This window comes from Ictalurus punctatus, chromosome 18, assembly GCF_001660625.3.
Source record: "Ictalurus punctatus breed USDA103 chromosome 18, Coco_2.0, whole genome shotgun sequence".
Taxonomy (NCBI): Eukaryota; Metazoa; Chordata; class Actinopteri; order Siluriformes; family Ictaluridae; genus Ictalurus; species Ictalurus punctatus.
In genome coordinates, this window is record NC_030433.2 from 14,297,464 (window position 1) to 14,426,398 (window position 128,935).

At 39.4% G+C, this 128,935-nt stretch overlaps 6 protein-coding genes and 3 non-coding genes across 12 annotated transcripts in view; all 9 read left to right on the forward strand.

Moving 5' to 3' along the window:
* Window positions 1–6,283: 6,283 nt before the first annotated feature.
* Window positions 6,284–79,901, forward strand: ppp3ca (protein phosphatase 3, catalytic subunit, alpha isozyme). Of its 2 annotated transcripts, XM_017491923.3 has the most exons (14): window positions 6,284–6,630; window positions 27,096–27,296; window positions 57,367–57,491; window positions 58,400–58,511; window positions 64,098–64,243; window positions 64,349–64,488; window positions 73,854–73,931; window positions 74,137–74,231; window positions 75,787–75,912; window positions 76,007–76,084; window positions 76,305–76,389; window positions 76,502–76,599; window positions 77,016–77,066; window positions 79,088–79,901. In XM_017491923.3, exons 1-14 carry the CDS (start codon window positions 6,582–6,584, stop codon window positions 79,264–79,266), a joined length of 1,563 nt encoding a protein of 520 aa, XP_017347412.1. In that variant the 5' UTR covers window positions 6,284–6,581; the 3' UTR covers window positions 79,267–79,901. The 2 variants fall into 2 exon arrangements, with proteins under 2 accessions (XP_017347412.1, XP_017347413.1); XM_017491924.3 differs by lacking the exon at window positions 77,016–77,066.
* Window positions 79,902–82,277: 2,376 nt separating this feature from the next.
* ecscr (endothelial cell surface expressed chemotaxis and apoptosis regulator) lies at window positions 82,278–88,349 on the forward strand. Of its 2 annotated transcripts, none has more exons than XM_017492653.3 (7): window positions 82,278–82,471; window positions 83,688–83,756; window positions 85,430–85,486; window positions 85,588–85,683; window positions 85,832–85,865; window positions 85,965–86,035; window positions 88,111–88,349. In XM_017492653.3, the coding sequence occupies exons 1-7, from the start codon at window positions 82,465–82,467 to the stop codon at window positions 88,170–88,172; spliced, it is 396 nt and encodes a 131-aa protein (XP_017348142.1). In that variant the 5' UTR covers window positions 82,278–82,464; the 3' UTR covers window positions 88,173–88,349. The 2 variants fall into 2 exon arrangements, with proteins under 2 accessions (XP_017348142.1, XP_017348141.1); XM_017492652.3 differs by having other exon boundaries at window positions 82,281–82,588.
* Window positions 88,350–88,571: 222 nt separating this feature from the next.
* dnajc18 (DnaJ (Hsp40) homolog, subfamily C, member 18) lies at window positions 88,572–99,311 on the forward strand. 2 transcript variants are annotated; one of them, XM_017492651.3, is made up of 8 exons: window positions 88,572–89,308; window positions 91,787–91,991; window positions 92,085–92,230; window positions 92,547–92,759; window positions 93,133–93,245; window positions 96,226–96,335; window positions 96,613–96,785; window positions 97,935–99,311. In XM_017492651.3, exons 1-8 carry the CDS (start codon window positions 89,167–89,169, stop codon window positions 98,057–98,059), a joined length of 1,227 nt encoding a protein of 408 aa, XP_017348140.1. In that variant the 5' UTR covers window positions 88,572–89,166; the 3' UTR covers window positions 98,060–99,311. The 2 variants fall into 2 exon arrangements, with proteins under 2 accessions (XP_017348140.1, XP_053543643.1); XM_053687668.1 differs by lacking the exon at window positions 88,572–89,308 and adding an exon at window positions 89,342–90,057.
* Window positions 99,312–100,092: 781 nt separating this feature from the next.
* trnaa-agc (transfer RNA alanine (anticodon AGC)) lies at window positions 100,093–100,165 on the forward strand. Its single transcript has one exon. It is a non-coding gene; the product is annotated as a tRNA-Ala (tRNA).
* Window positions 100,166–101,041: 876 nt separating this feature from the next.
* Window positions 101,042–101,114, forward strand: trnaa-agc (transfer RNA alanine (anticodon AGC)). Its single transcript has one exon. It is a non-coding gene; the product is annotated as a tRNA-Ala (tRNA).
* Window positions 101,115–103,173: 2,059 nt separating this feature from the next.
* hnrnph1l (heterogeneous nuclear ribonucleoprotein H1, like) lies at window positions 103,174–109,298 on the forward strand. The gene is made up of 11 exons (XM_017492655.3): window positions 103,174–103,317; window positions 103,664–103,761; window positions 104,357–104,512; window positions 105,718–105,861; window positions 106,257–106,395; window positions 107,464–107,645; window positions 107,786–107,898; window positions 107,994–108,129; window positions 108,221–108,301; window positions 108,471–108,569; window positions 108,727–109,298. The coding sequence occupies exons 2-11, from the start codon at window positions 103,677–103,679 to the stop codon at window positions 108,813–108,815; spliced, it is 1,224 nt and encodes a 407-aa protein (XP_017348144.1). The 5' UTR covers window positions 103,174–103,317; window positions 103,664–103,676; the 3' UTR covers window positions 108,816–109,298.
* On the forward strand, window positions 103,898–103,970 carry trnaa-agc (transfer RNA alanine (anticodon AGC)). The gene has a single exon. It is a non-coding gene; the product is annotated as a tRNA-Ala (tRNA).
* A 4,172-nt stretch (window positions 109,299–113,470) lies between the features above and the next one.
* Window positions 113,471–118,926, forward strand: hbegfb (heparin-binding EGF-like growth factor b). The gene is made up of 6 exons (XM_047161983.2): window positions 113,471–113,684; window positions 114,217–114,402; window positions 115,447–115,609; window positions 115,729–115,884; window positions 115,971–116,048; window positions 116,194–118,926. Exons 1-6 carry the CDS (start codon window positions 113,642–113,644, stop codon window positions 116,255–116,257), a joined length of 690 nt encoding a protein of 229 aa, XP_047017939.1. The 5' UTR covers window positions 113,471–113,641; the 3' UTR covers window positions 116,258–118,926.
* A 9,252-nt stretch (window positions 118,927–128,178) lies between these two features.
* pfdn1 (prefoldin subunit 1) overlaps window positions 128,179–128,935 on the forward strand; it is an 18,673-nt gene continuing 17,916 nt past the window's right edge. Inside the window, exons 1-2 of the mRNA XM_017492657.2 lie at window positions 128,179–128,284; window positions 128,829–128,935. The exon at window positions 128,829–128,935 is cut by the window's right edge and continues 60 nt beyond it. Coding sequence (XP_017348146.1) covers window positions 128,192–128,284; window positions 128,829–128,935 — 200 coding nt within the window. The 5' untranslated portion in view covers window positions 128,179–128,191. The remainder of the gene's footprint in view (window positions 128,285–128,828) is intronic.

Here is a 128,935-nt window from a genome sequence, read left to right on the forward strand (position 1 = left end):
GGTGATTCAATGTTTGGGGGAGTTTACAATTTGCATATAATTAGCATATTTCATGAGGGAAAAAACTACAGGTGCTTATGAGACTATTTTTCAGTTACATTCTTTTTTTAATCACCACATCATCCTTTTTTATTTAGTTATTCCACTAAGGAATTAAATTTGTGCCACGTGTATTGAACTTAACTTTTCAAGAAACAAACAGAAATATACAATGAGAAAAGAAAAACACTATGAAATTGAAAACAGTGAACTCACTGGCAAAAATTTAACATGGTCTTCAAATTAACAGCTTTCTTTTTAACAGTTTTCTAAGCTTTGTTTTTGCTAATCATGCTTTATGAATGCACTTCTAGAGTTTTCGTTTACAAGTTCAAACTTTCCGTTCATGCTCAGCAAGATTATGTTTGCCATTCTGACACAATGTGGGTGGGGCTTAGCAGCGATTTGGCTAGTGCGATTTGGATCGACAGCTCGAGTGCCCAGTTGAGGAGGAGGAGGATGATGTATGTGTATATATATATATATATATATATATATATATATGTATATATATACACACACACACACACATATATATATATATATATATATATATATATATATATATATATATATATATATATATATATATATATATATATATATATATAATTTAATTTTTTTAAACCTGGATATCATTTACCTGGAAGTGTACGCTTAACTCTTATTGCTTTAAATTTAAGCAACACATACGGTCGATGGAGGATAAATTGACAAGTAGGGGTTTTTACATCTTCTGTAGGTCTGCACATTAGCCATTGAACTGCCTCCTTAAGCCGTTAAGACAGCAGTAATATGGAGTGATGTTCAGCTTGCTGGAAAAGACCAGTTGAGTAGATTTTAAAGCGGGGACGCCAGTCATGCCATCTGGAAAAAATCCGAGGAGAACCACTTCAGAGCACACCTCATTTACGCAGTAATGTGCAATGTGGAAAGTACTATTCAGGCTTAAGCTGATGTTTTATGCAAAACGGGTTAGCACAATTTAGCAAGTAAAATATGATCTTGGTCTTTATATCTACAGACTACATTCTGTGCATGATGTTTGATGAGTAGTGCTGTATCTAAGTCAGTGGGAAAAAATCACTTAAATGTCTCAAAGCAACTCAATGTTTAAATAAAGGCTAGATGGTGTCTTTTTGGAAGTGATGATGTGTTATGAAGTAATGAAGTGTGACTGTTTATAGCTCATTGTGAGTTCAAGTAGGTGTTGCACGGGCAGAATGCAAAAATGCTGAATATTATATGCATAATATTAAACATTGAAATGAGGTATCATCACACTTTGCACTGTAGAAAGAGAAAAGTCCACAGTTCCGGCTACATGTGTCTTGGAGGAAACATGTGGTCACCTTCGCCTTCTCTGGTTAGGGGAAAACTAGCTAGTGGGTGGGAATTAGCCAAACAGGCAGAAAATGGGGTGGAAAAAAACCCTCATAGAGTTCACAGGTGAAAATATTCTGACATGGCTCCATCTGAATCATAGAAGCTTGAAAGAACATCTTCTTCCAACACCTATAAATGTGATATGTACTAATTGGCACACAAATAGAGGATGGATTGGATGCAAAGTGCAACGTTGCAGATGGTGCAGCTCAAATAACGCATCCCAGTGCAAACTGGTTTTCACAGTTCTCTGTGTCAAGTCTCCAAAGGAACAAAGGGCAATTTTCTGAGTCCAAAGCAGCACCTTTGCATAAATTCTGAGGCTAATCTGTCAGAGAGGAAACAATGAGATGCATTTATCATTACAAAAACAAATATATTTAATTAAATGAATATGTTTGATTAAATGAATATAAGAAAATCCTTATTCTGGTCTGATTTGTAGAGGCAAGGAATTTCTGGCACTGGGAATGGACCAAACATCAGGGAATAGTTGAGGGGAAAGTAGAGAAAACTACTTATCCTGCCTGTGCATGCATGTCTAAACAAGCCCCATGTTAACCCTCGACTGGTGAAAAGCACAGGTATTTCCAGATTCTCATATATAGACACACAAGAGCAGAATGATGTTTCAGTTTGAAAAACAGGAAGCATATGAGTTGACAAAAGAAACTGTAGGAGTTCTATATTGTTCTAGATTGTAGGGAACTGTCAGAGTAGAACTGATATATTGTCATTAAGGTGATTATCTTCACGTTCTTGCACTGCCAGCCCTGTTCAATCAAATCAACACTTAAATAGAACTTTTTCAACAGCATGAAGTTGGTTAATAGGTCTTACCCAGTAACACACTATGCCAAAATTGAAAGAAATTCCAGAAATGATGAGGAAGAAGGTGATTGAAATACATCAGCCTGGGAAGGGTTACAAAGCCATTTCAAAGGCTCTGGGATTCCAAAGAACCACACTGAGAGCCATTATCTCCAAATGGAAAAACTCACAGTACAGTAGTGAACGTTCCCAGAAGTGGTCGACCTTCCAAAATTCCTTCAAGAGCACATCAGCTATTCATGGAGCAAGTCACAAAAGAGCCAAGGACAACATCAAAGGAACTACAGGCCTCTCTGGCATCAATAAATGTCACTGTTCATGACTCCACTATCAGAAGACACTAGGCAAAAATGGCATCCATGGAAGAGAGGCGAGGTGAAAACCACTGCTAACCCAGAAGAACATTAAGGCTTGTCTGAATTTTGCCAAAACACACCTTGATGATCCTCAAACATTTTGGGAGAATGTTGTATGGATTGATGAGTTGAAAGAGGAACTGCGTAAACCAAACACAGAATTCCACAAAAAGATCATCATACCTACGGTCAAGCATGGTGGTGGAGGTGTGATGGTGTGGGGATGCTTTGTTGCTTCAGGGCCTGGGCAACTTGCATTAATTGAGGGAAACATGAATTCTGCTCTTTACCAGAAAGTCCTAAAGGAGAATTTCCAGTCTTCAGTACGTCAACTGAAACTCAAGCGCAGCTGGATTATGCAGCAAGATCCAAAGCACAGGAGTAAGTCCTAGTTGTAGAAGTAAGTAAAAGATTGATCTCCAGTAATCGGAAGCGTTTGGTTGCAGTTATTGCTGCTAAAGGTGGCACAACCAGATTTTAAATTTAAGGGGGCAATTTATTTTTTACATTGGTGGTAGGTGTTGGATGACTTTTTTTTCTTCAATAAAAAAATTATAAATAAAAACTGTATTGTGTGTTCACTCAGGTTGCCTTGGTTTTATGTTGTATTTCATTTGAAGATCTAAAACTATTTAGTATGAGAGATACACAAAAACAGAAGAAATTAGCATGGTGACAAATACATTTTCACAGCACTGTATATATCTAAAGCAAATAACAAAGATTATCTCATTACAATGGAACCTGTCAATTGGTAGGATATATTAGGCAGCAGGTGAACAGTCAGTTCTTCAAGTTGAGGTGTTGAAAGCAGGAAAATGGGCAAATGTAAGGATCTGAGCGACGTTGACAAGGGCCAAATTGTGTTAATTTCCTTCGGCTCTGATCATGTCATCTAACCTGTGAGCTCAATAATAGGCTAAAGGCTAACAGAATAACAGCAGAGGGACCAAATGTGTTCACTGTTCCCAGAACAAAACACTCTGAGTAGACTGCAGTACAGAACATTTTTATTTTTTTTTTAAAAAAAAAAGGGAACTACTGAAGCTGGCCACAGTTTCAGCTTGATAACCTTTAATCATTCTGAGATCATTATTTCTGAAAAATATCATGATATCAAGTGCTATCATGAATGCACTGCAGGTCAAATATGATTCACCATGTGAATGTTCTCAATTGAAATATGCACAGAATATATACTGTGGATAGATAGATAGATAGATAGATAGATAGATAGATAGATAGATAGATAGATAGATAGATCTTGTATAGATAATGCTGTGCTCTTATAATTATAGTATAATAAGCTGGTTGCTAAAAGCAGTAGGCATAAAACGATGAAATAGTTATTGGGAGACCTCTTCAGGTAAAACTAAGTATTGCATATAGCATACATTGTGCAGCATAAACTGTTCATAAAAAGTGCAGACAAGGCTTGCAAGACTAGGGTCTATCTTACATTTGGCAGCTGGAGTGAATAGTTCAAAAGAACATGACACTATAATGAAAAAAAGTAATTATTTTTGTTTATTTCATTGAGACGCACATATGAATCACTGCAGATGTTTAACTAATTATACAGGGTGTCTGAAAAGTAAGGTAACAGTGTCAATATGTTGAGCAAATATGTCAATCTGAATATGTTGTGCAAAATCAACATGGGATGAACACTCTTCTTCCAGAAGATATTCTATGAGTTGGAATATGTGAGTTGAGACAACGCCCATCAGTATAGAAATGTTTCATTGGATAAACGTGTCAGAATAACCTTGCATTGTTTTGCAGTCACACTTCCCTCTAAGGGGACAAGTGGGCCCAAACAATGCTGGAAAATGCCCCTACAGCATAAGGTGACTACTTTTAATTTGTCACCAATCTGTAAAGTACTTTGATCAAAATTATACAAATATATAAAATATAAGTGATAGAAAATGTTAATTGTTGGATCATATGATCTAATAATGGTTTAACTCTAACTTCTAAACATGTCAATATTGCAGTCATAATAATAATAATAATAATAATAATAATAATAATAATAAACACATTGGACACGAGAAGATACATGAATAGCTCAGGTCCCATGAACCTGTCCCAGCATGCCAAATAGTATTATTATTCATATTATTATATAATTATTAATATTGTTGATTTTTTTTTGCGTAACATAATTCTTTTAAAAATGTATACATACAGAATTATATCCATTTTGTGTGCATGTAGCCTAGCACTCTAGAGGTCATAATGGTTAACCTCTAGACCCCTTAAAAATGTTACAAGCATCCATTAAAACCCCTACAAAGCAGTACTGTACTGGAGGTGGAGTACAGTTTTTGACATATCTACTATGTGATTTTGGACATACACTATTCTTCAGTTCTTTGGATAGATAATGGTTCTAATTGGAAACCTTTCAGATGAACACGTATTCTGTTGTGTGTTTATCATATCACATTTTCCATCCATCTATTGTCCATACCGCTTATCTTGCACAGGGTCACGGGGGACACCCTAGACAGAGTTCCAACCCATTGCAGGGCACAATCCCACACACATTCAGACACTACGGACAATTTGGAAATGCCAATCAGCATATCTTTGGGCTGGGAGATGAAATATGGTGGGGGCACATGCAAGCACTGCGCACACAGGGTAGGAGCAAGATTCGAACCCCCAACCCTGGAGGTGCAAGGCAAACCTGCTAACCACTAAGATACCATGCCCCTTCCCCATATGACATTTTAGAATAATCAAATAATCCTTACTCTCTTTTTTCTTCTTCTTCTAAAAGTGCAGTGCTCCCTGACTTTTATACTGTGGCTGACTGTGTGAAGGCAGCAACAATGCTTAAAGCAGCACCGCTAAAATCTACATTTCAAAGCAAAAGCCCTTTATTAACTGTATTAAACGACTATTTAAAAAAAATAGAAATTGAATAACAATAGAGAAAGAACTCCGAGTATTAGACTAATGCGAACAAGACACATTCTACTTTATATAACCTACTATTTTAGAAACCGTCAGAATTCTATATTGCTTTATTGCATTCTCCCTGTTTAGGATTTTCTTTTGTATAAAATGAGGTAGATTTTGTTATAGAGAAATCGTTACTGTTATTTATTATTTATTTTTTTTCATGGTTGATTTACATGGCGTCGCTGTGCTTAGTGATGCTGTTGATTGACAGCTGCCGATCAGCGTTGGGGCGGTACTGAAGGGAAGCCCTGAGATTTCCTAAACTGGCAGATATTTGGTGAACAACGTGACTAAAAACAACACTCCTATCCTCTTAGGTAGCCTAGATACATGACCTAAATCAGACACTGAAGCTTGTGCTTGCAGTAACGCGTTCGTTATGCTATATGTTTAAAACAAAACAAAACAAAGCAAAAAAACAACAACAAAAATAAAAAACGTTGAACAACAGGGAGGTAGAGGGATGCCAAAAACTCTTGCGTCAAGTGGATATTGATTAACAAACATGGCGTGTCTTGCTCTCGGGAAAACCCCTCTTCACATCCACCTGATGGCAGCATCAGGCAGCCCCTTAAAATGGGTGCGTGGGAGTTCCCTTCTCCCCTCTTCTCCATGCCTCATGGATCTCCCAATTTCTCTCTCTCTCTCTCTCTCTCTCTCTCTCTCTCTCTCTCTCTCTCTCTCTCTCTCTCGTCCCCTCCCCATCCACTCCCTCCATCCTCCCCCACATCACGGCAGCAGCAGCAGCACCAGCAGCATCCTCAGCTCAGCCTCAGCAGCAGCATCCACCCTTTTGTAGTTTAGCGCGACTCTTTAGCTGGATAGTGGCGTAGTCCTGTCCAGCGGCGTTGCTGAGAGCCGGACAGAGTGTCCAAGGTGATGCCACTGCAGCACCCGCATCTCGCCACCGCGCCAGCACACCAAGCCTAAAGCCGCTTCCTCTGCGAGGAGGGACAATAACCGTTCACCCGGAGACATCAGCCGCACAGGAAGATGTCTAACGCCGACATGGTCCTCAACGCCACCGATCGGGTAGTGAAATGTAAGTGATATTTCAACTCCCCTCACGGTGTGCTTCAGTAGCCTATGTGATTGTAAATGCGCTTACTGGCGACCGACGGGGGCGTCGTTTCAAATCCAGTCGGCCGCGCCATAAGCTCGTTGGATGATGCATATGTCTGATAATGGCATTTTCCTCTGATCGGCTTATGTTCATGCGCGCCGAATGGGAGTCAGATTATTAGTAGTGTGTAGAGGGATTCGAGTTGCAGGATGTGTAGTTTAGTCTGATCTAATTTACTGCACGATAAGGGATGGTTGGATGGATGGATGTGTGGATGGATGAGGCAGGCACTTTCTGTGGAGGCGGTGATGCAGCATGATTGCGTTTGGCACGCTGGTAGAGGGCGCATGCTAGCTCTCCACACACTCCGACGTGTCTACAGTGATAAGGATAATCTAAGATCAAATTTATTTCCGTGTGCGGTGTGTTTGATAATCTTCCGTATTGTTGGAAGAGGACGGGGACGGGGGGGGATTCCAGCTTGACGGTCATGTGATCCCCAAAAGCCGCCTTCATATAAAGGTCGGGTTATGAAATAATGGCTTCTACAGCTTGTATACATAATGCAGTGACATTATAGGGAGACCTTTTGCTTGAATAATTGCTTCATCCGGTTGGTTGGGCATGTGTTAAAATTTCCTTGGGTTTAAATGATGTGTGTGTATGTATGCACTGTATGTCTGGCTGATGATTGTGTAATGTTTCTTAGAACTAGACCACTAGACTCATTATTATTTAGAGAAACATTTTGCTGAAACATATACCGTGTTATCTATATTGCAACTGTCTAGGTGTCCATGAGGATTCAAGAGTAACTGAGTGTGTACCTGCTAATGACATGTCTAGGTCTTTAACGGTTGCTTGGTCTACAATACAATGGCTTATCCAGAAGTCATCTTCTCAGAATGACACTGCAATGTAAAACAAAATCCTGTGGCATTTAAGCTCATGGCACCTTTTCCAACATTTTGGGAAAATGAAGTTCATCTGTTATATGCTATGTGCCAAATATTCTAGTGTTGAATTGAGCCTTGCACTGCCAAAAATAAATTGGCACTGACCTGCAGAAGGTCCTTAAGCATATTTTCAAACATGCAGAAATGCACCAACAGGGACTCATCTTTGTCCTTTAATACTGAGACACGTAAATACTAATTTCATATTTTGAATTAGGGGGGCTTACTGGTTAGCATGTTTGCCTTGCAGCTCGTGGGTTGGGGGTTCAAACCTCTCCGTCCTGTGTGCATGTTCTCCCCGTACTTGGTGGTTTCCTCCGGGTACTCTGATTTCCTCCCGAGATTTCCCCTGTTTCCTCCCCAGTCCAAAGACATGTGTTGTAGGCTGGTTAGCATTTCCACATTGTCCGTAGTTTGTGAGTATGTGTATGTGATTGTGCCCTGCGATGGGTTGGCACCCTGTCCAGGGTGTCCCCCACCTTGTGCCCCGAGCTCCTGGCTCCAGGCTCCCCCATGACCCTGTGTAGGATGAGCGGTATGAACAATGGATGGATGGATGGATATTTTGCATTATATTTAATTATATTTAAGAAAAGTCTCTTGAGGAGGAGCCTGTTCAGCAAATCCCTGCCTCCTGATTGGTTCACATGAGTTCTGGCTCTGCGTTGGTATAGCCTGCTCATTATACCTGCATCTGTTCCTTGTTCATGGGTTCAAGAACTCAGATATACTGTATACTCTCAGTTTGCTTCAGTTCTTTTCAAATGACACTAACAATATTCTGTAGTTTGTAGTTATTGTTGTTTCACCCCACTGGAAAGACACACATTTCTAAATATGTTATGATGAAAATATTTCAATTTCTGCTTTGTAGCAATTGTAGGGTGCAAGTCCATGCACTATTAACAGTAAAAAATCAATGTTTTTGTTTCATTGTTATAGTTTGTGAGACTGGAGAAAGGAAACCATAAGAAATCTATTCAGGAAGCCAAAGTAACCTTAACAAGCCTTATTTGTACAGACACAGTCACTAACAGTAGTGAGTCATGGTGGCCTGCACCCACACACAGACCTCAGGATATTCACTCAGCACAGCTTAACAGAACGTCCACACAGTCACTGTGACAGGCCACTGACTGTTTCCTCCCCATACGCCTTACAGCTGGATTGGTGGGAATGCACTACTGTAGATCAGCCTCACTGATAGACTGAGTGTGTGCTAATACACTCCTAAACTCACTCCAACACCACACAGCTTCATGATGCTTTGTGTGTAATTGAAAGATTTTATCATGAGCACATGCATCAGTAATAATTGCTTGTAACAACCTCTGTAATTAAGACAAATGAAAAGAATTGACTATATTGCACAGCCACAGACAATAATCATCAGAAAGATCTCTACTGGTCTGTGTAATACCACTTTATAAGGTACATTTGATACTTTTTTACAGGCTCAAACATCATCTGGCAGCATATCGGCATTTATGCTATATGTTTGTTTTTGGTTTGTGCAGTCAATCACTATTTATTAGCTTTTATTCTCAGGGGAGCCATGCACCCGTTCTTTGGAATATAGGATAAAGGAATAATATCTACAGCTTTTCATAAATACATGCATGAGATACTGAAAGCTTACGATCTATATATTATTGTTGAATCAATACCTCACAGTGGCTTTATGTCTGTTAATATATACACAACCATTATACAGTACAACCTTTAATTTGCTTTAATAAAAGTCCATTATGTTTTCAAAGTGGAGTTCAGGGACCAGGAGGTGTGTGTATTTATTAATACATTTTAAAACATTTACATATTTAAAAATAAATATGTAATGATGTGAAGAGCAATAGTCAATAACTACCTAAGATGTTATTATTACAGTTATTATTTAATTCTTATAGTTTTACAACAAAGTGACTGCTAACCTGAATCAAATGGTTTAAAGTGATGCTAGTTACACTAATGTGTTTCTTGTAGGGAGTTCATTTATATGATTATTTAATCTAAAGCTCAATAACTTAATAACATGTAATATAATGGCAATTTAGATTAGACTATGTTTTGAAATTATGTGAAATTATTTTAACGGTAATGGTTTGGGTCCTGTTTGTAAAACACTGGAATAGCTTACTAAATAAATATGATAATTTAACGCCAAATCAAGTAAATGCCGCAATATTTGGAGGAGCTTGCAATTTTTCTAAATTACCTCAGATTTTCTGCAGATTTGGGCAAAAACGCACATTCAGCTGTCTTTCATTTATGTGTGTTGAACATGAGTCCAGCTAAAAGGTCTCATTTACCAACAAACTTCACTGTAAAAGTTTTCCGCAAAAAATTACAAAAAGCACAAGTTGAATATTGAAAGAAAGCCTTTTTAGCTGCAACAATTATAAAAAATTAAAAAAAAACAGCGAAATCCTATATGGACTGATTTACCAAATTTGAGTGCCATCTCTTGGATCCAGGGTCCTGGGTTCAATCCTGAGGTCTGTTTACAGTCTGTGTAGAGTTTTGCATGTTATCTAGGTGTCCTTGTAATATCTCTCAGGTACTGCAATTTCCTCTCACTATCCAATTAATTAATATTTATATGTACAGTATATATGAAACAAAGGGTTGCATACATCCACATCACTGTCCTTGGTTTATTCTCCAGATTTAACTTGCTTTGGGTTTAGAACCTAATTTAATGTCTTCACATTCAAGTGGACATTCAGTTCCTCTAAAGGCAGGAATGCTGTGTCATAGGTGACAGTAATATTATTTCACACTGGCACCTGGATTCATTTAGGTCAGCGTCTGGCTTCGCTTGCTCAGCCCCAGTAATAAATGGCCTAGTCTGGTGACAGGAGTTTAGTGTGCTGTAGATGCCACTTAGCCACATACTGGGGTCCCAAAGGGATGTTTCTGAGCAGCCTACTTTAAAGAGTTTGATTCTAGGGCGTAAACTGTGTTGGTGCTGACAGGTCCTGGTTGATTACTGGAGTTATTCTCAGGACAGATTTGGAAAATTCCCTGAAAAGCCAATACAGTATGCAACATTTCATTTCCACAAATCAAACTCGTATTTCTCACCAATGAATGAAGGACATTTACACGTACATTGTAAACGTACAAGTAGATTGTTAGACGAACTTCAGTTAAGCTTTTTTAGTTTGTTTGTTTGTTTGTTTGTTTGTTTGTTTGTTTAGTGTGAAACCAAATCAAACCAAATAGGAAACAAACCAAAAGTATTAATTTTGCTTTCATTTGGACTAAAAGGTCAGTAACTGTAAGCGACTGTTTGATGGTAGAAGTAAAATGAACATAGTATATAATCACGTATAACCATGTCCTCAGACATAATTGTCCTACGTAGAAAGCTATAGTACGTCTTCTTCTTCTGGTCAGTCTTGATCATTAGCTTATGTCTTGTTCACAAACACCATTCCGAAATGACTAGCTTCAAGGCTTTAATGTGTGAAATGGTCTCATCCATTTTTTTCCTTTTGTTGTTGTATAATATCTAAATGTATGTGTTTTGCCTAATCAAATGTAGGAGATTCAATGGAACTGAATAGTTATGTTCACTCAGTACTCGCTCTAATGGCCTATCTAATGTGCTAAGCTCTGACAAACCACCTATTATACAGTGAGCCACCGTGTGTAAAACACACTATGAGTAATCTGATACTAAATTAGCTGCACACAATAGCCATAAAGCAGAACAGAGAGGTGTCCACGTGCGCAGGGTCTACTTCCTGCAGGCTCCACAGAGGTGAATGGTGAGAGGTGAATGGGAAGGTGTAATAGCTATCTGGGAGGCTGAGAGGGCGAGGAGGGAGGTGGGGTGATCCGCATGCAGGGTATACTCTTGCTGGCTTTATTTAGCAGTGCGGGTAAATTATTTAAGAACTGATTTGCAGCAGTGTTTTACTGCACACTGCTCTCTTACATAATGAAACTTCCCTGAGATCTGTGAGATGCATTGGGGGAAACTCAGAGAGAGATGAAGCATAAATGCTGTATTATAGTGGAAAGAATAAAATTGGGGAGAGACAGAAAGGGAGGGAGAGAGAGAGATGAGAACTGGAGATTTAGAATACATAAGCTTAATTCATGAACAATGAAAATGGACATGTGGCTACTGGTGCTGAGGAAAACAAGAAAGGAGAAGGCACATAGCATCACACAGTGCTTACAATTGATCTAGCATAGAAATTTAGGTAGCTAATAGAGGTTAACCTTGAAGCTCCAGCTCTCAGGGAGCAAATCTCATCTCCATCTTAACCAGCACCAGGATAATCATCCTGCCCCAGCACCACCCATCATACAAATACAGATTTCTACAGTCCTCTCAACTCTCCTGCCACCAGCATATTGCCTTTTCATGCATGGATTGTGCTTAGTTAAACTGCAAGCTTCTACATCATGCATGCATCCCTTGATTGTCTAAATGGATATTTCAACTAAAGCATGCTAATGATAATGTTGTTTACCATTTCAACCATTTATACATTAAAGATTGTGTAATGTCATCTAAGCAACAAAGCTAAGTTGATACAATTTTCATTGAAGCCCATACCAAAGCATCTTAGAACAACCAATTTAGAAGAAACTTTGACTTGTTGTGGTGCATCCTGTCATATCAGAAACATTTAAAATATTAAAAATTTATGTAGAAAAGAATTATCTACTGAACTCACCAGTCAGAAGCAGTGGCAGTTCAATTAGCTACTGGTTCATGCTGTCAAGAAGGCTACAGTAATTCAAATAACTACTCTGTACAACCATGGAGTTGCAGAAAAGCGTCTCAGAATGCTCAATGAACCTTGAGATGGATGGTCAACATTAGAAGAAAAAACTGGGTTCCATTCCTGTCAGCCAAGGACAGAAATCTGACGCTGCAGTGAGAACATTGAAACTGGGCATATTGGAGAGGAAAGACCAGGCAATGACCTAATAAAATGGCCAGTGAGTGCATACTGTAATAAATAGTATTGATATTCATATTTTCATTTATCTCTTTAAGGCTAGTCTTGACAAATGCTTTTTTGGTAAATCAAATAACTTATCCATTCCCTAATTCATACTGCAATTATAACAGTTTCCAAAATGACAAGGTCACAAGATGTAATATTGTGTGTAATTAGAAGGAGAGTGAGGTGTTACTGTGCATTCAAGTTCTCCTGGGAAGTTCGTATTTACGAGTTGGGAAGTTGTAATTACGACGTCAGGTGCGTTCAAGTCAATTTCAACAAATTTACTGTCAACTACAGACGTTGCATCTATTGATTCCACCATGTTTTCTTACTGACACACCCCCAACTCAGGAACTCGGGGCTCGAAGAGTTTCCCACTTATAATTACACAACTTTGCGGTGCCGTTCATGTGCGGTCAACTCATAAATACGATCTTTCTTGCATGACTTGAATGCACCAATAATGTCTGTTTCATCCAAGACCATTAAGGAAACTGCTGGCAAATTATAGATTCTACAAAAAAAGCTGAGTTATTACTATTAAGCTCCAAACCAAGCATCAATTCCTTTCGCTGCTTCTTGAAAGTGTTAAAAAACTATCAGTGAGTTATCATAACATAATTTCTCATTCACAGTCTTACAGTCCTTACAGCTTACACTCACATCCTTAATTCCTTTGTCATTATCTCTGCCACTAACCACTGTCCTGCTTCTTCATTTTGTCCTGTTCTTATTTCTTTCTTTTTCTCTTATGACCTCCTGATAGGTCGGTCAAGTACCATATGTGCGTTCATTTGAACAAAGTCATACAAGTCACGAACATGCTAATGAGATGGGGACTCTGTAGGGGACTTCCTTAGATGTTGCTTTGCTCATTGAGGTTTTAAAGCAGTTCCTACATTTTCATATTTTACATGTCTAGAGAAGTATATCATCAACTTTCAGGCTCTAGGTCTGCCTTACTTGTCCTGTAGATATGTTTTTGGTGTCAGAAGGGAACTGGGCTACATTTACATACTGGTGCTTGTTAATTAGCAAAATATATTTATTTCCATGTGAGAAATCAGCATCTCATCTACTCAAAAGAATTAAGCAGCAGAAATGTTCTAAAAACAGATGGTAGAGTCAAGAGAACAATAAATAGAGATTATTATTGCTAGTTAATGCTGTGTGGTAACACTCGTTTTTCCTGATACTTATGCTAGCATTGTTTGGTCTAACTCTGGGTTTTTTTGGGTCACTTTCCTCTCAGATCAAACTACATTTGTCAGAGCAGACACATCAAATGAGCTTGGTGGATTTTGACTCCCAGAAGTGTTAAGGCATAGCTCGTTCTTTCCTAACGCAATCACAGAACAACAAAAATGAGCCGCAGTAGCCAGAGCTAATGTTTCCTCTTATGTCCAGCTGTACAGGATCAGTCTGTGTAGGCCTGCAGTTGATCCAGCCACAGCTAATGTGTTAGACAGTGAGGAAGTGGTTATGCAACCTGGTTTGCTCAGTTATTTATAATGTCCTATCAATGTCTCTGTTCTTAGAGCTCTATCCAGCACCAAGATGCAGCAATCGGCAAAGAGTTTGATGATTGAAAAACCTAAATTATGTCAGATTATGTGAGGTGTGTGGAGTTCAGGTGGAAATGATAGGCCTGCTTGCTTTCCTCCATGTCAGTTTTGTCCAAGAAACGTGAACAATGGGTGATGAAATGTCCAACCACTGTTACAGTTCAGTAAAGAATACAGCTGGGTATTTTTTTTCACCTTATTTTAACTAGTTAACCAGCTTAGGTGATATGTTAGGTGAATAGCTTTCTCAACTCTTATTATATTCCGATGCTGTTTCAGAGTGAAGATGATCCTATTGGTTAATTTACTTACTTTATCTGGTCTGATTCGATTTCACATTGCGTGCAATTAACGCAACAGTTTGTAATGTTAGCCTACACTGCTGTCTGTGGGGCAGATGTGCAATTGCAATGAAATCAGTGGCAAGCCTTTCCTCCACCCCCAGCTGATGCTACCTCTTCTGTTGAAATGACATATTGAAAAATGGCAGAGCTGAACAGCTGTTTCCAGACTTAGGAGGAGTTTATTTCTAGGCCAGAAAAAATGCAAACATATATGAAAATAACCAAATCCATTGTGCAACAATAGTACATGTCACCTTTTTATAAGGTATCATTGAAATGATATGATTAATACAAGAATCGAAACACTTAAACATTAGAAAGTATAACTTTAACCAGATAAACATGTACAAGTTGCTGAGGGATGTGTGGGAAGGGGCAGATCTGTAAATATATGCACAAAAGTTTTTCATCCATTGGTCGCTACCTGCAGATGGGTCGAGTCAGTTTTGCAATCACTATTGATTATCTTGGAAGCTGCCCAGAACACCAAATGAATCGGACCAAAACGTAATGGCACCCAGATGGGATTCTAATTGTCTAAAAACTGCATGCTATTCTACTGTATAGATATTAATTCTCCAACAATGCTGTAATGAGTTGAGTTCTGCAACAGTAGTGTCTGGTGTAGTGCTGTGATATTGTCATGATATTGAATGGGAAAGCTACTATTATGAAACCATTATGGTTGAGCCTTATAGCACGGTCTCATCATAGGCATAAAACTGTTATGCATACACACAAGAATACACTCATTGAAAGAAAGATAGATAACACCATTTGTGATTGCTGTGTGTGTGTGTGTGTGTGTGTGTGTGTGTGTAATCATGCAACATAGCAAGCATGGTGAACAGAAAAGCTGTGCTTGTCATTAGCCAGTCCAGTCCATTGTCCCTTCATGTAATTCGTACTTTGATTGGACAGTGTTTAATTGGTTTGGTTACTTCTAAGTTCTCCTCCAGTTGCGTTTTGGGAAACATGTAATGTATGTAAGTAATGAATCCATGTTGGTCGTGTTCATTGCACCCACTATTGTATTTCACATGCTTCTTCTCAATCACTCTGATGTTATGGACAGATGAAATAAAGTTCTATCAAGTGGAATGATCTAACACAAATGTAAGTGATAGGCTGTGTGAACCTACAGTCTGGGCTAGAAAGAATCAGCTTCAGCCTCGCTTCTTCATATAACTGTGGTTGTTATGTTTATTATTTATTTATTTTTTACTAACAACCACTACAGATATTGGTTCCACAAAAGTAAAAAAAACAAAAACAAATATGTATATACATACACATATATATATATATATATATATATATATACACACACACACACACACACACACACACATATATATATATATATATATATATATATATATATATATATATATATATATATATATATATATATATATATATCTGCTTTATGCCATATGTTAATGGAAAATGATAAGATGTGGATAGCAAAAACTGAACTATATTTAACTATATAAGCTTATTTTCTGCAATAATCTAAAAACCATTGTAAAAATCCTATTAGATTTTTGTTGAAGGAACCAGGGTGGCGCTACCTTCCAGGATGGCCTACAAAAATACGTTATCCCTGCAGGATTGACAACTTCCACATTAGTGGAAGGGGGCACTTGAGAAGGGACACCGCTCTCTCTTAATGCAGAGATAAAGTCCATCTCTACAGCGGGCAATTATTACATTTATGATGGCAAAGATGCCAACGTGCATGTCACACCAGTCCCATTCACAAGGTGTGAGACTTTCTCAGGATAAAATTACGGCGTGAGAAAATAGCTTTTGGTTATGTTAAGATGACAAAAAAATTGAAAAAAAGTTCGATCTCGAGAAAACAACTTTTGATATGTTGAGATCAGGAGAAAATAACTTTTTGTGATGTCGAGATCACAAGAAAATTAAGTCGTGATCACGAGCAAAACAACAAAGAAAAAAATTTATTATGCATGGCTGCTTAAGGCTTGCTTATGTTTGTGATGTGTGCAAACAGATATTTTAGGCTTCTGGTTCTCTTAATGGCTCACCATGGAAATACTGTGTAGTGGTTTTAGACCCATTTGGCCAGCTTCAGATTTTTTTTTCTCTATTGTTGCATTTCATGCCATCTGTCAGTGCTGAAGTGTTTAATACTGAATTAGTAACCCTCTGTAACATGAAATGACATTCAGCATCTATTACATTCCATATTAAGCATGCTGATTACGTGTACTTAATTGTCCACTGGGAAAAGAGTCACTTGCTCCTGACATCAATAGACCCGGGGAGGAGCATACTAACAGGTGTGACATCATGACTTGAACTAAGAGACATGACAGATGTGGAAAAACTTAGCATACACAGGTTACTTGATGTTCATACTAGTTGTTTCACTGACTTTTCAATAGACTTATTGACCCTCATCTTGTGAAGGGTCAGTCATTTATACTGTCTCTGCTTTCCAAAGCATGAACATTACTTGTATTTTTTTTTCTACATGTTGGTAAGAGCTTAACATAGTTACACGACTCTAGCACCTGTTTGATAGCATCCAGCTCACTAGCAAGCATCTCACCAGCTAGTATTTTATTCAAATTGCAGTTAAATCAAAGCTGATTATTTGTATCTTGTTGGTTTAGATTAAAACTTGTAGTTCAAGTGGCCAGTCAGATAGGTCAGACTGGGCAAAATTGCATATAGGGTCCCCGGATTAATCCTGAGCTCAGCTTGTAAAGTTACACATGTTCTTCCAGTGTCTGCGTGGAGTCCTCCAGGTTCTCTGGTTTCCTCCCACATCCCAAAGAAATGCATGCAGATGGACTGGCTACGCTAAATAGGTTATAGGTGTGAATGAGTGTGTGAACATGTGTGTTCATGGTGCCGTGCAATGGCCGGTTTCTAATCCAGGGTGAATTCTCACCTTATGCCCTTAAGAATGAAAATAGACAAAACAGCAGACCCCCTTGCTGTCCATCAGTGAATCTTGGAGTTTAGAGTTAAATAAGTGCACAATATAGAGCAGAAACAGATCCAGATGACAATATTACCAGATAAATAAAGTTAAACCAGAATATGAGACGTGGTCTCATGAATAAAAAGTATTATGTTTTACTTACAGTCGAATGTATTCTGTTTTTAGCCCATGGCTGTGTGGTAGAGTGCTGATTCAATAGCCAGTTGATGTTAACAGCTATAGAGAAAGGATGCACGTTTCTGTATACTGTGATTTACTTAGCCTAGCTAAAGTAGTGAATTTTGGCCTCAGAAATAGCTCACACTTCAGGCTGCTTTGTCTAATTGGTGTGTGTTTGTTTGAGTGGAATGATGGCTGTATTTTTCTTTCTGTCAGTGGATGTGAGTGTGTGGTTGAGGGTTTGTGGGCTGCATTCTTGTGTTAATGTGAGCAGACCTGCATGGTTGGGATTTACTCCCCAATCACAATGTATAGTGTGTCAGTGCTGGCCGCCCTCCAGTAGTCGGTGGCTGTTGCTCAGCAACGCACACCACAGTTTCAGCAGCTTGGCTTTGGGTGTAAGTAAGGAGCAAAGCTGCTGTCGGCCACCTCGGCCTGCTAGAGCGCTCTCAAGCGTGACTACTTTCTCCAGTGCAGCCTGCTCGTTCTCTTTCTTCAACATTTCAGTTCCAAGTTGGTTTATTGGCATTACTGCTCTTTTTTACAGTACCGCCAAAGCAATTATAGAACAGCAATAAAAACAGTAATAACAAAGCTGTATAATAGTTACAACATAATCTATATTTGGTCATCACTCTTTATTATCTCAATATTAGTTAATCCAAAATGAGAACTAATGCATGCATATATAAGAAAATCACAAAAATACTCTGCTCTCATGAATATCAAACAATTGCAAACACGACACATCTTTATAAAAAAAATCTTTGTTAAATATATGTGTGCCACTATTATTGGCACGTATATGAATACATATGAGAAAAATATATTTGAAGTATATTCCCATTGATATTTTATATTTTTTAGTACACCTGGGTGACTAGGAACAGGAAATTGTTCAACCATGACTTCCTGTTTCACAAGGGTATAAATATGAGGTAACACATAGGCCAAATTCATAGGACTTAGTCAATAATGGATATAATAAAATAGCAAAAGCATTGAAAATGCCCATTTCCACCATCAGGGCAATAATTAAGAAGTTCCAGTCAACTGGAAATGTTATGAATCAATCTGGAATCGAGTCTATATTGTCTCAACACACTGTGAAGAGGATGGTTTGAGTGGCCAAAAAATCTCCAAGGATCACAGCTGGAGAATTGCAGTACTTAGTTGTGTCTTGGGATCAGAAAGTCTCCAAAACTACAATCCGAAGTCACCTACATGACCACAAGAAAAAAGCCTCTACTCTCATTTCTTCAGTTTGCCAGACACTACTGGAACTTCAAAAGGGATCGGGTTCTATCCTCAGATAAAACCAAAATAGAGTTCTGCCAGAGGACCTGAACGCTTTGTTAGGATACATGGCATCATGGACTCTATCATATATCAACAGATATTAAATGAAACCTGACTGCCTCTGCCAGACAGCTTAAAATAGGCCATGGTTGGACCTTTGACCAGGACAATTATCCAAAACATATGTCAAAATCAACACAAAAATCGTTTACTGACCACAAAAACAAGGTCCTTCCATGGCCATCCCAGTCCCCTGACTTGAAACCCATAGAAAACCTGTGGGGTGAACTGAAGAGAAGAGTCCACCAGCGTGGACCTTGAAATTTGAAGGATCTGGAGAGATTCTGTATGGAGGAATGGTCTCAGATCCCTTGTCATGTATTCTCCAACCTCATCAGGCATTATAGGAGAAGACTCAGAGCTGTTATCTTGGCAAAGGGAGGTAGCACTGACTAAAAAGGTGCCAAGAATTGTTGACGCCTATATTTAACAAAGATATTTTTTTTGATAAACCTGTGTTTTGTTTACAGTTGTTTGATATCCATGAGAGCAGAGTATTTTTGTGAATTTTTTTGAACAAATGGTCAAAAGTTTAAACAATAAAGAAAATTGTTCACACACACACACACACACACACACACACACACACACATTTTCCCAAAGGTTTGAGGATCATTAGGTGTGTGCGAAGTTCAGATGAACCTTAATGTTCTCCTGGGTTAGCAGTGGTTTTCACCTCGCCTGTCTTCCATGGATGGCATTTTTGCCTAGTGTCTTTCTATTAGTGTAGCCATTAACGGTGACTTTTATTGATGCAAGAGAGGCCTGTAGTTCCTTTGATGTTGTCCTTGGCTCTTTTGTGACTTCCTGGATGAGTAGTTGCCTTGCTTTTGGAGGAATTTTGGAAGGACAGCCACTTCTGGGAAGGTTCACTACTGTGCCGACTGTACATTTGGAGATAATGTCTCTCGCTGTGGTCCTTTGGAGTCCCAGAGCCTTTGAAATGGCTTTGTAACCCTTCCCAGTTTGATGTATTTCAATCACCTTCTTTCTCATCATTTCTAGAAGTTCTTTCAATTGTGGCATAGTGTGTTACTGGGTAAGACCTTTTAACCTTTTTAACTTCATGCTGTTGAAAAAGTTCTATTTAAGTGTTGATTTGATTGAACAGGGTTTGTAGTAATCAGGCCTGGTTGCATCAAGTCCAGCTGAACCCCATTATGAATGCAGTTTCATAGATTTGGGGAATTAGTAACTAGGTGGGAAATACATTTTCACACAGGCCCAGTTGGTATTGGATAACCTTTTAGCTTCAATAAATAACATTATCATTTAAAAACTGTATTTTGTGTTTACTCAGATTGAGTAAAAAAATCTGAAACAATCTAGTACGAAAACAGAAGAAATTAGGATTGAGGCAAATACTTTTTCACAGCACTGTATAAGAGAATATATTGATCATACTGACAAGCTGTTTCATATATTTCACTTATGTTGTATTGAGGTAAATATATACACTCAGTAGCTACTATATTGCGTGTTACTGACTGCATGACAGTTTGTCATATAGCTATACACAACCTGTCCATTACTGAAAAACAGACTAGCATGGGACCAGATATTTTTTTGTGTTGGAATATTCTCAGTACAGCACTGACAGTGCCATGAATGTGTGTGTGTGTGTGTGTGTGTGTGTGTGTGTGTGTGTGTGTGTGTGTGTGTGTGTGTGGCATTGGATTGAGTGTTTTATACTGAAAAATGTTGAATTGTCACTGCTGGGATGAGCAGCAGTCCATCAGTCAAAAATAAATAAATAAGTAAATCAGCCAGCAGCAGTGTTACAGTCAGGAGCCAACATTAGAGAAGGGTGGAAAGTCACAGGTTTATGTGAACGTTAACTGAAGCTCTTTACATGTATCTGCATGATTTTATGCAGTGCACTGGTGCCACATGATATTTGGATTACTGTATGAATATAATGTAATCAGGTGTACAGGTGTTCGTAATAAATTGGTCAGTCGAATGTAATTCTGTTGCGATAGAAATAAGGAATAATAATACTACTGCATGTATATATGTAATGTGTAATAGTGTACGTAACATGTTAGTCAGAACATTAAGTCTAATATGTTGCAGACGAGTAAAAATAAGGGTCCAAATGATTCCCATATTCATCATGTTGTATAATTTGACCTATTATAGTTCATAAACCTTCAAATATCCTGCAGGCTTCATTCTGTTCCGCTCTGTCAGTCTCATTATTTAACAAATAAACACATATACACTCTGTGTGTGTGTGTGTGTGTGTGTGTGTGTGTGTGTGTGTGTGTGTGTGTGCGCCTTTGGCCTCCAGTAAATGGAGAGCTGGAAAAGACAGAGACAGATAGGCACATTATGCACTTGTGCCTTTGGAACTGCATGAGACAGTGTGCTAAACTGCTTCTTCTTCTGAGATCTCTCCTTTAATCTCTCTCTCCCTCTCTCTCTCTCTCTCTCTCTCTCTCTCTCTCTCTCTCTCTCTCTCTCTCTCTGCCTGCAGTATGAAGTCAGTTGGCCTCAAACTAAATGTTCAATAGGTGTCAGTGTTTCTTCATCTTGCAGAATTATAATTGTTTTACCCCATTTCCTCCCAATTTGCTCATTTTTCGCCATTTCCTTTACTTTCTACAGTAGCTCACCCCTATAACATGAGATCTACCAGTCGCCGAGGGTGAAAACTAGCAAGTGCTTCTTCAGGAGCTGTGTGAAAGTAGCCAACATATCTTTTCAGCTGCTTCTCATGGTACATTACAGGGCAGCATAACACACACAGAGGAAAGTGCTAAACGGCACTTCTACATAAATGAAGACCACAATGAACATACGATCAGAGTCACAAAACTGTATTTTTGGAGTTGTTGCAGTTGATTGAGCATTGAAGAATGATCTCATAAATGTACTTGGATGATAGAAAGATCAGAGTCACAGAATTTTCCATTTAAAATAAAGCCATGCTATGGAAAATTTATCAGAGTCCATAGCCTACTGTGAGAAAATGATCACAGTCCAGTCACATGACCGAAATCAGTCAATAGGCTTTGAGTAATAGTGGACTCCCAGCTGAGTGAATTTCATTGTTAACTTACAGTCAAATTTATTCAACATATCTCATTAGTAATTGCTCTCAGCAAACAGTACTAGATCAAACAACATGTCACGTGCGAAATACAACGACATTTAGTGTCTAAAAAAGTTTTGTGGACCACTCAGTCAAGCTTTTTTTGATGAACTCCTTTTAAATGACAGAATTGTGGATAATATTCAAGTAGAGATTGATGTATAATGTATATTCTGTGAGTTTTCAGTATTTAAGTGATGTTGATGATGCTCAGTTGAATAAATTAGTATAAGTTCATCACTGTATTACTGTAAAAAAGAAAGATCAGAGTCCATGCAAGCATTTTTTCATGCTTCAATTAACACAATGTAAACAATAATGGCTAACTTCATAAAGACTATGAATGGGTCTAGTGAACATATCATCAAGATTTTCTCTGGTCTCAGCTATTATGACATAAGAAGGTTCTGAACTTTTATATTCAAATTCTGTAATTCAAGCACAATGTGACTCTGATCGTTTTATCATTGGTGCCTTCACATGCCTATGATTGGTTTGTCAAGTCACGATTGACAGGAGAGAGTGTAATGCTTTTCTGGCCAACCAGAAAGCACAGCCAGTTTTTGCTCTTTTGGACTCGGATGGCAGCATTATTTTTCCTACCCGGCTTATGTTAATGCATGGAATCAGAAATGCACATGTCTTTTGTTTGATTTAACATGGAAAATATTTATTCAGTGTTTTGCATTGCATTTGGCATATTTTCTAGCCAATAAGGCATGTTGGAGTATGAACGTTCGCCTATAGGTTATATCCCAATGTTTAATGAGCATTTTATAAGAAGTACACACACACACACACACACACACACACACACACACACACACACACACACACACACACACACACACAGTGACTTAAATCCCACAGTAGACCTGGGCCCATTATGTCACCAGTAGGTGCTTGAGATTCCTCTCTTTTCCCCCTCAAGTCAAACATGAATTACTTAACTCGATGTTGATCCTGTTGAGTCTTCACTCCCAGAATCCCCTCCTGTGCACTTAGTCATGTTTGTGTTGCACTTATTTTATTGCAGTGTACTGCATATGCCTTATCTTGGTTGTGTAGGCTGTATTACCATAAAAATTAGGTTTTGGGTAAAGATGCAGTGCAGATGCAGCATAAGTGTTCCCCACCTTAAACTGTTCCACATTTTTCTGTGTTACAACAATATAATCTCATTATACTGAAAAGTGGAGGGGGAGGTTGCAAAAAACTTGAAACTTGGTGTGGACTCTCTCAGAGCTTGAGCAATTTTGCCAAGAAGAATGGGCCCAAATATCAGGATCCAGCTGTGTAAAGCTAATAGAGACTTATGCCAGATGTAATTGCAGCTAATGGGGGTTCAACCAGGTAGGGGTTGAATAACCCTAGGGTTATTTAATGAACCCAGGGGGGTGAATAATTATGTAATCAACAGATATCTGATATCTATCACAATGAAAAAAATTTACACCTTTGAAGTGCTAGACATATTGCATAAATGAATTCCCGATTGTATATTGAAGTTTGAAGGGGGGTGAATACTTATACTGCGTACTGTATATTGACCAACAGTGTGTATTGTGTTGTGGTTAAGAAATGGGGCATGTAGAGGTGCTTTTATCAACTTGCAATGGGTACAAAATTCAGAATAATGGATTCTCCTCATAAATTAAGCCTAATACTAAATGGATTTTAAAAATGTCATTTTTATTTTAAAAATAAAAACATGATCGGGTGGCATGGTGGCTTGATGGTTAGCACTGTTCCCTCGTACCTCCATGTTTGGCGGTTTGAACCCCGCCTCCGTCCTGTGTGTGGAGTTTGCATGTTCTCTTCGTGATTCAGGGGTTTCTCCTGGATACTCCGGTTTCCTCCCCCAGTCCAAAGACATATCTTGTAGGTTGATTGGCATTTCCCAATTGTCCGTGGTGTGCAAATGTAGTTGCAGTTGTGCCCTGTGATGGGTTAGCACCCCATCCAGGTTGTCCACAGCCTTGTGCATCGAGTCCCCTGGGATAGGCACCAGGCTCCTCGCAACCCTGCGAAAGATAAGTGTTATGTAAAATGGATGGACGGAAAGCATATAATATTGATATTATCAACTTTTCAGTAAAGATATGTTTATTTAACATTTATGGTAGGAATCTCCAGTGTTGGTTTTTTGTAACAGTCAGGTTTTTTTTTTTTTTTGTGGGGATGAATGTTCCACACCATTAAATATAACTCTACATGGTTAAAAACATTATTTTTAAAATCTTTTTTTAATAAGTTAAATGGTAATTGTTGTCAGTTGTGTGGTTTAAGATTAATAAAACACTTCCAGGAGTGCTAGGAATCTCCACTGTTGGTTTTTTGTAACAGTCAGGTTTTTTTTTTTTTGTTTTGTTTTTTTTTTTTCATGAGGATGAATGTTCCATACCATTAAATATAACTATTTAACCACAGTTGGCCTGGAGTCATTTTTCTGAGACGCCAGTAATAACCAGTCTACTTCATTATCAGTTTGGAACCAAATTTTGGTGAAAGGTAGTCCAAATTAGTTCTCTTTGCACTCTTAGACAGCTTAAGATATCTACACACTTCCCCTCACAGATTTAAAGAACACAGTTTCGGACAAGCGCTCGTTCATTATCATTCCATTCATAAAAATTTACCAGTAACATTTATACAAACGGTGATCGCGTCATCCATTTCAAAGATGCTTTGTCTCTTGTTCATCGATCCTGTAACCACACTCTGTAATTACAGTGCAGCTCAATGCCACCAGTACACACGCATAAATAATTCACCATTTCGATGCTTTGTTGAAGCTCCATCATCGCTGCACACATTTCATAATGAGTCACTCTTTGCACCATGTTCAACATTGTGCTCCGTGTCTGATCAGGAACCGAAAATGTTACTTTACTGAGGAAACAGTTTTACTACTGCTTTATCAATAATTCATGTGGTGGCAGTGTAAGCGATTGTTGTGGAGTGTCATTCACTCTGTTCAATGAAGCACTCCTATTGTTTAAATGCTAAAAGGCCATTTTACCTTGTTAATTTATGTCAATGAATGAACAATAATACTAATGAAGCATGTATAATTAAAATAGTCTAGGATTTTAAGGATTTATTTTAGGCAATGAGCCATTCATGAAAAGCGCACTTTTGATCACAAGTATATTTTGAAAAATGGCCCACTTTAGCTTTGTACTGTGTCATTATGTTGAGAAGGATGCTTGAATATATTATATTTTATTTGGCATTGATAGATGATGTGTTACTTTTTGAGTCTGTTTCCGGCAAAGTTTCACTGTTTCTTTCTTCTTTTGTTTGAGTACTGACTGTATTGCACTTTTCATTACCAGTGTTTATGTTTTAAGTCCCAAAGATTTCCCTCATCTATGTTAGACCATACATATTAATAAGCAATTGAGTTTTAAGTGGTGGTCACTTGCACAGTGTGCACCGTGGGGCATTCTTTTTTGTGTTTGTTTAAACTAATAAGGCTTACAATCGAATCCAGAACCCCCAGTCTTTAATGAGCTCATTAGTGACTTACCTGCCAGGTTCTTTTTGGCCCCTAAAATCCCATAGCGTTTAAGTATGTAGCTCTTTAACCTCTCATGAGGAAAGAAGGCGTCATCCTGTTCCCTGTTCTAGAAAATTGTACTTGCTCTGGTCTTGGTTTTATATCATAGCCAAATGCTCTGAGAGAGCAGGAGACCACAGGTGGAATGTTATAGCAGTTGAGAGATTGTATGAGTTATTCCTTGTTCTGCAGGTCACGTAGTATCAGCAAGTTCCAACAGGAAATAAATACCACCTATCACATTTTTATATTGATTTGATTGGCTAGAATAACGTGACTGGCTTGTATTTGTAAGATATTCTCCTGAGATACAGAGTCATGAGTCTAATATTGCAATCGAGTGTTTGGGGGATATGTTTGGGGGGTAGGGAGCTCAGATACAAGTGGAAGCATAGTTGCAAATAACTGATTTTTTTTTTTCCACATTTTGTAGTGCAACTGAAATGGACTAAATTGGGATGTGTCATGAACCTAATAGTCCATAACATTTAAGTAGTGAAATCAACTTAATTCAGCAACATGGTAGAAATTGTAATTGCATAAGTATGAACTCTCCCATTGGTGTGAAACCCCTAAATTAGGTCTTATTCATTCAGTTGCCATCAGAAGTTACATAATTAGTTGGATGGAGTTACTCTATGTGCAATTAAACTGTCATGTGATCTCTGTCAGTATAAATGCACCTGTCCTCTAGGCCCCAGAGTTTGTTAGGGAACATACCTAAACAAAACCAGGGAGTAATCCAAACAAGTCTGGGACAGTATCAATCAGGGTTTGGTTATAAAAAATTATCCCAAACTTTGAACACCAAAAAAATCCATTATGTAAAAAATAAAAAGACTATTGCACAATCATGACTCTGCCTAGAGGACCAACAGTCAGTAACCAGGTTAAAAAGGGATTAGAAAGAGAGAAAAAAACAAGAGCTAAAGGGAAACTAGTGAACTTGGCGGTTTAGTAGTTAGCATGTTTGCCTCGCACCTCTGGGGTTGGGGTTTGATTCCCACCACTGCCTTAGTTGCGCAGAGTTTGCGTGTTTTCCCAGTGCTTCTGGGGTTTACTGCCCTAGTCCAAAGACATGCGCTGTAAATTGATAGGCATTTCCAAATTGTCCGTTGTTTATGAATGTGTGCAGTTGTTCCCTGGTTTAGCACCCGGTCCAGGGTGTCCCCTGCCCTGTGCCCCGAGTTTCCTGGGATAGGTTCCAGGCTCCCCTGTGACCCTGTGTAGGATAAGCACTATGGAAAATGGATGGATATTGTTCCCTAGTTTCAATATGAATGGGCTATTTTGTGTACATTCATGCCATAATTCCAGTTAAGTCCATTTCACTTCCAGGTTATAACACTATAAAATGTGGAAATGTTCAAGGAGAGTGAATGCAAATCAGTGTATCCACATTCACAATTTGATGTGATAGATAACCTTCTGTCTCACATTCACTTTTCCCAGCCGTGCCCTTCCCTCTAAGCCACCGCCTCACCATGAAGGAGGTGTTCGACTGTGAGGGTAAGCCCCGGGTGGACCTTCTCAAAGCCCACCTAACCAAAGAGGGCCGAGTTGAAGAAGCCGTGGCCCTGCGCGTCATCAATGAGGGCGCTGCTATCTTACGCCAGGAGAAGACCATGCTGGACATCGAGGCACCTGTCACAGGTGAGAGACTTTATGTTGTGCCTCACCATTTACCATATCCCCTTCATCTACAATGTAAAGTGTCGCAGTATTGAGAATTACTGTATGTGAGATCTGATCAGAGACACATATGATACATGCCTTTGCTTTGGGGTCCTGAATTTCTTCCATTTCAATCTTTAGTTCTGTTCTGTCTGATTTGGAGGTGTGTTAGAGATCTTTATTGCTTTTCAGTGGGCTTGGGAGTTTAATGGAAAATGAAGTTATCTTGATTGCTTTTTACTCGGTTGGATGAGGGGTGAAAGTGAGTTGGCTATCACTCCCATGCTTGAAGCGTCTGCAGTAGCAAGCTGTACTGAGAAAATTAGCACTTAATTGCATGGAAGCTGCTACATTTTTTGGTGTTTTTGTGTTTGACTCACCAGCAGAAGCATTGAAACATGGAAATAAGTGTCTAAAAAACAAAGAAAAAAGGGGTTTATAAGCAGATAACTGCTCCATGAAAAGTTGAGAATTAAACTGAAAAAGTCAGGTGTACCATTATACACTTTCTTTTAAAAATCACATCTTTCACATTATTTTTCTGGTCATGGTGCAAGTTTATGAACAAACTAATTTTCTAGCTCTCTCATATGGATGTATTTCCATTTTGTATATAAAATATGACTTCCTTGCAGGTAAATATTAATTTTTAGATCCCTGTATGTGTGAAAACATTTGGTGGTTTGCCTTTCCGACCGCACTAAAGCAACATTTTTGACCACTGAAAATGCATCTTCTAGAATCCGCTCCACAGTGGGTAAATCTGAAAACTTTTTCTGTTTGTTTTGTAGTGTGGATAATGGGAAATGTAGATTTTGGAAACGTATTACGATGCTGGTGCTGTATTGGGAATTTTAATTTCATGTTTGTGTGCTTTGTGTAGTATACTATATTAAAACACTGAAGTGTGCAAGAAAGTGTGTTAAATGTTCATGCTCTCAAAACAAATGAAAAGGGTGTAAATTACACATAAAGGTTATAGATCAGCAGGAGTGGGAAATACTCAAATTTCTGTAACAAAATACTGTGTTACTGTTAGGTACTCTTTCAGAAGATTTGTACTTTTTCTGACGTATTATTGAACTCTTATTAAAGTACATTTCCAAGAGACAAAACACAATATATGGGTGAAGGTTGTGGACACCTTTGTGAACGTCTTTGTATGCTTTTGCGTTACAATTTCCCAAATCTTTACAAGCATTACAAGAGGCCCAAATCTGTTCCAGCATGACAATGCCTCTGTGGACAAAGCGAGGTCCATGAAGGCGGTTTGCCAGGGTTGGAGTGGAAGAACTCGAGTGGCCTGCACAGAGCCCTGACCTCAACCCCACTGAACACCTTTGGGTTGAACCATCATGCCTGACCTCACTACTGCTCTTGTAGTTGAACAGGCAAATCCCCACAGCCACACTCTAAAATCTAGTGGGAAAACCTTCCCAGAAGAGTGGAGGTTATTATAAGCGCAAAGGGAGGCTAAATCTGGAATGAAATGTTCAAAAAGCACATGTGAGTGTTATCCGCAAGGTATCCACAAACCTTTGGCCAATTTGTGTATCTTGTACTCCTTGCATTTTCTTTTTGAACTTCAGAGTACTCAGTACAATGACATGAGATTTTTCTTTTTTCTTTCTTTTTTTTCAATTCAGTCATCTCCTTTGCATCCCATATTAAAAAGCAATATATCAGCTTTTAAAATTTGTGATTACATCTAATTAGGTAGTTAAGTTTTGTAAATGAGCTTGTTAAATTGGCTAGCATTCATTCCAAAGGGATTATTCAATATTTGCTAACCAGCAAGCAATATTCTGGGTTTGTCTTAAGATCTAGTCATCATTAAAAATATATACTTTTTAATCTTGAATACCTGAGTATATTTAAATGCAGATTCTTTTTTTTTTATTCAAGTAGATTTTTGTCTCCATATGTCTGCTTTTAATTGAGTACGATTTTCACACAGTACACATCCTTTTACTTAAGTACAGATTCTCTGTACTTTTTCTGCCCCTGTGGGTCAGACATCTAGTGTGCATGCCCAGCATGATGTTTCTCAGCCTCAGCTCTGGGGCTCCCGTTCACTGCACATTCCCATTCATTGAACATTGCTGTATTACACATTTGTTACAGTTGTTACGCATTTGACCAAGTGCATATGAGCAGGAAACACTTAAACATTTATTGGAGTGCATTGGTTTACCAGGTCAGAGGCTGTGCTATTCAGTGTGTGTAACAAGTAATGTGTGTTTTGCAAGTAAATATTTTTTTTATTGAACTCATTGCAAAGGGCATGTCACTGAACTGTTCCTAGTTTCCTGTTTCCAATGCCTCAATTTACAACTGACATGTACTACTTTAATGTCCTGTACAAGTCTAAGTGCTTTTTGCTGTATTCATCCCAAAACCAGCTTTAACACATAGAGCTAGAGAGAGAGAGAGAGAGAGAGAGAGAGAGAGAGAGAGAGAGAGAGAGAGAGAGAGAGAGAGAGAGAGAGAGAGAGAGAGAGAGAGAGAGAGTTAGTCACAGAGAGTTTGAGTCCCAAACATTACTACATAGGGAAAGAGATATACAAATAGTGACCTGAAATGCAAAAATGAACTCAGCTAAGAGTGAAACTAAAGATGAAAACAAAAGACAGCTAAGTGAAGTCTCAGGAGAGTTCACAGTATGAAGACAGCTGTCATTTTGTACTCATTAGGATTAATATTGATTTGTTTATCACATTCAAATATGTAGGCATGCTGTCACAAATGCGAGGTGAAAGATACAGTGTCTGAGCATGTTTAATAAGTTTAGAAAGACAGTTGACTGGCATAGTAGAAAATACTCAATGAGTCACAATAACAGCGACAGGCTACGCGGGGTACACAAAAGGCAAAGAGCTTAAATATTAGGTAAAGTTAATAGATAGGACCAGTGGTTAATAAGCTGGTTAGGTGGAGTGCTGAAAAAGACAAAACACAACTATGGTGGACTGGTATGGGATACCAGCAGTGCTTATGACTGGCAAATGAAGGAAAAAAAGGAACTTTACTGATTTCTACTTTATTATGATGTATTGTAAACGTTGCGTCTTCAGGTTTTACAGGATGTTATCAGGCTTATTTGAGGCATGTCATTTACATAACAATATTGACAATACAGTCTATACAGTGCCCTCCACTAATATTGGCACACTTGGTAAATATGAGCAAAGAAGGCTGTGAAAAATTGTCTTTGTTGTCTAACCTTTTGATCTTTTGTTAAAAAAAAAATCACAAAAATACTCTGCTCTCATGGATATCAAACAATTGCAAATAAAACACAGATTTATATAAAAAAATTAAAATATCTTTGTTAAATATGGCTGTGTAACAATTATTGGCACCATTTTAGTCAGTGCTACCTCCCTTTGCCAAGATAACAGCTCTGAGTCTTCTCCTATAATGCCTGATGAGGTTGGAGAATACATGGCAAGGGATCTGAGACCATTCCTCCATACAGAATCTCTCCACATCCTTCAAATCTCGAGGTCCATGCTGTTGGACTCTCCTCTTCAGTTCACCCCACAGGTTTTCTATGGGGTTCAATTCACGGGACTGGAATGGCCATGACAGGTCCTTGATTTTGTGGTCAGTAAACCATTTTTGTGTTGAATTTGATGTATGTTTTGGATCATTGTCCTGCTGGAAGATCCAACCACAGCCCATTTTAAGCTTTCTGGTAGAGGCAGTCAGGTTTTCATTTAATATCTGTTGATATTTTATAGAGTCTATGATGCCATGTATCGTATCAAAATGTCCAGGTCCTCTGGCAGAAAAACAGCCCCAAAACATTAAAGAGCCATCAAACAATTGCAAACACAACAAATATTTATATATAAAAAAAAATAATAATAAAAAAATCTCTTAAATAGGAACCCATAGAAAACCTGTGGGGTGAACTGTAGAGGAGAGTCCACCAGCATGGACCTTGAAATTTGAAGGATCTGGAGAGATTCTGTATGGAAGAATGGTCTCAGATCCCTTGCCATGTATTCTCCAACCTCATCAGGCATTATAGGAGAAAATTCATTCAAAATTCAAATTTATTAAACCTGTATCTTGTTTGCAATTGTTTGATGTCCATGAGAGCAGAGTATTTTCCTGAATTTTTTTGTTCATATACCAAGGGTGCCAATATCAGTGGAGGGCACTGTATATCAGTAAGGTCCAATATTACTCATGCAGTTCCTTTTGTACTAAAAGTTCATTGTAAGTAGATATATTTTATATCTTCAAATATTTCTAAATATTTCCTTTGCCACTGTCCATTTCTGTTTCTGTCACCTGACAAACCCAGTGAAGGAGGGATGTTTCCCTATTATCGATTATTTTCAAAGTTTCAAACAACTGTTGAACATTTGCATCCTTTTCCATCTGGGATTCTACCTAGATACCACCTTGTGCCGACACCTTTCAACAAAGTCACAAAATGGCGTATGATCCAATATTTGCAGTAAATGACCGCCGTCATACAGCCATCTTTTCTTTTTTCTTCTTGCCTTGTACACGTCAGACCATGTACACTATATGGAGCTATCCACTTAACAGCTTGTGTCTATGGCCTGATATACAGAACTCCTATCATCTCCCAACTCCTGTTCTGCCCCAAGGAGTGTATGTTTATACATTTCAAGCTTTTCTCTAGTGTCAAGTCAAGTCAAGTGGCTTTATTGTCATTTCAACCATATAAAGCTTGTACAGAACATGATACATTTTGTGATAAATTATGGAGCTCAGTGGCCTTGATTTGGCTAACCTTATTAGCCAACACTCAATAATCTCACCATGTTGTTTGCTAGTTAACTTAACAAACTTGTTCTGTGCTGTTGCTCAGTAACACCACTTCTCATTATGCCCACTGGGTTAGGTCCTCCCTTGGTGCCATCTCCTTCGAGTAAACCCCTTATTTGGAGTAAAACCTGACCCCACAGTCTAAACAACTTACTAGTTACAAACACATATATTCAGCAATGACTGATAAGCACAAAAAGGAGCCAAGAAACAATCTGAGTTATTTTCTCAGTGAATTAATGACATGGTGGCAGACATGGCTCAGCTGAAATAAATGGTTTAGGAGCTGGGACTGAGGCCTACTTATATTGGTAATCCTCCCCTTTCCTTGTCAGGGGAGCATGAGTTTGCTGTGTCTACGAATTAGCACTTTATCTCATTACTGGTGGTCTCACCAAATAAAGCATTATGTCTATACGTGCAGTGCCCAAGAGGTGCACAGTGCACACACTGGCAATAATTTAGCCACTGGAACATTCATTCAAATCTGCAGTAATCTGATCCCTGTGTCAGGGACCTGACTGTTACCTCACTCCTAGTGGTAGAACACCAGTGCTAGGATGTGGGGCAAGTCTCTGTCAACCTGTTTTACGTATAGTGCCACGTGTGATTAGCACAAGACAGTCTGCCAGACGTGTGCAAATGAACCCTGCAAAAACTGCCCTGTATACCAGGCAACCTGGAGATGAGAGCACAGGTTTCATAATCATGAAATCAGCATGGTTAAACAGACCATCCGTGGAAGCACTTTTATCTGACTACAACTCAGCTCACCACAAAGGTTCCACCTGTCTCATGGAGGTCTTTGGCGTCACGTCCGTAGGCCCCTACCACTTGAGCGCCACCTAATGGGGTGGTCCCTAAACAGCATTCCCCACCACTATCACTAAAGGGTCCCAAGGAGCAAGCCCAAGGAGGGCAGGTGCTCCTTGTATACACTGTGGCACTTGGCCTCATGTGAGTTCAGAAAAGAGCTCCTTACATCTGAAGCGATTGCTAATCACCCTGCCACCCTAACATGTGGAAGCTATTATTATGCTTGCCAATCAGATTCCAGGTCACTGTGTATGGTACTGCCTCCTGTTGAGGAATATAGGATTGTTGATGGCAACCACAGAGGTATTGGGTATTGCTGGAACTACAAGCAGGTGACTGAGCCAATGAACCCCAAAATTTCACAAACAGAGACGTGGTCTTGTCTGAGAGAGGTACACTAGCTGTAGCATACTGAAGACTCAAGGTTTTTCTAATGAGTCTGTTGGGGAGCAGTGCCCCATCCGAGAGAGCTAGTCACCACTGATGCTTTTCTTACTAGCATAAACAATGAGATATGAACTTTTAACCAGAGGGAAACCTGCAGCTGTGTTTCTGAAAGCAGCAGTACAGTAGCACAGTTTGACCATTTCTTAGCCTTTTTTTTCTAGCACAGCTGCTTAAATCAATCAGTATATCAAAACTGTAGAGGAAGGTAAAAGAAAAAGAAGGAGAAGAGAGGGAGAAAGAAGATCTGTCGAGCAGAACACACCTACACCTCTGAGTCATCTCCTCACAGCCCAGCTTTCTCTCTCCCTCACGGCTGCTGGGTGATTTATATCTGTGTGGGTGTGTGTATGTGTGTGTGCCTGTGTATGCTCATATCTCATATATGTTCATACACATACGTGAAACTGTGCTTGTGTGTCTGCATTCATATGTGTAAACATGTATGCTTGCCTGGATGGCCACAGTTATTTCCCCAGCATAGGCAAAATTAGGACAAGTGACGCTTTTTTTTTATATATCATGCCAGTGTGTCTTAATGATGTCAAGAGCATATGAAATATGCAGGAGGGGACATGTACACGAGGAGATGTCACTGTGAATAGGGCCGCTTCCTTTTGTGAGCCACCAAAATGGAAAACAAAAGTAATCTCTCTGCATGCTTGTCATACCTTCACACAGCTCTATAGCACCTGATGTAGTGCTATTGTTAATAAAGACTCTATGCACAAATTTACATGTTCACACATACACAGTCATACACACATGCTGTTTCCCAGTTCAAGCTGAGGTCAATATCATCAATTCAAACTAAGGCTGATTTGTTCAGTGCAACTTCTCATTAAGTCCAATGAAGCTGTAGCCAAGCTACATCTACATAATGCTGCTGTCACCAGAAAATTTCCATTTTGCCTCTTTCGATTTTTTTCAGTGCTGACTGTCCACTTTCTGGATGCTTCTATTCCATTGTTTTTCATTTTCAACATGATACCAATATCAGAGTTGTAAGCATTGATCAATAGTAATACTGACCAGATATTAACATTTATGTTGTCACTTTAATAATCACAAAGGCTGTGTTTTGCTGTGAGGACACTGCATTGACTGTCATTCTTCTTAATATGAATCAATTAATTATCAGATGTCAAAAATATCATATTATGACACTCTTTTCATCATATACTGCAATATTTAAGTTTGTCATTTTTCAAGGTTGGAGAGTAGTGGAGTGCAATATGACTTCACTGAAAATCCTTTGAATACAATAATGTTTTTAATTCAATTCAATATTTAAGACCATAGTTGGAAAATATTTGAATCAATGTGCCTTGTTACTGAACCGCTTGAAGATTTGTACTTTAGTCAAGTATTATTGAAACTGAATACTTGTACTCATATGCAAGTAAATTTCCAAGATAAATTTCATTTTGATGAAATTTTGATGCTTTCATTTTGAACTTCAAAATACTGTCTCAAGATACCAGAGATATTTTTTTCATTTTTTTCCTTGCTCATCTGCTATGCCCTTTTTGTTTGTTTGTTTTGTCTTGTATGATTTGTTTGTTTACGAAGACATCCAATCAAATTCAAATCACTGGCAAACAAAAATGTGCACAACTGTGATAATGTGTCCTTTTCACGCAAAAAAACGGAAGAATGTAGATGCAGGGAAAATCTTGATTTCCGGTAAGACTTTAAGTTTTAAAGATCGTTTAACATAGAAACACCAGCATTGTTATCACCTTCGCAAGCTATGGGAAGACTTTTCACCTCAACACTGCTGAGACTAAACTTGGATGATTTGTCCACAATTGTTGGAGAATACAGTACTCATTCTTTTAATTAAATATAAATTCTCTGTCCTTTTTCACCCCTGCTTAAGATGTAACATGAGGAAATATTTTTTTTAACATAAAAATTTGTTAAAAGTCTCTCTATAAATAATTTTAATAAAATATACTGATAGCCAGTCTCCTAGAAGAACTAAAGAGTATATTGAGACATAGTTTATTGCAGTACTGATAACTTACTATCATAGTGCTCACAGTCATGTGATAAACAGTGAGTCTGAAAGTTAATCCAAGCATTTAGGACATTATTGACCTGATAAATTCAATATATTCAGTTCTGGACTAATGCATCCTAAGTCCCTTTTGCAGCTCTGTGAGTTGAAACTGAACGTCTTACATTCAGCCCAAACAGTGGTAAGCTTTAAGAGTTCTCACCCCTCCTGAAATTAATCTCTAAGAAAGAGAGATTATTTCACAGGAAGCAAAAAAGAGGAGGACATTGAAGAGATGAAACTCATGTGAGCTTGTGGGCAGCAGTGCTGTGAACTGTAAGAAGGAGTTTAAAGAGATTGAATCCAAACAGCAATGTTCAGCAGAGAATGTTAGGTACATTGAAGATAAACGACTTGATATCAGAGCAGAATGAACTAAGAAATGAGCACTGATGGATGGAATTATTTCAGTGGTCGCCGACACTTCTGCTGGAGATCTGTGTTCATGATGAGTAAGCAAACCATCCTATACTTCTGAAGACATTAATTAGATCAAATGTGAGAAATTAGGTTTAAATGTAGGGGTGGAACTATATGAAAAATTCATGGTATGATAACTACAACTAAAAAAATATAAACCCTGCATGTCTTGCTGAGCTCTTGAAGTCTAATCTAACTCACAGCTGAGGAAGGCCTGCATTTAATCCTAACAATCACTCAGTTCAGCTGGAAGAAGTTGTATTTCAATTGTTCTAACCATGACCATGTTCTCTAAACATCAACAAGTTTACACAATAAAGATACAGTACTGTGCAAAAGTCTTAGGCACATGCAAAGAAATGCTGTAGAGCAAAGATGCCTTCAAAACTAATGAAATTTAATGTTTCTCCATTAAAAAAAAATATTATTAAGAGCAGTAAACAGTAATCAATGAAACAAAGGCGATATTTGGTGTGATGAACCTTTGCTTTAAAAAAGTCTCAGGTAGAATTAGTGCAGTGTTATAAGGAAATGAGTGTACGTTTTATTGAGCATCTTGCAGAACCAGACACGGTTCTTCTGGAGACTTTGACTGTCACACTTGCTTCTTATTTTTGCAGCAAAACCGAGCAACCTTCATTGTGTTTCTTGTCTGAAAAGTGTCTCTTACCACTTAATATGCTGCATTCTTTACTAACATACAAGCATTTTTTCTGTAACATTTCATTTTGTTCTAGAAAACTAATGTTTGGAAATCTAAAATGTTTTTGTACTGACTCGATAATGTAGAAGTCATGAAAAATCTATAACAAAGTTTGTACTAAAAAAATAGGGTGTCTAAGACTTTTGCACAATACTGAATATACATACAGTGATGCTTGAAAGTTTGTGAAACCTTTAGAAAATCAATATTTTTTACATAAATATGACCTAAAACATCATCATCAAAGTTTCACACAAGTCCTAAAAATAGATAAAGAAAACCCAATTAAACAAATGAGACAACAAATATTATACTTGATAATTTATTTATTGAGGAAATTGATCCAATATTACATATCTGTGAGTGACGAATGTATGTGAAACTTTGCTTTCAGTGTCTGGTGTAACCCTAATAAATTCCAGTAACTGTTGATCAGTCCTGCACTTCAGCTTGGAGGACTTTTAGTCCATTCCTCAGTACAGAACAGCTTCAACTCTGGGATGTTGATGAGTTTCCTTACATGAACAGCTTGCTTCAGGTTCTTGCACAATATTGCTATTGGATTATGTTTAGGACTTTGACTTGGCCATTACAAAACATTTACTTCTTCTTTAACCATTCTTTGGTAGAATGACTTGCGTGCTTAGGGTCATTGTCTTGCTGCATTACCCACTTTCTCTTGAGATTCATTTTATGGACAGATGTTCAGAAAATTTCCTTTAGAATTCGCTGGTATAATTCAGAATTCGTTGTTCCATCAATGATGGCAAGCCATCATATTTATCAAACTTGGTCTTCTGTCTAAGCAGCTAATGACAGACAGCCTTGACTGTGTTTTTTTCCACAAAAGTGAAAGTGAAAATGTTATTTTCTTTACTGACATACAAACTATAAATATAAATGGTGCCTAGACACACCTAGACACATTTCTGTATGTGCAGTCTTAGAAAAGAAAGATCAATCTAAAAGCCTTAGGGGTTCTTTTGTTGACTCTCTGGCACAACCTGGAAAGGTTCTTTGCAGAGGCTTACAACAGAATGTCAGAGAAGTTTCCATGTAGAACCTTTTTAAGAAGTTAATAACAATTATCTAGACAAAGAACCCTTGAGGAACTCTTTTTTTCTAAGAGCATGTTTCATAATTTGGAGTAACTTTCATGGTCTTATAGTTAATTTATTACTGAATGTATATTGTTCTGTTGAAGTGCTACATAATAAATGTCTTAATCTTTGCATTTTATTGTGTTCATCCCATCGGGACAACACTTCATAATTAACTTTATTTTTTGCTATGTTAAAGTTAAAGCCCACTTTTTTCCAGTTACATAGTAAAATAGTAGTTTTGTATTATTGCCTAAAAAAATTGTAAATAAATTAATTGTTGCCATATGGCAAAACCTGCAGTAAAAAATTTGCTTTAATTTAAAATCTAATGGATATGAAGTGTTTATTTATATCTATCTTGTAGCCTAACTTCTAATTTTACTGCAGTTAGCAAGCTGATCTGGCTAGTAATATTGTTTGTAGTTTAAAAAAAGCAACCTGGGGTTAACATTCATACATAAGCTCAAACATTTACATCATAAGTGTGTCAGATGTTAGCCTATAAAACACTATATTGTCAAAAGTATTTGGACACCCCTTTTAATTATTGAGTTCAGGAGTTTCAGCCACACCCATTGCTAACAGGTGCATACATTCGAGCACATAACCATGCAGTCTCCATAGACAAACACTAGTAGTAGAATGGGCCTTACTAAAGAGCTCATTGACTTTAAACTGTCATAAGATGCCACCTTTGCCACAAGTAAGTTCATGAAATTCCTGCCCTGATAAATCAACTGTAAGTACCCTGGTCAACTGTAAGTGCTATTATTGTGAAATGGAAGCATCTAGGAGCAACAATAGCAGTCACAAAGCAGCAGACCACGTAAACTCACAGACCAGGGCCACCAAGTCTGAAGCACATAGAGCGTAAAAACTGCCGATTCGCTATTGTATTACTCATTACAGAGTTCCAATCTGCCTCTGAATGCAACATCAAACAAGAACTGCATCCGGAGCATCATGAAATGGTTGTCCGTGGCCAAGCTGCTGTCCACAAGCCCGAGATCACTATGTGCAATGCCAAGAATTGTCTGGAATAATGTAAAGCACACTACCACTAGACTCTGGAACAGTCGAAACATGTTCTCTGGAGATCTGGTTATCTGGCAGTCTGATAGATGAATCTAGGTTCGGCATATGCCAGGAGAATGCTACCTACCGGAATACATAGTGCCAACAGTAAGGTGTAGTAGAGGAGGCATAATGGTCTGGGGCTGTTTTTCAGGGTTTGGGCCCCTTAGTTCCAGTAAAGGGTAATGTTTATGTTACAGCATACGAAGACATTTTAGACAATTATCTGCTTTCAGTGTAATATGCAACAGCATGGAAAAGTCCCTTTCCTCTTCTAGCATGACTGGTTTTATGAGGTTCATGTGGAGGAACGCCAGTGGCCTGCACAGAGCCCTAACCTCAACCCAATTGAACACCTTTGGGATGAACCTGACCTCACTAATGCTTTATTTGACTGAATGGACACAAATTCCCACAGACACACTCCAAAATCTTGTACAGAACATGGTACAGAGAGTGGTGGCTGTTATAGTCCCAAAGGCAGGGGCAGCTCCATATTATTACCCATGGTTTTGGAATGGGATGTCCACCAAGCTCATATAGATGTTATGGTCAGGAGTCCACATAGTTTTGGCCATGTAATGTATTTGCATTGCATTTCTCTCAACAAGAAGTCTGGCAATGCAGCATACCATGGTCAAGCCAGTCATGGAATAAACTGTGTATATACAGGGTTTTACGATAGCCAATGGGTGCTTGAGGAATAATGCAGCTGCTCATCTGTTTTAGCTAAAGTGTAGGCACTAAAAAATTTACATGCACACGTTATTATTAACTTCTGTAAGTTGCATATTTTTCCTAGAATATAATGCTTGTTGTGCATAAGTTTGTTCAAACTAAAACAAATTATTTTTCTTCAACCTGGTAATATTGGGATGCAACATTCACATAGTATGCTACATTCAGCCACGCATGATCAACACTTTTCCACAAAGGATTTGACAACTGGAGGGGGGAAAAACCTTCTGAAACTACCAAGGTCCAGACCTCAGTTATGAGTGTCCTCATAGCTGATTATGGTCATGACAGTAGTAGTAGTAGTAGTAGTAGTAGTAGCAGTAGTAGTAGTAGTAGTAATAGCAGTAGCAATAGTAGTAGTAGTAGTAGCAGTAGTAATAGTAGTAGTAGTTGTAGTAGTAGTAGTAGTAGTAGCAGTAGTAATAGTAGTAGTAGTAGTAGTAGTTGTAGTAGTAGTTTTAGTAGTAGTAGTAATAGTAGTAGTAGTAGTAGTAGCAGTAGTAATAGTAGTAGTAGTTGTAGTAGTAGTAGTAGTAGTAGTAGCAGTAGTAATAGTAGTAGTAGTAGCAGTAGTAATAGTAGTAGTAGTAGTAGTAGTAGTAATAGTAGTAGTAGTAGTAGCAGTAGTAATAGTAGTAGTAGTAGTAGTAGTAATAGTAGTAGTAGTTGTAGCAGTAGTAGCAGTAGTAGTAGTAGTAGTAGTAGTAGTAGTAATAGTAGTCGCAGTATAATAGTAGTTCTATAGTTTATCAAAATAATCTAGAAATGCTATTTTCTCTGATTTGCATCTGGTATATTTGATCTTTCTTTACTGTTTTTGAAATCTTAAAGCATATTCTAAGGGACTCACTGCACATGAAAATACTGACTTGTTGTAACTACTGTAATTTAATAGCCAGTTCAACTTTAAACAGTAGAACTAGTTTTTCTTTATTTTCTTTTGAGCATAAACCACCACACCCATTTACTTTTGCACAATTTAAACCTAAAGGGGAGAGAGAGTTAGTGATCATGGAGCAATTTCTTCTTTGCTTACCGTCTATTTAGTATGCTGAAATGACAAAATCATGATGGTCTAATGTGTGATTTGACCAAAAAAAAAGTCACAATAAACAGAATGGGTTGTACAGTACAACATGCTATTACGTTCACTATAACAGTCATGTCAGTTGACAGTATGTCAACGTTTATATAAAAACTGACGTGTTTGTGAACATTGTAGTATTTCACAATGTGCGCTACCCACTACATCCCCTTCACAGCAGATCCCATTGCCTGCTTTCCAGCTCACTTATGTTCATTTGATTTCACCATACATTATGCAGCACTCATCATGCAACATGACTGCCTTTTTTTCCAAGGGATAAGGGGCAGGGATTATATAAACCTTTTCCTATCTACAAAGCCTTTAAAAAACATGGCTGACGGTAAGCAAAAGAGTCGTGCTTGGCTGAAAGGTTTTTGAAGTTGCCTTCAGAAAATCCCATGCTCTGCAGGAGATGGTAGGAGAAAAAAACAGCGAACTTGGAGATACTAACAGGAGTAGCGTATCAGTCTCATGGTGCACAGCACACTTCACAAGCCCTGCTCATTCCTCATTACGGCTGTACCAATTTAACAAAAAAAAAAATTGTCGGAACAGATGAAATGAATCAGCAAAATGGCCATTTTTGTTCAACATACTGTTGCCTAATAGTATTTCTTTTGAGAACAGCTGGTGTAGAAACCTTGAAGGGTTGATGCCGTGTAATTTGCTTCCTGAAATAGTTCTTTAGAACACATTAAAACTCCTTTTTGGTTTCATCGTTGATGTCTACTTTAAATTCCAAACATGCAAAAACAGTTAGAGGGAGTTACAGTTGCAAATAGATAGCACTTGAGTGATCAGCGGATATGGAGATGCTTGCTTGTAAAAAGCAATGAAAGCGTGAGAGAGGGATTAGAAAAGAGTGCAGGTATATGATGGAGTGCGTCCACTTATCCACCCGCAGCCTGTCACATTGCTGTCATTCATCAGCTCGAGTTCCTGTATGTGGGTGTGTGGATGCAGGCAACCCAGACATCACTGCACAGACCACTTTTTTTTTTCATTTTCACTATATATGAGAGCTTTGTGTATTGTCTGATAGAAGATACTAGGGGTGTAACACAATTCCATTAGCATTATCTGTATCTATATCTATTTAGTGCTCCAAATATCTATATCTATATTCAGATTTGAAATGAATGGGGAGTGATCTAAATCAGAAGGGGTTTTAGAATACCACTCTGCCTCCAGAAAAACTGGAAAACACTGGGGGTAAATAGAAATGGCAGCAGTATCAGCATGCTGTGTGAATTCTGGTTCTGACAGTTCTTCAACCTTAGCAACATCACGCAAGTTTATTATTGATCTCAGCTAGAGATGTGTGTGCATTTTTTAAAATCCTGTTTGCACAGTTCTAATTTTTTGTCTAATTTTGTTTGTATCATTATGTTTACATTTTTTAAAATAGCTCATATTTTCTGTTGTTCCAAAATTTAAGTGGACAATTTTGAAAAATATAAACAAACCCATAGCCTCATTTAACTCTTTTTACCAGAGGGCAAAAAATGGAATTTCTGGTTGTTTGGGAGTACCAGTGTTCACCACTGAATTTATTTGTGATGTATCCCTCCACAGTAGTGGTTACTGGCTCATATGAAAGTAGATACTCAGAACTTTAAAAAATACAGTTTGTCATATTTCTTTTTTTTTTACTGACCATACTAGGTTTAAATACTAATATGTTATTAATAGGTTATTAATATATCAAATATGTAATTTTATTATGCCAGTATATATACTGTGTTTTACTATGAAAAAAGCTTTAGTTTACCAATGGTATTGAGGAGAGGTGTGAATTGGTTGCCCAGGAGGGGGCTTACACCCTCCAATATCCTGTTGCCCTGCTCACCAGCAGCTAAACACAGTCATGATACTCTACACACAGAAGATTAGTCAGGACACTGTTGGGTTTCTGTGTGTAGAGTATCATGACTGTGTTTAGCTGCTGGTGAGCTAAACACAGTCATGATACTCTACACACAGAAACCCAACAGCGTCCTGACTAATCTTGTAACAGACTTATGGCAATAAAATAATTCATTTGTTTATACTGATTGACAATGTCCAATAAGTCGATTTCCATTCTGCCGGCGGAATGAAATGCCAGTGTACCAAACCACCCTGACCAGGCAGTCGCTAAAGATGAATGAAAGCTATATGTTCATGTTAATGAACTCTCACTCGCATTCGTATGAAAATAAAAACCTCCCGCTCACATGAATTTTTGTTGCTAGTTTCAACTAAATGCCCTATGAATTGTTCCGGCAATCCTTAAAAAGAAATGTTCCTCCTATTCCTATGTGTTTGTATCTGTTTAGAGCACATTTGTTGTCCGAAAAATGTATTTGTATTCGATTACATCCCTACAAAATAAGACCTTATTTTTTCTCAACTAATTTCGTGTTTATGATGATAAATATTGAGTGTCACGTTTCGGAAGGTAAGGGAGGTTTAGAACAGATGTAAGTGCAGTAAAAGACGTTTATTAGAGAGATAGTCAGACAAATCCAAAACGGTAATCCAAAGCGTGGTCTAATAACATGCAAAAGGTTAGGCGATATACAAACAGGCATAAAAAGACTAGAATAAAAACAAGAAACAAGGTCAATAACATGAGTCAAAACGAGAAACAAAGAACAACCGCTTGGTAAAGAGATAAACTCAATACTACGCAAAGTGCTAATAGACACGAGGGGTTGATATTAGGGATGCACCAATACTGATACCAGTACTTAGGTGTCGGCCCGATTCTGTGCTCATGTACTCGTACTTGTAAAACTACCACGATACAACCGCGCCGATACCACTGTATGACAGTGCGACATAGCTTAACCTTTCGTCAGTTGAGCAGGTAGACGGAAGAGGAGCAATGTCAGCAATTTGGAGATATTTTAAGACAAGTGGTGATGATAAAAGTAGAGCAGACTGCAAACTATTCTCTGCTAAACTGTCAAGAGGAGGGGTAAAAAATAGCTCATTCAATGATAATATAATAATAATAAACTTTATTTTATCAAGCGCCTTTAAAAGCATCTTCTCAAAGCGCTGTACACAAAATAAGTAGTACACAGAAAAATAAAACATATAAAAGTTAATAAGAACAACAACAACGTTAATAATAATAATTATTATAAAATAATAATAAAAAAGATATCAACAGTCAAATGTAAGTTTAAAAAAGTGTGTCTTAAGTAGAGCTTTAAAAATGTCAAAGGTTTGAGCTTCCCTGAGTTCAGGAGGAAGAGAGTTAGAAAGTGAAGGAGCATAGACAGAAAAAGCCCTGTCACCCATGGATTTTAGGTGGGTTTGTGGAACAGTTAACAAATTGCACTGTGAGGAGCGTAGTCTGCAATATGGGGTGTAAGGGATTAATAAACCAGATAAGTAATGCGGAGCCAAGCCATGTAGTGCCTTGTATGTTAACATCATGATCTTAAAATCGACACGGAACCTGACTGGGAGCCAGTGTAAGGACTCCAAAACAGGAGTAATATGTTCACACTTCCTGGTCCCCGTCAGGATCCTGGCGGCAGAGTTTTGAACATACTGCAATTTGTCAATTTGCTGCGAGCGATCGCAGCAGATGCCCAAGTGGAGATAGATAAATACTGAAGAGTAGAGGGTCTAAAACTGAACCTTGAGGAACACCAGTGAGCACAGAGCTAGTGTCAGACCTGTAGCCACCCATAGAAATAAACTGGGAATGGTCAGTTAAATAAGATTTAAACCAGTTTAAAACTGTCCCAGACACACCAAAAACACTTTCAAGGCAGGTAAGTAAAAGACCATGATCCACAGTATTGAAAGCAACTCTAAGATCAAGAAGAATAAGAATGGATGTAGTGCCAGAATCAGAGGCCATCAACAAGTCATTGGTAACTTTGACCAACGCCGTTTCAGTGCTGTGAAGTTTACGAAAACCTGACTGAAAGGGTTCAAAGAGATTATTAATGGTAAGATGATTACATAGTTGAGAGGCAACAACACGCTCAAGTATTTTTGCCAAAAACGGAAGATTTGAAATGGGACGAAAATTGTTAAAATCATCCACGGAAACATTTTCTTTCTTTGGTACAGGTGTAACAGCAGCAGTCTTTAGTACTGCTGGAACAACCCCAGTCTCCAGTGATTCATTTATAATGCTGAGGATAGTAGGGCACCAAACATCGAAGCACGATTTAAATAGGTTCGTGGGAATTGGATCCAGCAAGCAAGTGGTTGATTTCATGCTGGATACCTCCCTTGTGAGAGCCTCAGAATCAAGCAGTGAGAAATGAGAGAAAGAAACACCAGTGAACCCAGATGGACGAAGGAGTGAAGAGGCAGAGTCAGGTGTGACAGAAATTTCTTTGCTAACATTACAAATCTTAGAATTAAAAAACAGAAGAAAAGAATTACATATCTGCTGAGAAACAGGCAAAGTGGTAACAGCATTAACTTGAAGCAATCTGCTTATGGTTTGGTACAAGTGTCTGGGATTATTTTGATTGTTTACAATCAAGCCTGACGGAAGTAAGAGGATCTTTCAGTCTACATTAGTGCTTGATAATCACCCAGAAGATCCTTCCACGCTTGATAGTAGATATTCAGTCCAGTAAGGCGCCATTTGCGCTCCATTTTCCGACAAGCAGCCTTTCTAGAGCACAGATTGTCATTATACCAAGGAGCAGAGGGGGTGAATGTGACCTTACGTGACCTTAGAGGAGCAAAAGAGTCAAGATTAGCAGCAAGAGCAGAATTTAACTTCAGAACTTTCTCCTCCTGCGATGAGGGATGCAGATCACTTAAGGTGGAAACAAGCGAATTGGAGAAAACTGTCTGATCAATAGACTTCCACTTCCGGAAGGTTACTGGTCGAATGGTAACCAAGTTCACTTGGATGATACAGTTCCAGATTAAAAAAGACAGCTGAATGATCAAACAGTCCAATGTCAACAGATGAAAACTGCAATACAAACGAGCCGTTTGCAATCACGAGATCCAGGGTGTGGAACTTGTTATGAGTCGGGTCAGTTACAAACTGTGTGAAGCTAAACAATCAATTAGTCACAGAAATTCCTTAGCCGCCACAGAGTCACCCCGGTCCACATGAATGTTAAAATCTCCCACAATTAGAATTCTGTCAATTTATCATTTTCTTTATGCCAGGTTTCAGTTAAAAACAAGAAGTCCAGCTTTTTATCTGTAAGAAAATCCGATAGCAGCGCCTTGTTATTCATGGACCTCACATTGAATAATGCGGCATAAGCCAGGCTTTGAAATGGAGACGACAGTGGTTTAATCTCCACGCGGGGAACCGATATTAAATTACTGTGATCAACACCAGTATGGAGCAGTTTGTTGGTCTTACGTCGACAGGTAGGGACAAAGATGTCAGGAGAGGATGACACAGCAAAACTGCCCCTCAAACCCCGATGGATATATCGTTTAGGATGTAGCAATCCAGTTTCTCGGCAGATTCTGTAAGAGTCTTTGGCTAGGCAATAAGAGCTCTGTTTTAAATTCAGAATCTGGCGTGTAGTGTACCTTAGGGCCATGGTCATTAAGTGTACACTCACAAGGCCAAGGCGCTGAAACTCTGTAGCGCAGTGCGAGCACAAAGTCGTACAATCCACACATGCAGCCGAACCGAGGTGTTGATTCTGCGTTGCACGCTGCAGGTTATTCCAGGTGGAACACAGAAATAAAAACAACAGTCGAAAATATTTAAAATGGCACCACCACATCGCAATTGTAACTGCACTAAAAACAATATAACATTAAAAAACTCGCAGTTATTTAAAACAATATGACTTAAAATAACAAACGAAAACAAACAAAACGGTAACAGGAGCGGCAGCAAAACGCACCAGCATACCCTGTCACCCTGTCATTTAATACAAGTAATTTGATTAAACATCTAAAGAACAACATAACGCAGAGTGCAAAGAGTTTGCTAATGCTAGCAGCGGGATACAGCAACAACCAACTTTGCAGCAAACGCTGGAGAAGCAAGGGAAAATGTCCAGAGACAACCCACGGGCAGTAAAAATAACAGAAGCTCTTACCTAGTTCATTGCTCTTGATGACCAACCATTGTCAGTTGTAGATAATACAGGATTTTGTCGTCTACTTGGTGTACTTGAGCCGAAGTATGAGATTCCGAGCCGTCACCACATTACAGATACCACATTACCAAAGCTGCATGATTTGGTGAAAAAGAACATCAGGAACCTGTTGCAGGACATCTCGGTCTTTAGCTTCACCACTGATATTTGGACTAGCAGTGTCAGCCCAATGTCTCTTATAGGTTTAACAGCACAGTGGATTGATGAGGATTTTACTCCCCAGAGAGTCGTTTAACAAGCAATGCAGTTTAGAGGTTAGCACACTGGCCAAGCCATAGCAGGTGCGTTTGATGACATGCTTCAGACGTGGGGCATTCCGAAAAGTGTGAAGCACTCATATCGGTACTTGGTATCGGCAAGTACCCAAATTTAAGTACTTGTACTTGGTCTGAAAAAAGCGGTATCGGTGCATCCCTAGTTTATATAACAAACGTAATCATTGGTTAAACACAGGACAGCTGAAAACGATAATGTCACACTTTCAGAAAACAACCAATGACAATGGCAGAGACAAAACATAACCATAACCATAACCATGTCCAACATAAACAAAATCACTGTCAATTAAGAGCAAAAATTGTGCGCTCACTAAGGGCACGCACACTTGGCTCGTGCACGAGCTTGCGCTTTGGTTTTCTGAGCACGCTGCAGTATTGCAGCGCTGACTCAAGGGGAAATCATGATAGAAACCCCCCAAGACCACTCCTCCTGGTGTGCCTCCCCTGGTGGTCCTGGCCCTTTGGGCAAAATTTTTTTAGCTGAACCGTTAGACTAAGCGGCGTCTTCAGCAGAGCAGGAAGGCAGAGCAACGTCTTCGGCAGAGCAGGAAGACGGAGTGACGTCCTCAACGGAGCAGGAATATGGCGCGACATCCTCAGCAGAGCAGGAAGGCGGAGCAACGTCCTCAGAGAACCTTGGCGTAGTGGCATCCACGGCAGAGTATGGAAGCCAAACGGTGCTCTTGGCTGCAACGGGAGGCGGAGAAACTTTTTCAGTAGAACAGGGTGGCTGAGTGGCATCCTCAGCTGTACGCAGAGCTTGTTGGGTGTGTCGTTAGTCTCAGGCATGAGGAGCACTTGGTTAGTCATGGTGTCTACTTCAGGCATGAGTAGAACTTGGTTGTCCGTGTCAGCAGATTTGGGCGTGAACAGAACTTGGTTGGTTGTGTCAACAGACCCGGGCGTGAACAGAACTTGGTTGTCCTTGTCAGCAGATTCGGCATGAGCAGAACTTGGTTGGTTGTGTCAGCAGACCCGGGCGTGAACAGAACTTGGTTGTTCTTGTCAGCAGATTCGGGCATGAGCAGAACTTGGTTGGTTGTGTCAGCAGACCCGGGCATGAACAGAATGTGGTTGTCCGTGTCAGCAGGTTCGGGCAAGATCAGAACTTGGTTGGTCCTGAAGTCAGTTTCAGGCGTGAGCAGAACCTGGTTGGTTGTGATGTCGGTTTCAGGCATGAGGAGATCGTTGGTCGTGATGTTGGTTACAGACTGGAACTTGGCGTGGAAGGTCACATCATCAATCTCAGACTGGAACTTGGTATGAGAGGTCACGTCGTTGATCTCAGCCTGGAACGTGGCGTGGCAGGTCACATCATCGATTTCAGACAGGAAAGTGTCTTGGGAGGTCGTCTCATTGATCTCGGACAGGAACTTGGCTTGAGAGGTCGTCTCTTTGACCTCAGACAAGAACTTGGCTTGAAAGGTCGCCTCTTCAACCTCTGACAGGAACTTGGCTTGAGCGGTCGCCTATTTGACCTTGGACAGGAACTTGGCTTGAGAGGTCACTTCTTCGACCTCAGACAAGAACTTGGCTTGAAAGGTCGCCTCTTCATCCTTGGACAGGAACTTGGCTTGAGAGGTCGTCTCTTTGACCTTGGACAGTAACATGGCTCGAGAGGTTGCCTCTTTGACCTCAGACATGAACTTGGCTTGAGAGGTCATCTCTTCGACTTTGGACAGGAACTTGGCTTGAGAGGTCGCCTCTTCAACCTCTGGCAGGAACTTGGTTTGAGAGGTTGTGTCTTCGACCTCGGACGTGAACTTGGCTTGAGATGTCTTCTCCTTGACCTTGGACAGTAACATGGCTTGAGAGGTCCCCTCTTCAACCTCAGACGTGAACTTGGCTTGAGAGGTCATCTCTTTGACTTCGGACAGGAACTTGGCTTGAGAGGTCACCTCTTTGACCTCGGACAGGAACTTGGCTTGAGAGGTCGTCTCTTCGACCTCTGACAGAAACTTGGCTTGAAAGCTCGTCTCTTCAACCTCTGACAGGAACTTGGCTTGAGAGGTCACCTCTTCGACCTTGGACATGAACTTGGCTTGGGAGGTCACCTCGTTTAACTCTAGCAGGAACTTGAGATTATGCTGGAGCTCTGGAGATGAGACAAACTTGTGGGTCTCAGGCTGAAACTCTGGGGATGAGACCACCTCATGGATCTCAGGTAGGAGCCCTGGAGGTGAGGTCACCTCAGTGACCTCTGGCTGGAGCTCTGTATCTGAGACCACCTCATGGATCACATGCTGGAGCTCTGGGAATGAGACCGCCTCGTGCGTCTCATGCTGGAGCTCTGCAGGCGAGACCACCTCGTGGATCTCAAGCTGTAGCTCTGGAGATGAGGTCACCACGTTGACCTCCGGCTGGAACTCGGCAGGTGAGACCACCTTGTTGATCTCGAGCTGGAGCTCCAGAGCCAAAGTTGACCTCCAGAAGGAGCTCAGCAGGTGAGGTCTCAGAGGTGAGGTCACCTCAGTGACCTCTGGCTGGAGCTCTGTATCTGAGACCACCTCATGGATCACATGCTGGAGCTCTGGGAATGAAGTTGACCTCCAGAAGGAGCTCAGCAGGTGAGACCACCTCGTGGGTCTCAGGTTGGAGCTCCAGAGCCAAAGTTGACCTCCAGAAGGAGCTCAGCAGGTGAGGTCTCAGAGGTGAGGTCACCTCAGTGACCTCTGGCTGGAGCTCTGTATCTGAGACCACCTCATGGATCACATGCTGGAGCTCTGGGAATGAGACCACCTCGTGCGTCTCATGCTGGAGCTCTGCAGGCGAGACCACCTCGTAGATCTCAAGCTGTAGCTCTGGAGATGAGGACCTCGGCTGGAGATGAGGACCTCCGGCTGGAACTCGGCAGGTGAGACCACCTTGTTGATCTCGAGCTGGAGCTCCAGAGCCAAAGTTGACCTCCAGAAGGAGCTCAGCAGGTGAGACCACCTCGTGGGTCTCAGGTTGGAGCTCCAGAGCCAAAGTTGACCTCCAGAAGGAGCTCAGCAGGTGAGGTCTCAGAGGTGAGGTCACCTCAGTGACCTCTGGCTGGAGCTCTGTATCTGAGACCACCTCATGGATCACATGCTGGAGCTCTGGGAATGAAGTTGACCTCCAGAAGGAGCTCAGCAGGTGAGACCACCTTGTGGGTCTCAGGTTGGAGCTCCAGAGCCAAAGTTGACCTCCAGAAGGAGCTCAGCAGGTGAGGTCTCAGAGGTGAGGTCACCTCAGTGACCTCTGGCTGGAGCTCTGTATCTGAGACCACCTCATGGATCACATGCTGGAGCTCTGGGAATGAGACCGCCTCGTGCGTCTCATGCTGGAGCTCTGCAGGCGAGACCACCTCGTAGATCTCAAGCTGTAGCTCTGGAGATGAGGTCACCACGTTGACCTCCGGCTGGAACTCGGCAGGTGAGACCACCTTGTTGATCTCGAGCTGGAGCTCCAGAGCCAAAGTTGACCTCCAGAAGGAGCTCAGCAGGTGAGACCACCTCGTGGGTCTCAGGTTGGAGCTCTGTAGATGAGGTCACCACGTTGACCTCCAGCTGGAGCTCAGCATGTGCTCTCTTGTGGAGCCATTTGTGAGTATGCCAGCTGCTCTTGAAACATCCCCGAGAGCAGAAATTTGATCCATGGATCCCACGTTTCCTGCATGTGGTACACTGTAGCTGGTCCTCTTTACCGCAGCCCTCGGTCTTGCAGGTCGACATCACCTCCACCACTGCCCTGTCAGCCGGGTGCTGAAGCTGAGCTGTGGAGGCTGCCCTGTCAATCCACTCATAATAGGTGTGGAATGGCAGGTCAGGCTTGTTCGTCATACTGACTCCCCTCAAAAGTTGATCCACGTTATTGCTCAGCCCTGGATGCCCAAACTCCTTCAAGAATAATTCCGCAAACTGTGTTACATTATTGAGGGCACTGGACCCTGTACTGGCCAGATGCTCCGCCCATTCACAGGCCGGGCCATAAAATCGGGACACACTGAACCCAAGCCACTGTCTCTTGTCCAGCTTGGATTTCGCCAGGCTTGAAAAGTACATTTAGCTGTAGAACAAGAACCGCCTTGGGTAATCACACAATCCAAAATTCATCTCCGGGAGGTCTATGGCAGTCCACTGGGGAAACTGGACTGACCTGAAGGGTGGCCAGACAATCCCATGTACATTGCCGTGATGCTCGCACGTGCAGCTCCTGCTGCATCCATCTTGAAGGCATTGTATTATGTCACATTCCAGAAGGTAAGGGAGGTTTAGAATGGATGCAAGTGCAGTAAAAGACGTTTATTAGAAAGATATGCAGACAAATCCAAAACGGTAATGCAAAGCATGGTCTAATAACATGCAAAGGTCAGACAATATACAAACAGGCATAAACAGGGCGAGACTAGAATCAAAACGAGAAACAAGAAACAAGGTCAATAACATGAATCAAAAGGAGAAACGAGAAACAAAGAACAACCGGTTGGTAAACAGATAAACTCAATACTACGCAAAGTGGTAATAGATACGAGAGGTTTATATAACAAACGTAATCATGGGTTAAACACAGGACAGCTGAAAATGATGGTGACACACATTCAAAAAACACCCAATGACAAAACAGAGGCGGAGACAGAACATGAACATAACAAAAGCACGTGTTCAACGTAAACAAAGTCACAGTCATTGAAGACCAAAAAGCGTGCGTTTGCTAAGGGCTCGCGCACCTGGCTCGTGCATGAGCTTGCGCTTCGTTTTACAAGCACGCTGCAATATTGCAGCGCTGACACAAGGGGAAATCATGACAGAACCCAAGGCCGCTCCTCCCGGAGTGCCAGAATAAACTCCCCTCCCCTGGCGGTCCTAGCCCTTTGGGCAAAACGTCTTTAGCTGAATCGGGAGACTGAGTGGCGTCCTCAGCAGAGCAGGAAGGCAGAGCGACGTCCTCAGCGGAGCAGGAAGACAGAAGAGATGTCACGCTAGGAAGAACACGTCAGCCAACCCATTGCCTGTTTTTACCATATTTCTGTGTTATGATTTGAATTTATCTGACTGTCGCTCGTAAATAAAAGTCTTTTACTGCACTTGCATCTATACAATCATCCCTTACGTTCCGGAAGGTGATATTGAGCCTAACTATGCGATTTGACAATGCCTAAAAAGAAGCTGTGTTTGAAAGTCTGTACCCCCTATGTTTTTTTTGGGGGGGGGTTTCAGAAAAAATGTGTCTCTAAAGGAAATGTGTCTCTATTTTACAATTTATCAGCAAATAAAAAGAATTCCAATAAGTTAAAATTGGGGTCTATCCTGTGACAATAATACCATACTAAACATAAGTCAAATTCAACATAAAATTAGAGGCAAACTCAACATAAAATTATAACCATAAGCAAGAAGGCAAAGTTTTGTTATTGCCCCTCTCTGTCTCCAAACCTGACTAGTATAATTTAGATTAGTATTAATTTAGAAAACCAGGACACTAAATATTCTATTGGTATATATTACATTTCTTTTTGATTTTGTTCAAACTTGTAAAAAAAATTGAGTGTATTAGGTCTTTTAAAATTTATCCAAATGAAATGCTGGCATAGGTTCTTTAAAAATGAATAAAAACGTGTGAATGAAAAAAGAACAGTGATGAGCAGGATCTGTGCTGTGCCAGTCAACACCACATAATTTCAGTGCATGAAAAAAAATAACAATGGATTGGAGAAGGAAACATGCAAAATCCAATCCGATTTTGTTAACGTTCCTACGGTGTTAAAATATTGTATAAAAGATTATTTAATTTATCTTCCCCCCTCCCAAAATGTCTTGGGGGAGATACTAAAAGTAGGTGGACTGAGCACACATTGTCCAATTAAAGTACAGATGGTAGAATTGTCTACTCAGTGTTTTTTTTTGTTGTTGTTTTTTTTTTTTTTTTTGCTTGTTTGTTTGAATGAAAGGGTTACAACATTTCTGTTTACGATGTTTGGTTGGGAAACAAGGCAGTAGGGCGGTACAGACTTAAAACTCTCATAATATAATTATCTCTCTCTCTCTCTTGCTATATACACACACACACACACACACACACACACACACACACACACGCACACACACACACACACACACACACATATATATATATATATATATATATATATATATATATATATATATACACATATCTATCTCTCTCTCTCTCTCTCTCTATATATATATATATATATATATATATATATATATATATATATATGTATATGTACAGTATCTCACAAAAGTGAGTACACCCCTCACATTTTTGTAAGTATTTGATTATATCTTTTCATGTGACAACACTGAAGAAATGACACTTTGATACAATGTAAAGTCGTGAGTGTACAGCTTGTGTAACAGTGTAAATTTGCTGTTTCCTCAAAATAACTCAACATACAGCAATTAATGTCTAAACCGTTGGCAACAAATTGGGTAAAATTAGCCATTTTCCCTCCCCGGTGTCATGTGACTTGTTAGTGTTACAAGGTCTCAGGTGTAAATGGGGAGCAGGTGTGTTAAATTTGCTGTCATCGCTCTCACACTTCCTCATACTGGTCACTGGAAGTTCAACATGGCACCTCATGGCAAAATACTCTCTGAGGATCTGAAAAAAAAGAATTGTTGCTCTATATAAAGATGGCCTAGGCTATAAGAAGATTGCCAAGACTCTGACACTGAGCTGCAGCATGGTGGCCAAGACCATACAGCAGTTTAACAGGACAGTTTCCACTCAGAACAGGCCTCGCCATGGTCGACCAAAGAAGTTGAGTGCACGCGTTCAGCGTCATATCCAGAGGTTGTGTTTGGGAAATAGACATATGAGTGCTGCCGGCATTGCTGCAGAGGTTAAAGGGGTGGGGGGTCAGCCTGTCAGTACTCAGACTATACGCCGCACACTGCATCAAATTGGTCTGCATGGCTGTTGTCCCAGAAGGAAGCCTCTTCTAAAGATGATGCACAAGAAAGCCCGCAAACAGTTTTCTGAAGACAAGCAGACTAAGGACATGGATTACTGGAACCATGTCCTGTGGTCTGATGAGACCAAGATTGGTTCAGATGGTGTCAAGCGTGTGTGGCGGCAACCAGGTGAGGAGTACAAAGACAAGTGTGTCTTGCCTACAGTCAAGCATGGTGGTGGGAGTGTCATGGTCTGGGGCTGCATGAGTGCTGCTGGGACTGGGGAACTACAGTTCGTTGAGGGAACCATGAATGCCAACATGTACTGTGACATACTGAAGCAGAGCGTGATCAGTATGCAGTATTCCAGCATGATAACGACCCCAAACACACCTCCAAGACAACCACTGCCTTTCTAAAGAAGCTGAGACCGAAGGTGATGGACTGGCCAAGCATGTCTCCAGACCTAAACCCTATTGAGCATCTGTGGGGCATCCTCAAACGGAAGGTAGAGGAGCACAAGGTCTCTAACATCCACCAGCTCTATGATGTTGTCATGGAGGAGTAGAAGAGGACTCCAGTGGCAACCTGTGAAGTTCTGGTGAACTCCATGCCCAAGAGGGTTAATGCAGTGCTGGAAAATAATGGTGGCCACACAAAATATTGACACTTTGTGCCCAATTTGGACATTTTCACTTAGAGGTGTACTCACTTTTGTTCCCAGCAGTTTAGACATTAATGGCTGTGTGTTGAGTTATTTTGAGGGGACAGCAAATTTTCACTGTTATACAAGCTGTACACTCACTACTTTACATAGTAGCAAAGTTTCATTTCTTCAGTGTTGTCACATGAAAAGATATAATCAAATATTTACAAAAATGTGAGGGGTGTACTCACTTTTATGAGATACTATATATATATATATATATATATATATATATATATATATATATATATATATATATATATATATATATATATATATATATATATATATATATACACACACACACACACACACACACACACACACACATATATATATATATATATATATATATATATATATATATATATATATATATATATGTATGTATGTATATAAAATGATATAAGGATTTGCCCAACAAGTATGAATTCATTGTTGAGCTGTAGATAGATATTTATTTCGCACATAATATCATGACCACCCGTCATGGCTTCTCTCTCACTATTTCTATCTATCTTTCTCTGTCTGTCTCTGAGATATCCCTAAGGCAGGACAAAACTACTTGGCTGTCTCATACTGCTACATTGCTGCTAGCCGCTTGTCACTGTAAAATGTGTTAATGGCTTATCCTAATGGCCCAGCCCAGGCTTTCAATGCCCATGGCTCCAGTTACTTCAATAAAGATAAGCCTGCTGTCCGTTTAACACAGCTTATGTTCACTTCAGCTGCGTCCCTGAAGACCATTCATGTCTAAATGCTTTGTTTGTCTGATTGATGGATTCAACGGATTCAGCGATTGATGTATTGCATGTACTGCTTGAGAAATTGTGGTGACAAAATGCCTCCACTCGTCTGCAGAGGATCACATGGTCAGTTTATTGAGCTTAAAATATACGTACCTGTGTTGGTGTTCGAGGTCCCAAACATTTGCAAGGCTGAAACGGTTAGCTGGCACTGTTTGTGTGTTTGTGAAGCATTTTGCAAAGCGTTACCGGTGTTGCTCCGAGCCCTGAGTGGGCGAAGGCCACAGCGGAGCAGATCAGCAGAGACAGAGATGGCAGGTGGGAGGGAAAGAGAGAGAGAGAGAGATTGTGTGTGAGTGTGAGAGAAAGAGACGAAGGAGGGCAGTGAAGACTGAGGAAGTGAAATGCAGGCTTGTCCACCACAGTTTTGTCAAAGATCTAAAGCAGAATAACACAGTTACAGTAGGTCATCTTACACAAAGCACAAGGTTCTCAGTCTCATAGATGGTCAGAATTGTAAAAATCCTTCCAGTTACATCAGAGACATTGATATGGATATGGTAAAATAAACAAATATTGTGGTTAAAATCCGACATTTTCCTCATCATTTCCTTGTTCTTAGCTTCACTGGGGACGTTTTTGGTTTGACTTTTTAGCTAGTTAGCTTACAACACTGGCTAATGCAGCTTAGCTAGCTAGTTAACATTCGGAAGTAGCTCGATTAGTGAAACAAGCTGTGAAGAGTGAGTGCCAAAATTCTGAACCAGGAATTCATGTTGTTCAGTGGTACCAAACACCTGTGTTGACATAGAAGAATACTAGTTTGTGTGTATGTGTGTGTGTGTGTGGGGGGAAGGGGGGTTGTCAATATCAAAAGTAACAGTCAGTGTGTTGTGGCCAGCAGCTGCATTATGTACTACAGTGCATCTCATCCTCATGGACTGTAAAAGATTTGTCAGTTCTTGCTGTGAGATGTTACCCCAGTCTTCCACCAAGGCATTTGCAAGTTCTCGGTCACGTCGGGGGGTGGGGGGGGGGGGGGGCATGATTACATGTAATTTTCAACTGCAAGCTGTCAGCTGTCCTTCCTGTCTTAGGCGTCTTACATTACAGACATGCCTCCCTGCAGCAGGCCTATGGTATGTTCACGTAGGTGAGCAGGAACCCTAGGCATCTTTCTTCTGGTGTTTTCCAGAGTCAGTTGAAAGGTCTCTTTAGTGTCCTAAGTTATTGTAATTGTGACCTTTATTGCCTTCCGCCTGTAAACTGTTAGTGTCTTAAGGACTGCTCCACAGGTGCATGTGCAGTAATTGTTCATAGTTTACTGAACAAGTATGAAAAACATTGTTTATACCCTTTCCAATAAAGATCTGTAAAGCTTATGTAGATTTCACAAAATTATGTTTAAAATACAGTCTGCTGAAAAAGGAATGTTTCTTTTTTTGCTGAGTTTATATTACCTTTAATATGTCTTGAGGCCACACCCACATTCAAATATGAACTGGCTGATGGGCCTCATGGGTAAACGCTTAGGCAGCATCTCCATGCCAACGCCGAGCAAAGGCAAGAGAAATGATAACTCCTCATTTATTTCATTATTTATCCTCATCAAATTCATGTCGCCATGGCAACTGGAGTTTGCATCTCTCTCTCTCTCTCTCTCTCTCTCTCTCTCTCTCTCTCTCTCTCTCTCTCTCTCTCTCTCTCTCTCTCTCGCACCTCCTCAAGGAAAGATTCATCAAACTGAAAGATAACAAAGATCTGGCCACAGGATCTCCTATACCCAGAGTCATAATCACACACAATCCCCTGACCCCACATACACACAGAGTGATGCTTTACATTAGCAAAATCTTTCTGTACATCTGTCCTTCTTTTGCAGCTTTAACATGTATGCAGTCAATAAGCAGACTGAAACAGGAGTGACTGTACCTCTACACACTGTAACAGAGTACACGAGAGGTTTCTATGGAGTGATTCTCCTGGTGGTAGAGATTAATAGGCTCTATTCTCTAATTCACTCACTCTTTCATTCATCCTGTCTCTCTCTCTATTCCTGTCTCTTTCTGTGCCAGTGTGTGGGGACATCCATGGGCAGTTCTTTGACCTGATGAAGCTATTTGAAGTAGGGGGCTCGCCTGCTACAACGCGATACCTCTTCCTTGGAGACTACGTGGACCGGGGTTATTTCAGTATCGAGGTGAGGGAAACATAAATCAAACACCAGCACCTTAAAAACATGCTGCTTACCTTAATTTTCCCCTTGTTGTGAATGAGTGTGTGTATGGTGCCCTGCGATTCCCACTTAATGCTCAGGGTTCCCAGGATAGACTCTGGATCCGATGTACCAGGTTACTGAAGACGGACGAATGAATGAATGATTCACAAAAGTGTGTGGCAAATCAATTAAACATTCATGAAATGGAACCCCTTATGATTAGCACACTCTTAGATTGACACTATCATGACATTGAAAATCTCATAGCTGCACTAGCTGTATTATAGCCAGAGTAATTAAACAAACATGAGCTAATTATAGTGGAGGTGTCAGCATTTCACGTAATATATATTTGAGTAGGATGTACTTACAGATATATTTTCCAGGCCTGACACTGGGATTATGTTTAGTACTGTAGCAATGATTTTAACTCATGAATACACGGTTATAGGGAATAAAGGAATAAAAGGTTTAAAAGTAGATTAACATGCATTAGTGTGGGTTAACAGTTATATTGGTTATTGAGGTGTTACAGGTGTCAATCAATCAATCAGTTAATATAACGACCCAAAAGATCAAAACTGTTGGATTTTCTTAACCTTGTTGGGATGTTTGGTCCCCACCAAGATATAAAAACATGTACACACACACACACACACACACACACACACACACACACACACACACACAGAGTGCACATCCTAGTTGGAGTTAGGCATCAAGAGCCTAGATCATTTGAGTGTTAAGAGCCATAATCATTTGAGTTTTAAGCTGTAAGCAGCTAGTACATGTTATAGTTGTAGAGGACGACAACGTATTTAATAGCATGTAATGGTGTAATTTGTCACAAATGTATTACACTTACTCTAGACCTCTGATTCTGCCCGCAGTGTGTTTTGTACCTTTGGTCGCTGAAAATCCTCTACCCAAAGACGTTATTTTTACTGCGAGGAAATCATGAATGTAGACATTTGACAGAATATTTCACCTTCAAACAAGAATGTAAGTATGGATTCATCCTTTAATCACCCTACCATCTTTTCTGCTACTTGTTCTCTTACCTGTGCAGCATTGTGCAGCATTGTGCAGCATTATGTAGCGCTCCGAACGAGAGCTTCTGTCTTCACTCATAACACTCCATTCTGCATGTTCTACTTCAGGGACTTGAGAGGAAGCAATTTTTCTCGAATTCTGAGCATGCCATCCCCAACAAATTCTGTTTAGCACATCTGAGATTTAGTTATTGAAATGTCTCTCAAACAGAAATGATCATGGCTGGTTTATTCAGGCCACAATCAAATTTAAAAGCGCTGTTTATGATAGATTAGTTAAGGTTGCCTTAACTCTTAGATTAGCTCGGAGAAGCCTTAGTTAGCCTTAGTCTCCCAAAATAGAAAAACAGTTCCCAGAGTAGTACACTTGGGTGACTAGAAACAGGAAATTGTACAAGCATGACTTCCTGTTTCACAGGGGTATAAATATGAGGTAATCTAAAATATGAATGGGAATATACGTCAAATATATTTTCCTCATATGAATTCACAGGGGTGCCAGTAATTGTTGCACACCTATATTTAACAAAGATTTTTTTTTGAAAACCTGTGTTGTGTTTGCAATTGTTTGATATCCATGAGAGCAGCATACTTTTTTGAACAAAAGATCAAAAGGTTAAGCAATAAGACAATTTTTCACAGCCTTCTTTGCTCATATTTACCAAGGGTGCCAATATTAGTGGAGGGCAATAAGCATTAAAATATGCGTTTTTGTTTTGTTTTGTTGTTGTTGTTGTTAAATAACTCATTTTTATTTTTAGTCTTATTACCTGCACTATTGTCAGAGTGACTATTATCAACAACTTCTGACCAATTAGAACTGATAGTTCAACAGCACTGTGGTATAATACGTTTCAACATTTGGGTTTATTGAAGTGACATGACACCACATGTCCAAAAGTGACACGACTTCCAAAATTGATTAACGCTGTATTTTAACACTAAAACTATGTGTCTGTTTGTCAGGAAAACACTAGAGCCCTGTCAACACTCAGTGCCCAGAAAACACAGAAAGTGTGAGTGTTAAATGTGATTTCTGTGTTAAATACACAACTAACAACTTCCCAATGAGTTTAGTACTTATTACTATTTCATACATATAAATACTACATGGTTGGCTGACAAAGGCAGCCCAAGCATCAAAATAAATAACCCAGAAACATGAAACCCTGTACACTTCTTTTAAATTCCACAGCTTAATTTTTTTTTTTTTAATAATAATAAGAATTATAAAATTAACACCAGTACCAAATGCAGTGCAATGTTTAAAGGAACTCAGTTTTTGTAATTACTTTGGGGAAGAAGATTTCTGAGAATTTGGCCATGCATATTGGCAACTCTAATTATTGGCTAGCCAGATAAAGAAATGAAAGCTAAACTTATGTAACTCTCTAATCAATATAAGCATAAATTATAATATTTAGATGCCATCTAAACAATAAAATACAAAGGTATTAAGATGTTGTACTAAGATTGTTACTGCAGCTATAAAGCAGACAAGATAACATGCTCGTTTGAATTTTACTCAGTAATGTTACACAACATGCCATAATCTGACCTGCTGGTTACTTACTGGTTCATTTAAGGTGGTCCATATCTGTTTTGATATGTGCTTTTTTTTATTCCATATTAAATCTGACATCTTGTATACAAGCACAGTGGTCTTTTTGTGCATCCTTAAAATACATGTTAAATATTTAAAGGCAGAAAAATAGACATCTCTTGAATGTCTGGGATTTTTTTTTTTTTTTTAAATATGCACTATATGGCCAAAAGTATGCGGACCCCTTTCCATCACACCTATATGTGGTTCTTCCCCAAACTGTTGCCAGAATTTTGGAAACACACAAAATTTTTGTCTAGAACAGGGGTGCCCAAACCTATCCGCAAAGGGCAAGTGTGGGTGCAGGTTTTCATTCCAATCAAGCAGGAGACACATCAGATTCCACTTGATCTTGGCTTTCAATAGACTCCAGTGTGGCTCACACTGGCCCTTTGCATATTAGAACACCTCTGGTCTAGAATGGCTTTGCACACTGAAGCATTACGCTTTCAGTTCGGTGGAACTAAGAGGCCCAAACCTGTTCCAGCATGGCAATGTGCACAAAGCAAGCTTCATGAATAAATGGTTTCCCTAGGTTGGACTGGGAGAACTCGAGTGACCTGCACAGAGCCCTGACCTCAACCCCACTGAACACCTTTGGGATGAACTGGAACACCAACTGCACCCCAGTCCTTCTCACCCAACATCAATGCCTGACCACATCAATGCTTTTGTGGCTGAATGAAAAAATCGCTACAGCCATGCACCAAAATCTAGCAGAAAGCCTTCCCAGAAGAGTGGAGGTTATTATAACAGCATAGGGGACTAAATCTGAAATGGAATGTTGAACAAGCACATGTGGGTATGATGGTCAGGTGTCCACTTACTTTTGGCCAGATTGTGTATTACCCACTAAGTTGTGTCAATTCTAACTCCCTCCACATGTCTTAGAGTGAGTAGTACATCACTGTTGTCTACAGTAATAAGGAGTTTGCCATATGAAGGGTGCATAGAATGCCCCAAAAAATATTAGACTTGAGAAGATTGGCTCAGAAAAGAACCATAAGTGTGCTGTTTGGGACATGAGACATGATTCGTTTATGCGAGTTTAGTAAGGAGAAGTGTTTGATCAGGTGCATCAGGTGAAAATAGCTTTGTTCTTAAGGGAGAAGCATCTGACTGTGAGGGAAGGCTGCAAAACACATGAGATAATGCTCACAAGTAGATCTATCCCATAAGGCCAAGCGACAGAATACAGACACAGGTGAAGGGGGGGCAAGTGTCGAGTTGGTGGCAACCTATTTCTGTACCTACTCTGTGGACCTGTCACCATGGATACAAATGCCTCTGAGAGGCAGCGAATTAAGATTTAATGAAAAAAAGGGAACACACACGTCGTCCCACGCAGAGAAGGACCTTTACCAGACTAGCGTGGTGTTCCTTCGGTTTGTTTGTAATGCAGGGAGACACCCAGGAGGGCTAGAAAAGTTCAACCCAGAGAATGAACTGGAAGAGCACTATAAAAATTCAGCAGCTGTTTCTCAGTACTAAGAGTATGAAGAACAGACATGTTTTCTTAGAGAATATGGTCTAGCCACAGTCTAGAACAGTACACAAAAACATACCCTTGCTGAAAAAACAATAAAAACCCTCATAGCATTTGTAATGATTTTAAAGGTTATAATAGGAATTTAATTGGTTTTAATGGCAACTGTAATGGTCCCTGTGGGTCTCTACTAGTACTTTGTTGCCTTCTAATGGTGCCATGTTATGTCTAGTGGATACCATTAAGGACCAATAATGGTAAAGGTTTATAATGGCATTTTTTAGTGAACCATTAGAATTTATGTGACGGTTTCTGTTGCTTTTTTCCAGCAAGGACATCACAAAAATCACAATATAGGGCACAAAAATACAGTGAATAAGTAAGAAATTAAAACCAATTGAAGTAACAGTTGAAAATAACCAATGACAATGTGGTGTGATGCAGGCTGAAGCAAAGTGGAGTTACTATCTGTTGTTACTATCCAAAGTGCTGTTACTATCCAAAGGTTTATCATTTTCTTATAACAGCATCTTCCAAAGAGTTTTGTACTTAATAAGAGACACATCATACTTTTTAGGCATTTAGACATTAACCTGAAGACCTTCCTGTGATGGAAGACCTACTGACACTGGAGACTCCTTCTTTAAATGTTAAATAAACATCCCCTTACAGAAAACTCTCAGCCTATCAATGGTTGTATATTTTTCTTTTTTTAAAATAACAACACAAATTTTTAACAGTTTATTGTTAGCCTTAAATGACTTATATATTACTTAAATAACTAATAAATATGTTTTTAACCCACTTATTATTAGTCTTATTATGTCTAAGAGCATCTATCATACAGCTCACTGTAATTGTTACTATGGAAACAATTACATATTAAAATTAGCATGCAAATATAAACCTAAATAAAGGTTCTGATCAGTTTCGAGCATTAAAGAGCACTGTTGTATAAATATTACAACATATCATTCATTTCTATGTAGGTGAGGGCTTAGCTTTAACTATAGAGGTAACTATAGGTGCGTCTCAATCAGCTCCCTAGGTCATGATATCAGTATAGCATGTACACGTACAGTTCAGGCACTGATAAGGACCCTGGCTCACTACACATTGGGCCACTGATGACTTAATTTCCGGTGACATTACTACGTACTTGCGTTGTAAAACGTCACTACTGGCATTTATCAACAACAGGCAGGACCGATATCTTTCTGATATTATAATTAATTAATCACATGCATTTCTGTCATGGTACTTCAAGCAGGTTTGTAGGCTAGCTAGAGGATTTTTTAAAATCATTAAACACTTAAAAGATGTTAGACTCAAACAAACTGTATATAGAATGTCAGTAAAAAGATAAAAATCATTTAAGTAATCATTTGAAAGCTTCGATAATAGTAACAATCTACTTATATTTGTAGACAAAGTTGACTGAGAGTTTTCCGGCATCTTTTTTGAGCTGAGTGTACAGTACATTTCCAGTAAGGGAACATAGTGAGCATGGATGCTCCCTGACTTTTGTGGTGCATTGTTGGGGTTTTTTTTACGGAGTGAACACTCCAGTGAACTGGAAAGATTTTGCGATTGAGATAGCCCTTAATATGGCCGACTCCCTGATCAGTGCCCTGACTACTGAACTAGGGAGCTGATTTAGACGCACCCAATCTCACCATCTATGTTAAAGTAGCCAGCTAGAAAAAGTTATCACAGGAGGATGTTGTTAGCCAGCTAATTTGGCTAACGATAATCTAATTCTAATGAAACTTAGAGCAAAACTTCATATTAGGTTTTGATTGTACAAAATGTTTGCCAGTTGTGTTATTAGTTGTTTTTTTTTTTTTAACGCATTCATTCAGAATCACATTTCACAAGTCGCAAAACAATTATAGGGATTTCAATTTATTCTTGTTGTCAAGTCACTAAACAATGTAACCTTTGTATTTAGGTAAGAGCAAGGCTACATGGGGGTATTTTACCTTTTTTGTTTGTTTGTTTGTTTACATTCCTCAAGTGTTTATTATAATGGTAACATGATTCAGTAGGCTAAGCAACAAAAATAACTGAACGTGATTCAGTAGGACATGCAACTAAAATCATTTATTTGTGCTAAACACAGTCAAGGTTTTCCTTCTTTTGTTCTTTTTTCTGTCTGTCTTTCTTGGCCAGATAGTTCTACATACAAACTCTCAATATGACAGGATCACTCTCCAGCCACTTAAATAGGGACCCCTGCTCATTCATGCCAATCATGTGGAAGTATTGAGATGCTTTTCTGCTTACCACAATTGTATAAAGTGGTTATTTGATTACTGGAGCCTTCCTTTCAGCTTGAACCAGCCTGGCCATTATAGACATGTGCATTTTAGATATGTTTGAAACTGACTATTCTATATGGGTGAAATATCTCATACTGATCCCTCTGTCCCACTGTTTCCTCTCAGGTAAAATCAAGTATTCAGAGCAGGTGTATGACTCCTGTATGGATGCATTTGACTGCCTTCCCCTGGCTGCTCTCATGAACCAGCAGTTCCTGTGTGTTCACGGTGGCCTGTCCCCAGAAATACACACTTTAGATGACATAAAGAAGGTGCTGCCTTCTTTCACTTCCACTTCTATTACAATCTGGGGGAAGTGGACAATGTGTGTATGTATATTTAATGTGTTCTTTACTATATTTCTCTGTGTGGCCTAGTTGGATCGGTTTAAGGAGCCCCCAGCATTCGGACCCATGTGCGATCTCCTGTGGTCAGACCCCCTGGAGGACTTTGGCAACGAGAAGAGCCAGGAGTACTTCAGCCATAACACAGTCAGAGGCTGTTCCTACTTCTACAGGTAGGAGTCCTGGAACACATCCATTAAACAACACATTTCTCATTTTAGGTCATAAAAACCTGCTTTTGTTAAACACCATATTTTTATCTTATGGTGTCTCTCTGCTTTTGTGATGATCCATGTGTCAAAAATTATTACATTTTGTTTGAGTTTGTAAGTGTGTGAGGATGGAGAGGGGTGTGTGTTTATGTGTGTGTGTGTGTGTGTGTGTGTGTGTGTGAGAGAGAGAGAGAGAGAGAGAGAGAGAGAGAGAGAAAGAGAGAGAGAGAATTACCTCTGTAAGACCGCTATTTAATTGAAATCTAATTTCAATTAATAAAGCTTGTTGAATTGAGAGACAAACAGAGAGAGAGAGAGAAAGAGTAGTCTGTCCAGGTTCTGTAAGCTAACAGCATTCTCAGCGCTCTCTCTCTCTCTCTCTCTCTCTCTCTCTCTCTCTCTCTCTCTCTGCTCTTCCCACACATACCACCAGGCCGTGAATATTTCACACTCTCCACTGAAAATCTGATGGAACAATGGCGGGCATGTATGTGTCTGTGAGTTGTTTGAATGTTTGAGTGTATGCTTGTGTGTATGCTGGAGGAATGGGACCATCACTTTTTAAATGCAAGCTTTGTGTGTTTGGGCAGTTAGTTCAAGAGCCGTGAGATGATCATGTGTCACTGAATAATTAATTAATTAATCATTGCAATATAAAAGGAATAAAACATTGTATGATGTGCTGTTAGTGGAAAATAATCTACAGCATGCCCTGGCATGTTTTATTTTTAATTTAAATGCAATTTGAATTATTTATGTATTCAAAGGCAGGAAAAAAAGGCTCTATTTTTAGATACCTGGCGTAAGTCTAGTGGAACCTCTTTTTTTTTTTCCAGAAAATGGACTGAATAAATGCATTTCACTGCTTATTTTCACATTATATTTATGTATACATTTTCAGACTAAATGTAACAATGAAAAAAAGTGGGCTAAATGAGAGATTAGATGTAATAATAATTATACATTTCACAGTCACGTATTGTATTCACACTTTTTCTGTGCCTGAATCTCAAATGGCTTTCTTTGAAACAATAGAAATTGTTGCAGTAGACAGTGTCATGATTTTCATCTTTCATGATTAATGAGATACAAACTCATAGTCTAATGTGTGTTTTGTGCTCTCCCAAATTTCGCTTGGGGATCAGTAAAGTCCATGTATGTATGTATGTATGTATCTCTCTATGAAGCTATCTATCTATCAATCTATATATCACATTATAGGCTCATTAATATGAAAACACATTCATATACTAATTATATCTTTTACGTGATTACAGTTTGAATGCAATTTTTTTTTTTGAAGAATTGTGACAGTTCTAATATCTTTATATGCACATCCATACACCCACACACTCTCTCACACTGTAGGAGATCACATCACACACTGCATTACCCCCCTGTTGGACACATTAGAGCTTCTGTGTGGGTGTGAATGTGCCCACATTCATGTTTTATACATTTGTCTGTTTTAAGGGAAAATCATGTGGCCTGTCCAATGTAGTCTCATAAAGCATGTGTAGACTTATGTACCACACTCTTTAAACAGACCCAGTTTGCAATTTTGCACACTACAAGCCCTTTGATGTGTGTGTGTGTGTATGTTTAAGCCTCCGAGCTACGCTTCTTGCTCTGCCATGATAGATGACTGACCTCCCACATTGCACTACTTGAGGGTGAGGAGCTTTCCCTCTCTCTCTCTCTCTCTCTCTCTCTCTCTCTCTCTCTCTCTCTCTCTCTCTCTCTCTCTCTCTCTCTTTCTCTCCCTCTCTCTCTCTGGCTGGTCATGGTAATGGGAAACACAAGGAAGCTCTCTCTCTGGCTGGTCATGGTAATGGGAAACACAAGGAAGCCCATTACCAGCATCACCTCAAGTGTTGCATATACAGACATGCATACACAAACTTAGAGTACACATACAGTATACACACAAACCACACATGTAATCCTCCGCTGTTTTGAACCATGCCTCTGTCCCTCGTATTCATGATTTGGATGTGGGTGAGACACAGTGAAGGAATCAGTGCAGCACTGAGCCAGGAGAAAACTGCAGCAGATTTGGGCCAATCAATTGCAGTGCTTGATTCATCATTAGGTTTCTATGCAGAGTCAAAGCCTGTCTTAAAGCCATTTGGACTAATATTCTCTCTCTCTCTCTCTCTCTCTCTCTCTCTCAAAAGAATCATTGCTTTCATTACCGTCTCTTCCCTGCTCAAGGGAGTGACCAGTCTGCAGTGTGTGTGTGTGTGTGTGTGTGTGTTGGGTGTGGGAAGGTAGTGTGATGGCTGCATAAATGTGTGTCCGTGTGCATGAGTTGTGTTCATGCTTCATGCCGCAGTAGTGATGTTTCTCATGCTTCTAAAGCACAAATGATGCTCTGTGTATTTCCATTAATCTTGTCTATTATGTAAATCACAGCAGCAGTTTTTGTTCCTTCCTTATTCACCATGTTGTGAAGAGTCAGCATTAGCCTACAACTGCATTTATGTTTATTAAGGCACAGGTTCTCATCGGGCCCATTTCCAGTATGAAAACCTTTCCCTCATGATCATGATTTATTCATCCAATAACCACAAATTAATTTTATTAACTTAATCTAACGATTCCAATATAAGACACGTTAAGCAAATACTGTATATACTGTTATATTTATTTATTGGAGTTATAAACTTTTCATCCTTGGGATTTCTACCCACTAAACCAAGTTATACAGTGTTAAAATGTAGGTTCAAAACACTTAAAAAGCATATTTAAAAAAAGCACTATTCCTAAAATATTATTGGGATTCAGGTCATACTTGTTTAATTTAACTTTAGTTTAATTTCATTCAGGACAAATGTTCAGTCAATTAGGCTTATACTACATTAATTAAAATATGAATGGGGTCCAAGCACCCTTTGCAAATAGCATCTACAGTGGCCTGTTCTTACTGTTTCATAGAACACTAAAGAGATCTAGTCATCATTAGATAATAAATGACGTGTTTGTACAGTGACGTGGTACACCGAATTATGAACTCAGATGATTTCCTGGAGGCTATCCTAGGGCACACCCTGGAGAGGTGTCAAACCAAAACAGGGCACAATCCCACCCTACAGACAATTTAAAAATGCCAATCAACCTACTGGGAGGAAACCCCCAAAGCACAGGGAGAGCAGGAAAAGTCCACACACACCGGGTGGAGATGGGAATCAAACCCCCAACACTGGAATTGCAAAAGCAAATGTCCTAATCACTAAGCCACTATGCCTATGCTCATCAAATCTTGTCCTGAGCATGCCTTTCAGATTTAGTGCAAATTCCTGTAATCAAGTCATGAGTTACAGCTGTTTGAGTAGATTAAGTGCCGCCCCAAAAGTATTGATTGGCATGTGGAATACTCCTAAAAATGTTCTTAATAATTATTGTGGCTCAGACTCCACTGAGTACCAATTTTGTGAAGGAAATTCTAGGACAAGTTTCCAAAAGAATGTTTCCCATATTATGCGAATTATCTTACATTTGGGTGGACACAGCTAAATTAACAAAGAGCTAAAAAAAAAAAAAAAATGGGGTTCACTCAACAAATTGGCTATTCACCATATTGTACAATATACAATTGTTTAATAGCTATAACAACAATAGCAAATTTGATTGGTGTTGATTGTGAGCTCAACCATTGTAAAGTAAGTAAATAAATAAATAAATAAATAAATAAATAAATAAATAAAAATCATGGATCCCCTGGTTATCAGTAATAGACCCTTGGTGGTGTGTGGACCACCCTTTAACAATTGCGGTATTTGGGGACCAAGCACTGAAAATACTCTCAAGAACTCTCCCATTCCACTAACACACACAGACTTCCAGAATCAGTCCATTTATTTATATTCCCATACTGTTGCAAGTTTCTATGAAAACTATAGCATCTGCAATTTCTAAATCAAAATCTGGGATATCTGAACATTCTACAGTTTGTACAAACCAGGGTGTGCGCAGTCACTCATAATAAGAATCAGGGTTTATTTCTGTTTTTTAATTTTTATTTTAATCAAATAGAAGGTGTGAAGATGTTGATCCCAGGAAGCATTAAAAAATTGTGATTAAACAAATCATGCTAGGACTCAGTGATTAAACAAATGTTTTGGTTATCAATTTCCCCAGTTTATGATTAAATTATTATATTTCCTCCTCACAGTTTTATTTGCTTAAAATATTATAAATTTTCCACTTATAAAACATATGATGCCATTGTTAATGTTGGCTCTGGCCGTGTCTGAGTATAAAATTACAGGCTCATTAATGTTGTGTTTATATACATTATGGTATCGTTGTGTATTTGGTTATTTCCCACTGTGACTGGTCTCGGAGGACGAATGTGGAAAGGATGCTCATTTATAGCAGTTAATGCAAAGGGAACGATGTACACTGTCATTTTATCTTTGGAAATATTACATAATAAATCATGTTACTTGAATATCACGATATACAGTATGTATTATTATATTTCATTTTGCTAACACAATTAACAAAAAAAAAGCAGAGATTATTACATTTCAGCAAATTCAATATTTACAAAATTTCCAACTAAGAAAAGGAAGAAAAATGTAATAATTGATGTAAAATGTACATTAACTATCAGGTACCTCTGACTAATATCAAACTTGACCAAGAGAAGAGCAATATAAGTACTGATAATACCATCAGTGTTGTCAAAATAGATTATAGTGAATATAATAAAAATCTAGATTCAAGAGCCTTATATTTAAGAAACATTATATCGTGATTCAAACCTAATTTCTATCTAGTGCATCTGTATTGTATGACCAATTTCCTAACAATAATTTGACAAATTTTACTGCACTGAAATAACAATTTAAATTGTTTAGTTAGATTAGATTCAGCTTTACTGTCATTGAACTGAGTGCAAGTACAAAGCCAATGAAATGCACTTAGCATCTAACCAGAACTGCAAAACAGCAAGTCACATTAGGTGTAAAGCGCAAATAGATAGTCAGTACATTTACATGGACAACAATGATCTAATACTAACCCGATTAAGACGATACTCTGATTAAGAAACTATCATGTAAACAGCGATTATTGATTACCTTAATCCGTCTAAAGTCATACTCGAATTAAACACAAATGGAATTAAGACATGTGGAGTATTCCTATCTTAGTCACATTGTCAACGTGCATTACAGACATGTTCACACCTTAATCACACTATTAACGTTGTGTGAGAGTTTTCACCGCATTTTGCGACAGGACATGTACACACACGGTAGTGTTCAACCGCTTTACGGCAAACAAGAGACCACGGCTGTGTCCGAAACCGCGTACTTACCTACTATATAGTACCCATGGCATCCGATGGCATCAAGCAGTCATCTATCTGCACGGTTAGCATGTCAAATAATTAACTGCACTTGAAGCTTTCGTAAAATTAAAAATGAAACACCCAAAACTGTATACGGTATCATAACAAAGACGAACTGTATGTCGATACGTGCAATTCTGGAGGGAACATCGGACAGCGGGCCGTGGGGACGTAATGATGTGTGCCGTTAATCGATCTCTGTTCTATAACATGTAACATGAGAACATGAAAGGAGTATTCTAAAAGCGACTCATGTAAACACCTTAATCATAGTATTGTCTTATTCAGAATAAAGTCAGTAATTAGATTATTGCTGTCCATGTAAGCATAGTCAATGAGTTAGGGTGGCAATAAAGTGCAATTGGCATTTTATCAACAGTGAAGCGGAATATAAGGCATAAGGGAAAAAACAACAGTGCAAATGGCAGGATGTGTGTAAATGAGTCTGGAGACATGGATTACAGTAATGAAGACAATACAGTTCAGTGACCAACGGAGCAAATTGGAATGGAGGTAGTACTGTGCAAACAGATTAAGGTTAGTCCATGTGCAGAAGTAGGGATGTGCATGTGCAAACTGTGCACTGGGGTAAGTTGATCTGCGTGCAAACCGCAATGTGGGGGTTGGAGGATGGGGGATTAACAGCGTTGTGAGTATGTTCAGTATGTTGATTGCAGAAGGGAAGAAGCTGTTCCTTAGCCCGCTGTTGAAGCAATGGAGGTTTCTGTAGCACTTCCCGGATGGGAGAAGATTGAGCATTCTATGGTTGGGGTAAGAGATATCCTGGATGATGTCTTCATCCTCTGTAGACATCATCTGTGGTAGATATCTCTTTTCGAGGGTACTGTAGCTGGGCACCAGTGATATTTTGGATGGTTTTCACCACCTGCTAGAGGGTCTTCTGGTTGGGTTGAGATGCAGTTTGTCAGTATGCTCTTGAAGGTAAAGCGATAGAAGCTTACTAGTATCTGAGTAGATTTCCTCAGTCTCTTAAAGAAGTAAAGATGCTGAGGCTCTTTTTTTGATCAGGGTCAAGGTGGTGATGACACGGGTGAGTTCCTCGCAGATGTGGATACCCAGGAACTTAAAGCCAGCTACCCGATCGACCTCCAGCCCATTGATGCTGATAAGGGTGTGCATGTTGCTCCTTTTCTTGAGGGACAACCTTGTGTTGAGGGACAGGTTGTTGTCAGCACACCACACTGCCAGGTGCTCAACCTCCTCCCTATAGGCCGTCTTATCATTGTGACTGATTAAGCCTACCACCATGGTTTCATCTGCAAACTTGATTATGGAGTTCGAGCCATGAACAAAGCAGTCACTGGTGAACAGTGACTGGTGTCACTGGTGCAGTCACTGGTGAACAGAGAGTAGAGGAGAAGGCTAAGGAGATGCACATATTAGGTCTCTAATATGTGTATCTATGACCTTTTTTGTAGTCTTAATATGTTTTCGGGTTTCAAATTTGGCAACTCGTTATGTACTATGTAGATGTTTGCATTGTGTTGTGTCACAACTGTATAGTATTTATATTTGATAATTTCATTGATCTGTGCAGTGCTTAGGATTTCTGTGGAGGTTTTCTACACTACAGATATGTGAGTTTATGGAAAGCCATCTTTGAGCTGAAACTGAAGGAAGATGAGTGTGCACCTGAACACCAAATCTCCTGAATAATGCTTTAGTCAGCAGTAACGTATAATGTGTGTGTGTGTGTGTGTCTGTGTGAGAGAGAGAGAGAGAGAGAGAGAGAGAAAGAGAGAGAGGGATTGCTAAAGAAAAAAAGAAAGCAGCGGGAGGGAGGGAAAGAGAGCGAGGAACACACTGCGACCAGAAGCAGCGTCAACACAGCTCTGCGATCTATCCCACAATCCCCTGGGGCTTTGCAGTGTGGTGTTGCCATGACGACCCACTCCTCCTGCCCAAATTGGAGCGAGAGAGTAAGACAGAGGGTGAGAAAGAGACAGAGACAGAGGAAGCACTATTTTGTACAAGGTTGCAGTAGTGTCGAGATGGGGTTGCCGTTCGTTAAGAGATGCTGTAGCTCAGAGCGGAGTGAGAGAAAGGACTGTTTCACGCTCACTTCCTGGTCTAGATTCTGCTTCTGTCCATGCTGCTGTGTCTCTCACGCACACACAGAAGGAAAGCTAGCTGTTGGCAATATGCGAGCCGCAGGATGAGCTCCTCTCCATTAGATCATACTGCGCGCTCCATTAGCTCTTGACAGGACAGAATTATGTACACTGTTCATGGCGAGCCCTGCGGTTTATTATGTGGAGCTGTAAAAACTCCCTGTTTAACCCAAAAACATTCCCCATAACACCTAGCACACTTCATAATAATTAGTGAATAGTATGTGAGCATTTTACAAGGTGTGTGTGTGTGTGTGTGTGTTTATCTGAAGACTATTTCAAGCATTAAGCTGTAATATTACTGTCAGCATATGTGTAATTATTTGTGTGTTGCCTCTGTGCTTGTGTCATATGCTACTGGATGTGTTCACTGTGTTTAAACAAGTTTCCTCTTGCGGTATTCATGATTACTGAAGACAAAATTTTCTGATAGCTCCCATTTTTACAAGTTTGGACACATTGTTTTCATTTTTCAGTCCATTAATTACTAAAACACTTTCTGTACATCAACAAAAAAATTAACAAACTATCCAGTGTTTTACACACGTTCTTTGGTGGATGAATTTAAATCTTCCACAGTTGTATACTATAAAGTCAAACAGAACTACTACTACTACTACTGTTTAATATGAGTACCATAGTCTTTATGGCACTCATAGTCTTTTAGTATCCATGTGAAATTATCGACTGAGGAAAGGGTGAGAGATTATATTGTCCAACATCATATTGAAACATCTCTAAATCCTAGTGTAATACAAGGCACCCCTGCAGCCCACACAGATACAAATATAGATACAAATGGGAGATGCAACATTTGTTTAAATTAGACTACAAATTTGTTTATATTTTGGGAAATAGATAGACCGCCATTGTCAAGTCCAAGTCCAAGACTAGCCATGATCAAGTCAAGACCGAGTATTAAGGGGATCAAGGCCAGGTCAATATCAAGACCAAATGAAAATGAGACCAAGTCAAGATTGAGAACAAAAACAATCAAATCCTTTACTTCCATTTTATATATGCTTGACCAAATTTATAAATTCTATTGATAATTAGCTCAAATCCTACAGAATCATTCTGGAAAATAGATAAAGGCATACAGTTGGGTTACCAGACCCAAAACATCCATCCATCCATCCATCTTCAACCGCTTACTCCTTTTCAGGGTCGCGGGGGAACCTGGAGCCTATCCCAGGAGGCATCGGGCACAAGGCGGGGTACACCCTGGACAGGGTGCCAGTCCATCGCAGGGCACAATCACATGCACACTCACACATGCCTACCATGCATGTCTTTGGACTGGGGGAGGAAACCGGAGCACCCGGAGGAAACCCCCGCAGCACGGGGAAGACCCAAAACAACACAAACATTATTTGTTACACACACTTGGTCAAGACCAAGACCATATTTAGTATGAGCAATGCCCAAGACAGAGACAAGTTCATATGTAAAGTCCAGTAAGTCCAAGTCACCACTGAAAACATCTCGAGATTGAATTCGTGTCCAATTAGTTTTAATTTTAAAAATAAATAAATAAACAAAGTCATTAGAACATATTTTGTTCTAATGTACAAACAAAAATAATTTTTTTTTAATTATTCCAGCGCATGTTTCTAGTTGAGGGCAGTTATAAACTCAAGCAATGTAGCTAAGGTTGAGGAACTGTCAAAGCCAGAATTCGCAGTTCATGCTGACAGTGCTGACATTTCTACCTTTGGGTATTGTCCAGTGTTTTCAGACCCCTACTGGAAACTTGTCTACATGTTACAGTGCCCCTGCTGACTGCAGCTAAACTACACGCATGCTCTTTCTCTCTCGCTCTTTCTGCCTTACAGTTATCCAGCGGTATGTGAGTTCCTACAGAATAATAATTTGCTATCAGTCATCCGAGCACATGAAGCACAAGATGCAGGGTATGTATGCAGACCCACTCTGTTACACACACACACACGCACACACACACACACACACACACACACACACACACACACACACACACACACACTTTCTTCTTCAATTGATAGTGATATTCATTTGATGACTAGTCCCCCCACCAAACCCCTCACATTCTTGTCCCGCTATCTGTATATGTGTGTTGGTGTGGCTGTTTTGTCACAGATACCGGATGTACAGGAAGAGTCAGACCACTGGCTTCCCGTCACTAATCACCATCTTTTCTGCACCAAACTACCTTGATGTTTACAACAACAAAGGTGGGTGGAACTAGCATTCGTGTCTAAAATATTATATTCTTCACTCCATAATGCACTGACGACATTAAGCAAGTCGCAATAAAAAGCATTATTGACCAATCTGACTGCAGTTGATTGGTTGTATGTGTGTGCATGGAGTGTTATCTGTAATAAACAGAGTGGGATGGAGGAGATGTGTGGGTGGGAGAGACTGTCAGCTTCACTGACTCCATCCATGTGGCTTTATTGCTCCTGATGGAACAGGGTCAGCAGCTCGGGCTTCAGAAGGGGCCATCTAGTGGATATTTCTTAGAATACAACACACACAAGCGATTAAGACGTAAACATACTACTGCACTCAGTGTTAATAAATGTAGACAATTCACATAACACAAGATTTTTTTTTCTCTAAACGTAAATAGCTTTGCAGCCATTCAAGTATGTGTGGGTAAAATCTTAATATATTATTTATGTATCATTCAGTGTCTGTATTTATCTACAGTTATATAGACACAGGAACACTTGCACACCTGCTCATTCTTGCATCCAATCAACCAATCATCTGGCAGTAGCATACTGCATAAAATCATGCAGGGACAGGTCAGGAGCTAATGTTTGGTGGACAGGGGTGAGCATATGAAACTCCACTCAAAGAGTAACCGGAGCCTAGGATCGAACTGGAAACCCTGCAATGCTGAAGTGGTGGCAATGCTATCAACTGTGCCACCATTACACTTGAACCAAGCATGCACACTTTTCATTTCTGTCATTGGTTTAAACGTTTTTCCTTGTGGTCTTCCTTCTGGTCTTTTCATATCAGCTGTACTGTATGTCGGCACATATGGCTCAGCTGAAGATCCATCAAGTGAGAATGAATAGACCATATAGGAGTGACTATTTACATTTGATTTATCTGATTAAGTGGCAGGAGAATGGTGAAGGCTAACACATGCTACTTCTGAGACACGTGAACTGTTGCTCATGCTGCATCACAGTGCCATGTAACACACTCAGAAGAATGTTAGCACATTTACCTCGCACCTCCAGGGTTGAGGGTTCAAAGCCCACCTCCACCATGTGTGTGGAGTTTGCATGTTTTCCCTGTGCTTTGGGGGTTGTTTCTTGGTATTCCGGTTTCCTCCCACAGTCCAAAGACATGTGTTATAGGCTAATTATGTTATGGGCATTGTCTGTGGTGTGTGATTGTGCCCTCTGATGGCTTGGCAACAGGTACAGGGTGTCTGCCGCCTTGTACCCCAAGTTCCAAGCTCCCCATGACCTTGTGTAGGATATGCAGTATGATGAATGTCGCTGTAATTGAGGGAGAAATACAGCACAACCAATTTTGCTCCTTTGGCATGGTCAGGAGTCATATTTGACACACTTGTGCCACTCAGTATCCATTACCATGTTTTACTAGCATTTGGCAGTTGGGCAGGTGCACATTTTAAGTCCTGGTCTTGGCATCCATGGATCATGAACAAATCTGCTGATTTTGCATTATATTTTGGACTTTTTTCATTCTGTAAATGTTGGTATTTGTACACATGTGTGTATTTATGTGATCCCATGTCAGCGGCTGTCCTGAAGTATGAGAACAACGTGATGAACATTCGACAGTTTAACTGCTCCCCCCACCCCTACTGGCTGCCAAACTTCATGGACGTCTTCACCTGGTCTCTGCCCTTCGTGGGAGAGAAAGGTAACTCTTCTCTCTACAGCATCGACATTCAATTGGAAAACACTGATGAAATATATGACCCCTGTAACAATTATGCATAAACTCTCCCCTGCAGTCACAGAGATGCTGGTGAATGTGTTGAGCATCTGCTCCGATGATGAACTAATGAATGATGGAGATGAGATCTTTGATGGTGAGGCATGGCCGTTATATTCTGCACACTGTCCTATCTATTTTCTCCTATTCCCATTGCAGGCTTTGTCTTCTAAGGCGATGTATTCAGAATCCTCCTTGCAAACCACAAGCTCACAGTGTTTTAAGAAGATCGCATAGTGTTTTTGCTCCCATCAAACCTTGCATTTGAATGACTTTCCCAGTAGCAATATAGTCTGAAATCTTATGTTCGCCCACAGCCAACGCAGCAGCTGCGCGGAAAGAGGTGATTAAGAACAAGATTCGTGCCATCGGCAAGATGGCCAAGATGTTCTCTGTGCTCAGGTACGTGAAGGACTTTCAGTGATGAGGTCACTTTCAATATGCTAATCTAAGTCATCGACTCAGAGACTAGAGACTTATGTGAGTTCGTGTGCATGTATATGGCTAAATACAGAGAGGAGAGCGAGAACGTGCTGACGCTGAAGGGGCTGACCCCGACTGGCATGCTGCCCAGTGGTGTGTTGTCCGGGGGCAAGCAAACACTGCAGAGCGGTGAGCATACAAGCCTACACAGGGTCTCTGGGCACTTTTATAAACCTGCGCCTGTCTTTTCCACCTGTCTCTCCATCTGTCTCTCTGTATCCTCTGACACCAGACTTTGGGGTGCTCTTCTATCTATACTACATGCACTATGAGTGGCCCCAAAGCCTGGACTGCAGTGGGTCGGTTTCCCCACAGTGGGTAAACTGGGGTGAGGTGAGCGTCTGTGAGTCTGTACCAGGTTAAGAAGGACGGCCAGGCGTCCGGGAACGTGTGTGTATGCCTGAGGGGTTGACTGGGCTCCATAGTCTGGTTGGCATGCATGCATTTCGCAGGATCGTTGCTACTGGTGCACTACTGCTGCCTGTGCCTTACTGCCGTATGCATGGCTTGTTCGAGTGTAACCGGGTCCCCTCCTCTTCCCCCAGCCACCATTGAAGCCATCGAAGCCATCGAGACAGAAGCAAAGGACGGAGAAGGTAAATTCAGGACATGTATCTGGGCTTAGCGTCAGCTGTTGCATAGCCATGATCAACTCACTTTCACACAAGGACGAAAGCAGTGTAGAGGTATCACTGAGAGAAACAATGCATTGAGGTCTAAGAAAGGGCAAGGCAGATATCTGGGAACCGTTTTAAAGTTGCAGTTTGTGATCTTTAAATGTGTTTCTAGACTTATAATAATAATCTACTTTCAAAAATACATTTTAAAAAAGCTGAGATTCGAGATATTGCCATGCAGCAGCTCTCAGTTTTCTTCATTTCAGATTCCTGTTTACATTTTTTCAGGCCCAGAAAATGACCATGATGATATTTAGCTGTACCTCTTTTCCTTAAAAGGCAAGGTTTCCACAGAGGGGGTGTGGTTTGTTAGGGGGAAGGAGAAGAGTATATATGTTCATTCACAGGCAGAAGAGGACTATGAAAATTACAAACTGCTCCTTTAAGCTCGGTTGCATCCAGAAAGTCAATGACTTTTTATGTCATTTTAAGTTGAGTGCCTCTGGAGTAAAGTATTGTTGCATAAGTACCTTGTGCTTTTGGTGCAGCTGCAGTGGCAAAGGCACAAGTATTTTTTCAGACCTCTTTTTATATTGTGGTCCAAGGGATTGAACTTGGACAGTCTTTCATTTTTATGACTTTACCAGATATTTACAATTGCCCTTTCTCAGTGATAACAGCCAAGAGAATAGGGACATTCACTGTGAAGAATGCATGATGTTTTGAGATGGTGTCTAACACAGACGCATGTTCACTTGAGTCGGTATGTTAAACTCTGCATTTTTCTCGTCCTCTCATGAGGCAACTGTGAGCGTAGCATGTGATAACTGGAACTCTCAGGAACTCCCAGCCAACCAGAGTGTGTTAGCCTTTTCCACAACCTCTCGTGCTTGAAAGCAGGCACACCTCAGTGGCTCACACATGGAAAGGGAACTGATCGCTATTTCCTCTCCAGTCCTGTTTTTGGGACAAGCAGAAAAAGGAAAAAAAAAAAAAAGGCCTGGTAATTGAATACAGACGATAGAGGGGAAATGGGTTTAATATCCTGAGAAAAGATTGTTCTGCAGTGAGTCTTGAAAGCTACTTTATAAATTAAAGCCTATACACAACATTTATTCTTTAAGATAAGAAGTGTAAATAACTAAGACTAGCTATCATCACAGAGTATTAATATCATACTTTTATATTATAATTTAAACACTGATGTTATGTAACAGAAAGTAGTAAGAACTTCAAAATATTTCTTCATGTTATAGGCTTCTGTACTGTATATACAGCATACTACATATCACAGACCACTGTTAATGGGTTTATAGGGAATGAACAGGGCAGGGCCACTATTTTCAAAATTGAGTATTGTTTTGTTCTCCATAAAATCCAATCTGTATTTTTTTTTAATCACTGACTATTGAATTACATGAGGTGCAAAAGGAATGACAAGTGGTGCTCTTTTGATTTTATAATATATACAAAATATTTATACCACAGCACTGATAATTTCTCAGTACTGATGAATCAGAAGGTTTGACTCATTTTCTACAACAGCAGCTCTAAAAGTAGTTCCTGTTGCAAGGTTTATATTAATGTGCTTGCTCTAATATGTAATCGTCTATAGTAAGAACTTACACAGGGACGTCTATGGCAGATGCTCTACATGAACGATTAAAAAATGTGGGTAATCACTGATATGGTGAAGCTTTCCCTGAAAGCTTGTTTTTGGAAGGAAAGGAATCTCCAGCGTCAACACTTTGTAACAGTCAGAGGTACAGTAACTAAATCATTGTTGGCAAGTTGCCGTGGTATAAAAAGAATAAAACACTTTGGGACCTGCTGTTATAATAAATATAACATTGCTTATTTTCCTATAACAGCATGCCCTGTCATGTTTTATTCCTTACATATTACACTTTTTACAGAAAGTATAGTTCGACAGTTCGACAGTATAGTTCCATTAAACATATGGTGTTCTGGTGTTCATTGTGATCTGTGCCTCTCCACAGCCATCCGCGGCTTTTCTCCACAGCACAAGATCAGCAGCTTCGAGGAGGCTAAAGGTCTAGACCGCATCAACGAGCGCATGCCTCCCCGTAAGGACGGCGTTAACCACGTTGGTCACTCCATGGGCAAAATGAACATGTCTGAGGCCAATGGTACTGACGACAACAGCAACATTCAGTGATGCATCAGCCCCCTGCAGTGACCGCATGCCCAAACCTGTGCCACTGTTGGCAGGATATCACCAAAACCTGAAAATTTAAAGCCTCCTGATACCAACCAAACTCAAACGACATAACTATACGTATGCATCCACTACTGCTATGTCAAATTAGGGAAGCAAACTATCCAATTTCAAATCTGTCATGGATGTGGGTGGAAGGCGGTCACTCTTTTCCGCTGCCAGTTTACCATATGCGGGTTTCTTGCTGTTTCGGGCGAGTTCTGCCGCTTTTTGGGTGTGACGAACAGGGTAGGGGGTGGGATTTGCTCGGGAGGGGGGAGTAATGTCAGTCAAGGGCTGAAAGTGTCTTTATCAATTCCTTTCTGACTCCATCCATTCACCAAGTGGGCGGGGACTAGGGATTTAGAACTCTCTCTTTAGCCTGATCCATCGCAGCTCATCGGTGAGGGTGACCAGTCAGTACCAATGCCACGCACACATTTGAATATTTTGATTGATGAGTTTTCTTCATGAGCCCATCTCGTAATGAAATGATCGCACTGTTTGACATGTTTTGCTACTAGTATTAATGAATATGAAATTTGAAATGACTCAAAAATGAAACATTTCTAAGAAAGGACATTTAAAAAGAAAAATATGTACATTTTATTACTTGCAATGCAATCTTACCTGAGTATTTTTTATTTATTTATTTGTTTGTTTGTTTGTTTTTTCTTTGGTAAGATGCCATAAAGCTGCGTGGATGTAAGGTGTAGGGAGCTTGCGTATGTTGGCTATGGACTCCCGCTGTCTTTTGTGTGGAGTGAACAATTGACGATGGGGGAGAGGGGGGTGGGGGGGGGTTATGCAGTTGAAGTTTGACCTTTCGCACCACCTACCTGATTGTTTCTCACCTGCCTGTAACTCGAGAGAGAATGCACATAGTATGTTTCTCAAGCCGAATGAACCTATATATAAGTATAAATATATACATATATAAATATATTATTAATAATAAATGATGGACAATATCGAGGACAATTTTTAACAGCATCTGTGGTATGGAACGCATCAATGCATGCAATTAAGTTCCTTATTGATATGTGAAATTATAATTGTGATGTGTTTCAATATAGTAGATTTGAATTATTTCCCTCTTCAGATTATATTTGTAAAGTTCAACTTTGTTTTTTTTTATATCTATATACAGTATATATATGATTTTTTTGTAAACTTTTCTTCTGTCTTTAATTTATTTAATTTTTATTTTTTTATGTTATTTTGTTGGTTGATTTTATTTTTGTATTGTTTTTGCTGTACAGGCACCGATGCTCTTTTTGAGGTGTTAAGCTATTGTGGGGTTTTGTTTTGTTTTTTTGTTTGTTTGTTTGTTTGTTTGTTTTTGTTTTGTTTAGTTGGTGTAAAGAATGTGTTCAATAGTGTGAATGAACATATTACTCAGTGAAAAGCAACATTCAGGCTGCCAAAGCATGATCGCATGGTTTATTCACATGTAAACAAATTGGACACGCTGAAAATCCTGTGTCTCACTTTGAAGGAAAACTATATTCTCATTATAATTCTTGATGATATCCTTATACTTCTTATTCTTACAATTAAGCTTACAGTTCTTTTCTCCACTGTTTTCTGATCCTTGTTTGGTCCAGATGTGGTTTATTTCAGAGAAGGAGTTTAATGGATTTTAACTTGTGACTATTTTTTCTTGCAATTTTCTCTTGAACTAAGTTTTGGCATTTGACTTCCTAAATGATAACACACATTGTAAGCATGCCCTATGGGACAAATCACTTTTTTTACTCTTGAATAAAATATGCATGAACTACTGTGTCTGTCGCTATTCTATTCCTGAACCATGTATTTTCCTAAGCATGGATAAAATATTTTGCCCCAAGAGACTATCTGCCAAATGTAAATATGCATAAATTTAGAGGAAATCCTACACAATCGCAATCGCAATCGCAACACTCCCACAATCGTGTAGCTGTTTCCAGTGGTGGCTCGTCCATTGGGACAGGTGGGGCAGGACCCAACCATATACTATATTGTGTATATCAGTCATTCAACAAATGTTAATCTTCATGTGCTGTTGAAACACTAATTAGCTCTTTTGAGTGTCTAACAAAATTTTGCTATTAGACTGATATAAGCCAATTTGCTCACCTTTCTAGATGTTGTGCAATAGTGGGGCCATAGAGTTATTATAATAACTAGTGGTCAAAAATGGGAACTTCAACAAGCACTAATAAGGGCCCATTTGGACAAGAATCACGCTGCCCCATGCTCGTTCTATGCATGTTTTGTTTATGAGAGCCAGGAGTCAGGACAGTTAATAATAATAACAGTAATACTTCAGTGTTTATCTCACACACTGTGACAATGGTAACAGGAACAATACCTGCTTTACACTGTTATCTATCAATTTCCATAACTAGCTAGGTTGTTAATGTAATGTGTCTTTGGAGTGCAATTATCAGCAACCAGAATCCATCATACCTGAAGCTATGATTGAAGAATTCGCACATCTGAAAGATAAATGAGCCAAATTTCTTTAGAAATGAGGCAAAATAAACCTCATAAAGTGAGGTGTCAGAAGTATGTCAGTGATGTTCAGTTTGATCAACTAAGGGGATCAACTGTTTGCTGGATTTTAGACCAGACTACATCTTTCTGTTCTCAATTGAAAACTGGTGTACAGTTAGTTTGTTCAAGTTCATTCAAGTCCCTTTGACTCTCAACTGTCTGTTATGGAGTTGCTCTAAAAATTAACTAGCCTATAGCAGAAGTCAAGTATTATAGCCTTTTGTTTGAGGCTGTTAATCATTATAATGTTGTCCTGCTTCACCAAAAACTATAGTCATGAGCCATTCCTGACTGTTTCACTCTTTTGCAGAGAAACCACTCCCTCTTATCCAGGCTGAAGCACAAACATAAGGCCAGAGAGTTGCTTTTCCATGAGAACACTACATCTGCTTCCTCCAATTCTTTCAGAGGAAGCTATGGGTCACCGTCAGAGCCACAGCAGTCTCTCCCTGAAACCAGGAGTAGGCACGAATACACTCACACACACAGTCAATCACCAGGATACAACCACACTTTACACCATCTTGTTCCTCCCATCAGGAGTTGCACATTGCCGTGGACTCACTCACATGTGCACACTTTAAAACTTGACTGCACTGTCTCTTTTAATACACATCTATGCCTGGTGAGCTTTAATAGTCAGCATTTTTCTAGGAACACACCTAAAACTCTGTGGATAAAGCTATGGCTCTACTCTTATATCGTTTTATTGTCCTCTGTATGTCTGTATCGCTTGTTGCAGGTAAGTCTAAAACATTCCTATTGACAGAACTTCATTACATAGTTTAATCTAGTCTCTGTACAACAGAGATGCCAAGAGGAAATACTTACGATAAATCTAACTCGTTTAATGATGGTTCTCAATGAGAAAATGACAAAAATATAGACATAGCTACATTATCTTTAAAAAAAACAAACAAACATGACTATTAGGAAAGATTCATTGGGATTACATTCTAATTTGTGAAGACAACCGGGTTGGATGTGGACATATGCTAGTAACAAATTCCTCATATCGGCAACCAAGATTTAAATCCACAAACTAATAAGCAGCTCTGCCACCATGTACTGTAAATGCAATTTGTGAAGTCACCATTGAGTGCTAACAGTTTATAATAATAATAATATTAATGAGTGACCTATATGGGCTGAGCAGACAATAAAATGTATGGCATTCTGAGTAAACCTACTGGATGTTGTCTGAATTCTGGCAAACAGACAAAAAAATCTATTGTGTTTTGAACAGGATTAGGTTTCTTTGCCTATAAGTATACTTAGGCACCTCGACTTCAAGAAACCATAAACATATTTCACTGTAATGATGTGGAAATGTTTTTAGTTATATTTTGAATCTTGCCTAGACTATCTTCCTCCAAAGATAATCTTGTAAAGGAGCCAGTTTAACAAATGTAGTGTTTGAAAACTGTATAAAGAGGTCTAAAACTTTGAGGTGTGATTTAATCACACAATGAATGTTACACTTCAATCAAGCTGTTGGCAAAGCTGTGTGCCATAGCAAAATGGATATAAACCTAATCAGTTTGTGTGTATTCAGATAATGTCTGTCAAAATGTCCATGATTCTCCGCCGCCACATACTGAATGGAATCTTTCACTATTGCTTTTTTAAAGTGTGGTCAATATTAGATTAAAGCATCCATATGAGGCTTTGGAGAATCTTTTGGTGGAAATACGTTCTTGCAGAAGAACATTTTGTATATCAGATGTCCGCTCCATCAAAAAGGTTAACGTCATGCGTGATGACATGAAATGATAGTACATTTATTCAAAAATTTCAATATTATAAATAAGCATACAATATGTTTTGCATTCTTTCCACAGTGACTGACGAAAGTTCAGTAACTGAAAACCCAGTAAATACAACTAATATGAATGTAACACAACAAACAGGTAATACAGTACCATTTTACATAATTTAAACTGCATATGAATAACTTATAGTCCTTTCTAGACTTACAGGGTCAACAGAGTATTAAAAAGTTGGCTTCATTTTCTTATTAATGACCTTCAGCAGATTATACAGTTTGACCTGATTTTTTATGTTTGAAATATTTGTGGATAATGTCAGATAGAGGTTGCTGTGTATTTTAGTTTTATTAAATGTGCTACTTTTTAAGATAAGCTGAAAATGTTCAACCTTCTTTATTTGCTTCTTTCTTTTTTGATCCTCCATTCTTCTCCTTAAAGCCATATATAGCAGTCTTTCAACATGTTGTGGTTTGATATGTATTTTTAAGTCTGGGGTAATAAATGCTAAAGACATTTTTATACAATGGTCACAGGTTGTTTTTTTTTGTGGCTTAGTCATCATTATAATAAGATACTTTACATTTCAGTTTCACAAGACATTAATACTTCTAGTGGCCTTAGTGTAATCTCTCCTCCCAACTTACCAGGTAAACATAACAGATGTGCAAGTTACCCATGCCATGGGCACTGACACACCCCGATATCATGACAGACGCTGGCTTTTGAACCTGATGCTGATAATAGCTTTGTCTAAATAGTTTTGTCTAAAAAACTATTTAAATGTTGACTCGTCAGACCACAAAACACGATTCCACTGTGCTACTGTCCATCTCAGATGAGACCGAGCCCAGAGAAGTCAGCGGTGCTTCTGGACAGTGTTGATGTATGGTTTCTGCTTTGCATTGTAAAGCCTTAACTTGTATCTGTGGATGCAGTGGCGCATGGTGTTGACTGACAAAGGTTTACCAAAGTATTCCCGAGCCCATGTCAGGATATCCTTTACAGACTCATGACGATTTTTAAGACATCTGAGGGATCGGAGATCATGCTCATTCAGAAGTGGTTTTCGGCCTTGCCCTTTACTCGCAGAGATTTGACCAGATTCCTTGAATCTTTTAATTATATTTTGCACTGTAGAAGAAGAAATTCCCCAAATCCTACCACTGGCAGATTGGCAAGCCTCGACTCATCCTTGCACTTAAAGGACTAGGCATTTTTTGGAGGCTCCTTATATACTATGATTAGACGATTGCCTCACCTGTTTCACATCACCTTCTTATTTCAACGTGTCACATCGCTATTAGTCCTAAATTGCCCTGTCCCAACTTTCTTGGAACATGTTGCATGTATCAATTTCAAAATAAACATTTATCATCAAAAAAAACTACACAGTTCATTAGGTAAAACATCAAATACCTTGTCTTTATACGTGTTTATGTTTAAATACAAGTCAAAGTACATTTACAAATCACTCCTCTTTGTTTTTATTAGCATTTTCCATACTGTCCCAACTTTTTCGGAATTGGGGTTGAATATTAATGGATATACATTAGCAGTTTGTAACTGTCATATGAATTAATGCCTTTCTTCTTTGTGTTTTACCTGTATATGTAGTTATCTGTAAATGAGCCATTTAAATTAAATTAAACAATTAAACAATCCAATTCAATCTTAAAACAATCAGTGCAGAGTTAACTTATACTATACAGTATAGCATTCACCCTTAAACTACTGCCCTGTAGGTAAAATATCAACCTCGTAAATCCCATTGCACTGGATGTAGTCCAATCTGTAATGTCTTCCTTTATGTGCAGGTGATGGTGCTAAACCAACACAGACGCCAGACAACGGGCTCACAATGTTAGCCTTTGGTAGGCTGCACGTGCAATCATGGGATCAGGATTGTTCAGAGATATATTTCAGTTTCACGTTTGTAATGGTATTGTTGCCTTTTTTTGTTGCTTTTGGGCAGGTGTGATGAGCTTCATTCTCATTTTGATCATTGTTATGGTGATCTTGGTAACAGCTGTTAACTTCAGAGGACAGTGCGCTAATACAAAGGAAGAGGGTGAGATGCTCTCTCTCTCTCTGTGTGTGTGTGTGTGTGTGTGTGTGTGTGTGTGTGTGTGTGTGTGTGTGTGTGTGTGTGTGTGTGTGTGTGTGAGTGTTCTCCCACAGTTTTAATGGAAATAATGAGGATTTTATCTACCCTGTAGGTGTCAAAAACTACGTCTCTGTGATATCAGAAGGGTATGAACTAAAACTCAAAAATGCATTTTTGAATATATGTAAGCAGATCATCAGTTACATTTTTAAATTATATTTGTGATTTGTTCAATGTTCTTACAGTCATATAAGCAACATGGGAGAGAAGGAAAGCATCATGCTTGTCTCCATGAGGACAATAAACACAGACACTGGTAAAATTTTATCAAATACAGTGAAATACTTTCAGGGCCATCTTGCACAGTCAAACTCCATTTGTGTGTGTGTGTGTGTGTGTGTGTGTGTATATATATATATATATATATATATATATGCATGTCTTTGGACTGGGGGAGGAGACCGGAGTACCCGGAGGAAACCACGGAAGCACGGAGGGAACATGTAAACTCTGCACACACAGGGCCACGGCAGGAATCGAACCCCCAACCCTGGTGGTGGACAACAGCAAAAGACCACATCAGGTTCCACTCGTGTCTGCCAATAACAGGAATCTGTGGCTATCATGGGCATAGTCTCACCTAAACTGGACAGTTGAACATTGGAAAAAGACTCAGTGATATTTTTTCCCTAATCTTCATCTGTTCAGTTTGGGTGAGTCTGTGCCCATGTTTTTTTTTTATAACATCAAATGGAGTACTAAATCTGGAATGGGACATTCATAAGCATATATAGGTGTGCTTATGTATATAGTATAACTGGTTAAATTAATAGGAACACGTGTAAACCTGTTCATTCATGCAATTATTCCAATCAGCCAATGAACCTGGAAATGAAGATTGGAAAAAGACCAGGCAGTATTTTTAAATCCTTAACTGTCCGGTTTCAGTGAGCCTTTGCCCACTGTTACCTCAGATTCCTGTTCTTGGATCACCTGTGTGGTTTGTGTTACCATAGCCTTCCTGTCAGCTCAAACCAGTCTAGCCATTCTCCTCTGACCTCTAATTTGGTAGAAATTTACACAAATTGTTCTCTGAAATGCTTTTGTTAGGGTGACCTCTTTTTCCTGGACATGTCCTCTTTTTCGGACCTTTAAAAAGTGTCCAGCCAGGAGTTTTCGGGATTCGGCTTTAGTTTCATTGTGGTTCATTTTGGTCCAATACTGCAACATATTTGCGCATATTTGCATTGTTTTAACCCCTCTCTGTAATTCCCGCCTTCTCGCACACCAATTGGTTGGTTATAAAAGGCTTGCAGCAACTATTGGCCAAATTCCTGCCTCTCAACCATTAGCCTTCTCTCAGAGAAAGCATGAAGGTGAAGCGTTGTTGTGTATGACATCAAACAGTTGCTTGACAATAGCAGCAAATGACAGCTGTCCTGAGTCAAAACAATTCCCATAGCCATATAAGATCATTTTTAATTTCATGTTATCACATTAATTTCATATTACATGGTCATTCAAATGTGTAAATGATGGCAGAAGGTACTCTCATGGCATCTGATACTTTATTTTATTCCATGGACATTCAAAAGAATGTGGGAAAAAATGTGAAATGTGGGCAGAGTGAAACCAATTTAATTACTCTGTATTTATGTGATGCTAACAGTGTCTTTTTCAGTGTATTAAGTAGTATCATATAGTAGTAACTCTGTTTTAAACACTATTAAGGCACACACACACACTCAAAAAAAAAAAGGGAAAAAAGTGTCCTCATTTTAACAAAAACAGAATATGGTCACCCTATAGCTTTTGTGATGTAATGTTACCTGCATCAGGGACAGTGATCTTTAACTTATTTATTTGTTAGTTTATTTATTTAATTAATTATTTAATTAAAACAAATCCAAACATTGAACATGTTTTAAGCGCTAAATAAAAGTTTGTTTTTTTAAAAATCTTTTTTCTTGACTTTATTTACATATGTGACCTTGAAGTCATCCAAAAAAAATCTGATTACATTACTTTCATATTGTGATACTTGGATTATGTTACTGATTGCATTGTTTATGAAGTAATTTGTGAATGTAACGGAATACATTTTTTAAGTAACCTTCCCAACCCTCACAGTGTTCTGTCAGTAGTTGGGATCTACAGATTCAGTGTAAAATCTACAGACTGATCTGCAATTTCTCAGATCAGCTCATCTGGCACCAACAACCATGCCATGATAAAAGTCACTGAGACTATATTTTTCCCCATTCTGATGTTTGATGTGAAGATCAGCTAATGGTTTTGACCTGTATTTGCATGGTTGTATGCTTTGCACTGGTGCCACATGATTAGCTGCATCAATGTTTCTTTCTTTCTTTCTGTGTTCTACATTTACAGACACAGATTCACTGCGGATCTCCTCCATTTACAGTGCAGCACTGGACAACGAAGACCAATAGCTCAGAATCAGAGTAGGACTGATTCAATTCACTGAACAAAGCTGCCTTTTCAAGCTACTTTTCAGCAATAACAGACCACAGTATTATTAAAATGACACAGTTCTACATTGTTGTACAATTTGTCTCACATTTGCAATTTTTTTATGCAAAATTAAATGAGCACAAAGAATAAGCTAATGAACGGTGAATGTGTGATGTCTGAATATTCTTTTTAAACAGCTCACTGGACAACTCCAATGACCTCTATTCCTCTAACCGCTTTAGTCTAGACTCAGTGTGAAAATAAGAGATAATAAAGCTTGGGTTTTTCTGTAACATTTTCCTGTTACATACTAAATATTTGTATTTTCTTTTCAGTGTTAAAGCCCGAATGTTTCACTCAAGAAACGTTAAAAGAAATGTTTCTAAATAGTCGATCCACTGTAATAAACGACACTGGAACACACTGTGCAGTGTGCACCATATAAGGGCAATCTTGGCGCTTTTGGATTGGTCCTTACTCTGCTTCCGGTTCCGGTTAGCGATGGCGGTTGCTAGCTACCGTTATTTAGACACTTAGTTTTCTCGCTTATAATACGGTTATATTTTGAAAAGAGGAAAAAAAGAAAAAACAATATGTGACATTGAGTTTCAGAAATGATATTTCCTGTATTATGTACATAGGAATGAACTGTGTGACAGTGACAGCAGTTAAAATAGTTGTAATGTTGCCGCAAATCGTTAAGTAAGCTGCTGCTCGCTAGATGTTATTAGCTTGTTAGCTATTTGGCGTCTTCACTCAATACTTAATGCTAACGTCCACCTGCGTTACCTGATGTAAATTTGCTTATTAAGGTTATTTTCGGCTTTAGTGTCCACGTATGGGAAATAAAAAATTCCCGGTTTCCGTGTTGTGATTCGTGTTTTTGGCAGCCTGTTATTGCAGCTGTCATTCGAGTGTCCGTCTTACAGAGAAGTACAGTAGGCAGTACCATTATCTGAAGCAGCTGTGGAGATGCCTGGGTTTGGATTTGATAAAGAAGAATCGGACAGACTGATAGAGAAAGCAAAGCTATGTCTAAGATCGGGGCAGAAAGAGAAAGCCCTGCAGATGTTATATGAAGCACAGAAAATATATCCCAGCACCCGAGCCCGAGGTGAGTAACCCTAGGATTTACACGCTGGCACTGAAATAGAAAGTGCAGCGTCTAGATATAACAGCAGGTCTCATGATCAACGCTCGGCTTAGTTATCCGTTTGGGTCTTGCAGTAGTGTTTCCATTGCCATACATTGGATTATTATGCGTTTGGTTGGTTATTCAGCCAAGATCCGTATGTTAAAGGCAGATAAGCTGCTCTACAGTTTAGGTCATATGTTTACATACGCCTTGGGGAATCTGCAGAAAGTTAATGATTTAAAAGGATATAAGAGGATAATAAGAACTGAATTTACACAAATTAACCAGGTCAAGTTTTCATACCCCTTTTCCAGCAGTGGCTATATGATGTTGAGATCCATCTTTTCACACTGAGGACAATTGAGGGACTCAAACACAACTATTACAAAACGTGCAAACATTCACTGAAGCTCAAGAAAGCAACATGATACATTAAGAACCAGGGGGGTGTAAACTTTTTAACAGGATGATCAGTGTAAATTGTTATTAGTGAATATTTGCACCTTTTGTAATAGTCGTGTACGAGTCCCTCAGTTGTCCTCAGTGTGAAAAAGAAATTTAGCCGCTGTTGGAAAGGAGTCAAATATGCAGAAGATGTTGGAAAGGTAAAGAATGTGCAGGAGCTGGAGGATTTTTCTGAAGAACAGTGGACAGTTTAACTGCTCAGGACAAACACGGGACTCATGAACAACCATCACAAAACATAAAAACAGTCGTGGGTCATCCAGGTAACGACACGGTATTTATTAAGAATTGAGCGTGTGTAAACTTTTGATCTGGTTCATTTGTGTAAATTATTGTCTCTTGTGGACTATATTTAAACATCTGTTATGTGAAAGCTTATTTAGGGCTGTACTAAGTAAAATAAATAAATAAATAAAAAACCAAAATAAAATTTTTATGATCCGTCTTGTGTTTTTTAATTTTTTTATTTTTTATTATTTGTTTTCTTGTTTTTTTTTTGTTTTTTTTGTTTTTTTATAAATGTTTTTAACATTTTGCAGATTCTTCAAGGTGTATGTAAACTTATGACCTCAACTACATGTAGCAGTAAACACAACTTAATATTTGTGCATTTATGAGTATAATCCAGTTATATTCAAACATTAGGTTTTTTTTAGTTAATGTTATGATGCTGGTCCGATACTAACATTGCACTAATAACTTTCTGCAATTTCAGAGACAAAATTGTCTCAACATAATGGATCGGATTAGAAAGGATCAAAAATACAGTCTTATACCAGGCCGATATCAACACTGATATCCGATGCTCAGTTTTTTATTTCTTACATCCCTTCTTTCCATCCACTTAACCCAATGCAGTTGTATCATCATAACAGCATTTTATTCAATTTACTGTTTTAAAAAAAGACATTTGGCATTATATTAAAGCTATTAACCTTTAGAAACCCATTAAATTTCAATTCAGTAATAGCGTTTTATTTTTTCATCATAATGATTTTTTTTAATGAAAGTGCAGACTATACAAGTGCATCTATAAAAATTAAGATATTGTGGCAAAGTAAAATTTTTTCCCATAGTTTAATTCAAAAGTGGAACTTTCATATATTCTAGACTCATTACATGTAAAGTGAAATATTTCAAGCCTTTTTCTGTTTTAATCTTGATGATTACAGCTTACAGATCATGAAATCAAAAATCCAGTATCTTAAAATATTAGAATAAAGAATTTATAATACAGAAATGTCGACCTGAGAAGAGCTCTAATCAGCTAATTAACTCAAAACACTTGCCCACAGTGCCAGAACTACTAACTGGTTTGCTGACCATATTATTACTGTTATTACAAAGTAACCTGGGCTTCCAGAACACCTCAGCAGTGCCACAGGCTGATTGCCTCCGTGCCATGCCCCACTGATGCAGTAATTCTCGCAAATGGAGCCTCGACCAAGTATTGAGTGCATAAATTAACATACTTTTCAGAAGTTCGACATTTCTGTATTATAAATTCTTTATTCTAATATTTTGAGAAACTGGATTTTTGATTTCATGAGCTATAAGCCGTAATCATCAACATTAACACAAAAAGAGGCTTGAAATATTTCACTTTGTGTAATCAATCCAGAATATATGAAAGTTCAACTTTTTGTATTAAATTTCGGTAAAAAAAAATTAACTTCTCCACGATATACAGTTTATTATTATTATTTTTTTTTAGCTGTGCCTGCGTGTATATGTCATGGATACCATGTCGTGGAACCACACATTTTAGAGCTTATTCAGCACAAATATGTACATATTTCAGTTCGTCATTAATACCGAGGTGCTCTCGTAGAGAACGGCAACTGATTGACTTGCCATCACCTATCCAGACATTTTTGGCTTTTGAGATGTCCAGTTTAGCTTAATGTTAATACTTAAAATGTAAAACGTCCTGTGCACGTCGTGAAAAAGCCATCTCACTTATCCCATCTTCCTCTCTCTATCAACAATTAGTCCTCATTGATGCTATTGTGAAGAATGGGAGTGCAGCCGCCCCAGAAACTGAGCGTACATACACACCGCCGCCTGGGTGGAGGAACATGGACGAGGACATCCCCGGCCGGCGGCAGCACCAGCGTTACAGCGCAGGAGACGCGGGTGAGGCACCCAGAGATGACAAGAACAGCTATACTGAAGAACAGAGGCAGGGAGTCCTAAGGTTCATTTCTTTATCAGCACACACTGAGACCTTATTCTAAAGTATTACTGTGTTTTTGTTAGTGACCCAGACACTGTCTTTGTATAATGCCAGGATACAGAGATGTAAGGATTTCTATGAGATTCTGGGTGTGCCAAAGGATGCCAGTGATGAGGATCTGAAAAAGGCGTACCGCAAACTTGCACTACGCTTTCACCCAGACAAGAACTGTGCTCCTGGAGCAACTGATGCTTTCAAAGGTATGAATCTGCATTCAGCAATGCCATTTGTTAACATGTAGAGCTTGAATTACACAAGCATTTCTTTTTCATGGACTGCCTCAACAGGTGCTGCAGATATAATGTTAATATAATGCTGGAACATTCCTTTAGCTCTATACAAGACAGTGATGTACATAGCACAATCAGAAACCACTTAATTTGTATTTTATGTATAATACACGATGAGAGATTGTATTACAATCCTGTATGATGCAAATCCTTTTCCTTTTTTGTGTGCTATAATCTTAGTTTTCCTGTACTAGCTGTGTCTTACACCTCTTGCTCTTTTCGGCAGCTATTGGTAATGCCTACGCAGTGCTGAGTAACCCAGAGAAGAGGCAGCAGTATGATGAATATGGAGAACAGGGTGCCGCAGAGACAGCTAGTCACTCCTCAGCCCAGCCTCGTTACACTCACACACGCCACCGAACCTTCAACAGGGACTTTGAAGCCGACATCTCACCAGAAGAGCTCTTCAACATGTTCTTTGGTGGCAGGTTTCCAACAGGTTAGTCCAAATGTATTAACTGCATTCCATATTTCTAAAGTGCACTACAAGGTGTATGATGATTTCTTTAGGATGTATGTACAGATATTTTTCAGACCTGACAGCTAGATTAAGATCAGGGCTGTAGAAAATGTTTTCACTCAGGAAGCTATGCAGTATTGAGCTACTAACACTAACAGGACAAAAACTAAACAATATTATAATACTAGAGGTCACAGTGCCACATTTTATCTGCAGTGTAGGCATTATGTAATGCAATTTTTAAAGCAAAGGACTATTCTCTTTTTGTCTGAATAGACAGAATTTAAGGTGTGTGTGTGCGCGCATTCAGATTTGTTCAATTTGTATTGAATTTTTTATTGTATTACTACAGGAAACATTCATGTATACACAAACAGAGGAGCTTCCTATTCCAATTTCTACCAGCCACGCAGACGGCGTGTGTACGAGAGACGGGAGGAGGAAGTACAGGAGAACCGCAGCCAGGTCTGTCACACTCAATATCCATCCAGTATCTCCTTCCCAACTGATCCCTTTTGATTTTTGCTCTCACAACTCTTAATCTACCTACAGTGGTGCTTGAAAGTTTGTAAAACCTTTAGCCTTTTCTATATTTCTGCATAAATATCATCTAAAGCATCATCAGATTTTCACACAAGTCCTAATTATAGAAAAAGAGAACCCAAGTAAACAAATGAGAAAAAAATATTATATTTGGTCATTTATTTACTGAGGAAATTGATCCAATATTGCATATCTGCGAGTGGCAAAAGTATGTGAATCTTTGCTTTCAGTATCTGGTGTGACCCCCTTGTGCAGCAATAACTGAAACTAAACTTTTCTGGTAACTGTTGATCAGTCCTGCACTTTGGCTTTTAGCTCATTTCTCAGTACAGAACAGCTTCAACTCTGGGGTGTTGGTGGATTAAGGTCAGGACTTTGATTTAGCTATTCCAAAACATTATCTTTATTCTTCTTTATCCATTCTTTGGTAGAATGACTTGTGTGCATAAGCCTCTGGTATACTTAGTTTTTTTTTACAAATACACTAGTGTATTTGACTTGTATGCATACACAGGTGGGTGACGCATGTGTATTATGACAACTTACACTACCCCTCCTGGCCTACAAGAGTCAGTACAGAGCAGTAAAGCAGGTCTTGAAGGACGACAACGAAGAAGAAACATAACAACGTGAAGAACAATGGATGACAAAGACATGTTGCTTCACTTTTTGTTAATCGAGGAAGAAGAAATTAAAAAAAAAAGAAGAGTAAGAGAAGATGGTCTGTGTGACCACTCAACCAGAAAAGAGCTTGTACTCCATTCTCTTCTGTTTATTCAAATTTTTTCTTTGACTACCTTGAGAATCAACGGCCCTGGGTCACTGTTACCACCTTGTGGAACAACTAAGTAGTGCAAAAAAATAATTAATTGCACATGTGCAACCACTGGTTAGAAAAATCTAGCGAGCATACTCTGCTGATGACAAGATCTGCAGCAAGCATACTGTACGCTGTTCCTAGCGTATGTGTAAAAAGTGAAGTATACTTTGGGCTTTAGGGTCATTGTCTTGCTGCATGACCCACTTTCTCTTGAGATTCAGTTCATGGACATATGTCCTGACATTTTCCTTTATAATTTGCTGGTATCATTCAGAATTCATTATTCCATCAATGATGGCAAGTCGTCCAGACCCAGATGTTTAGCAAAACAAGCCCAAACCATGCGACTACCACCACCATGTTTCAGAGATGGGATGAGGTTCTTCTACAGGAATGCACTGTTTTCCTTTCTCCAAACATAACCCTTCTCATTTAAATCAAAAAGTTCTATTTTGGACTCATCAATCCACAAAACAATTTTCCAATAGCCTTCTGGCTTGTCCATGTGATCTTTGAACTGGAGAGGGGCAGCATGTTCTTTTTGGAAGGCAGAGGCTTTCTCCTTGCAACCCTGCCATGCACACATTGTTCAGTATTCTCCTGATGGTGGACTCATGAATATTAACATTAGCCAATGTGAGAGAGGCCTTTACTTGCGAAGAAGATACCCTGGCTCCTTTTTGACCTCATGGACTATTACACGTCTTTCACTTGGAGTGATCTTTGTTGGTTGACCACATGTAGGGAGGTTAACAATTGTCTAAAATTTCTTCCATTTGTGCACAATCTGTCTGATTGTGGATTGGTGGAGTCCAAACTTTTGAGAGATGATTTTTTTTTTAACCTTTTCCAGCCTTATGAGCAACAACACCACTCTTTTGGAGGTCCTCAGAAATCTCCTTTGTTCCTGCCATGATACACTTCCACAAACATGTGTTGTGAAGCTCAAACTCTGATAGATCTCTGTTCTTTAAATAAAACAGGGCACTTACTCACACCTTATTGTCATCATATTAATTGAAATCACCTGACTCTAATTTCACCTTTAAATTAACTGCTAACGTACTTGTTCACATACTTTTGCCACTCACAGATGTAATATTGGATCACTTTCCTCAATAAATAAATGTCCCAGTACAATAATTTTGTCTCATTTGTTTAATTGGGTTGTCTTTGTCTACTTTTAGGACTTGTGTGAAAATCTGCTGTTGTTTTAGGGCAGATGTATACAAAATTCTAAAAGGTTCACAAACTTTCAAGTGCCACTGTATATCCAGAGTTCGAATTAGCTAATCCTCCTAGAGTGGCCGTTACACCTCGGGTATGCATTTATTTTGTAATCGTTCAACGGACAGGAGTCAATTATTCCACTTATACCACAGTCACCACACAAAATATTCTTCAGATTTTTTTTTATTATTATTATTTTTTTTTTTCAATACAACTGTCAGGTTTTTGTCCTTAAAATGCTTGTGTGTGTGTGTGGAATTTATTACGCAGCCAATCTCAAGCCATTTTAGAACTAGTTACAGAGGCTTGAAACATTGAGATGCGTGTATTGGAGGGAGTGAGAGGGAGAGATTTTTATTACTGCAGAAAATGCAACAAACAAATAAATAAATATTGATATTTGTTCACCGTATTTTCTGCCTCATTACTGCAAGCACACGTGCTCTTTTTTTCTTCCCCCCTTTGCGCTCTCTCTCTCTCTCTCTCTCTCTCTCTCTCTCTCTCTCTCTCTCTCTCTCGCGCTCTCTCTCTCTCTCTCTCTCTCTCTAGCAACTGCATATCAATGGCTCAAGGCTCCGCTTCGCCTTGTGGTTGAATTACCACTTCATTATTTTTCTAATAATTAAATGGCCCTTTGTTAATTATTACCTTAGCTACTACTACTTTAGCTGTGCAGTTACTGAAAAATAAATGCACATCTCATAACACCTGTCAGCCAATCAGAATCGAGAATTCATCAGCACTCCTAATCCTTTTTGTCAAATTAAATAGTTATTAGTTGTTGATTTCTTTTTTTTTTATTTTTTTTTATTTAAGACTTACAATAGTTTATACTGAATTTATGTTTTTTAGAATACATTCACAGCCTTCCTGCAGCTTCTGCCTGTTCTGGTGCTCATCCTCATCTCTGTAATAACCCAGCTGATGGCCACTAACCCCCCTTACAGCCTCTTCTACAAACCGTGAGTCTGATCTTTTCCTTAGACCTCACTCAGAGCAGTGCTGATGGGATTACAGTATGCATGCTTGATATAGACATTGTAAACACAAATGTCAGGCTGGTATCAAGAGACTGATTTCTTATAACAACGGACTACATGTAAGTTTCAAAGTCGATGCCATGATGTATGGGAAAAACTTTGGGACTGGGTTATCATACTGTGAATTTTTATTACCATTGAGGAATAATTTGGTTTCAATAGTGGACCACACTGATAAAAATGTTCTGTTGTCCTATAGGTCCATGGGTTTGGTGGTGTCCAGGGAGACACAGCACATGGGTGTACAGTATTATGTGGATAAGAGCTTTGAGAAGGAATATCATGGGGTGGCTCTGGATGAGCTGGAGAAGACCATTGAGAGTGATTACATAGACCATCTACAGAGCAGCTGCTGGAAAGAGAAGCAACAGAGTGAGTATGCTCATCAGTATGTTTGTATTATCAAATTCTCTTCGGCTCTTTGCAATGTGGTGGATGTAAGTTTCACTCTGACAACTTGCATCATTTAAACTATTAAACTTCATTTGAAGTAGGGATGCAATTTACCGAATGTTCAGCAACCAAAATTATTTGGCCGAAAATAGCTGAAAAAGCACTTTCGGTGTTCGGCCAAATAAGTGAAAAGACCGAATAAATTTGACTGAACAATGACCTGTTTGATGACGCGCCAAATAGCCTAGCAACCAGAGTGAGATGCGCGAATTTCACGACCTCCACTTCTGGCAGTGCACTCGGAGTGATGGGGGTGCGCGCATGCACGAGCTACGTACACGAGCGCATGCTCTTCGGATGTTGACAACCGTGACATTGTTTACTGTGGACACGTGCGTTTGTTTTGTTTCTGTTCCGGGGTATTCTGTCACGTTGCGAGACGTAAGGGAGTAGAGTACGGAAGCAGGTAAAGACGTATTTATTTAAGGAAACATAACATTAACACCGTATCTAATTATACTATATCTACTATAATACTCCGCGAGGTTTACAGGGACCTGAGCGGTATATATCTCTATCTCTAAAAATTCCTAAAACAAGCACTGAGTAGCACTGAATAGCAGGTATACAGGGTATGCATGTGCATATCGATCCAGCTTCATCTTCCAATACATTTATATATTATGTTATTCCATTGCATTGTTCATAATTGGTAATGCATTTTAAGCCATATAGGCTAACACCATAATTGCACAGAGCACTGACAGTACCGAATATGCTTCATCACATCACATGGCAGGGGTGCAACCTGGTCAGGGCAAGGCTTTTTCTTTAGCCCCAACTAATTCTCAACTTGGAGCGGTTTGTCACTATGTAACAGAACGTCAGTAAAAGAAGACAGCAGCAAAGAGTAATAACACTCAAGGAAAGTTTATGATAACTCTAACTTTTGGTCTGATCATACACTGACAGCTAAGTTACCACAGCTTCCTTAAAACAAAACTTGCTGTGGATGTATTTGTAATGTATTTCTCAAACATACATTATTTATGAGCAACAACCAGTTTGTGTGACAACTTGTTAGCCGGCCATGTCCTGTACTAACCGTGTTGTTTGTGCACCTCTCAGAGTCGGACCTAGCTAACCTGGGTCAGCTTTATCGTGACGAGCGGCTGAAGCAGAAAGCCGAGACCATGAAGCTAGACCACTGCGAGAAGCTGCACCGCTTTGTGGGCCGTCAGAGGGGCAACTAAAGGAGGAAATCCTCGATCAAAAAACACGGTCTTAGCTAGACATAAGATTTTAGTCTCTGTGATTAATCTCTGCAGTGATTAATCATGTTATTTAGAGAGAGAGTTTATTGGAAGTGTGGTGCCTTTTAGCCCTGCTGAACAGGTAAAGGTACCAGCATGACGAAGTGCACTGGAGCTGCTGGAAGTAATCAATTCGGTCAGCTTTTTGCGACAATGAAACGTAGCCTCATCACAGAGGACATGGTTTTTGTGTATTTGTGCCAGAGCTGGGTTTTACTTCCTTACATTAAGGAATTTAGGCTCCAGGTGCACTGATACTTGCTTAGATTCTTCTGTACATGCTCTTATTTGAAATAATATGCCTGAGTTTTAGTAGTATATTACATAGTCTTTAGAAAATAATTTAATTTATTTCATTGATTCATCTTATTTATTTTTCTTTTCATGTGTGCAGAGTTACATTTAACTGTGGAGTTAAGTTAAACACTAGTTGTTCTTTTTTTTGTTTGTTTGTTTGTTTGTTTGTTTGTTTTTGTTTTTTTTTTTGGGGGGGGGGGGGGGGGGGGGCTCTGCTCACCTAAAAAGATGAATGCAAAATACACAGCCCTAAACCGCTGCTTTTAAAAGCTGTTTCAGATTAGAGCGAGGTGTCCACATAACAGTGAAATTACTTTACTATATTTAGTTTCCTTAGCGATGTATTAATTAATGCTTAAATCTTGGTGTCACAGGGCATTAGTATTTATTATTCTTTTGTGTTGTGAAGAGAGGAAAAAAAGTCATTTCTATGCTCTGAAAACCTTGTGAAAAGCCCTTATATTAGTCATCATTTTTAAATATCTATATTTACATATTTTAGGGAATTTCTTTTCTTTTTTTGAGTTGCATGTAATCCAGTGGGAGTTTTATTTTGCTTTGTGTTGCACACAATGATCAACGGTCAAAGATTTCATTTAGACCTCATGCTTTTCATCTAAATTAACTGCAAACTGTTACTGTTTGAATTGTAGACATGTTAATATGTTGTACCTCATGTTAAGTCAACACTAATCCTGAAATTTTGAATGTGAAAACCTGTTTATTAACCCGGCACACAGTAAGGGCTGACAGCTACGCTGAATGCTCAGCAGTGCAACACAGTGTTTGGTCAGTTGGTGCAGAGGGAGATTTTGTGCTGGTTTAATAAAACACTCAACAGTCTCTTCTCCTCCTGAATTCTACAATAAAGATACCACATGGTTCTTCTAAACAACCTTTGCAATTTCACTCTGCCCTGAAGTTGTCGTAAATAACATGATGAACTGAACATGATCATCACACTGACTTGGGGAATGTCTTGTAGTAAGCTTTGCAGATCCAGTGACAGAAAAAGTTCTGCCTCGACTTGCATGCAATCATGGAAATGCTTCAATCATCCAAGAAACTTCACCAGTGCTGCTGAATGGTGGGAAATTCCTGCTATCAAACAAGTATGCCCCAACTTGGGATGACATTACGCAAAAACTCTACTGTCATTTAAGGAATGCTCATTCAAAGCAGAGAAGACAAGGCCATCTGTGCTAAAGTGGGAAAAACATCTCTGAACAGAAGGTGAGATCTGAAACACCACCTGGCATGACTACCCTGCGGTTTCATGCCAGCTCACACCTCCAGATCCTAGGATCAGGTTTATCTCATGATATCACAGGGGTGACTCACACACTGTTTTTAATAGCAGTGATTCCCCACCATTCTGTATTCACCATTCAACTGATTAGAAACATTTTCATTTCACCCAATACTAGTCTGATATCGCTAAGACTCACTACTCTGGAGAATCCAGGACCATGCATCTTAACTCATCTAAGAAGGTGTATTCAACAGGGCTATATGGATCTGTCATTATATGGTGTACATAAAAGACAGTTATAAGAGCAGCCACACATAGGCAAATAGATAACGATAGATCTCTTTGTGGTGCCACTTTTTTTGAACGAATCATTAATATAGCTTGGGAACAAGTTAACCTTTAACCTAGTTAAAGGTTTTTCAGTGGGGGATTAGCTCAAATGGTAGAGCGCTCGCTTAGCATGCGAGAGGTAGCGGGATCGATGCCCGCATCCTCCAAGCTAGATTTTCTTTAAGAACATTCCCAATTAACAAGATTTTTGTTTAGCGTAAATCAAGATTCGTATTAGCGCAGTATCTCGGTAACGAGTGATTAAATGGTGTTTGTAGAATTTTAATAGAATTATCATTATAACCAATAGATGAGCAAGGGCTCAACGGTGCATTCAATACTAATGCAAATCAGTCAGGAAATCTTACACCGCGGTTCATTTTCAATATTCGTCTATTGGCACTAATAATTTTTTGTAATAGTACGACTATTTCTTTCTAGAGCACATGCACAATTGCTTTCCTCTGAGTTTCTTTGTCATTTAAAATATGCTCCCTGCTGAAGAAAACAATAGAAACTCTCATATAATGGTTTTAATGGTTATAATGGCAATTGTATTGGTTTTAATGGAAACTGTAATAGTACCTCTGGGTCTCTACTTGTAATTTGTTGCCTTCTGTTGATGTTATGTCTAGTGGATACCATTAAGGTCCAGCAATGGTAATGGATTTAATGGATAGCTGATGGTTTGTAATGGTATTTGTAGTGGAAACGATTAGAATTTCTGTGTTTCTGTTGTTGTTGTGGGTTTTTCAGTAGACTTGTTATTCCTTTTAACAATAGAAATACAGTTTTTTTGGGGAAATGTCAATAGTGTGCATATAAACACCAGATTATTTGTTTACTTTGGGCTATATGGAGAAGTTTATGTTTAAAACTGTTCCTTTTTATTCTCGTTATACATTTCACCACCTGTTCTAATAAAAATACACCAAATGCTACAACACTAATCCACTTTGATGAACAAATCTGCCTCAATTAAATATACTCTGGCTTTATTTTATTTGCTCTGAGGTTTATCTACTCTGAGGTTCGGTAAAGAAGGGGGATTAGCTCAAATGGTAGAGCGCTCGCTTAGCATGCGAGAGGTAGCGGGATCGATGCCCGCATCCTCCAAATGTGTTTTTCCTCACATATGAAATATGAACATCACTTTGTGCATTACACGACCATATTCTCACAAATAAACGTGCATCACGTTAAACATAACGACAGTGCATGTTGTTGCCCTTTAGATGGCGCTCGGACATCACACATTCAATAACTCACGTGCATAGAAATTATATCAAAGAATATAAATAATCTCTACGATTAAACGTATTTAATTACTTAAAGTGCACTTGCCACACAATTAGAAACATTTCAAAACAATGAATTACTTAGAAATTTAGTCACATGAAGTGCAGCATACTACAAGACTCTGGTATACATGTTTCTACCACCCAGTAATCACTCCAGTCATGCCAGATGCATTTTAAATCATTTCAATTTAGTCTATGAATAATTGCACATTTAAAAACCCTTAATCCAACCATAATCCTAACATTCTTGCGCGCTCCAAATCTAATCCACGTTACCCAAAACGATTGGATACTTTGTGGTGTACATGGTAGATGTACCTAATAAATTGGCCACTGAGTGCAGGAGCACAGCCCGAATGTACTCTGGGAGAATATTGCAGAAACAGGATTCGTTTAGAAAGTGATATAAAACTCCAGAAAAGAGTGAATCTACGTATTTAGTATTTTATTACAGGCTACAGTATTCAGAGCCAGTGCAGCAGGGGGCGCTGTACACCTGACTGGTCATGAGAATTCAGGCTCTTTGCAGTGAATCAGAGCAATCGGTTCAGCTCTCAAACAGCTCATCCCCAAAACTTAACACCTCACACAATAGTGACAATATACACTACCTGGCCATAAAGGTCGCACACTCAAAAATTTCGTTGCACCAACTTTAGCTTTGATTACAGCGTGCATTCATCGTAGCATTGTTTCGTGACATTTATTTCCATTAAAAGTTGCAGTAATTTTGTTGAGGACGGAAGAGTTGAAACACGCCGTAAAGTCTTCTCCAGCACGTACATCCCAAAGACTTTCAATGGGGTTAAGGTCAGGACGCTGTGGAGGCCAAATCATGTGTGAAAATGATACCTCATGCTCCCTGAACCACTCTCACAATTTGAGCCCAATGAGTCTTTGCATTGTCATTCTGAATATACCTGTGCTGTCAGGGAAGAAGAGAGTCCATTGATTGGATAACCTGGTCATTCAGTACATTCAGGTACTCGGCTGACATTTTACTGCTGACTAATGTACTGGAATAAAGTTGGTGTGTCGTTGGACATTCGATATTCGCAGAAATGCGGAAATTAATGGACCGTCTCTAAAGTTACATACGACATTGTTATACACGTTTCTAACTTCAATAGCATTTGAAGGGTACTGTACGGTCACACAACCAACTGTAAAGTGTTCATCTAGGTGTCAGCTATAATGCACACCTCTTAGATTTTTGATATTTAACAAAATAAACTATTAAATTATATATAAATATTGCCATGTATTTCATTAGTGCATGGGGCTCATACACAAAATATACCATAATTTAAAGCTCAATAGCATTTGAAGGGAATGACTTACAGTCACACAACCAACTGTAAAGTTTTCATCTAGGTGTCAGCTATAATGCACACCTCTTAGATTTTTGATATTTAACAAAATAAACTATTAAATTATATATAAATATTGCCATGTATTTCATTAGTGCTTGGGGCTCATACACAAAATATACCATAATTTAAAGCTCAATAGCATTTGAAGGGAATGACTTATAGTCACACAACCAACTGTAAAGTTTTCATCTAGGTGTCAGGTATAACACACACCTTTTAAATTTTAAATCACATTTAAATTAGACATGAATTTCACTACAGAATGGGCCCATACAGAAAATATACTATTATCTAAAGCTCATTAGCATTTGAAGGGAATGATGTAGGTGTCAGGTATATATTTATACCTGACACTTAGATGAACACTTTACAGTTGGTTATATGACTGTAAGTCATTCCCTTCAAATGCTATTGGAGTTAGAAACGTGTTTAACAATGCCGTATGTAACTTTAGAGACGGTCCCTCAATTTCCGCATTTCTGCGAATATCGAACGTTCAACGTCAAACAACTTTATTCCAGTCTCAGAGTCGACTCTTTCTTGAGCCACAGAATTCGAAGAAGAACATAGAAGAAGAACAGCCGCTCTAACCGGAAGTGGTGCATGAGTGGAAGTGGAGCACGCTGCATAACTGCGAACATAAAGGTACTGTTTTATTTATATATCACATAATGTTTACTGATAGTAGTATCGTATATTTATATTTTTGAAAATAAATATATATATAGTGTTGAAACAGCGTAATATTTTTTCAAGATACCAGCGGTGCTTTTGTTTGTTTTTTTTTTTCTTTCGTTTCGAGGCCTGGTTTTTGTTTATTGGTTAGCGCCATTTGCTTTTTGGCCTTTGTTCTGTTGTTAGCTACGGTAGCACTTCTAAACCAAACTAACTAGCTGGTTGTTTTACTTATAGCCATGCTGATTTATTTATATAATCGTAGAAAATGGACTATTATAGTGTTGTGAATGAGCGGTGTTGTGTTTGATGACAGAGTTGTGTTAATCATGGCTGAAGATGAGGGATTTGTGGTGAGAGTTCGGGGGCTGCCCTGGTCCTGCTCCGTGGATGAAGTGGCCAGATTCTTTTCTGGTAAGAATGTGGAAATGACTGAGTGCTATTAATGTGGAAATGACTGAGTGCTATTAATACTTAGTACGGTATACACAGGACAAAATGGGCTACAACAAACACTAAGCCAGGGTTATGTTTCATGAGCCCTCTGTGTGGGGGATTAGCTCAAATGGTAGAGCGCTCGCTTAGCATGCGAGAGGTAGCGGGATCGATGCCCGCATCCTCCAAGTTAGATTTTTTTTCTCTCAAATATAAAACATGAACGTCAGCTGTGTTTGCACCATCATATTTTCACAAATAACCTACATTACGCTAAACATGACGATAATTATTATTATACACTTGTGCATAACAATCAATAGCTCATGCATAGAAATGAACAAAGAAAAATAAATTACCTCTACGATTAAACATTATCATTATCTTAAGTACTTGAAGTGCAGTTGCATACCGTTGAAACATTTAGTGCAAGAAGTGCAACATAAAAGGCTCTGCGTGGTATTCACGTTTCTGTTCTATTTTTGTGAATTAGCGGTTGTGTTAATCAGTTTTACTATCTTTAAAAATAGACTTACACCTGTCTTTAAATTGGTGTTTGACAACTTATTTTCAGATTGTAAAGTTGCTAATAATGGGACGAGCATCCACTTCACCTATACTCGAGAAGGCAGACCAAGCGGAGAGGCGTTTGTGGAGTTGGAGTCAGAGGATGAACTAAAGATTGCTCTCAAAAAAGACAGAGAAACAATGGGACATAGATATGTGGAAGGTATTTATTTGCAAACTTTGCAGAATCTTTGTACAATCTTTGTACATCTTTGCATGTCATTATATATAAAGAAAAACACAAAGAGGGGAGATGAAATCCCCTAATTGTAAAAAACAAAACATAATACTGTAACAATCTAAATATTTGTCATGTTGTTGTTTACTTTTAAGAGAGATTGGCTGAGAGGAAAGATAACACACAGAGCCAAAAAAAAAAATTGAACTAGTGTTTGATTTAGCTAACTAGCGTGCAGTGCTGCTTAGCTAATAAATTAGATCATTGTTTAGTTTGCATTTCCATGTTTATTTTCTGTGTGTTTGATAGCTGTTATGTATGATAAATTTACAAATATGATAGGAGCTGGAACAGCTGTAAAAATGGATTACGCAACCCGGTGGTCTTCAGTGTAGTCCACATCTCCAGAGAGGAAGAAATACAGGTTGTTGAAATGGGAATTAGGGCCAAGAGGAAAGGGGCTGTGACTGTTTATTTTCTGGCATCACAACCGGACACGAAACCGATTAGAACCATTGGATTAAGGAACTTGGATCAGGTTAAAAATGAAAAGGTAGATGGTAGTAGATCAGTATTTTGAAAAATATATGGTGAGGTAAATATGTTTATCATTTGCGTACACTTATCAGTACGTAATGTGTGAATAACAGCGTCACCGTAACAACCCTACTTGTGAGGCAGAACCCATTCAAACAATTGAGTTTTTATGTGCCACAAGACTGAATTTCCACCATTGACAATAAGTTCAGCATTTGAAACTTGTACTGGAAACTTGAAAGTTACCTTTTTGAAGTATAGGGTCAGTTAATAAATTCCATCAATAAATGTTTCAAGTTCTATGACTTACAATTCAGAATTACATTAATTGTACTGTTGCAATAACGACGTCATGAGACACACTTTGAGTCCCTGAAAGTAGTTGTAAACAGTACAACGTAATTAAGATTACTTGCTTTCTTTTGGATAGTAACACAGCTATAAATTCCTGAGTGTGGAAAAACTAGTCCCATACAAGAAAGAACACATTATGCGTATTGAAACTTTACATTTTGAAAGTGAACCTGATGTCTGGAAGCAGCTGCACTTGTTATTCAGGTTTTTCCATTTGTCACCTGTTTTGTATGTTAGATTTGAAAACCTCCTTGTCCTGCTGTCTTGTTGCATTAAGGAAACATTTTCTTTTCTAACAGTATTTAAATCCAATAACGTGGAGATGGACTGGGTTCTTAAGCACACTGGCCCAAATGGTCCAGAGACAGAAGGAGACGGACTGGTGCGACTGCGTGGCCTGCCTTTTGGCTGTAGCAAGGAGGAGATTGTGCAGTTCTTCTCAGGTATCTCCCGTTGTCACTACCGAACATGGCTCAATACTTAGAAGTTGTAAATTGCAAAGAGCAGTGTTTGATTTAACTGACATATAGATGCATATTTGGCCATTTGCATGTTTTAACTCCTTGATTCTTAAGTTTTATTTTCCGGATACCAGCTGTTGATCTGGACAAGCATTCATAATATGAATCAAAACACAATTCAAATGTTAGGTTATGTGATCAAACTGGTAGAACCATCTAATCAATTTCATTGCATTGAGATGTCAGTGTGTATGGTTTATTATGATCATTTATTATTAATATTATTCTTTTGTCAGAAACATGAAAAGTACGAACCGTGTGAATGGGCATGTGATTTAATGTTTCCCCTGCTGGGGTTATCTGTCCTTGGGTTGAAGGGTTGGAAATCGTGCCAAATGGGATAACATTGCCGGTGGACTACATGTGGAGGAGTACGGGGGAGGCCTTCGTGCAGTTTGCTTCACAGGAAATAGCTGAAAAGGCTCTAAAGAAACACAAGGAAAGAATAGGGCACAGGTGGGGATGGTTGGCGGGTTCAGCTGCTTTTCTTGTGGAATTCACTGACTTCAGTCATGATGCCTGTTTGCTAGACACAGATTAAGCCAAGCCTAAATGACTAAAGTGCCCCACGTGAAGGTAAGTCGGAGTCTTGACTTAACCTGTGCCTGGAAAACTGGCCAGCAATGTGTTAACACTATACATAATTAACCCACACAAAGTGTCATGGACATGCACACGTCTCCAGAAGTGGAATTTCACCACATTCATGGGTTGTATATTTAAAAAAAAAAAATAATTGTTTGGTCTGCATATCCTCAACTATTGTGATTAGTGGTTAGTTGAAACCTCTTTTAAGTCCTGTTAATTTTGTGCACATGTGTCTACTTGTGGCTATTATAAATTATGTTTTAAAGACATAACACACTCAAAGCCCTTGATGCCAGTTGCTTGTTTTAGTCTGACTGCATCTCATTGTTTTGTCTCCTTACCAACATGATCTTGGCAGACAGAAAGCCTAAGCGAGAATAAGATGTAAATAAAACATTTCCATGTTAGTTTGATGAAACATGTATTTGGTTTCTTACAGTTGATGTGTCAAAGTGTGTCCAAAATAAACCCCCCAATTTTGGTCAAAACCTGATTTTTTTTTTTTTTTTATCAGGGGGGGTTGTTTACCAGAATCAGCTGATAAATTCAGCCATATCTAAAGAGTTTTCCTAAACCCTTACCAAATATTTTGTAAGAAGCCTTCATTCTGTGCATTGCACAGGCTATAAACACGCATCTAAATCTCTTTACATTAAATGAAAAGATTGATGTTTTTGTTTGGCTAAGATGAAAGAAATCGAAGGGCTGCAAAATGGCTCTTCTGATCGGCGTATTCCTTGAAATCTGGAGATGTTTTGTGCAAAAGGTGGTATTCAAAGGCTTATTGTACTCTCACTTCAACCAGCAAGAAATAGTTCTGACAGATCAAGATCCAAAGGGCCAGTGTACTTATAAAGATTTTTTAAAAATTGTATCTAGCCTGAGTTTGTATTAATACCGGAAACATACCACTAACATCTTTCTGTGGACGTGTAGGTACATTGAGATCTTCAAGAGCAGCCGTGCTGAAGTACGCACTCATTACGAGCCTCCTCGTAAAGGCATGAGCATGCAGAGACCCAGCCCGTACGACAGGCCCAGTGGGGGCGGCCGTGGATATAACAGCATGAGCAGAGGAGGTTCCTTCGACAGGTCACGACGTGGAGGATATGGAGGAGGTGCGATTATTATGATTTGTGGAATTTGAACATGACTTGTAATATCTATCTATATAAATTACACATACTGTATGTATGTCACAATTCGTTCTTTTTCCCAGTTTATGCTAAAGAGTGCGTGAAATCTTTCCTTCCTTCAGGAATGTCAGATGGACACTACCGAGATGGTGGTTCCAACTTCTCGAGCACAACTGGCCACTGTGTGCACATGAGAGGGCTGCCATACCGTGCCACAGAAAATGACATCTACACTGTAAGGATGTGGAGATTAGACGTGATATGATATCATAGCATTATTTTTGTTACTGTGCAAATGTGCTTAGATGGTATTTATTTTGTGCCTCGCAGTTCTTCTCTCCTCTGAACCCCGTGCGTGTGCACATTGAGGTGGGTCCAGACGGGCGCGTGACCGGAGAAGCTGATGTGGAGTTCGCCACGCATGAGGACGCTGTGGCTGCCATGTCCAAGGATAAGGCCAATATGCGTACGTACAGCTGAACTAGAACTGGATTTTGATAGGTACGGGTTTGTATCTGTTTTTAGTTTTGCTTATCGGTTTCCTTTTATGTTTCCAGAGCATCGTTACGTCGAGCTTTTCTTAAACTCAACAGAAAGGGGCAGTAATGGAGGGTATGGAGGCCACATGGGAGGCATGGGTAAGTTGTTGTGTAAGTGGATCAAAATCTTTTTAGCATCATTAGTTTATATGTTATTAGAGGGGGTTCTGTTAATACAGATGATGGGTGTGGTTATAAGTAATAAAACTTTATTAAAATATGACCCACAAGTTTATTCTTTTTTTTCTTTTTGTTCTATTTATTGTAGGCAATCAGTCGTCCTATGGCCATGGTGGTCAGAATATGGGAGGTGGCTATGGTGGAGGCTATAATAGCCAGTCCAGTATGGGGGGATACAATGACTATGGTAAGTTTTGGCTATGTAAGGATCTTTCCGCTAAACACCACAAAGTCTTTTAAACTGCCAAACAAAGTGTAGTATTTTCTAAAGGCTTGGTTTAACCAGCAATATTATGTGCTGCTTTGACATATCGTTCCCTTTGTGTGCTTTTCTCTCCTATCAGGTAACCAAAGCAGCAGTTATTACGGTGGCAGTCGTGGCTCCATGGGCATGAACGGTGGCATGAGCATGGGTGGAGGCTGGAGCATGTGAGAGTTTTCATGATGCAGCCACCAAGACCAAAAAGAGACATTTTGGGAAAAGAAACATGCTGGAATGGCTACAGATTTTGTTCTTTGTGAGGAGCGAGGAAAGGATCCTTTCCTGTCCCGCTGTTTTGAGTGTTCGCACTGCATTCAGTGTCTCCGTCCTTGTGTTGTGAATCTGCCAAAACAGTAGGCTACAGTGGGGTTTCATGCTGATTGTGCTCTAACCCTTGAGCCAAGTTTATGCTTGTAAATATTATCATTAATATCTAGTACAGAGGCTGTTGAATGCATTCAACATATCTGCTTTGCCTGTGGGTTTTTATAACGTGAAGGTTGTGAATTTTAAAAGAAAAAGAAAAAACTGGAAAAATCTCTTTTGGCCAAATTTGATACAAACCTAGATCTTTTAATCTTTGAGTTGTTGTAGGCATGTCTTCCTTTCCCATAGTCTGTCACTGATTTCTCAAATAAACTTTTGTGGTTATAACTGTGTTTGTGTATGTTGTACAGTAGCTGTTGAACGTAGAGAGGAATTATGTCAGTTACCTTTCAGCTCTGGGTTTCAAGACAAATAGTTGCCTTTTAAGCTGCTTTTAAGCATTATCCAGTCATGGAGCTTTGTTGTGGCAATTAGTCTTAATTAAATGACTAATTAATCAGAGCATATAATCATATTTATATCACTGTGATGTTCTCAACTCTGACTGGTCAGAAGGTGTTGACAGTAAATAGAGAAAGATCACATTTATATTAATGCGCTTATAGCAATGCAACATTACTGCTATTGCAACAACTTAACCAGTATAGCAGATGTTCCACATAAGATATTTTTAAAATGTAATTTTTTAATATGGTGATGTTTTCTGTAAAAAGACACTCTTTTTTTTTCTTTTTTAGCCTTTTGGAAGAAGTCTCCAGTGTCAGCACTTTATAACAGTAAGAGGTAAAGCTGTAAGTTCGCAGACATGGGGAAAATCTTAAGGATGGATGGCTTTGTGATTTTTCTCTGTAACGTGATTTTTCTCTGCAATTTTTTGTCATTACCTTTGAGAGAAGAAAGATTGGTGCTGCTATAACTCGAGTCCTAACAGGACCCAAATATAACTACAAACAATTCTTTAATCATAAATAAAAAATTAAAAAGGAAAATCTCTGTGATATTAGATGATTGAAGTGCTGATTGAGTTACTGTACTCATGAGATCACATGGCTACCACTGCTACACTGTTGACAACATTTTCTGCACCTACTGTTCAAGTCTCACAAAAGATATCGGGTGCAGTCGGGTGTTCCAGTTCATCCAAAGGTTGTTCAGTGAGGTTGAGGTCAGGGCTTTTTGCAGACCACTTGAGTTCTTCCACTGTAACCTTGACAAGCTATGTCCTCATGGAGCTCGCTTTGTGCAAGGGGTATTGTCATGCTGGAACATTTATGGGTGTGTTCATTCCAGTGATGGGATTGTAATACTACAGCATAGAAAGTCATACAACTGTGTGCTTCCAGCTTTGTGGCAACCTTTTTGGGAAAGTCTGTGGGTGTGACAAACTTTTGGCCATATAGTCAAATATTTTCCACCAAAATAGAATAAATAAATAAAATTTTTGTTTGTTTTTTGGCCAAAAGAGACACTTTATATTTACACTCACTGAGCAGTTTATTAGAAACACTACAATATAACAGAAACACAATGTGAAACTGTTCATATACATACATTTGACCCATGCACAACATGCTCTATATGTCGAGCAGAACTCTTTAGCTAGTTAACTTGCTAATTATTAGGTCTTATGGCTTATGTGGAGACAAAGTAGGAAAATGTGACTACCAATCTTGCAGTTAATTAAATCTCACGATCACTTTTAATGCAGTATATGTGTGCAATGACAGTCTGTTCTTTACAGTACTGTTGTCGTTTTTTTTTTTTTGTTTTGTTTTGTTTTTGAAACGGCAACCTAGCCTCATTTTGTTAATCATCCTGTATATATCAACAGGCTCCTCAGCATCAATGCCTCATTCAGTGTAGCAAAAAGTAAACAGTGTTACTTAGCTAATTAGCAGACTCTCTTCCAATCCACTAACATTTATCATTACCACTAACATCATTAACAAGGTTGAGTTAGTTACCTAAAAAAAAAAGCACCACTGGTTTGATTATGTACATACAACATTCATAACCCTGTTTACCTTCTGTAAAGTTACAAAAGCTTACATCTTTTCAGTACATATTAGATCATATTAAAACAATCAGCCACGAGAGGGCGCTCATTACAGTGATTTAATCACGGGCAAAGGAATTGTTAGTCACTGCAATGAACGCCCTAATATCACTCATTATTTGTATTTTTTTATTTATTTTATTTTTTTTGGGGGGGGGGGACAACAAAATTATAATAAAATTCAGTGTTAAATAAAAGGTTTATTTTCCTATAACAGCAGTGTTGTTGTGTGTGTCATTCCCTCTCATACCACACTGATTTTTCCAACGATTACAATTTATAAACATCTTATTAAACAGTAAAACTTAACACTATAGATTTTATAGATATATAATATAGACTGTTTTGTATTTTTGTTTGGCAGCACATTTAATTCTCAATGAAATTAAAAGAAAATTCTAAAAGAACTTGATCAAATTGGCAAGAAGCCATCTATCATAATTTACTTACTAATATATTCATTATATATATATATATATATATATATATATATATATATATATATATATATATATATATATATATATATATATATATATATATTATAATATATGAATACAGAATTTGCCAGGACTCCCTGGTAGAAGAGATACTGTATCTCAACGGGGCCTTCCTAGTTACATAAACAAATAAACAAATAAATACATTTGTAGACAAAATTTACCTGACAGGATCACAGGAGCAGTGTGGTGTTGCTATGACAACTGATGTCTGAAGCAAATCCTTTGCTCAGAAACAAAAGTAGATTTTTGAGTAATCGGTGGAGTTTTAAGGAAAGAAATATTATTGTTGACAAAACTTATTTAACCATGTTTAAGTCAAAAATTCCATAGGAAATGTATATGGGTCATTTTGACCCGCTTTAAGGCTTGCTTGTGGTGGTGATATGAAAATGTAAAAAAAAAAAAAAAAAAATCCCCAAACTTTGACCAAAAATTATGAAAATTACATTGATGATTGTCAGAAACAAGTTTCTTACATGGAATATCAAAAAAAAAAAAAAAAAAAAAAAAAAAAAAAGTTTATTGTTCAAACATTTAAAAAAAAAAAATCACACCATGCCAAGTCAATTTGACCCGCTTTATGCATTCTAGGGCTAAATATAACACTTATAATATCATTTGATTTGGATAATGCTTTTTAAAAGTAACTTGTTAGTGTCCTTGGCTTCACACTGTGAATTGCAAATTGTCCCAAGTTAATTAAATGGCCTAAAGTTGTGGTTTATACACATCTTTATTAATACTGAGGAAGTTATTATATTAATTAACAAAATGAGTTAACAAGATGTTAATACTGAACTATTTGAACTATTAATGGCTATTCATATATATCTAAATTTGCTGTTAATGTAGGTTAATTCAGGTACGTTGGGACATTAGGTAAATTGGTTGGTATGGAACATTTAGGGTCCAGGTGTCCACAAAGAGCCCTGACCCCAACCCTATTGATCAATTTTGGAAAGAATCGTAACACTGACTGCATGTCAGGCCTTCTTTCCCAAAAACAGTACCCAACCTCACTAATGTCTGAACAGGTCAATCCCCACTGCCATGCTCCAAAATCTACTGGAAAGCCTTCCCAAAGAGTAGAGGTTATTACAACAGCACTAAATCTGGAATGGGATGTTCAACAAGCACATATGAGTGTAATGGTCAGGTGTTCAATTACTGTTGGCAGTGTAGTGTAGCTAGTCAAAACTTTAATTTATAATAATTTCAGAAATGTATAATGTTTTGGGGATTTTGTTTTATTAATGCAAAGAAAGCTAAGACAATGTGGGAATAATACAAAAAAGTGTCCAAATTCACAATAAATACCCATCTGGGAAACAAAACAAAACAATAAAAACATCACAGAAATTCTAATAGTTTGCACTACAAATACCATTACAAATCATCAGCCAATCATGAAAAACCATTACCATTACGATTATTGGCTCTTAATGATATCCACAAGACATAACCTGCCAACAATAGCAGATTGGTAACAAATTACCAGTAGAGACCCACAGGGACCACATTAAAACCAATACAATTCCCTTCATAACCATTAAAACCATTACAAATTCTGTTAATGAGATTGTAGGTAATCATTGATATATTTTGAAGCAAAGCGTTTAACAATTTAAGCACAAGATGGCGCTCGGTGGTAAAACACACACACACACACACACACACACACATACCGCTATCATACTGTTACTAACAGTTCAGTATTGTACATTTAAATGGTACTGATTTGCATAAGAGTAGTTGACTCCTGGGTTACGTGATGATTTTGCATAAACCCCAGTTGTTGTTGTTTTCAAAAGGTTTTGTTTCAATTCCTCGAAGGGTCTTTTACGCCTTTTTTGATGATTCAGAAAGAGCAATCAGCGTGCTTTTTTATGATTTTCTAATGCGCAATGACTACTCAGGTGTGTCCGTGATTCATAGAGGAAGTTTACAGTGTACAGTACGGCTATATAACAGCAGGGGCGGTGCAGTACTAACTGCTCTCTCAGGACTCACTGCCACTGACAGCACTCTCTGCTCCTCTCAGGTCAGTCAGCTGAACGGACAGCAAGCTGTGGACACCTGGAACCTAACTGGATACAGCATTCATTTGGAATATGAACAGCTTTCGACTCGGACTTGTTTTCCTTCATTATGTTGGTGGGTGTTTTTAACACAACAGCTTTTCATTTCTATGAAAACTAACAGAGACGTGATGTGCAGTGTAGTGCTGAAGTTCACCAAGGTTTCCTGGTCTAAAATGACTTCAAATCATGAGGGGTGGAAGCATTATTGCTCTGATTGCTTTATTTTTATTTATTTATTTATTTATTTATTTTAGTTAGACGGTTAGACGGTTGCATGGCACACAGACACACACACACACACACACGCACGCACGCACACACACACACACGTTTCACTTACTTCTGAGAACCATCCAATGACAGAATAATTAATGCTATTAAATAAAGGTATGCTGCACCGAATTCTATCCCTAACCTAAACCTCAGTAATCAACAGAAAACCTTGGGTATATTTTGGTTTTCCTGAAATAAAAGCCACATAAAAAAATTGCCTTGTAGGACCAGCTAAATGTTCCAACATGGTCAAAATTTTCTGATATTCCAGTCCCTATCCCAAGATGACCCCCCATACACACATCTGCTAACTGGCACCCCCTTATTTGCAGTTTTCCTCCAGCTAAGTGGCTGCGCGTCCCAGGATCAGAGTACAAACCCTGCAGTGACGGCAGGGAAACTTCTGCACACTCTGTCTGAAGTGCACACTCCAAACAATGACACCGAAATGGAAGAACACCTTCTGGACAGTAATGAAGACTACATCTCTGCGGAATATGAGGACGACTATCCCAAAGGTAGTCTCCAATCCTAACAACATTTCTTTGTTTGTAATCTGCCTGCCTGCCTGCCTATCTATCTATCTATCTATCTATCTATCAGACTGTCTGACTATCTATCTGTAGGATGGTCAGTCATGCTGGTCTGTTTATTTAACTATTTGTAGCATGACCACACAAAACCTAGACAGAAACTAGATTATTCTCATAGCTTTGTGTTTCTTTTAAGTTTGAAATTGATCACTAATATAAGATTCCTGCATTTTTCAAAGAAACTCAATGGAATGTTTTTGCATGTAGCTGATAACACCTGATTTAATTCATATTTATATGTTATATCCGTAGAGAAATGTAAATACCATTTTACTTAATTACATTCATCTAGTTGGATGAGTGGTTGTATGTAGCCTGATTTGCAGAGGTGTATTATATTAAAAAGAGTTCACTGGCACCTGCTGATAACCACACAGATTTGTCTGGATTTTGCAAAAGCTAAGCGTCCTGATTTTTTTTAATCAATCAATATTCTAAGCACTATTAAGTACTATATGTTCAGCTAAATCAGAGGGAAAGGCAATACATGAGATATGAAGATGACAAGACAGAACCTCCTTTAAGTAGTGATCAAATGCATTAATGGAAATTCTTTAAATGACTTCCAAGTATCTAATACCCCCTTCTTCACTCTGGTAATATGTTGGTAATTTGATGTGTCCCTAGTGTTGGATTAGCTATTACAGTGTTTATTTGTGGGGAGATATGGTGGTGCAGCTGGTAGCATTGCAGCCTCACAGCTCCACGGTCCAGGGATTGATTTCCTCGCAGAAACTAATTGTACTTGGTATGTGAATGTGTGTGCATGATGGCATCCCATACAGGGTGTATTCCCACCTCACACCCAGGGCTCTGGATCCACCACAACCCTGAGCAGGTTAAAATAGTTATTGATAGTTAGTTAGTTTATTTGTGTCTAACAGTATGTGACCACTATATGTGTTGCCTTGGAACTAGTATATTTTACTGTGATCTCTTGACTTAGACTATATTCTTTTTTCTCCACAGTTGCATTTTCCACAAAGCCTAAAGTTTCCTCATCGACCGCAATGAAAGGTCAAGGGAAAGGCAGAGCTAGGAAGAAGAACCCTTGCCAGAGATCAAGATACAGAAATTATTGCATTCATGGCGTTTGCTGGTACCTGGCAGATCTAAATCTTACCTCTTGCATGTAAGTCACACATAGTTAACTTAAATGAGCAAGTTAAAGTATAATGCTACTGATCAAAGAGTAAAATGCTACATTGGCTCTGTGTTATCAGTCGTGCCTGAGGTTGTATATATTTACAGATGTGAGGCAGGATACTCGGGTGAGAGGTGCCACCTGTTCATCCTGACTGTTAGCAAAGAAGTTGAAGGCAACAGTCACACCACAGCTCTGGCTATAATTGCAGCAGTTCTGTCCTTAATGTGTCTCACCATCATTGGCATTTTACTGGCCTTAAGGTTAGAACTTTTATTAAGCACATGCACCTCTTCTACAGTTTACCTCACTATAGATGTCTAAAACAATGTAAATGTGCCCTTTACAGATGTCAAAAAAAGAGTGACAGTAGTGTGGAGGAGAAGATCAGACTTCAGCCACTGCATAGTAGTGACGAAAAAGTAAAGTAAGTCTAATAGGTGTTCATATTTTGAGAAAAGATATGCCACATAATTATGCATCGCAATCAAAGTACAATACTGAAAGTTTTTTTTTCCCCTTAGAAATCTTTATGCTCTAGATTTATTATTAATACATACATTTCATACTAGAGACACAAGCCAATGGCTCAGTGGACATGACAGCTACCACCTGGAGACATCCTGTCAACACTGAAAAGGAAGATGGTAGTGCCCAGCACATCATATGTCTCCAAAGGACGACTTGAAGGAAATTATGAACATTGATTGGAAGAGCATGTCTATGGCATGTCTAAGAGAATTGTAGAGCATGTCTATGGGTCTGTGTAGCTCCAACACACAAAGAACATAGGAAAGTCAGTGAATGTAGTTGCATTACAATTTTTAAATGTTTGAACTTACTATTTATTTATTTTTAAAGGATACTTGAGCAGGATAAGGTCAGTCATGCTAGTGTATTTATTTATATATTAACTATTTATTTTATCATGTACAACCCCAATTCCAAAAACGTTGGGACAGTATGGAAAATACTAATAAAAACAAAGAGGACTGATTTTGTAAATGTACTTTGACTTGTGTTTAAACAAAAAACAGCGAATAATCCAACACTTTGAGAACAATATTCTCCAAAGATAAATCGGTAGGATTTGGGGCATTTCACCTTCTACAGTGCACAATATAATTAAAAGATTCAACGTTTCCAGTCAAATCTTGGTGTGTAAAGGGCAAGGTCAAAAACCATTTCTGAATGCACGTTATCTCAGACGTCACTGTCTTAAAATCTGTCATGAGTCTGTAATGGATATCCTGACATGAGCTCGGGAATACTTTGGCAAACCTTTGTCCATTCGCAACACCATTCACCACTGCGTCCACAGATGCAAGTTAAGGCTTCACTATGCAAAGCAGAAGCCATACATCAACACTGTCCAGAAGGGCCACCGACTTCTCTGGGCTCGGTCTCATCTGAGTTGAACAGAAGCACAGTGGAATCGTGTTTTGTGGTCTTATGAGACAAAATTTCAAATAGTTTTTGGACAAAATAGTTGTCGTGTTCTCCGGGCCAAAGAGGAAAAGGACCATCCAACCTGTTATCAGGGTCAGGTCCAAAAGCCAGCGTCTGTCATGGTATGGGGGTGTGTCAGTGCCCATTTCATGGGTAACTTGCACATCTGTGAGGGCACCATTAATGCAGAAAGATATGTACACATTTTGGAGCAACATATGCTCCAATCCAGAGCAGGACAACACCAAACCACATTCTGCCCAGATAACAAGCACATGGTTGCATAAGCAGAGAGTGCAGGTGCTAGCATGGCCTGCCTGCAGTCCTGACCTGTCTCTGATTGAGAATGTGTGGCGCATTATAAAGTGCAAAATAAGGCAATGAAGGCACGGTACAGTTGCGCAGCTGAAGAAATGCATAATGGATGAATTGGAAAAACTTGCTAAACTTAACCAACTGGTGTCTTCAGTGCCGAAACACTTAATAAATGTTATTAAAAGAAAAGGTGATGTTACACAGTGGTAAACAATCAGCTGTCCCAACTTCTATATTGTATATTTTCACAAATAAATTAAATTCACAAAGTAAAACATCAAATAATTTGTTAATAATGTGTTTTCAATATAGTACAGGGTGAATTGAATTTTCAAATGGCTCTTTTGTTTATTCATTTATTTATTTATTTATTTCATTTTCCATACTGTCCAAACTTTTTCAGAATTGGGGTTGTAATAATGATGTCTATTTACTGAATGCACTGTCAGTTTGTAATATGTACAGTGCAGTCTGTATTTAAACAGTGATGCATTGTTGTTTTTTTTGTCCCTGTACTCCAGCATGTTGGATATGAGATGAGCGTGATTGTAAGTTTAAAGAACATAATTTCATCATTAAATTTGCATTAACAGGCTTGAAACAGTGTCACCAAGGAAGATATTTAGTGTTTAATGTGGTTTGTAACGTCACCTACATTTCAGGTAGTCACTAACTGTAAAGGAAACACTTATAGCAGCAGCCTTTATTTTGAAACATATACATTACAGTGTAATAAAAGTCTTTTATTTCATATATCCCAAATTATTAGGGAGTGCCATGATACAGCACCCCTGGAGCAGAGAGGTTTAAGGCCCTTACTCAAGGCCCCAACAGTGGCTGCTTGGCAGTGCTGGGGCTTGAATCCTCAACCTTCTGATCAGTAAACCAAAGCCAGTCAGTAATAAGTACTATATAAGATTCTTATTTGGAGTCTGCATATTTATGATCCCAGATGATTGTGCATTAAGCATTAAAATGTTAAAAGTAACATTATACACTTTAATATCATAATCATTGTTTCATTTCAAACTGGAGTACAGAGCCAAAATGAGAAAATAATCTTACAGGCTGAATTTTAAAATGTTTTAAAATATTTATTATTGTATAACCAACAAACATTCTGGGGGGAAAAATGCCTTTTTATGCTTTATTTGTTGATGTATAAAAATATTGGTCATTTGAATTTAGTACATTGTTTTGCTTATTCTTTTCAATTATTCTTGAAAACAATTTGATGATTTTATGACTGTACTGTGAAACATGGAGCCCAGTTAAAGATAATTGGCGATACCTTTGTTTGTACATTACTGGCCAAAAATGTCTAAGCCAGAAGGATTTCAACAGTATTCTACTAACAGTCAACACAATACAATGCAACATGTTTACTGACAGCTAGTGAAAATGAACCATGAGGCATGGCATGGCCTGTACAGGCACTCATTCTCTTACCAATGAGACTAAAACCATTTTATTCTCTATTAACAATCATAATACTGTTTATAACTTAAAAATTAAATTGTCACATGTTTATTCTTGTAAAATTAGTGCTGCTTCCAGATTTTTTGTCTTGTGATGTATGAAAGAGCTGTTGGTTTATTTGAGCAGTATTAGTTTATTCAGTGGTACATGAAATAATTGGCATAATCGCCAGCTCAGCTACTGTTAAATAAAATGGAAATAACTATTACAACCAATTACTTATTATTTGAGAGCTTAATGTTTGTCTTAGTTATTTGGCAATAAAAGTAGCGCAATTCTCTAAATTTTTTTGGGCATTAAATTTAAGGTAAGCAAATTACTTTTTATGAAAGTTTTTATAATTTTTAAAATCAAATTTCAGATTACTGAGCTACCCGCTTAGAAGAGACTAAAGAAGATAGTCACCCTGCATATAAATAGACATTCTGGCATGCATGAAGTTGACTTCTACATATAATATTTGAGACACACCCATCCACAAGACTGTTGTAATATCACTTCATCAGGTCAATTAGTGAACAAGCTGGTTTTAATTTTTATTTTGTTTTGGGTTTTTTTTTTTTTTTTTTTAAACCAACAAAACACACACACACACACACACACACACACACACACACACACACACACACACACACACACACACCTTACCTTGGTAGAAAAAAAGAACATTGGAAATATTGTTTCACTTCATAATTGTGGGAATTGTAGTGTTACCATATCAGAAGAGAAAGAAGATATATTCTATATTCACAATTCTATATTCTATATTCACAATTCTATTTTCTGACTGCTGTTCTCTTGCCTGGGGATGGGCAGTGGTTTTGGTTGTTCCCGTATCTGGTTGTGTATGCTCTTTACCAGTGTATACACGTTCACTTGGTTCACCGGCAGTAGGGGTGTGGCTGCCAAATCTTTTTTGGGAGAGGGTCCTTTTGTCTCTGTTTTTGGCTTAGGGAGTTAGAGAATCCTTTTGTTTATTAATTTGGCTTTGGCCCACCCTGAAGTTATGCCTGGTTTGGTTCTTTGTAGAGTTGTATGTTTATAATTCTGTGTTTTACAATATACCACAACATTGTTTTGAACAACCTTGTTGACTTGGTATTCCTGGCTCCCTCATTTTTTACGGTCAAATTCCATTGAATCCCGAGCTGGTTACTCTGTGCGGCCTAACCTAGACTGGGCCGTAACACTATATTTAATATATTTGTTAGTAGTTGTAGTTTACTCAAGTGAGTAGTTGTAGTTTACAGTAAGTAGTTGGATTTTCAGTGAATGTTTCCCAGATACTGTTATATTACATTTTTTTTTTAGTTTCCTTACAGAAAACCTGAAATGCAGGATCACAGCAGATGCAAATATCACAGTCATTAGTTACATTTAATAACAATCAATTAAAAAAAAAAAACATTAGAAAATATTCAAGTACATGAAGTACTTGAATCCAGCACTAACCACTCACGCCTCACACCTCCAGGATCCGGGGTTCGAGTCCTGCCGGGGCCATGTGTGTGCGCAGTTTGCATGTTCTCCCCATGCCGCGGGGGTTTCCTCCGGGTACTCCGGCTTCCTCCCCCAGTTCAAAGACATGCATGGTAGGCTGATTGGCGTGTCTAAATGGGTGTGTAGTGTATGAATGGTTGTGTGAGTGTGTATGTGAGTGAGCCCTGCGATGGATTGGCACCCTGTCCAGGCTGTACCCTGCCTTGTGCCCGATGGCTTGGCTCCAGGTTCCCAGTGACCCTGAAAAGGAGTAAGCGGTAGAAGATGGATGGATGGATGAAGTATCCAGCCATCATCAGCAGTTAAACTGTTAGAACCCATTGAAAACACAGGAAAAAAGTATTGAACACACTAACTGAAATGTATTTAATATTTAGTGAGGAAGCCTTTGTTTGTAATGACAGCTTCAAGCCACTTCCTGTATGAAGAAATTAATTAGCCGCAGTGTTCAGGTGTGATTTTGGTCCATTCTTCTAAACATGTCTTTAAATCTTGTTCAATTGGATTCAAGTCAGGTGACTGACTGGCCCATTCTAACACCTTGATTTTTTTTCTCTGAAACCAATTGAGAGTTTCCTTTGCTGTATGCTTTGAATCGTTGTCCTGCTGGAAGGTCCACCCACGTCTCATCTTCATCATCCTGGTGGATGGCAGCAGATTCTTCTCAAGAATCTCCCAGTAAAGGGCTTCATTCATTGTTCCTTCAATAATATGAAGTCTGCCAGTACGATGCGATGAAAAACAGCCCCACACCATGATACTTCCACTTCCAAACTTCACTGTTGGTATAGTGTTTTAAGGGTGATGTGCATTGCCATTTCTTCTCCAAACATGGTGTGTAGTATGATAGCCAAAAAGTTACATTTTGCTCTTGTCTGACCAGTTACACTCTCCCAGTATTTCATAGGCTTATCCAAATGAGTTGCAGCAAACTGTAAACGAGCTTCAACATACCTTTTCTTTAGTAATTGTCACACATCGTAGCAGAGATACGAAGCAGAGATAAGGCGGATGCAAGTGCAGGATAACAGTTGTTTATTTAAAGAGACAGGCAAGCAGACAAATCCAAAACGTGATCCAAAACGTAATTCATAAACAGGCAAGAGGTCAGGCGATTGGCAAACAGGTATACACGGGGCTAGGCAGGAATCTAGGTCGATAACCAAAACAAGAAACAAACTATGACGATGAACTGGAAGTGGATATCCAGCGCGAACTGACTATGACTATGACTATGACTATGACTATGACACGAACTACACTAACGCTAAACATTCACTTCTTATTACTCACTACTTAATCTTCCGCGTTGTGTGCTGGGAAGCGCGCGGTATATATGCGGACATGATTACCCTCGCAACTGCTAACAGCTGAGGGTAATCCGGACACACGTGACTTCCCAGCCAATGACGGAACAGGGAGGAGACATGACAAACATAAACAAAACACACGTGTCCCAATGTCACTACGGTCGACAGCGGAAAAGCAGGTGCTCGCGCATTTGCGCTTAAAGCACACTGCTTCAAAGGGGAATCGTGACAGTAATGGAGCCTTGTGGGGTGAGTGTGAGCAGTGGAGTGCATCGCCTATTGTTTTATCTGTGAGGATGGCACCTGTTGTCTCCAAGTATTTCTGGAGCTCTTTCTGAGTGGTCCTTGGTTCTTGGGCTACTCTTCTGACTATTCCCGAATGTCCCGAGCAGAGACATGAAACTGCATGGTGTTCTTGGCGGCGTAGGGAAGCAGAGCGACGACCTCAGCTGGACAGGGAGGCTGAGCGACGACCTCAGCTGGACAGGGGGGCTGAGCGACGACCTCAGCTGGACAGGGGGGCTGAGCGACGACCTCAGCTGGACAGGGGGGCAGAGCGACGACCTCGGCTGGGCATGAGGGCAGAGCGACGACCTCAGCTGGGCATGAGGGCAGAGCGACGTCCTCGGCGGAGCAGGGAAACAGAGCACTGTACTTGGCGGAACAGGGAAGCAGGGCGACGTCCTCGTCAGAACATGAAGGCAGAGCGACGTCCTCGGCGGAGCAGGAAGGCAGAGCGCTGTACTCGTCGGAGCAGTAAAGCAGGGCGACGTCCTCGTCGGCGCCTGAAAGCGGAGCGACGTCCCCAGCTGAACTGGAAGGCAGAGCGAAGTCCCCTGTAAGGCCAGGGAGAGGAGCGTGGGTCTCTGTGCGGCCAGGGAGAGGAGCGTGGGTCTCCTCGAAGCAGAAGAGGGGAACGCTATCTGCCATGGTGCAGGAAAGCTGAGCGACGTCCACAGCTGAACAGGGAGGCTGAGCGACGTCCACAGCTGAACAGGGAGGCTGAGCGACGTCCACAGCTGAACTGGGAGGCTGAGCGACGTCCACAGCTGAACAGGGAGGCTGAGCGATGTCCACAGCTGAACAGGGAGACTGAAGCTCTGAGGTCACTAGGTGAACCTTGGTCATGGGCGGAGCTTGGCTGGCCGTGTCAGCAGACTGTGGCGCGGGCGGAGCTTGGCTGGCCGTGTCAGCAGACTGTGGCGCGGGCGGAGCTTGGCTGGCCGTGTCAGCAGACTGTGGCGCGGGCGGAGCTTGGCGGTGCATGTCAGCAGACTGTGGCGCGAGCGGAGTTTGGCTAGGCGTGTCAGCAGACTGGGGCGCGAGCGGAGCTTGGCTGTGCGTGTCAGCAGGCTGGGGCGCGAGCGGAGCTTGGCTGTGCGTGTCAGCAGACTGGGGCGTGAGCGGAGCTTGGCTGTGCGTGTCCGCAGACTGGGGCGTGAGCAGAGCTTGGCTGTGCATGTCCGCAGACTGGGGCATGAGCAGAGCTTGGCTGGGCGTGTCAGCAGACTGGGGCGTGAGCAGAGCTTGGCTGGGCGTGTCAGCAGACTGTGGCGTGAGCGGAACTTGGCTGGGCCTGTCGGCAGACCGGCGCGTGAGCAGAACTTGGCTGTGCGTGTCAGTGAGCTGAACTTGGGTGACCGGGTCGGTAGACTTGGGCGTGAGCAGCATTTGGTCATTAGGCTGAGATATTAGCAGAGCTTGGGAAACTGGATCAGCAGGCTTGAACGTGAGCTCAGGGACGTGAAGCTTGGCTTGGGCATCAGAGCCTGGAGGCTTGGCTTGGACGTCAGGGCCTGGAGGCTTGGCTTGGGCGTCAGAGCCTGGAGGCTTGGCTTAGGCGTCAGAGCCTGGAGGCTTGGCTTGGGCGTCAGAGTCTGGAGGCTTGGCTTGGGCGTCAGAGCCTGGAGGCTTGGCTTGGGCGTCAGAGCCTGGAGGCTTGGCTTGGACATAAGAGCCTGGAGGCTTGGCTTGGACATAAGAGCCTGGAGGCTTGGCTTAGACCTCAGGGAGGTGAGACTTGACTTGGACTTGGATCTCAGGGACTGGAGGCTTAACTTGGATCTCAGGGACTTGAGGCTTGACTTGGATCTCAGGGACTTGAGGCTTGACTTGGATCTCAGGGACTGGAAGCTTGACTTGGATCTCAGGGACTTGAGGCTTGACTTGGATCTCAGGGGCTTGAGGCTTGACTTGGATCTCAGGGGCTTGAGGCTTGACTTGGACATCAGGGACTTGAGGCTTGACTTGAATCTCAGGGACTGGAGGCTTGGCTTGGAGCTCAGGGACTGGAGGCTTGGCTTAGAGCTCAGGGACTGGCGGCTGGACCTGGAGCTCAGGGGCTGGCGGCTGGACCTGGAGCTCAGGGACTGGAGGCTGGACCTGGAGCTCAGGGGCTGGCGGCTGGACCTGGAGCTCAGGGGCTGGCGGCTGGACCTGGAGCTCAGGGACGAGAGACTTGACTTGGATCTCAGGGACATGAGACTTGACTTGGGTCTCAGGGGCTGGCGGCTGGACCTGGAGCTCAGGGGCTGGCGGCTGGACCTGGAGCTCAGGGACGAGAGACTTGACTTGGATCTCAGGGACATGAGACTTGACTTGGGTCTCAGGGACGTGAGACTTGACTTGGACTTGGACCTTTTGTTGGAGCTCGGCGGGTGAGCCCACCTCGTGGGGCTCAGGTTCAAGCTCTGAGGTCACCCTGTCGGTCCCGGGCTGGGTCTCTGCACGGGCTCTCCGGTGGAGTTTCTTATGCTCCTGCCAGCTGCTCTTGAAGCATTCCTGAGAGCAGAAGAAAGCTTCCTGGAGGCCCAGCTTCCTGCAAGTGGGACATTGAAGCTGAGTCTCTCTCCCGCAGCCCTCGGTCATACATCTCGGGGATTTCGCCCCCGTTGCTGCCCTGTCCATCTCCTCATAATAGAGGTTGAATGGTGGGTCCACCTGGGGCTGTCCATTGACTCTCCACCCCAGTAAATCAAGACCACGAAGTTGTCCAGGCTGTGAAAACTCCTCCATAAACAGCTCTGTAAACTGAGTGACATCATGGAGGGCTGGCGACCCAGCACTCACCAGCTGCTCCGCCCAGTCACGGGCCGGGCCGCAAAACCTGGACACCAGGAACCCGATCCACTCTCTCTTAGTAGGCTTGGGAACCGCCAAGCTGCAGAAATACTCCTGGCAGCTGAAGAGCAACTCCAGCGGGTAGCTCCCCAATCCCGCTGTCTCTGGCGGCAATTCAATGGCGTACCTTTGGGGAAATTGCACGGATGAAAAATGCGGCCAGTAATCCAAGCGTTCCCCGATGCGGTATTGTCCTACGATTTTCCTAGTTGCTGTGGCGTGCCTTCTCTCTAGTCCTCCTGCTGCATCCATGTTAAGGCGGAAGATTCTGTCACACATCGTAGCAGAGATACGAAGCAGAGATAAGGCGGATGCAAGTGCAGGATAACAGTTGTTTATTTAAAGAGACAGGCAGGCAGACAAATCCAAAACGTGATCCAAAACGTAATTCATAAACAGGCAAGAGGTCAGGCAATTGGCAAACAGGTATACACGGGGCTAGGCAGGAATCTAGGTCGATAACCAAAACAAGAAACAAACTATGACGATGAACTGGAAGTGGATATCCAGCACGAACTGACTATGACTATGACACGAACTACACTAACGCTAAACATTCACTTCTTATTACTTACTACTTAATCTTCCGCGTTGTGTGCTGGGAAGCGCGCGGTATATATGCGGACATGATTACCCTCGCAACTGCTAACAGCTGAGGGTAATCCGGACATACGTGACTTCCCAGCCAATGACGGAACAGGGAGGAGACATGACAAACATAAACAAAACACACGTGTCCCAATGTCACTACGGTCGACAGCGGAAAAGCAGGTGCTCGCGCATTTGCGCTTAAAGCACACTGCTTCAAGGGGGAATCGTGACAGTAATGGAGTCTTGCGGGGTGAGTGTGAGCAGTGGAGTGCATCGCCTATTGTTTTATCTGTGAGGATGGCACCTGTTGTCTCCAAGTATTTCTGGAGCTCTTTCTGAGTGGTCCTTGGTTCTTGGGCTACTCTTCTGACTATTCCTCTGACTCCATGGTCAGAAATCTTGCAAGGAGCTCCGGTGTGTGGCCGGTTGATGATGGAGTGATGTTGCTTTCACTTGTGGTTAATGGCCCCAATGGTGCTTACTGGAGGATTCAGAAGTTTTGAAATACGTCTGTAACCGATTCCATCAATATGATTTGTAAAAATAAGGTCTTGGGCGAGCTCTTTGCTCTTACCCATCATAAGATGTTTCTTGTGTGACACCTTGGTAACAAAAAGCCTTTTTATAGACCATCAATTTACTAACCCAACTGATATTAATTTGCACAGATAGGAGGTATAATTACTTACGGATTTCAGCTAGTTCCTTGCCTTACCTTGCCTTAGAGAACTGCTTTTTCTTAGCGTGTTCAATACTTTTTTCCTGTGTCATTCCACTTTATTACACATAACTTTATTTATGGACTTTAATGTTGTGAATTCTTTATATTTCTAGATTTCTTGAGTCAATACTGATGTCTGGTGAAAATTTCATGTGAATAGCCTCACTGGAAATATATTTACTGAAAAAAAATGTTGACACACCCAATACTTATTTCCCCCAATGTACATCATTAACCATGACAAAGACCTGAAAACCAGTAGTAACCTGCAAAGGGTAATATATTTCTTTTCAGCAGCAGGATAGACAAACCAATATATAGACCAGGGGCTGTCAACTTGTGGACCTCTGTCTGGATGCAACCAAGCACTTGAAGAAACAGAACCAATCAACATGTGGAAAAACCAGACATAATGCAGTGACTCCAGTATTTCAAACATGAACCATCACAGCTTTGGTAACAGATCCAGGGGCATAGCCAAACCATTCACAATGTTGCAGACGGGTTTGATCCAATGACATTTTTAGGGTGTCAGTCTACGGTAGGTCAAACTACTCATCCACATTCATAGATAAATGACATTATGTTGCTACCCCTATCTGTGTATGCCTGTAGCACAGTAGTATTAGGATAAAATATGCTGTAAATGCAGCATTCGTTTATTGTCTACCAAGCTACAAAAAAATCATAGCTAACATAACATTAAGCTAAATTTTATGAAGTGCCCCAGTGTTCTGCATTCTATATCCGATTTTATGCCTCCAAATAATGAATATTGTTTACAAAGTTTGACCAATTATTGCCCATCCATTTGTTTGTTGTGGTCGGTGGTTCCAGGGAATAGTTTTGCTTCTGTGTAACCCTGGCCATTCCTTATCTAAAACTATAAGCAGATCCTCTGTTGCAGCTTATTCAATCACATTAGTTTTCACAGATTTTAATAGACTTCATTTATTTAAAAAGTCAATGATGGAAACAGAATTTTTTAGAGCTTTTTATTGAAGTGTTTGTTTATTCTTCACTTCAAATTCAAAACAGCTGTCTCATCTATCCCATCTGAGTCCATGGCACTAGTCAAATGTGGTAACATTTAACGCCAGTGAGAAACAAAACATAGTAAGTTCAAACTGATTTGTCTTATTGAATACTGAAACATGAATTAGTACTAATGTTTAAGTATTAAAAGGCAGTAAATGGTTGTCACCATTCTGTCACGTCAGTTTCTTATCCAGACCTTATAAGCAAGGAACTTATAAGCAAGCCAGAGGTAGCTCAGTGATTAAGACATTGGGCTACTGGTTGGAAGGTCATGGGTTAAAACCCCAGCACCGCCAATCTGCCACTGTTGGACCCTTGAACAAGGCCCTTAACCCTCAACTGCTCCAGATGTATAAATGAGATCAATGTAAGTCGTTCTGGATAAGGGCGTCTGCCAAATGCCATACATGTAAATGTAATGTAATGGAACTGTATGTAACCTTGATATAGGCTATAGCCTACATGATAACTTTTTACCATCAGGCACACCTTTAGTTGTTAAAAAAAAAAAAAAAAAAAAAAAAAAAAAAAAAAAAAAAAAAACATCCACAGACCTCCTTATCACAAATTTATTCTACAAAATATTCACATATTAACCTGCTTGTTCAAATCTGTACAATAATATTATGGTCATGATGCTTTTTATTCCTGAACTTTCCATTGACAGAAGACAAGCTGATATTATTTATAAGCCAACTTGTTTTCCATCTTTTTTTTTAGTCTTATTAAGGTTTGGATTAAAACGCATTCACTTCAAGCGACCACCAAAATAAGCTAATAACAATATGCAATAATACTGATAAACTCTTTGATAATGATGGATTGTGCTTTTTTTCTACCAGTCTGCCACTCTCCCCATTTTGAGAACTACTTTGAAATATGTAGCCTACAAGCACATACCATGGTTAAACAGTTCAGTTCAGGTTACATTTTATGTGTCGAGAGTAAATCATTTTCACAGACTCTTCTTATAATAACTGTCTCTAAATCAGCGCGACATTTAATAAGTATTTCAGTAATTCCGGTAAAACCTTCTTTCCTCAATAAATGAACGCTGAGGGAAACCAACAGTGCGCATGCGCATTTGTTCTGCCTGTCTCTAGCAACATGGCGGCCCCCGTAGACCTAGAACTGAAGAAGGTAAATCCTAATAAATGAACAGCGGCTCTTTTAGCATGCACAGAAACTCTCTTTATTTTTTCAAGTTCACTGAGTTACAATAGAAACTGTATATTCGTGTTAAGAATCCTGGGTTGGAATCTTGTATAGCTGAATTACTTTAGTATAAGAATAGCGACGTGGTGTGAGTTGAATGTAGGTTGCTAGATAATGGTCAAGTATAATAACGCATACAAGTATAATAATAATAATAATAATAATAATACAAATTTTATGATTAATGATTTGCTGAGGATTGATTTGATCGGTAGCTAGCTAACTTTAATCCTTTAGCTAGTCACGTTTTCCCCAGATAGCCCACATTCAAGCTATGAAAAATAGTATTAGTTAGCCAGCTAGTCAATTTATATGTCAGTATTGATATATATGTTTACTTGGTTATGAGTCAAGCATATGTGTTTGAATATCAAAATGCAACAAAACCTGTCGTTTCTGTAATATATTTTGTCATTCCAGTGTCATCCTCCATTGAAATATATTGTGTTCCTGTCTGTACATCTCTCAGGCCTTTGCAGAATTGCAAGCCAAAATGATTGACACACAGCAGAAGGTGAAGCTCGCAGACTTACAAATCGAGCAACTGAGTCGCATGAAGAAGCATGCTAATCTGAC

What these genes read in the sequence shown, in the direction of transcription:
- ppp3ca (XM_017491923.3), top strand. Translation starts at nt 6,582, where the DNA reads ATGTCTAACGCCGACATGGTCCTCAACGCCACCGATCGGGTAGTGAAA. An exon ending in CTTTAGATGACATAAAGAAG is followed by an intron (nt 64,244 to 64,348) that starts GTGCTGCCTTCT and finishes TGTGTGGCCTAG; the next exon opens with TTGGATCGGTTTAAGGAGCC. An exon ending in AAGATGTTCTCTGTGCTCAG is followed by an intron (nt 76,390 to 76,501) that starts GTACGTGAAGGA and finishes GGCTAAATACAG; the next exon opens with AGAGGAGAGCGAGAACGTGC.
- ecscr (XM_017492652.3), top strand. Translation starts at nt 82,531, where the DNA reads ATGGCTCTACTCTTATATCGTTTTATTGTCCTCTGTATGTCTGTATCG. An exon ending in CGCTAATACAAAGGAAGAGG is followed by an intron (nt 85,684 to 85,831) that starts GTGAGATGCTCT and finishes TCTACCCTGTAG; the next exon opens with GTGTCAAAAACTACGTCTCT. An exon ending in GTCTCTGTGATATCAGAAGG is followed by an intron (nt 85,866 to 85,964) that starts GTATGAACTAAA and finishes ATGTTCTTACAG; the next exon opens with TCATATAAGCAACATGGGAG.
- dnajc18 (XM_017492651.3), top strand. Translation starts at nt 89,167, where the DNA reads ATGCCTGGGTTTGGATTTGATAAAGAAGAATCGGACAGACTGATAGAG. An exon ending in CAGAGGCAGGGAGTCCTAAG is followed by an intron (nt 91,992 to 92,084) that starts GTTCATTTCTTT and finishes GTATAATGCCAG; the next exon opens with GATACAGAGATGTAAGGATT. An exon ending in CTGGAAAGAGAAGCAACAGA is followed by an intron (nt 96,786 to 97,934) that starts GTGAGTATGCTC and finishes TGCACCTCTCAG; the next exon opens with AGTCGGACCTAGCTAACCTG.
- hnrnph1l (XM_017492655.3), top strand. Translation starts at nt 103,677, where the DNA reads ATGGCTGAAGATGAGGGATTTGTGGTGAGAGTTCGGGGGCTGCCCTGG. An exon ending in CAGAAAATGACATCTACACT is followed by an intron (nt 107,899 to 107,993) that starts GTAAGGATGTGG and finishes TGTGCCTCGCAG; the next exon opens with TTCTTCTCTCCTCTGAACCC. An exon ending in AGGCCACATGGGAGGCATGG is followed by an intron (nt 108,302 to 108,470) that starts GTAAGTTGTTGT and finishes TATTTATTGTAG; the next exon opens with GCAATCAGTCGTCCTATGGC.
- hbegfb (XM_047161983.2), top strand. Translation starts at nt 113,642, where the DNA reads ATGAACAGCTTTCGACTCGGACTTGTTTTCCTTCATTATGTTG. An exon ending in TGTTTTCCTTCATTATGTTG is followed by an intron (nt 113,685 to 114,216) that starts GTGGGTGTTTTT and finishes CCTTATTTGCAG; the next exon opens with TTTTCCTCCAGCTAAGTGGC. An exon ending in CTAAATCTTACCTCTTGCAT is followed by an intron (nt 115,610 to 115,728) that starts GTAAGTCACACA and finishes ATATATTTACAG; the next exon opens with ATGTGAGGCAGGATACTCGG.